We start from the raw sequence: 131,916 nt of genomic DNA on the forward strand, positions 1-131,916 counted from the left end.
GAGCTGTGAGCTGGAAGTAGCTTGGGCTGTTAGCAAGACCCTATCTGAAAGCAAATAGACACATGCTCTCAGAGTTCAGGAACAACACAGACATAGCCAGGAAACACCCAAACAGTTGACCATTGCAAAACTGTTCTTCTAAGTTGGTGGTGTGTGTCTTTAGTCCCAGCTACTTGCGAGCAGAGGCAGGAGGATTATTTTGAGTCCACAAAGTTCAAGATCATCCGAGGCTCACCCTTTCAAAAGTGAAAAAAATCAAAGAAACAACAATAACAAAAACCCCAAACAAAACCAAACCTATGTATTTCTAAATAGCTCATGGGTCAAAGAAATCTCAAGAGTAACCTGAATTTAGTATTTATTTATTTTTGGTGTTTTGAGACAGGGTTTCTCTGTGTAGCCTTGGCTGTCCTAGAACTAGCTCTGTAGACCAGGCTGGTCTTGAACTCAGAGATTCTGCACTCCCCCCCCCCCCAACCCTGACCCAAGTGCTGGGATTAAAGGTGTGCACCGGGGCCGGAGAGATGGCTCAGCGGTTAAGAGCACTGACTGTTCTTCCAGAGGTCCTGAGTTCAATTCCCAGCAACCACATGGTGGCTCATAGCCATCTATAATGTGATCTAATGCCTTCTTCTGCTGTGCAGGAGTGCATGCAGGCAAAACACTGTATATGTAATAAGCAAATAAATCTTAAAAAAAAAAAAAAGGTGTGCACCACCACCACCTGGCTGAGAAACCTGAATATTTTAAACTGAATGAGAATGTAGTTTATTGCTCTTAGCGATGGGGAGACCTCTCAGATCTACCTTGCAGAGGACAGCAGACAGCATAAACTTTTCTAACCTTTCCTCAAGCCTTTGAATAAAGCATTTTTAACAACAGCTGCTACAGTTTATTTAAATGTGTGTGATACAACCGAAACAGGGTTAGAGGGGGATCTGCAACAGTAAGCAGCATACATGAGAAAACAGAGGCCTGCCTGGTACAGGGAGGGGGGGGATGGGAGTGGGGAGCCAGAGTGTAGGGGAGAAGGCTGAGGGGTGTAGGGGAGGAGTGGGCTGAGGATGCAGTTATTGGAGTCCTTACTTAGTAATCACAGAGCCACCAGGGTTTGGTTCCCGTTATGATACAAACACGGTGGCACAGGACTATTATCTCAGCACTTAGGAGACGGGGTAGAAGGATTCAAAATTCAAGGTCAGAGTTCATACCTCATCTACACAGCATGTTTGAGACCAGCCTGGGCTACATAAACTCCTGTCTACAACAACAACAAAACCAATCAACCAGACTATAAGCCCAAACAAAACAAGCAAAAGAAAAGAAAAAAACAAACAATAAAGCAAAAGTCGATGACACTAAAACAGGAAAGTGATAGAGAAATTCAGGTTTTCAGAAGAAGTGAAGCAATACTTTCTCCTGGCTAACCAAGAAAACAAAAAGACGTGAGCTGCCGATGCTAGAAATAAGAGAGAGCTCGTCAGTCGTGACCACAGCATCTGTGAATGACACAGGAAGGTTTTCTTCAGTGTGCTGAGTGTGTGAGGAGGCAGTGGTACCATGGCTTGCATGTGGAGGTCATACGGTATAATATGTAGAGGAGGAGTGGTACCATGGCCTGCACACGGAAGTCACAGGGTGGAGGCACCATGGCCTACAGGTGGAGGTCATAGGTTAATATGTAGGAGTCAATTCTTTCCTTTGACCACGTGGGTCCTGAGGATCAAACTCAGGCCATCAGGCTCTATAACAAAGGAATACCACAAACAATTTTACTTTCAACCTCAGCTTAGAGGACATGGACCTTGGCCAGGTGTGGTTCCTCACATCTGTCATTCCAATGCTCAAGAGAGTGGGGAAGAATTACTGTGAGTTCAAAGGCAGCCTGGGGTACAGCCTAGGCTATAGAGTAGGACCCTATCACAGACAGAGAATAAAAGGAAAGAGTGAAGGGAGCAACCAGTTCCTTGAGAGACACCATCTACCAAACCTCACTGAAAGACAAATCAGTCATGTGCCTGTTTTGAAGACTACACAACCAATAGCCTTCCAAAACAGAAAGCATTGAGCCTGAGCAGTTTTATGGGTGACGTCTATCAAATAGGCAAGCAGGGAATAACTTCACTTCTCTTCTTAGAAGCTGAAGGAAGGAAGATGCTTGATCTGTGAGCCCAGCCTTGTTGGTGGAATCTATGATTGGGGCTGTTTGTGTTAATCTCCCAATGCCAACAGTATTGAAGAGTTCATTAGGATGTAAGGAAGGGGTCTTCCTTTTGGGCTGGAGTTAGAGCTTTAAAAATGGGCTGGGGATATGGCTGAATTGGTAAAGCACTTGCCTATCATACACGAAGCCATGGGTTCAATCCCTAGCACTCAATAAAGCAGACAACATAGCATATACCTGAAATCCTACCAGGAAGGCCAAAAGTTCAAGATCGCTCTTGGCTACAAAGTGAGTGAGTTCCAGGTCAGTTACCCTGCATGAGACCCTGGAGGAGGAGGAAGAAGAGGAGGAGGAGGAAGAGAAGAAGAAGAAGAAGAGGGTGAGGCTAAAACACACTCAGAGTACCAAGTAATAAGTAGAATAAGGAAACAGCTTATGTTTTTTGTTTGTTTTGTTTTGTTTGTCTTGCATATTTCTGCTTTTAAAAATTCATTCTATAACCAATGGGGTATGTCAAGCTGTATTTTGGTCCCTGGTGGAAGATGAGATCCAATTTCCACAAGCTGCCCTCTGACTTCCACTCACAAATGTTTCCTCTCCAATGTGAACACATATAGCTTTTAAAAAATGAATTGCCAGATGTGGTGGTGCATACCTTTAATCCAAGCACTTGGGAGGCAAAAACAGGCCGACATCTGCAGTCAAGGCTAGCCTGGTCTGTATAGAGAGCTCCAGGCCAGCCAGGGCTACACAATAAGACCCTGTTTCAAAATAAACAGATATTCTCGCACTGGCCCAACACACATGTCCATTGGAAAAAGAAACAGAATAAAAGGATTAAGCTGAGGTTGACAGTAGCAGTTTAAGTAAGCACACAGGAGGAAGAGGAGGTTGACTGGAGATGTCAGAGCAGAGCTATAGGACAGTTGCTGCCTTGGTAGATGTCTACACAGTGCAGTGGGCATCAGACAATCTGAGCGTGCGCCTGGAGACACCAGCGCCCTCAGAGGCGGATGCGGGAGGAGGGAGGCAGGTGAGAAGGCCAATTATGTCATTTCAGCTTGAGAAGTTCCGTGTAGCCAGCTTGGTCTACAGAGTGAGTTCCAGGACTGTTGCGGCTACACAGAGAACCCCTGTCTCAAAAAACCAAAAACCAAACAAACAAAAGTTCATGGTTGGGTGATGCTGAGTGGCTGTGTATGTTTGTGTCCCACCCTTTGAGCCACTCCTGCCCTGGTCACCTCCTATTGGCCTAGGTCTGGTTTTATAGTTTCTTTCCATAAACCTAAAGGTCTGGTTTCTCTCAGGGGAGGAATATACAATTTCTTTCCATCTCATTGCTTGCACAGTGGCGATGGTGGTAATATACCATGTAGGCCTGGCTAATTCTTAAAGGTGTGCCCCTCTCTTGAGGTCTCCACCTGTACCATGAGGCACGCACAATTGCCTTGGTGGCTCTGCTTCTTGCTTCTCCTGGCCCAGGGCTCTGCTGCTTTGCCATGCCACAAACAACGCACTCCCTAGTCTGCATGCAGGCTCTATACAGAATCCATCCTAACGTCAGTGATGGATTGCCTAGGAATAAGTTTATCTGCAAACAGAAGGCTGTGCAACTGTGGCTCTCATGCCTTCAAACAAGTCCATACCTCAGCACTCCTAAGTGGCATAGTCACTGCTCAGAGCATCTCTGCCATGCTTAGTAGTGGCTTTTGTCCTCACACCTGGCATCTCTGGGACAGCAACGGTTGCCGCACCTCAGGAGGATGGGGCAAGGCACAGGTGGGAGGGGTTATGGGAGGAAGGTTCTTGAGCAGAGAATTTGGAGTGGCGTTTAGATACATTGCTTTGGCCATCTCCAATTACCAACAAGGGGAAAAAGGGACAGAAAGATCAAGTTCCCAAAGAGCCTGGAGAGGAGTGAGGATGGGTACCCTAGTAATGCATGGAGGTAAAACGTGAGGATGAGTTTTAGTCTACAATATGAGCAAGACCCTAGGTTCAGGAGAAAGGGGAGGAAAGGGGAGGGGCGAGGAGGAGACGGTAGGGGAGGAGAGGGGGCAGCCACACACAGCGTCCTAATTTTGAAGTGAATTCTGGTTTTGTTTTTGTCAGCTGAACAAGGAAAATGATTTAAAATATCTATAGATACAATTTCATGTAATTAGATGAATCAACATTCGTAACCATGAGTGAGTTGTAAAGTCAGTTCCTGGCATTTCCTTCAATGATGACAAGAATTCTCTGGAGGGACCAAGAATAATTTCACCTAACTTTTTTTTTTTGGATGTGGTCTAGCTGTATAGCTTCAGCAAGTCTAGAACTTGCAATCCTCCTGCCTCCTAAATTCTGGGACTACAGTTGTACAGGCCTGGCTCTTGCCGCATTTTGGCCCTGATTGTTGTATTACATAAATGGGAGTTGGCTTTGAAATCAGGTTTTGTGTGGAGCATTTTCACTGAGAAGTGTTTTTGTCTCCATCTGGTGGTCAGTGATGGCGTTGCACTCTTCTCCAGGCCAGTTCAATCAGAGTGGCTTGAACAGGATCTAAAACACAACAAAAAAACGCAGGCAGGGTGGCACTCGCCTTTAATCCCAGCACTTGGAAGGCAGAGGCAGGTAAATCTCAAGTGAGTTTATATTAGTCAGCCTAGTATAAACAGTGAGAGCCTGTCTGAGAAAAGAAAAGAAAACAACAGAATAGAAAAGGGAGTGAGAGGACAGGACTGGCAAGATGGTTCAGCTAATAATGCATTTCCCGCCAAGCCCAAGGACCCACATGGTGGAAGGAGAACTACCCGCATATTATCCTGATCTCCACATTGGTGTTCTGGCACGGCACCCTCCTCACATACACACCCTACAAGTGCGCGCGCGCGTACACACACACACACACACCAGGTTTGATGGGGCTAGCTGGCCAGCTGGCATCACCTAATCAGGGAGCCCCAGGACAATAAAAAATGCTGTTAAAAAATGTGGAGCCAGGCGATGATGGCACATGCCTTTAATCCCAGCATTTGGGAGGTAGAGGCAGGCAGATCTCTGTGAGTTCGAAGCCAGCCTGATCTAAAAAGTGAGTCTAGGATAGCCAGGGTGACACAGGATAGCCAGGGTGACACAGAGAAAACCCTGTCTCAAAAAAACAAAACAAAAACAAAACGTGGATAGCACCTGAGGAATGGCACCAGAAGATCTCTGAGCACACATGTGCACTTCCATGAGCACATACACATTTAAAAATATTAAAGTAAGCTGAGTGTGGTGGCTCACGCCTTTAATCCTAGCACTGAGGGGGGTGGGGTGGGAGGAGGCAGAGGCAGGTGGATCGCTGTGTTTTTTCTTAGTTTTTTTGAGACAGGGTTTCTTAAAGTGTTATTTGGGCTGTCCTGGACTCGCTTTGTAGACCAGGCTGGCTCCGAACTCACAGCAATCCACCTGCCTCTGCCTCCCAAGTGCTGGGATTACAGGTGCGCGCCACCACGCCTTATTAACCCGAGATCATACGCTGTGTTTCTCTTCATTTTTGTTATTATGATAAACAACACTAATTTGAGTTGAGAATGGTTCCCTTCTGAACCTACTAAAATACTAAAGTAAAATTGGTAAAACTTCTTTGAGTGTATGCACAGGGAGGAGAGCTTTAACTAAGAACTCACTCTTGCGGAACAGATGGTTACACCCTGCGTCTGGGTGACCCGTTTTCCCAGCAGTGGCCTTGCTCGGCAAGGGTTTGGTCTCCAACACGGAGGCTCCCATCTTACAAGTATCTTAAGCGTACGAACCGAGCTACTTACTAGCTGCTGCTCCTTACGTGTGGGTACCCAGCCATACACAGACTGACAGAGCAAGAAAATCCTGTTAGATGAAAATCCGGTCAGGGGCACTGAGGAGGGGCCGCTAACTAGAAGACAAGACAACACCGAGGGCAGAGTTCTGGGTCAGATTTATTGTAAACAGGATAACCCCAGGACCCGGCCATGCCGGCAGGGTCACATGCTCTTACACATCAAGTCTCTGGTGACTCAGGACCTCTTCACAAGTGTCACTTGCGAAGCTTGCGTGCACCGCGGCGGCAGTCTCTGGGTAGTCTGGTACTGTTCACGGACCTCAACCTGGGCCCCGAGATGAACCCGTCAGGATGTCAAGTGACACACAGGAGCTCTGGAACACACTCAGCACGGACGTGCAGGTTCACGGAAGACGACATGCAATTGTTTCCCCATCTCTTCCCGTGCCTTTCTCATACAAATGACAAACTTCTGACTGTACTCATTGTTTTCTTTCTTTCTTTCTTTCTTTTTTTAAAGAGCTAAGTTATTCAACGGCATGTAATCATTTACAGAAAAGGTAGCAGACTGTTATTTGCTTTTACAGTGATGAATTCAAACACTCAGGACTCATTGTGGATTCATCTTGTATACATTTTGCAGTTCGATGAAAAGCTGCATAGTCACACGGGGCGGGGTGGCACACACGCCTCATCCCGGCACTTGAGAGGTGGAGGCAGGAGAGTTCAAAGTCAGCCTTGGCTACTTGGCCAGTCGCTCAGATGAGAAGGAATTGATGACTCATACCTTCAGATGGGTTGGACAAAGACAGATTTCTCAAGAGGAGACTTAAAACGTGTGGATAAAAGCTGGTCGCAGCACCACGGGGAGAGCGGCCTCCACAGCCGCCCAAGTTCACCGGATTTTGGAAAATGGCAAATGTGAAAACTTAAGCTGTGAAAAGCCAAGACTTTATAGCAGAAAATCCTGGCAAATCAAGTCATACGGGGCAGTAAATGTCACTTGGAAACGCCATTCTGTACTTTGCCTGAGCCGGTGGACAGACAGGAGCACTTCCTGTTACTATTGCCTGTGTGTGGAGACATGGCCACGCTTGTTCTTAAGCAAGTTTTAGTAATAGCAAATACTTTAAAACAGCTGGTAAATCTACAGTAACATTTTCACCTAAAATAGTATCTTGTGAAAAAAATATTTTTAAAAGTTCACTCCAGTCATCATCTGTATGTTTATATTCATATATTCAAAAAAATAACACTTAAGGCAAGATGAGACCGGAAGCAGCAAGGGAGTTCAGAGCCTTTTGGAGATTGGCTATTTAAGAATGCAACCGGCTGTATATCTCCAAAGAGGTGGCTTTGTATTTGCTGCCTTTTAAGTCCCTAGAGGGGCAAATGTTTTAGTTCACACACTGATTACAACTTCACCCTAGGAGTTACGGGGAGTTACTATAGCTAGATGTTAGCGCAGCATGTCTCACACGCTATACAGCAGGACGCATCTGCTGCTGGGACACCGCAAACCAACTACAAAAACGGACATGTCAACAGAATTCAATGCAAGAGCCCACAAGAGCCCTGAGAAACCCGGACCTCGGTGTAAGGTTAGTCTGCGTTTCTAGCACTGTAAGTTGGGTATTCCAGGGCTTCCAGCATTTGACTAAGAAGATTAAAAAACATACCCAAATCTTATAAAAACATTAAAACCACGCCTTAGATAAAGGACGATGACATTGCTTTGTGCATTATCTGCCAAATGTAATGTTTTCGGTTGGTTTCCAGGAAACCACCAGATAGAAAGCAGATCTGAAGGTCTTAAAAAGGTAATCCTTTCTAAGCGTTTTGAAGCCTTTAAGAGAGAAAAAAAAAGCTCTTATTTTCTTCAGACAAGTGACTATTTTACAGAATAGGAAGAAAGATTCTACTGGGATATCCTTCTTCTGATTAAGCAGTTAATATAAGGGAATTTATCTTAAGAATAAAAAGGAGAAAATTAGGATATTTAAGAGGCATATATGTTTAAAAATATTCTACGTCTCTAAGACTTTACAATTTTATTACTTTGGGTTTTTGACATTTCTACATAGTAATGCCTGGTAACTCTTTTTTGCTTGTCTAATGGCAGCCGGAAACTACTCAGGTGGCTGAGACTGCTTTCTTCCTAGGCCTTGGAAGACACAGCAAGGGATCCACGCTCTTCAGAGTTTTGCAGCCATGAAGTTAATATGTGGTTTTACGAGGGGAAACAGTGGCAGGCCACGCTTGAACTCAGTCATGTTATGAATCACTTCAGGCTGAAAAGGGAAAAAAAAAAGTTTTCTTTACTGTATTTAATTTAAAAATTAACTTTTGGGGGAAGGCGTGAGGTGATGGTGGTGGTGGTGGTGGTGTTGGTGTGTTGTTGTTGTTGTTGTTGTACAATAAGCGTCATGGATTATAGTCTGTAGACCCATGGTACATGGGACCCTGGGGCAAAGGACACTGCTCATTTTCTCACCCTTCAAGTAAATGTATTCAGGAGTCTTACACACAGAGGCACTATGGGAAGGGTCACACATGTTTACTCCAGTATTTGAATCTGGGAAAGATATGACTGGAGATGACTTGCTGCATGACACAGTTCACCCCTTAACTACATGACCCTGAAACAAAGGGAAACAGACACAGGTGGGCGGGGCAGGAGTGACGGACACCTGTGAAGACCTAAAATAGCTCCAACACTAGTGACCTGAACCTCCAGGTTCTCATGTGTTGTGATGAACAAACTCCTTTAAGTAGGAAGGCCTCTGGCAGAGCCTAACATTTCTTACTTGTGGCAAGCGTGGTGCTTCAGGCAAGTTTATATCATTCTGAGAGGGGAAGTCTCCAACAACAGGACCTGTAAGAAAACCCGAGTTTTACTCTTTATTGACTCACACCTGCAACAAGAGCAATTTCCTACCCCCCCTGCCCCCCCTTTCGTTTTTTTGGAGACAGGGTCTCTCTATGTACCCTTGGCTGCCCTGGACTCACTTTGTAGATCACGCTGGCCTCAAACTCAGAGAGATCCACCTGCCTCTGTCTCCCTGGGTGCTAGGATTAAAGGTGTGTACAACCACACCTGGCACCATGAGCAATGAAAACAAACAACAACAATAACAACAACAACGCCAGGCAGTGGTGGTGCACACTTTAATCCCAGCACTCGGCAGGCAGAGGCAGGCGGATCTCTGTGGGTTCCAGGCCAGGCTGGTCTACAAAGTGAGTCCAGGACAGTCAGGGCTACATAGAGAAACCCTGTCGCAAACAAAACAAAAACAAAAACAAACTGAGCTTGTTTCAAAAAACAAACCATACCAGGCCCTTAACACCCCTTTCAGGTGCTGTCAAGCTGCTTGCTGCAAGGCCTGAGTGCTTGTGCCAAGCACTGGCTCAACGGTGATGTCATGAGGTGACACAGCCACGGCCTCAGCAGCTTTACTGCTCAGGTCTGATTTGATTAGGCTGAGGCTCTGACTTCCTGGAAAAGCAAGAGAGGACTGTGCAGACAGCACCCCTCCCCTGCCACCTGCAGGCGTTCCCTGAAGCCAGTCTGGGAGTTGCTGCCCAGACTGGCACTGCCACCTGGTCCTAGCTTTCGCCTCCACCCTTCCCCTTCCCTTCCCTTCCCTTGAACCTCGGCTTCAACAGAACAGACCCTGCTGCAGATCCTTTTGCTTACAGCTTCACTTTCTGGTGTTCTGTAAGGCGAGTCACTATGGCAACGGACAGCTGTCATATGGCTCAATATCGGATTAAAAATAGAATTTTTAAAAAAGTCAATATCCAATACTTACAAGACTCCATTTCCCTGGCAAGAACATGGACGGATACTTTATGTCTCCTTGGTGCATCCACGGCCAACATTTCCTAAGGGGCGGGGGGGAGCCAAAGTCATTCTCATGTGCTGCTAAGAAACTGAAAATGAAGTTCTCTCTGGGATCTGAGGAATCAGCCACCACAATTAGATATGAAAAGAAGCTTTCTCTCTTTTCCCTCACACAGCCTCACTCTGAAGATTCAAGGAGGCAGTCAAGACCTAAGTCACACGTGCGAGGCAAATGTTCTACCACTGGCTTATATACCCACCCCTAAAACTGCTAAGAATTATTCCCATTTTATAGATGAGAAAACTAAGCCCAAGGTAATTAAGTGATTTGCTCAAACTCATAGTTAAACTCACTATACAGACCAGATGGGCCTTGAGATCTACCGACTTCTGCCTAGCAAATTCTAGGATTAAAGGTGTGTGCCACCATGCCTGGCTCAACTTTTTTCTTGGATTTATTATTTGTGGGAGATAGGCATACATGCGGAAGTCAGAGGACAACTGTACGATATCCTCTCCATCTACTGTATGGGGTCAGCGTTATGGCAGGCATCTTTACCTGCCGAGCCACCTCACATCCGGACCATAAACCATTCCTTTTTTCTACTCCTTCCTTCCTTCCATGTTTCCTTTCATTCCTTCCAAGATAGAGTGTTGCTATATGCAGCTCAGGAAGGCCTTGCACTTCCAATCCTCCTGCCTCAGCCTACCCAGTGATACGATCACAGGTCTGTGCCACCATGCCTAGTTCCTCTAGTGATCTTCACCCAAGACAATCCAGATCCTTTTTTTTCCTCTAAGAACTTTCTCAATTTCTGTACTAGGGGTCCACGGGTAAGCGGTGGCTTCTCGTCTATCCTGGGGCTAGGAAAGCAATACTCAGTGAGTCCTGCCTTATATGCAGCAATCCCCTGCACGTGCCCCTCTCATTCTTAGGAAGTCATGATGCTGCTTATTTTAATGACGTGGACTCGAGGACAGAAATGCCTTAAGTCAACAGCATGGAAGTGCTCTCAGCAGCTCCAGGCTCTTTTGACGGATTCCCTTTGCTCACGGCCTCCAATGCCAGCAGGATGAGGCTGGTGGGCAGAGCTAGAGGAAAGTTTCTCCTGGCCTTTCCCTAACGCTGGACCTTTATTGCTTTTGCCAAAGGGACAAACACTGTGACAAAGCCTCATCTGAGGCCTTAGCTGATGTAATGGGTCATCTTCTCAGAGGAAAAAAGATTATGAGACAAAGCAAATCCACTCCACAGTTGTGATTGGATGATTATCATAAAGCCGGCGCTCTGTTAGTTGAGAGAAAGCGAACACAGGCTACAGAACTTAAAATGCTAATGACTCTATGACTATGTAAGCTCACATGATCTTGAAGCTTCTTCTCCCAGGTGCCTATTAGCACCCTGCAGAATGCTAGCTGGAGGGTAGTAGAGCAAAACTCTTCTACACTTGGCCAAGTTGGTATAAACACTCTCATTTTTAAATCCAAGAGTGAGTCAGTTCTATAATCACTATTTTCACAAACTCAACAAGTAGGTGTTACTTATAATGTTAAGTAAACAGCAGCATATGTAGAGAAAACCAATATTTCATCCTTCCTGGAGGCATTCCTGTAGGCTGCACTGGGATGTCGTCTTTTGTGACTAGGTGTGACTAATAATGCTTCAGGATGATGCTCTGAGAACCCAGACAGAACTGAATGTGATTGGCCTCATTTGTAAGCAACCGAGAACAAATACTTGTCCTCACTGGCTGGCCTCGAACTCACAAAGATTGGCCCGCATTCGCCTCCCTGAGTGCCAGGATTACAGGCACGTACCACCACGCCCTGCTCACATTCTGACTGAAAGTGTCACCAAGCGGCAATCACACACCTCATTCAATAACCCTCTACCTAGTGGGTCAGGAAACTGAGGCTTCAAAGCTTAGGTGACTTGGTCGAAGTCACAGATCTACCAGTTTGGGGAGGGGGCATCTGAGTCCTCAGTCTGCTCCAGCTGCTGCCCTACAGGTCAATGATGGACTGAGACCAACCTAAGACAGCACATGAGACGACTGCACAGCTGGACAGTGAACACACACCCTACACCTGACTGCTCTCACCACTTGCTTTGGCTCTTCAAGTACACAAGCGCCACTTGGGGTTAAATGTCCCGTCAAAGTTTTGCTTTTTATATATAAACATATTCAAAGGCTATCATTGAAAAGGTCCAACAAGAGAAAGCGGCTTTCCTCCACCAAGGCAACTGAACTTCCTAGTCTGGCTATCCAGTTCTACCTCCAAAATGGCCCAAACCTCATTACTCAAAAACACATGTTCAGACCAGGCATGGCAGGTGTGTGCATTTATAAACACACAACACTTCAAAAGCAGAGGCAAAAGAAGTGCTGTGAGCTCAGGGCCAGCCTGGGCTACAGAATGAGTCCCTGTCTTATAAAGCAAAACAAGGGCTGGAGAGAGAGTGCAGTGCTTAAGGGCATACGGTGCTCTTCCAGAGGCTCTGAGTTCAGGTCTCAGTGCCAACATTGGGCTGCTCACAGCTCCCTGCAGCTCCAGCTCTGCGGCTCCCTTCTCCACGAGCGCCTTCACTCACAAGCGAACACCTTCTCAACATAATGAAAAAAATACATCTTTTGTCTGTCTGTTTTGAGACGTAGCCTCCTCCTGCTGTGTGTGCGTGAGAGTCAGGCATGTACCACCACGCCCGGCTTATAACACGGGTGCTGGGGGCCCTCCTGCTTGCACAGTAATCACTTTACCACTAAGGCCCCTATTCACCTCCACAGTCTCCCTTCCCGATGGTTAAGGCGACATCAACTTCGCTAATACCTTTCTGCACACACAGAAAATAGCAGCTTTGTGGCTTTACGAATGAGGGAAGCTTTTATTTTCTTGACCCGTCTCCTGCCACAGCACCACTGGGAATGGACTAAATGAGAGCGCAAAGCCCTAGCACACTAGAGATGTGACTGGGCCAGCCTCGCTGCTCACTCCAAGTGCCGACATCTGTGCTGGCACCCATAATGGAGGCCTGGAAAATGGCACTGTAGACAGCTGCTCTGCAAAGCTACAAGCACGGGGAGAGCATGGTTCCTAACCAGGCGGCTCATAATCACTAACACAATCCAGGCTAAGTGGGTAGACAATAGAGGGTGTTCCACGGCGCTAAGGTAACTACAGAATATATTCTTTTCCTCATCTTAGAATCGAGCACGAAAATATACATATATATATATATATTTTTTTTTTTTTTTTCAAGACAGGGTCTCTCTGTGTAGCCTTGGCTCTCCTGGACTCACTTTGTAGACCATGCTGGCCTCAAACTCACAACAATCCACCTGCCTCTGCCTCCTGAGTCCTGGGATTAAAGGCGTGTGCCACCACCACCACCACCAGGCCCACGAAAATATTTTATGCAAATGAAAGCTCCCAACAAGTTTCAAAGAATGTGTAACACTTTAAATAGGTACAACTCTATTGTAGCATTTGAAATTCTAGCTAGTTTTATGTCAACTTGACACAAGGTAGTCATTTGAGAGGAGGAAACCACACCTGAGAAAATGCCATCCCCTGGGCTGGTGGTCCTGGGTACTATAAGAAAGCAGGTTGAGCAAGCAAGCCATGGGGAGCAAGTCAGTAAGCAGCATCCCTCCGCCGCCTCTATGTCAGCTCCTGCCTCCAGGCTCCTGGCCTGTGTGAGTTCCTGCCCTGACTTCCTTCAGGGACGAACAGGGATGCAAAAGTATAAGCCAAATAATCCCTTCCCTCCCTAGCTTTGGTCATGTATCGCAGCAGTGACAACTATAACTAGGACACGCACTTATTTTTTTTACACTCCTCATGTCAGTAACAGGTCAAAATCCACAATTCTACAAAAACGCCTTCATAAACCCAGTCAGAACAAGTAGAGAGCAGCAATACACAGTACAGCAAGTTCGTTATCAAGCAACAGCGGGGAAAGGTGCCTGCTGCCGGGTTCCACAACCAGGGACCCCACAGGTGGGAGGGAACCTGCTTCTGCAAGTTATCCTGACCTCAACACACATGTGCCCGCACACATTTAATACATAAACATTAGGCAGAAAATAAAACAAATCTAGATAACAAACCCACTGACCTTGTAGAATTTGATGATATCGCCCTTGGTCAGTGTCTTTAAATATGCAACTTCTATATTATCTGAAAAGGTAACCAAGCAGTAATTTATAAATATTTTATACATTAAACAGTCCAAAACACTGCACTGAAAGGCAATGCTCTTCACTTTAAGCCTGTTGGGTACCTACAGTTTTAAAGATTTCTACATTTATTGTGTGTCTGTGTGAAGGTCACAGCAAGGCTTTTAGTTGGGTTTCTCCTTCCACCTGTGAGCTCCAGGGACCAAACTTGGGTTTTCAGGCTGAACAGCAAGTGTTTTCACCTGCTGCATTTCTCTCCAGCCCAGGTATCTGTGTCTTAAAGTCAGCACCTGCTATCTAAGTAGGTGGGGACAGATTCCAAATAAAGTAATTGTGCTATAGTAGCTAAAACTTGGTGTGGGAGCCGGGAGTGATGGTGCACACCAGCACTTGGGAGGCAGAGGCAGGCAGATCTCTGTAAATTTAAGACCAGCATGGGTCACAGGCTAGGCTACACAGGCATGGCTACACAGAGAAAAATCTGTCTCAGAAAAACTAAAATCAAATCAAAAGAAAAAACAAGCCTGGGGACCAGGCTTGACTCATATCCAGGGAGATACTAGATTGAGGACCAATCACTTTGATTTTTCTAAACCTCAGTTTCCTTATCTGGAGGTTGAAGGAAACAATCACTTTAGTGAGATAAAAATCACAATCAAGAAAATGACATATGACAAATTATGTCAGGCAGATGGTAAATGTTCAAACATGGACGCCATTGATGTCATTAATAGTAGATCCAACTGCCAGGAAAACCACCAGTAAAGGCCAAGCACCGTGGTGCACGCCTTCAATCTCAGCACTTGGGACGCCAAGGCTAGTTCTACGAGTTTGAGGCCAACCCAATCCTACACAGCAAGCTCCAGACCAGCCAAAGCTATGAGGTGAGACCTTGTTTCAATAGGACAAAACAAAAATCAAAAACTATAGGTTAAAAAAAAAAAAAAAGAGTCACAAACAGCGACTTCAGCTTGGTGGTGCCAGAAAAGGAATAAAGCCTCCTGACTCTACTGTGGTCCGGCTCCTCTGAGATGCCATGGGAAAGGAGTCAGATACCCTGGAGATGTCAAGGTGAAACTCTTCTCCATCTGAAAGCAGTGAGGTCTCTGGAGACCCAGAGCTGTGTGGAGATAGCACTTGCCTTATCGAAGTTTGCTTTTGTTTTGTTTGTTTGTTTGCTTGGTTTTGGTTTTTCGAGACAGAGTTTCCCTGTATAGCCTTGGTTGGTCTGGGCTCTCTTTCTAGACCAGGCTGGCCTTGAACTCACAGAGACTCGCCTGCCTTTGCCTCTGCTGGGATTAAAGCTTAAGCTATATTTTTCCCCCCAAGTTATGTATGGGAAATAGACACTCCCGTGTCAGCGCTCGGAGTCTCAGGGTACACTGACAGAAACAGTGAAACTAACGTGAAACAGAGGCCAGAGGCCAGGTTCTAGCAGGAAATTGGTGTTACATTAAAAAAATTAAAACAACAACATTTTTAAAAGACCTACAAACGAGCACCACATGCAACGGCTTTCATGCTCTCGAATTTCACACCCGGGCCACAATGGAGGGTCACGTTACCTCTGTCATAATTGTACTGCTGCGAGATGATCTCGCCCCAGTACTTAGCACACTCTGCGGACAGTTTCTTTGGTTTGTCGAGTCGGCGAATCGCTAAGGCTTGGATGTGTTTCTGGAAGGCCTCCTCGGACATGTCCTCTATGGCCTTCCCCATGGTGATGAGGAAGGCTTCTACTCTGCTCTCCAGGTAATGGGGTGGCTTTTCTGACTGGATGATGAACCGCAAGCCCTGGATGCCATTGGCTCGACGAGGTCCACTGAAGACGATGTAGCCTGCAGCACAGACACACACACACTGCCAGTCAGAGCTCAGCCCCGGACTCACACCACTGTTAGTCTTTCAGAACAACTGAAATCTACATTAGCTCACTCACATCTGAAGACATACGGCCATTTAAGACAATGTCCTCTTACTGAGGACAAATAGAATAATCTCTGAAGAATAGAAACTTGAGGCTGACCTTTTTCTTAGGCAAAACAAAAAACCCAAACAAACCCATGACCTGGTCATCCTTCAAACTCTGACACTTCTCAGTCATCCTCATCCCTGCAAACGGCTGAGCTCAGTCTTATGTGCCCTAGCCAGGCCCTCGGTCCTCTGCGTTACCATCCAAGTGCCCCACATGACCTGTCTCTACAATGCATTTACTTGATAATTTATTCCTGGACCAGCTCTGGGTAACCCAGATGCCCGAGGACGGGGCCAACTGAAGGTTCTGGGTCTTATGTGCTTATACACTCACCCCTCCCCCAGCACATTTTCTCCCTCCTACCACTCAACTTTTGCAGACTCACATTATTATTTTATTTTGTTCTTTCTACCTCAGAGTCACTCTAGCTGTATCTTCCCGCTCAAATTCAGAAGTGATTCCTACAACACACAAAATCATGGGCAAGTTCTAGACATAGATAGAGACTCTGGTAGCCAGAAGGAGAAAAGTCCACATGGGCTCTTGTCTTTGGGTTCTGACACTGTCAGAGGTGGGCTCCCTAAGGGAATCACACTGGGGTCCGGAAGGCCTGTACACAGGCAGGGTCTGCAGGAGCTGCCCACATGGAGCCAAGGGTGCTAGCTCTCACTCTTAGAGCAAGACAGGGTTCATGATCTGGGCACAGGCCCTCAGTTACGGTAACTGGTGTCCAAGGTACCAATGACCTTGTGGCAGCCTATGATGCTATCTTTTTCTATGGGACACAAAGACAGGTTTGTAGGGAAGAGGGCTACACATCTGTAGGTGGGACAGTCAACTGCCCATTCTTCTTGGCAGTCACTCTCCATTGGATGTTTGCAGTGTGATGCACTACGCGATGCCCAAGTAGCATCAGGCCTTCTTGGTGCATCGTAACTTGCATGGCCCTGCGGCGTCCAGCATCTAACACTTGCCACTGTGCATGCGGAGGGTGCATTATGCATACAGTCAACACGTCACATGCTCCAGAGCAAACCTGGGTCCAGCAGTTTCAGGACAAAGACCTTGCCCTTGCCCACCTTGGTGGTCTTTGCTGTCTTTTATCTATCACGGGGCCTCGACAGTGCTGAGTAGCAGTGTTTGCAGTCATAGGAAGCCACTTTCCCAGGATAGAATTCCAGTGTATGACTGGTGGCAGACTCAGCATGTGCCACTGGGAACCCTTTGTGACCCAGGAGCAGCAATCACACTCTGTGGCTGTGACGCCAGACCAGGAGAGTGTGCTAAGGGAGCCAGTGCTTCAGCACATGTCTGGACCGTTCTCATCCGTGAGCCCTTGGGGTCAGGCTCTAGATACTGGCCTGCGAGTGCTTGGAGATGTGGAGGCTCCACTCTTAGTTGCCAACGTGTCCTTTGAGGCACGACAGCCAGCCAGAGAGTGGAGCAGCCCCTGTGCACCCCAGAGAGCAGCAACCACTGGGTGTCATGCTCAGCTGTGAGGAAGCAGCCATCCTCACAGGGCGCCAGCCGCTCTGCCCTGGTAGCCTTTCTTCCACTTAGCTCTTGGTTCTTTCCTTTAGCAGCTCTGTACAGATCTATCACCAAAGACACTCTGGGGCCCTGGGGCGTCTGGGACTTTGCTGTTTGAACAATCTTCTAAGAACCTTGACAAATAATTACTCCTTTACAGGTCAGCCATTTTGACCTGAGCTCCTGAAAAGGAAGGAGTGTCCATTCCCCGTGCTTAGCCCCCAGCATGACAGGGAACATGGAGAGATAGACTCGTATCCTTTCAAAATGTTTCTTCCAAGCCATTATGGGGGTTTCTTTGAACTTCTTTTTGTTCTTATTGTTTGGGTTTGGGTGATGGGCCTCAAACTGTCAAAGCAGCAGAGGGTGATGCCTCCAACGTCCAAGTGGGACCTTCTTTCCTCACTGACCAATCCTGCCAGGATCGCCAAGACCAACCGAGTCGAAAACGCAAACACTTAGCCTCCTGCAGCTGGACTTCAGGGACGGGTCCTGCCCTCAGACACTCAAGGCGTGGCAACACCAAGCTCCTCAGTAGGACCAGTTCCTCGCTTCACTTCCCACAAGCCTACCCTTAGCGTTCTTTCTTCCCTCCCTAAAATATAAGATGTTCTCCTTATGGTATGTAACACCAGGACTCAGGATACAGTTCTTGCCTAGCGCGTACAAAGAGGAGACTGGGTCCAGCCGCCTCACCTCAAAAAACAAAGGAGGAAGAACAGAAGCGCCTGTATCTGCAAGACGTTAACTGCTCATCTTTTAGAAGCAGCTCCTATAAACAAGGTTTTCATATGTCTAAATACAGCAGGCTTGCTACACGATGCCACGTGACTCTCCAAGTGGGAAACGTGTGCTGAGAATAAGAGCGGCTCCGGTACCCCGCGCCCCCCTCCCGTGGCCCCCCGCAGCCCCCCGCTTCCTTCTCACCCAGCTGCTCCTTGGTGCGCAGGGTATTGAAGCAGGGCTCAGAGATAATCTGGCAGAAGAGCTCCAGGAACATGTTCTCCGAGGTGCTCTGCATGTCCGTCTGGTAGTAGATCTCGATGCCACAGTTGTTGTGAACTTCGTTCCTCTGCTGATAAACAAACCATCCTCCTAAGAAAGTTCAAAAAAGAAAACAGGCTCAAAAAACTACCTGTGGTTTACCAGTCAGGGATACACTTGTCTACTTTATGATTTTATGCTTTTTGAGATAAAGTCTCACCATGTAGCTAAGGCTGGCCTTGAACTTGCCTTTATATAACCCACTGTGCTGGTTAGTTTTCATTGATTTGATGCAAATCTAGACACACTTGGGAAGAGGGAATTTCAGCTGAGGAATCGCCTCCATCAGACTGATTTGTGGGCATGTCTGGGGGGCATTACTTTCTTTTTTTGGGGGGGGGGCGGTTTCAAAACAGGGTTTCTCTGATGTAGCCTTGGCTGTCCTGGAACTCGCTTTGTAGACCAGGCTGGGCTCGAACTCACAGCGATCTGCCTGCCTCTGCCTCCCGAGTGCTAGGATTACAGGAGTGTGCAGCCATTGCCCAGCAGGTGATATTTATGGGGGAAGAGTACAGCATACTGTACCGTACTGTGGGCGGTGCCACACATGCGTAGGAAGGCCTGGGCTGAAAAGCAGCCAAGCCACATGTGGCAGTATGTGCCTTTAATCCCAGCACTCGGGATGTAGAGACAAAGTGATGTTTATGAGTTTGAGGCCACCCTGGTTCACCTAGTGGATTACAGGACAGTCAAGGCTACATTATGAGACCCTGTCTTAAACAAAAACAAAACACTCACAGAAAAGTACTGAGTAAGTCCTGCAAAGGAGGTAAGCCAGTAAGCTCTCACCTTGAACTTTAACCTGTAAACTGAAATTAACCCTTTCTTCCCCAGCTTGGTTTTGGTCAGTGTTTTATCATAGCCACAGAAAACACATGAATACAGCCAGGCTGGCCGTGACATCCTTCTGTCTCTGCCTCATGGGTGCTAGGATACCCTCTTTACATCTGCCCACTCTACAGGCAATTTTTTTTTCCCTTAAAAAATGTTTAGGGGCTGGAAAGATGTCTCTGTGGCTAAGAACATATATTGTTCCTGCAGAGGACCTGAGTTCAATTTCCAACACCCACATCAGGCAGCTTACAACTGCTTGTAACTCCAGTTCCTAGGGACGCCCCTAACCTTAGGCAAATGCACATATACAGACATACACACATGTACATATGAATAAATAGTAATAAAATATTTTCAAATTAAAAAAATTTTTGTTTTTGGAGATAGGGTTTCATGTTCCCGGCCTGGTCTTTAATTTGCTTTGCAGCTGAAGCTGGCTTTCGACTCTTGCTCCTCCTGCCTTTACCCACCCAGTGCTAGGATTAGGGGCACATGCCAGAATGATTGGCTTTAGAAACCATTTCCTGCTGGGCTCGGTGGTGCACGCCTGTAAGCCCAGTATTCTGGGAGGCAGAGGCAGGTGAATCTCTGTGAGTTCGAGGCTAGTCTGCTCTACAAGAGTCTAGGACAGCCAACGCTACCCAGAGAAACCCTGTCCCAGAAGAAAACCAAAGACCAAAAAAACAAAAAAACAAAACAGGAACCATTTCCTGATGTGCACTGGCAATGCTGTTTCTCATCAGAGGAGGAAGGGTTCGTGGGCTGTAAGCCCCATCTTTTCCTTTTCCAGTTTTCTACACATATCCCAAAATATTTTCTCCTTCACAGTGCATAAGACTTTGCTGCGAATGCCTCCACTGGAGAATCAAGCACAGGGTTACTTAAGGCAACCACATCTGATCAGCTGGCTGCATCAGAGTCATTTTCTAGCACCTTCATTTTGAGACTGGGATGTAAGCTGTGCTATTTCTGAGCTTGAGGCAATTTGATAGAGCAATCAAGAGGCAAAAGGCAGGGTCCTAAGAGAGGAAGAGAAGGAAGAGACACGGGAAACGTCACTGTGAAACTCTGTTTCTAGACTGGATCACTTTGCGTGAAGGGAAAAGCTGCGGTTTCTTTTTCCTTTTGGTTTGAGGCTTGAACTCAGGAACACACACACACACACACACACACACACACACACACACACACACACACCACCCGTCCAACCTCAGAGCCATGCACGCTCAGCCCAAAGGATACTTCTTGCTCAGAAATTCTAAGTCTTCCTCTTTGCCACGCCTGCAGTGACTGAGGAACACATTAGAGGCAGCACATAAGAACCATTACCTGCTTTGTGATGACTGGCCATGGCCATGCACAACAGCAGAGCAGCTAGCTGTGTTCGACAGAATGAAGTAATAACATATCTGAGGTGCTTTAGTAGCTACTCAAAGCTTTAAAGGAATGTATAATCTCACAAAATGGTGATGCCCTTTAATCCACATCAAAGAGTGAAAGTACGGAGAGCTTCAACGTTTTCAGGAGAACTCACAGGTAGTCCAGCTGAGAATATCAGAAAAGGCTTAGTGGATGTTGTAGCGCGGCCCATGTCTTGGGGACATTGGACAAATGCTCTACCACTGAGCCACATCCCCAGCCCTGTAGAGCTTGGGCCCAGCTTTAGGCACTGCTGGAAGGTGGTAAAAGCTTTATCATTTGGTGGGGTGTAGGGGAAGAAAGGTCAATCTCTGAGAACAAGCTCGAAAGGGCTGTGGGGACCCTGGCTGTGTCCTTCTCATTACTGCCTGGCTGTCATGAGGTGAGCGACTCCTTCACCACGTGCTCCTACCACGATACACTTCCTTGTTATAAGTACAAAAGCAAATGGCCAACTGCCTATGACCTGACACTTCCTAAACCGTGAGCCAAAATTAACTGCTCCCCAGATCTTATATTGGGTATTGTGTCACAGCTGTGCAAAACTGACGAAAGCAGGAATATGATAGGCCAGGGAAGGGAAAGAGAGTGCAGACATAGGACCCTGAGAAGTGGGGAAGAGAGCACCATTTCAGGAAGTAAACGCTGTGAGCAGGGGACACAGATAATGGATGCACAGGAAACACCAAAAAGTATCACTGCCCTCATTCTTGTATGGTATGTCCCCAGTATTGTTTCCACACTGAAACAATGATCGCTGAGTTTTTGTATCAAAAGAAGCTCTGTTAATATAACCACAATCTGACATTATAAATCCAACACATAAATAAAAGTATTTCCTTATATTATCCCCTTAGAAAAATATACACGTAAGGAGCATGTTGTTACCAAAACTGCTGCTGGCAACGATTCCAAAGGACATCTAGTGAGTGCTGTGATGCCAGCTGCTCCTTACTTCTCTTCAGTTTTCACTTTTTTTTTTTCCAAGACAGGGTCTCTCTGTGTAGCCTTGACTTTGTAGACCAGGCTGTCCTCGAACTCACAGTGATCTACTGCCTCTGCCTCCCGAGCACTGGGATTAAAGGCGTGCACCACCACGCCCGGCTCAGTTTTCACTTTTTGTTGTTGTTGCTGAGAAAGGGTTTCTCTGTGTAGCCCTGGCTGTCCTGGAATTCACTGTGTATACCAGGCTGGCCTCGAACTCAGATCTGCCTGCCTCGGCCTCCTGAGTGCTGGGATTAAATGAGTGCACCACCACCGCCTAGCAATTTTCACTTTTTGAGCCATTTATCCTGGGCTGGTTTCTAACTCATTATCTTGATAGCTAATGCTCCTGCCTCCACCTTCAAAGTGCTGAGATTATAAACATGCACCACCGTACCCACTTTTATTCTGTGCTAGGATCAAACCAAAGGCTTCATGTGCGATAGGCAGCGCTCTACCAGTTAAACTACACGTACAGCCCACCTTTCTTTTTTTCCTTTAGACAAGACTCACATTACACAGCCCTGGCTAGCCTGAAAGTATGTAGCAGCCTGGCCTTGAGCTCACAGAGATCCAACAGCCTCCACACGCCCAAGTGCTGCAATTAAAGGAGTACACCACTATGCACAGCGAGATTTACTGTGTGTGTGTGTGTGCTCATGAGCACAGGTATGGAGGCCAGAGGGCATCTGATCTCCTGGAACTGGAGTCACAGGTGAGTTTAAGTCTCCAACACGGGTCCTGGGAACCAAAGTCAGGTCCTCTCCAGGAATAGTACATGATCTTATCTGCTCAGCCACCTCTCCAGCCCTCACAGTTCCTATCTCATTAGCTATACAATAGTTTTATTCTGTGACTCCTCTATATGCAAGTACCAGTCAATTCCTGTACCAATTTCATCAAATTACTGCCTACCTTCAATTTCATGTACACAGCCCACCAATCACAGGATTTCCTGGCAAAAATTACCTACTTTTAATCCTATTTCTATAACTAACAGAGGCTTCCTATGAATCCTTTTTTTTTTAAATGAATCTTTTTTTAAAAAAAAATTTTATTTAATGTACATTGGCACTGATTATATGTATGTATGTATGCATGTATGTATATGTGTGTGTGTGTGTAAGGGCTTCAGATCCTTTGGAACAGGAATTACAGACTGTTGTGAGCTGCCGTATAGGTGCTGGGAATTGTTCTGGAAGAGCAGTCAATTGAGCTACCTCTCCAGCTCCTTCTTGTAGATCTTTCACATGAAGCCATATATTATTTTCTAAGTGTATACAACTCATTGTAATGAGCCACATTATTATGTAAGCACAGTCCAATTTCTTTTTTTGTTTGTTTGTTTTTCAAGACAGGGTCTCTTGGTGTTAGCCTTGGCTGTCCTGGACTCACTTTGTAGACCAGGCTGGCCTCGAACTCATAGCAATCCACCTGCTTCTGCCTCCCGAGTGCTGGTACAGTCTATTTTCAAAGTTAGAACATTTCAACTTACTGTCAGGGAGCTGAACTTCTCTGTACCGGACTAGCTGGCTTGGAAGGAGAGGCTTGGTGTGAGCATGCTCAATAAGGGTGTCTTCTACCATCTGCATAACTCCTAATGCAGCCTGGAGCAAAAAGAAATACCATAGTGCATTATAAAAGCAAAACCAAACAGCAACAAAAACCACAAGCAGATCCACTCTGTGAAAATCGAAACAGCATACTAGACAGCCCATTACAATGGCAAAAATATACTTATAAAATCAAGTGATTTAGATGATTATAAAAACAGATTTTTAAATGTTAAATTCATTTATTCCTATTCAAATGATTAAAAATTTTGCATGTGCCAATCAATATCATAGTAGTAAAAAGAACCAGAAATGCAAGCAATCATCCACATAGGACTGTGGTAGGGAATAAAGGCATTTCTAAAGACAGAGAGTTAGTCCCATGCCAGTGATCTTGACCACAGAAGCCAAACAGAAGAGTTAACCTAGGAGTTAACTTAACCTGCGTGAGCATCTGGCCTTGGGCGTACTGCTTTGGAGGCCACATTCAGAGTGGTAGAGAGTGAGGGCTCCTGAGAAAGACTTATGTGGAAATGTTGTAGTGTTGTATAAGCCGGTGTTCTTACTACTCTGACTGGCAGAGCCAAGGCGGCACAGTTTCATAACAGCATACATCTCTACATCTAGCATATGGCAGCGTCAGGGCTCGGATGCAAGCTGCCTGATTTCTGCACTATGAGGGCCCACAGAGGACGGAGAATCAGTCCCATTTCTTCCCTGATTGCATAGCCAGGCAACAGCAGCAGAGACAGCCGCGAGCCTCAGTTAACTTAGCAGTGCACCGGTTAAGTCTTGGGACAGAGGAGAGGAACTAGCGACCCACAGCGACCCACAGAAGACCACTAAAGCTTCACTTCGCACCTGCTTGGTTATGTTTCCATGGAGAAGGGCTTCAATGTGCAGCCGAGACAGCAGCTGAGGTATGAAGGCCTTAAGTCGGGGGAGGGTGACATCTGCAATTGAGAAAGAAATAGTAAGATCTGCGCATACACTTAAAATCAAACAAAACTTTGTATTTGAAATAATTTCCAATTTATAAGAGACTTGCAAAGATGCCAGAGTTCTTCTATGCCCTTCCCCCAGGTCTGTCTAATGTCACCATCATTCAATAGTCTCTATATGATTATCAGACCTAAGCTATCAACACTGATGGACACTGGTTTTTGTTTGTTTGTTTTTGAGGTTCTATAGATCAAACCCAAAGCCTTGTAAATGCTAGGCAAGCTGCATTCCCAGCTGATACAATACTGTTTGGATTTTTGGGTTTTTTGTTTGTTTGTGTTTTGTTTTTTTGAAACAGGGTCTTACTACATAGCCCTGGCTGGTCTAGAACTTGCTAAGGAGACTAGGCTGGCCTTGAACTCCCCAGGACCTCCCTGTCTCTGCAGCAGAGTGCTGGGATTAAGGTGTGTCCTGTTGATCCTGGCCCTGGACTTCAGTTTTTACACCAATGTCCTTTTTCTGTACAGGATCAAATCTATAATCCTATATTGCAATTAGCTGTCACACACCCTTATGTCCTCTCACTGGAGACAGTCCCTCAGAACTCCGTTATTTATCTCGTGTCTTCTCAAGACCAAACTCCAGTTATGCAGCAGCAGGGAAGTGGACTACAGAGGCAATGCGAGTCAAATGGGCGCACAAGGCGGGTAAGCCACGGCACTGGATACGTTATTTCAAACTACCTGGTTAAGGTGGTGTCTGCTGGATATTTTCACTGTTAATGTACTAGTCTACTCTTTAGTTAATGGTGGAATGGCTCCTGTATGTCCCACAAGTAATTTGGAAGTGCCCACTACCAAAGCCCACCAAAGCCAATTTTTCACATTAACTAATAATAATCCGTTTGGGGGAAACGTTGAGACTGTATGAATCTGGCTTTCCCTCAAATTTTTAAATTTTTATTATACTAACTATTTATTCATTTATCTAGTGTGCATGGAGGTCCAGGGTGGAGAGTGGTGCTGTTGAATCTAGGGGGCAGAGCACAGCACACGGGAGTCAGTTCCCTCTTCCTACTACACGGGCCCTGGGGATCTGACTCAACCCATCAGGCTTTGTGGCAAGCACCTTTACCCATCGAGCAAGCTCACTGGCTGAATTTCCCTCAAAGTTTTTTTTTTTTAATTAATGTTAGCATGTGTAGGTGGCCACTTCCTGTGGAATTTGTTACTACCGTGTCCCAGTAGTAACCTTCCTACTTCTCACATTCCTTTTCCATGGAATTTAGGAACTAATTAAGTTAATTAATTAAATCTCTATGATGGGCCAGGCATTTTATAGATGTTATCTTTCAGTCCAAAAGTATGTGCAACTATCTTAATTTTAAAGGTTACACGCACGCACGCACGCACGCACGCACGCACGCACGCACGCACGCACGCACGCACGCACGCACGCACGCACGCACGCACGCACCTGAAGGCTGTCAAGTCTTATCTGAAGTCACCGCGCAGCAAGCCACTGCAGAACTCGGACACTGTCTGCTCCCACTGCGCTGCGCTGCAAAGCCCCTCCAATACTCACCCACCCCACCGCTATCGAAATGATCTTTCTGCTTAGGCCTCCCTGACCCAGAAACCCTTCTAAGGGATCGCTGTTTAATCTGCAAGCAGGGCTGCGTGTGTGAGCGGTTGGGTGAACGACCCTGGACCACACTGAGTTCTGAAGCTCTCGTTCCCTGCCTTACAACAGAATGACTGGACTCAGGGTAGGAATGAAGCGGAAGGGAGTCTCACCATCTAGCGCTTCCTTTAACTCATCCTTAGTCCAGGCCACTTCGGTCATCAGCAAGCGGAGGTAGTACATGGCATGCTGGTGAGGCTGCTCAGCCCGAAAGTTATTAAGAGATCGCATATACTAGGGAAGGGAAACGTGGATTCATTAACCTTCAAAATCAACTCAGTCAGCTACAATCCAAGTTCTTTTTACATAAATTCTGTGTGACCGGAAGTCATGGATATTTGTTTCTGCCTCTTCTCTATAATTAGGAACGGTACCTATCAACATGGATCTCAGTAGAAGAAACATCAACCCTAAAGGATGTCCCATAAAGTAAGAAGGTTCTTCTGGCAGGCAGCCCTCTGCCTACAACAGCACACCTTCGTCTGAGATTAAAACTATAAAAAAGTCTCTTAATGTTTCTGGAGCTTTCCCCAGAGTCAGTACTGCAACTGTGGCAGCCTTTGAAGCTGACAGACTCTCCGAGTAGATATGGGATTTAGCAACGATGAGGTGAGATAACTGCGCCAGAACCATGAATGCTTTCTTAAGATCCTCTCTCCAGTGTTGGCAATTTTTATAATATGACAATATAGGGGCTGGAGAGATGGCTCAGTGGTTAAGAGCACTGACTGCTCTTCTAGAGAACCAGGGTTCAATTCCCAGCACCCACATGGCAGCTTACAACTGTCTATAACTCCAGTTCCAGGGGATCCGACATCCTCACACAGGCATATATGCAGGCAAAACACCAATGCACATAAATGAAAATAAATTATTTTAAATGACAAGAACTATTAATAAGATGAATAGAAACATGTTATAAGACTTACCGCCTCTTTGATAATTTCAAATCTCTTTTTATCAATCTCGAAAGTAGCCATTTTTTCGGTAATCTTCTTTAGCAAAATTGGCTGTTTGTCATTGTAACCTTTCACTGAGAGCTACAGAAAGAGTTGAAGATGTCAAAACTCTTTAAAAAAACATCCAATGGCTTCATCTTAAGCTTGATTTTTAAAAACACTTTCAAAATCCCCATACTAGATATATTAAGTAGGAAATAAAACAAGGAACTCAATAAGCTCAATTTTACACTAATTGTCTTCCTTTTAAATAACATCCTTTCTCAAATCAATTCAATAAGTAGGTAAGCTCACCCGATGCCACGGCGCTCGGTTCTCACTGCATCAAGCTCAATTACAGAGCGAGTCTAAGCTTTATCTTTTCCCTTGTGGTGTTGGAGACTGAACTCCAGGGCCATGCTAAGCATATGCTCCATCAGGGAGTAACACCCAAAGCTCCTAAGTTTTGTCATAAGAAAGACTCTCTAATGAATAGTAGAGCCAATACTTTTATGAATGAAGGAAGAAGGCAAAAATCGCAGGGGACTGTTACCTATCTGCTGGACACGGCCCAACACTGTTTAGAAATGTTTAAATAATCAGCTCTGGCTGGATGTAACTGGGAGGGAGGCAGCCCTGTATCTCAGACCAGTCTGGTTTACTCAGCTGGTTCCAGGTTAGTCACACAGCAAGACCGCGTCTCAACTTCCTGCCTCCTCCTCTAGGGAAAACAACAACAACAAAAACATTTTTTGGAAAAACTTTATATTCCACGGCCTAATGTTGTCCTTATTCAGGGTTGGGCAGCAGGAAGCCCAGCCGTAACCGCCTGCACTCCTGAGTTCTGTTGATGCTCCAAATGCCAATGGCAAATAAATGTGTAGGAAAATATATTGTACATACTACAAAGACTTTGCCTTAGAATCATTTACTGCAGCAGCCTCGGAGAGCCTCACAGTCGGAGAGCAAGGATGGGAAAGGCTGCGACTGCATCTCTGTGCGCAGCACCTGGGGCTACGTGGCACAGGCTGCAAGGAGAACTAGCAGGTGAGGGGTGGCAGCCAAGAACCATGGCAGGGGCAGACGTCCTTGACCATAGAAAGCATGCTGTATGCCATATGAACTCTAACAGCTACCAGAAATTCTGTTTTATCACAAATATAAGCTAGTATGCTGCTAAAAGCCGCTAGGGAAAAACAAAATAAACTATTGCTTTTTTTTTTTTTTTTTTTTTTTTTTTTGGTTTTTTGGGATAGGGTTTCTCTGTGTAGCCATGGCTGTCCTGGACTTGCTTCCTTGAACTCTGCTTCAAAAGCTTCTGCTGAAGGTGGGGGGTGGGGGGAAGCTTCTGCTGGGATTAAAGGTGTGCACCACCATTCCTAGCTAGACTATTACTGTTATATTTGTGGCTAACTTGATCTTTGAGGCTCAATCTGTAGAATCTGAGAATGGTTAGACTATATGTATTCTTTTTTTTTTAAAGAATTTACTTATTTATTATTTATACATTGCTCTGCCGGCATGCATGGCAACACACCAGAAGAGGGCGCCAGATCTCATTACAAATGGCTGTGAGCCACCATGTGGTTACTGGGAATTGAACTCAGGACCTCTGGAAGAGCAGCCGGTGCTCTTAACCTCTGAGCCATCTCTCCAGCCCAACTATATGTATTCTTATACATTAAACAACGCCTACCGGAAAAACAATTTTGGTAAAAAAATAAAAAATAAAAAGAAACACTACTGCAAAATAAATGCAACTTTAAAACCTTCTTGTGTAAGATTTGGGACATACTCTCACCTCAGCTTTTACTAAACGTGTGCTTTCGAGGTGCGTGAGAACCAATGTGTACACCAACTGGATGTTGATTTGAAAGTGAGATACCATCAAGGGTAGGTATAACGTAGGTAAGCGTAAGACAGTTAATGAAACATTCCACAAAATACACCTCCAGATGGATCTGAGCATAGGACGTTTCTACTGCTGTCCACAGACATTAAAGATGCTAATGTTTTAGTAAAACCCAAGCATCACAATAACAACGAGTAGCCTTTACTTACAACTAGGAAAGGACTCAAATACACAGGGAGGAAAACATGCTTTAAGATTAGTGTGTTAAACATCTCAAACAGGACATGCACATCCATACATGTGCACAAGATGCACCGTGTGTTCCCAGTCACTTATTAGTGGACTAATGCTAATTTGATTCTTTCAGTCATTTAAAGGGTGCAAGGAAGAAAACCGTCAACCTTGCTGTTTAAAGATGCAGAAGTTAATAGTTTTCCCAAGCTCAGCAGGAAGCTTCAACAGTGTGGTGCCTTTTCTCCGGCTGGCTGGCGTTTTACTTACAAGTATTGCATTCATCCCTGATGCAATGGCATAGCTCAGCCCTGACAGGCGTGCTGCATATGTGTACTCTTTTAAATCATCCTTCAGTAACCTGATAAACAGGTGGGTCATGTTGCAATGGAGAGGATCAGCATAAAGGTAGCGACTGACAAAAAGAAAAAACAAAAGAGATGCTCTGACACCTCAGACGGGGGCACGATAACAGAGACACAGGAAGAGGATGGATATGCAGCCTCAGGCTCTGCCTTCTAAGGACAGGGCAGGCCAACCTCACGCTTCACAGGGAGAGGACTTCATTCTGCTTTTCTGAAGCTCAAGCTTTCAGACACAGAATGTCTGGGAGCTAAACCTAGACTGGGCACAATTTAGTTTGAGGAGAAAAATATGGCATTCTGGAGAAAGATGTTGGGGGGAAAAAAAAAAGAATCACAGAAACTCTGCATACTATGGATGGTACATAGTGGAATGTTAGAATAAAAGATAATTAAATAAAGAGAAAATACAATAAGCTCTAAATGTTTTTAAAAGAAATTAAACTCATACCCACAATTAAAAACGCTTCCATCAAATCAATAGAAAAAATGTTGATGAGTGGAAGGCTCTAAGACATGGGTACTTACATACATCCCATAGATGGTATTTTGGAGGTCATAGCTCAGGCCTGCTAGCTCTGCTGCATATGCATACTCGTTGAGTGAGTCTTTGAGGAGCTCAAGGTACAAATAGGCCATGTTACAGTGCAAGGGGTCCACATATGCAAATGGGCTGGAAGAAAATGTTGACAGTAAAAAGAGCTGATTTATTACTTCCCAATGTGCTATGGCCTTTGAGACGGGCGAAGAAACTGAATATTAGTTTATGTAATTTCCTGAGGCCACGGTTGAATTTTTTGAATCTGTTTCTTTTCGTCATGAGGAGGAAAAAAAAGGTCTAAGAAAGAGGATATCAGAAATACACTACACGTGTGCACCGGTGGCAGGGAGGAGAGAGAACCGCTCCTCTTAGATGGCGCAGGAGAACTGGCAAGTTGGGGGAAAGGCAGGTAGGAGTAGGAAAGGGAAAACTGCACAGCTGTCCTTCCTCTGCTGGGAGGAGGCATGACTGGCTGAGCTGCTCGGGCATCGGCACGTCTTCTCTCTCCAAGCAAGCTACACTCTTGGAGTATAAAAGCATGAGACAGGAAAGCCTGTGCACTCTGTTTGACCTTAAAAGAAAATGATGGAAAAGGATTGTGACAATATCAGCACTAGAGTGCTACTGGAACATTAATAAAGTTTATCATACAGCTGCATCTAGAATTAGAAAAGAAATTACAATGGGAAAATACTTATGTGGGACTGTAGGAAAAGAAAAGAAACAAATAATAGCAGATACCAGCTAACTAGAACCACATATCACCTTTCCATCTCTCAGACAGGAAACTATTTCCCCCAGTGCACCTGGGTTGGCAGCGCGGAGTTTGGGATTCAAATGAAAGTTAAAAACCTTCTTACTTGACTGTGGAACACTGCTTACCTTTATCAGCACCAAGCAATGAGCCATGAATCAATAATGTGTGTTATTACACCCTCTCTACAGTGCGCTTCTCTAGGCACTGAGAGCAGACGCGGAACAACTCAGGCAGAATCCCGAGTGTTTAGGGCTTATGGTTAACTGGAAGAAATAAGTAATAAGCTTAAACTTGATATACCAGGTGGTAGTATGGTTATGAGGGGAGGGGGGAAACCTAGTGCATAATGGTGGGTAGGAGGCAGGGAACAAAAATCAGGCTGTGGTGGTAACAGGGCCAGCTGGGCCTGCCCTCAAAGCACGCAGGGGGACAAGCCTTGGGGAGATCTGGCAGGTGGACAGGAGGATTTTCATAACTATTGCTCCAGACCCAAGGAATGTGCTTCATTCTATTTGTAGCCCAGTGACTACACCGCACCACACTACATATGGAGAGTGATGCCAACTATTTTATCCAAGCTAATAATAAAAGCAAGGCTACAGAAAAATGCTTAGGCACTTGGAAAATTAAAACCAAAGGGGGAAAAAAGAGTCTAAATGGATGTTGCCATTTAATTCTCTTTTAAAAAAATATGTATTTATGTATTTGTGGACACATCTATTATCTATTATATAGTATGCATATAAGAGTCATAGGTTAACTGTGGTAGTCAGTGCTCTCCTACCATGTGAGTCCCAGGCTATGAGGCTTGAGACAACACATTTACCTGCTGTGCCATCTCTCTGATCTTGACTCATTTTCTTACAGTATTGTATGCAATGACAAATCCTCTTTAGGCAATGGACAGCACGCGCGTGCGCGCACACACACACACACACACACACACACACACACACACACACACAGAGAGAGAGAGAGAGAGAGAAAGAGAAAGAGAGAGAGAGAGAGAGAGAGAGAGAGAGAGAGAGAGAGAGAGAGAGAGAACCCATCAAAACAAAAGTAAGGCCAGGATGAAGTCAGCTCTTTGGCAACTAGAGTTTCGTCAGGTGGGGCCGAGAGTCAGGAGTGCCAAGATTAGTGGTTCAGTGCCATATGACTCAAGCTGGGAAGAGAATTACAAGTGTCCTAAAATACCAGGTCATACAACTGTGTGCTGGAGCACTGGAGGAGGCCTCAACTTTACGAGACATCACGATTCCACTGGATTACGTAGATTCTGGCTCAAATACATCGTAATTAGATACTATACGTGTACATATGGTCCACAGGGTCTTAAAAGCTGTGACTAAGTATAAGTAATTTTTGTTTTGTTTTGTTGGTTTTTGAGATAGGGTTGTGTAGCCTTAGCTGTCCTGGACTCACTTTGTAGATCAGGCTGGCTTTGAACTCACAGAGATCCACCTGCCTCTGCCTCCTGAGTGCTGGGATTAAAGGCGTGCGCCACCACACCCGGCAAGTATACATAATTTAATCCTATTTCTGAAAAGATGAAATGAACACAAATAGCACACATATACCACTCACTCATTCATACATTCATTCATCTATCTATCTATTGATTTTTCTTTTTTATAAATTTACTTTTATGTCATGTGCACTGGTGTTTTGTCTGTATTTATGTTTGTGTGAGGGTGTTGGACTTCCTGGAGCTGGAGCTGCAGCTGCAGACAGGTGTGAGCTGCCATGTGGGTGCTGGGAATTGAACCCGGATCTTCTGGAAGAGCAGGCTTACCTGCTAAACCAACTCTCCAGCCCTATTTACTGGTTTTTTTCAAGGCAGGATTTCTCTGTGTAGCCCTGGCTGTCCTGGAACTTGATTTGCTGATCAGGCTCAAACTCAAGAGATCCACCTGCCTCTTGCCCGACCCCTACCGGACCCCGAGTGCTGGGACTAAAGGCACATGGGACCACTACTGTGCTTACAGTTTCTATTCAAATGTATAATAAAACTAACAGTGATTCTCTAGAGGGGGAAAAAAAAAAAAGACAAGGAAAGGGAGATATATATGTGCTGAGCAGATCAGAGGAAAAATGGTAAATAGTTTCTCAAAAAGTGTTGTGAAGAAATGATTATAAATAATCCCAGCAAGCAAGGGGGAAGTGAGGACTAGCTACTTAGAACATTAACACTGTCCCTCATGGCGGCATGGTAGCTCATGTCTGTAATCTCAGCACTCGGCAGGCTAAGGCAGGGGGACCATCAAGAATCTGAGACCAGTCTGGGGCCTTCAGGCTGAGTTCCAGGCCAGTTTGGCTAGGGTGAGACTTTCCCTCAAAAAACTAAACTAGGAACCCAGGAAACGGATCAGAGGTTAGAGATGCCTGCTGCTCTTCCAGAGGACCCAAGTTCAGCTCCCAGCATCCATGCCAGGCGGCTTACAACTACATGTAACTGCAGATCCAGGGGATGTGACACCTCTCTGGCCTCCGAGGGTCACAATCATATATTCACGTAAGTGAGAAAAACCTTATAAACACCAAACCAAAGAAACAAACAGACAAGCAGACACTCCCTACTATGTAAGAAATTCAAAATAAGTTAGAAAATATGTACACCTAAAAGTATGGAACAATTTTCATATCCCTACCATCTTAACATATTTGTTTGTGAAATGTTAACTTCCTATTTAGAGATTTTCTTTTCCAAAACATTTAAAGTATCTCTTTAATTTCATGCCTTGCCATTTGAAGAATGTAAAACTCGAAGACTTTTTAAAAAAATCATATTGAACATTATTACATTGAGTTTTAGAAATATAAAATTAGAGTGTGAGCCAGGTGCGGTAGTTAGTGTGCATGTGTGATGCAACACTAAGGCTGAGGCAGAAGAACAGCCAGCCTGTGTGTGTTTACATTATTCTACAGTATTCTAAGACTTAGCGATTGAAGACACTAACATTTGACCATGAAATGCACACATATGCGAGGGTCAGGACTGTGTAAACAATTTGGTAATCTTGGCTCTGTGTCTTTACTGTTCTCCGGGCTTTGCTGCTCTGAAGGGTTAACTTGCATTTGAAGATTCTTTCCTGAGTTCAACTTCATAACCATGAGAAGGCTCCGTGCACAGACCCCTTTAAAAGGCCAAGTCACTACACGAGGAAACCTATCTCCCTCCTCTCTATGTATAAACACACTCATGTGTACATTCACACACACACACACACACACACACACACACAGTATTTACTTATTCACCCATGCACACATCCCTGGGTACATATTTAAACACACACAGACACACAGGTATGTGTGCGCATACATCCCTGAGCAAGTTTTAGAAATTTAAATATGAACCAACAAAAACATTCCAATTATCACGTCTTTCCTTAACGAACCTTCTGGATAAACCTCTAACTTCTCCAGATCCCCAAATCCTGACGGCTAAGACGACCCTCCTACTAAGAGCTGACACGAATCACTTTAGAAAGGGATGCTCACTACTGCAAGGAAGAACGAGCCCTGCTTCTCAGGACTTCTCCACAGCCTTTTCTTGTCTAGGAGAAATCCAGCAGTTATTATTTCAAGACATGGATGCTTAAGAACAGAAAACGACAAAAACGTAACTGTTGATTTTGTAAGTTGGTTGGCTAAATTCAATTACATACCTGAAAATTTCAAAGTTGAGACAAGCTTTCGGCAAGAAAAATTTATCATCTTGTTTGAACCACAGCTTACTCATGGCTGTATCCTGAGACAGGGAAACACTTTGGTTAGGGAAGCAGAGATCAATTCCACAGAAGTATCCACTCAAAGCCCTCTTCACGCTAAGGGACAAAGGGCGCTGTTCTGAAGGTTGCCGCTAGACAACTTTGAAGCACCCAAGTTAGCGAGCAGAACAGAGAGAAGACTGCCAGCCCCTGTGACAGAGAGAAGCCAGCCCTCTGTGTCCCTCCATAGGGAGATGAGAGCATGGTGGAGAAGCCAGATGGGCGACATCGGTTCCAACTGGTCTGGCATCATCTTTCTGGACACTGGCAGCCTAAGAGACACAGGACACCTTCTGGATCAATGTGTCAGACAGCCCCTAGGGCAGTGGTTCTCAACCTATGGGTTGTGACCTCTTGGGAGGGGGTCACATGTCAGATGTTTACATTATGATTCATTACAGTTATAAAGTAGCAACGAACTAATTATATGTTGGGGGGTCTCCACAACACGAGGAACAGTATAATGTCACAGCATTCGGAAGGTTGAGAACCACTGCTCTAGGGTGACCTAGAACCCTTGTTGGCTGGAAATTACACCCTTGTATATTCCTGGTCTAATCAGTTGGTCTGCCTAACTAACAGAAACTGACAGACTCAATGGCCTCCCCATGATTTAATGGTAACACTCTGGCTCCCACCTTGGTCACTCACTTTCCCCTTTCAGTCAATCTGGGGATAGACAAGCTGCCCTGTCAAACAGCTCTATGGACTTGAGAAGTGTGTGTGCTGAGGACCTAAGCCTGTTAACAACCACAAAACTGAACCCAGGAAAGGATGCCCCAGCCCTAGGTTTGCCTTCCAAAGACACAACACCTCACCATAACCCCATTACTGAACTTCCAACCAGAACTGCCGGCCCATTTCATTTCCAGAATGCTGACCTTCAGAAAGTACATCTTTGTGGTTTTAACTGACTTTTTTAAAAGACTGTGGTTTTGAAACTGGTATATTTAGAGTGACTTGTTATGCTACAGTAGAAAACATGCAAAGATGAACGATCTAATAATACCTTAACTCATGTCACTCATTCTATACCAAGGATGCTCTCAAATGCTCATTTTAAACTTTGAAATTCTGTTAAGAGGTATAAATGATTTAATGTGCTCACCACTTTACTCTGAGAAGCACTTACAACAGCCCAGCCAGCCATGGGGGCACAAGTGCAATGCCAGCTTCTGGAAAGCGAGGGGCCACTGATGAAGCTAGTCTCAGCTACACTGGGTGCAAGGCCAGCCTGAGCTACATAGCAAGACCCTGTCCAGGAACACAAGGACTAGGGACATGGCTTAGCAGTGGAGTTCCTGCCTGGCATGTGCAAGGCCCTGGGTTCGAGCTGCAGAACGTACAAACAGATAAAGAGCGGAGGTACAGCGCAGTAGCCAAATGTGTGTCGAACACAGCCCCGAGTTCAGTCTCTAGCACCTCCACCCAGAAAGAGGCAGTTAGTGAAGTTTCTCCTGTGCTTAACACCATTAAAGTCTGATGCCTCACTAATAACCTAGTTGCTTAAGATAAATTAAATTTCATGTTCCTAGACAAGGATTCTTATCAACTTCATCAGGATATTGGGTCATCTGAAGATAAAAACAATGGAAAGCAGTGTCTACCATCATAAGCTGTAGTTTGTGAGTTCAGAACCAGGAATATGCTGCAACTTTTCTATACACTTTATCCAAGGTGTGAAATAATGACTTGAAAAAAACTCTATGAAAAAGGAGGGGGGAGCCCTCTCAGTCACCCTTCCCCGACTTGAATTCCAGGAAGTCCATGCAGCCACCATGCCACAGTCAGAACCTTTCTACGTAGGGCAGTATACCCAATAGCCTCCCTCGGACCAACTCCTCTCATTACCTTGCATGGCGCCGCACAAACCTGCTTCTTATCAGGTCTTCAGTGCACATGGACAAGAGCCTTCAACCGACATACAACTAGAGCCCTGAATGTACTTTTCTGCAACAAAGCAATTGTCTAGATTCTATGTTGTTGTTTTTTGTTTGGTTTGGGTTTCTCTGTGTAGCCCTGGCTGTCCTGGACTCACTTTGTAGACCAGGCTGGCCTTGAACTCACAGAGATCCACCTGCCTCTGCCTCCCTGAGTGCTGGGATTAAAGGTGTATCCCACCACGCCTGATTCTCCTGTTGCATTTTTAACTTCATAGTATTTCTTATATTCTTTTATAGCATTTCTGTCATCGCTTAGGATGTGATGAATCCTAAGTCAATGAAATTCCAAATATAAGAAGTTGCCTTTATATCTCCATGTAACAGGTCTGAACTTTAAATTTAAGACCACTGATTCCGTAGTGTGTGCCTGAAGAACAAGAGATGCAGGGGCCGAGGCAAGAGGATCACATGACCCTCAAGTGTCAGGTAATATAACCCTCCCCCAGCATGAATAAACAATCAAACAAAGCACAGATCTAACACATTACCTTAATAAGAGCAGGGTATGGTGTTGCATCTTTTTCTAATGACAAAATCTCAAAATTTGTAGGAATGAATTCATTCTTTGTTGGAAGTTTAAATTTTCCGTTCAGGTCAGCATTTTGCCATTTCTAGATGAGTAATAAAGAACACATACACAAAAGCAATGACTAACATAACCAGAGTTAAAGGTACTGTCTTCGGGCTGAGGTTAAACCCTGGTTTATCTGCAGCATCACACTGCAAAGCCGAGAATGATCCCCAGTTAGACACCAGCCTGGATGACTTTTCAGCCAGCCAGGGCTACATAGTGAGAACCCTCAGGACTACAAACACACAGACAAAAGGCGCCTTTGCTCACTATGAAAGTAAACATAATGGGGCTACAACCAGAATCTACTGATGGATTTTCTTTCTTTCCTTTCTGTTTTTGTGGGGGTTTTGTTTGTTTGTTTGTTGTTGTTGTTTTTCCAGACAGGGTTTCTCTGTATAGCTATGACTGTCCTGGAACTTGTCCTTGAATGCATAGAGATCTGCCTGCCTCTGCCTCCCAAGTGCTGGGATTACAGGCGTGAGCCACCACCACCTGGCTACTGATGGATTTTCATGTAACTTGAGTTTATCTTTCTGGTACTGAGATTTTTTTGCATACACCTATACATTTTTTCCCCCTTCCTGCAGCTTCTAATCACCGCTTAAAGAAAAATCTGAGTTTATGGAACACAGAATGATAGGTCTATATCTGCCCGGGCACTTTAAAAATTAACCATCTACATAGGAATATTTAAACTCATACTTTCAGTTACACTGTTGCCTTTATGATGGCCTGAAGGCCAGGCTAACAGGGCTTCTTTTACTTTGGTACTTTTAGTTTGTCCACTTATTTATTTTGTATACAGCTGTACACAGCCTGTGGTGCCTGTGGTGGTCAAGGGACAACCTGTAGGAATAAATTCTCTCCTTCCACCCACTGTGGGTTCCGGGGATTGAAGCTGAGTTATCAGGCTTGGTTGCAGGTTCTTTACCCACTGAGTGCTCTCACCACCCCATCACTTCAGTCCTCCTTAAGGCCTGGCCCATATTTCTTCCAGAAGACATGCACACTGTTAGGTAAGCCACTAATTCAAGACAAGTTTCAAACAAAGACACGGTTTGAATCTGGATTGACATATGAACTGGTTCCAGCAGCGAAGTGGGACAGAACACAGGCCTCTGATTGTTGAATCCTGTTTATTGGCTGTTAAAGTTTTAGGCTCACAACCAAAAGACGTTTTATTATTAAAAACCCAAAAGGCCAAGCAAGGAACAGTAATCCTGGACTCAGTCATTTGCTACCCAGCTGAAACGTCACCGCTTCGCAGACGCTGTAGCTTGGTTTTGGTGTCTTTTGGCATGAGGAAAGTAGAGAACTGACCAGATGTTTAAACTACACTTAAGTTGCTAGAACCTCCAGACAAACTTAAAAGGAATTCTCCATGGCAAGGCTGCTGTGGTCATATTTGGTAAACAGGAGGTTCTCTTTGTTTTCAGGTTATTTCAGCTCAGCACTCACTGCAGAGAGAGGAATTTTCTTCAGTTTATGAGTATGAATTTAGTCACACCCTGGAGGGCATCACAATGTTGGAGATTTTTTTTTTTTCCTTAAACTATTTCTTTTTCTTTTAGACCAGGGAGATGGCTCATCAGGCACTGGTCACACCAGCTCAGACACCTGAGCTCCATCCCTGGAACCCGGGTGGAGGAGGAAGGAGAAAAAGGACCACACAATGTTCTCCTCTGACCTCTACATACATACCACGCATACATAAGAAATAATTTTTAAAAAAATATTTATTTTGGGGCTGGAGAGATGGCTCAGCGGTTAAGAGCACTGACTGCTCTTCCAGAGGTCATGAGTTCAATTCCCAGCAACCACATGGTGGCTCACAGCCATCTATGATGTGATCTGATGCCCTCCTCTGGCCTGTACTGTACGTGCAGGCAGACCATTGTATACATAATAAATAAATAAATCTTTAAAAAAAAAAAAAAAAAAAAAAAAAAATATTTATTTTACAGTATTGTCATTGAAAAAAAAAATTTGGACTGGAGAGATGGCGCAGCAGTTAAATGCACTGGCTGCTCTTCCAGAGGACTCAGGTACAATTCCCAGCACCCACATGGCAGCTCAGAACAGTCTGTAACTCCAGTTCCAGGGTGTCTGGCACCCTCACATAGACATACATGCAGGCAAAACACCAATGCACATGAAATGAAAATTAAATTAAAAAAAAAAAAAAAAAGAGCCGGGCGTGGTGGCGCACGCCTTTAATCCCAGCACTCGGGAGGCAGAGGCAGGTGGATCGCTGTGAGTTCGAGGCCAGCCTGGTCTACAAAGTGAGTCCAGGATGGCCAAGGCTACACAGAGAAACCCTGTCTCGAAAAACCAAAAAAAAAAAAAAAAAAAAAAAAAAAAAAAAGAAGAAGAAGAAGAAGAAAAGTTCATTACTTGTAAGGTTTTCTGGTACTTTTGAGTAAAGTACCAAAAACTCAAAGGGTCCACAGCCAACAAGGCAAGAGGAGAAAAGGTTCTACGTATCTAAGCCTCAACCACTGGCAAATGCAGGAAAATGTAGTCTAAACACAACTGTTTGGAAACAACTCACAATTCTCTTATGTTGACAAAAAGAGTAGTGAGACAATGAGGGCAAAATATAATGCTACTGAAAAGTAAAACCAGTGTGAATTCCAGCCAGGACTGCAGCAACACTGCCAGCTCTCTGAAGCTGGCGCCTGTCTCCCATGTCCCCTACTTCCTCCTCTCTTGCCTTCCTGGTGCGGTGTGATCTGTGTCTACCATACTTCAGGGCTTGGATGCATGAACCTGAGAGACTATTTTACAGCCCTGGTGGTTTGATGAACACACAGGAAGGTGCGAGAGCACATCACGTCATATGAAACTCCATCCTCCAGCTCTCTAGCTCCTTTTGCACTCTTCCCAGGAGAGTAAGGACAGCGGTGGGCCACCACTCTCCATACTCTGGGGCCCATGGTTCCTCATACCTCAGGCTTATTCACAGGCGACTTAAGCCTACCTGAATGACTTCTTCTGGTATAGCTTCTTGCTTGTACTGGGTTCCATACCATTGCTCTGTGCGGTCAGTTTTCCCTTCAAACGACTTGGAAACTATTGCCACTCTAGAGAAAAAGCAAGCAGAAATAAGCCTGTAAACTTATGATACATGTTTGTTTAACCTCTGACCTGTGAAAATGTAAATGATGCCCGAGAATGGGGTGGGCCTTGTCCTAGTTTGCTTTTGGTTGCTGTAATAAACACCAGAACCAAAAGCACCCCGAGAAAGAAGAGGTTTAATTATTTCATCTTACTGGTCCCAGTCCTTCATGGAGGGACAGGGCAGGAACCTGGGCACAGGAATGCAAGCAGAACTGTGGTGGGATGCTGCTTACAAGCTTGCTCCTCATGGCTCAACTCAGAACCACTGCTCAGCGAGCTAGACACTCACACCCACGTCAACTTTAGTCAATATGGACTGCCGGCCTGTTATGAGCCAATCTGATAGAGGCATTTTCTCAACTGAGGTTCCCTTTTCTCCGCTGACCTCAGGCTTGTGTCACGGTGACAAAAATTACCACCTCAGGCATCTGAAAACCCAACCAACAGGCAACACAAACCCAAGCACAGTCCCACTATCCTTTGGGAGACTTGTCTAGTCATGCTATTGACTAATTTGTTGGGGTTTTTGTGTGTGTTCCTGTTGTTTCTTTTCTCTTTCTTTCTTTCCTTTTCAAGACAGGGCTTCTCTGTGTAATAGCCCTGGATGTCCCAGACTTACTATGTAGACCAGGCTGGCCTCCAATTCACAGAGATATGTCTGTCTCTGCCTCCCAAGTTTTGGGATTAAAGGTGTGCACCACCACCGCCGCCCTCACCACCCAGCCACTATTAACTAATGTAAAAAAAAAAAAAAAAAAAAAGGAAGCTAGGGAAAAAATTTAACAAGGAACAGGGATGTGGCACCTGTCTGTAATCCCAGCTAAGGCAGGAGTAGCCTGAGTTGGAGGCCAGCCTGAGCTACATAGTTAGACTTGGTCTCAAGAATAATAACAGCAACCAGAACCAAAGTTGTTAAGAAATGGTCTTTATAAAAGAGTATTTCTTCCCAGAACAGCACAGGCTCAGCGTTAACAGGAATGGCTAAGAATGTAGGTCCATCTAATGACCACAGACTTCAGATGTGGGCTGGAGGGGCACCTTAGCGGGGGACGCGTGTCTAGTAGGTGCGTGGTTGTAAATTCAATCCTTAGCACAGCAGCCTCCCTGCCCCCCAAAAAAACCCTCAAAGCAAGCTGAACTAACTTGTTACATTTCTGTTCTGTGTGGGTTTGTTTGTTTGTTTTGTTATTGTTTCCCTTCCCCCTACCCCGCCCCTAGACAGGGTTTCTCTGTGTAGACCTGGCTGTCCTGGATCTCACTCTGTAGATCAACCTGGCCTCAAACTCACAGGAATAACCTGCTTGTGCCTCCCAAGTTCTGGGATTAAAGGCGTGTGCCACCACAGCCTGGCTCTGTCCTGTGTTTTTCTTATTAGAAACTAACACCAAATCTACTCCATGCACACTCGTCTTCCTGCCATTAGGGAAGAAGAGAACAAGGAGAAATGCCATTTTCTGGCCTATGAAGAGCTATCTTTGATGAGACACCAGAAACTACCCAGATGAGGATAGGTCACCAATGTGTTTTAGTGTCCTCCATAGTCCTGGGCATTGGATGCTTGGGGCCTAGTTGGGAGCCCTTTTAGGTAGGTGTAGGACGTGCAGTGTTGCTGGAGGAAGTGGGTTTTGCTCTCTCTCCTCCATCCTTGTGGTGCACCGTGTGAGCGCTGTGCTTCCTGTTCCTGCTGCCACACTCCCCAGCCATGATGGTCTCTTATGCTTCGGGAACCATAAGCCCAATAAACTCTTCCTGCTGTAAGGTGCGCTGGCCATGGTGTTTTACTACAGCAATAGAAAAGCAACTAACACGAAGAGGGAAAGCAGAGGCAAACTGACCAAAGACAAAGAATACTTTAAGAGTCCCTGGGCTGGTCAACAGTGGAGCACTTGCCTACCATGAGAGATGCTGTGGGTTCGATCTCAGGCACCAGGAAGAATAAGAGAGAAGAGCAATGAACGCCTTTTATCAGCAAATTCTGTAAGCCTTTCCTGAGGAGCAATGTCAGAGACACTTCTTTCTGTCTTACCTGTCTCTCACCTCTGGAAATTAAAATCATTACATTTCCACCAGCATACTCAACCCCGCACTGGGACGAAGCCTATTTTGAATCTTTTAGATTGAGGAATTCTAGTCAATTAGCTTGGCTGGGCTAGTGTGAAGTCAGCTGGTTCTCTTTCTCTCTGGCAGTCCAACTCAAATTACTAGGTCTATGTCAGCACTTACTTGCTTCCACCAGTCCTCTTAGGCGTGTAGTTGGAGCTTCTGAATGCTGCCCTCACAGCTGAACACCCATTACTGCCATCAAAACACTCTCTGCTCAATGCCTTCACTTTCAGTCTCCATTTCTCCTTCCATTTTCATAAACGTGTGTGTGTGTTTGTCTGTGTCTGTGTGTGTGTCTGTGTGTGTCTCTGTGTGTGTGTCTGTGTCTGTCTGTGTGTGTGTGTGTGTCTGTCTGTGTGTGTGTGTGTGTCTGTGTGTGGGGTTGTGCATGCATGTGGCAGTCTGAGGTTGATGCTGTCACTGCACTTTACTCCCTGCAGCAGGGTCTCTCAGTCAAACCCAGAGCTCCTCAATACTGTGAGTCTCCCTAGCTAGATTGCCTGGGGATTCCCTGTTTCTGTCTTCCAAGGCTGGAATCACAAGTGGGCTGCCATGGCCCCTTGTCACTTACGTAGGTTCTAATAAGCACTTTAACACTAGGCATTTTTCCAGCCACAGAAGCATGATCTCCATTCCAAATTCCTTGTTGGACTTCTCAAACAGCAATGGCTAACTGTCTGAATTACCTTCTATTTTTCATTCATTCTGCAGATCTGTACTTGATCTTATCAGCCTTCTTTGAGGCAGACACCTCACCTATGTGCCAACCTGGCCTGGTCTACCAGTCACTGATCATTACCAATTCTGGAAAACAAGCTAATAAGAAGAAACATATCCCACAAAGTTTAAGAGACCAAAGGGTTCTGTTACGGTGTCCACAGAGATGATATACACTGACAATTCCTGCTCCCTAGGGGCCTGCAAGGTATTTCAGCAGGTAGAGGCACGTGCTGCACAAGCCTGAATGTGAGTTGTCCCCTGGTCTCCATGAGGACCCCTTGGTAAGGACATGCCCACACTGAGTGGTGGGTGGGAGAATGGGAGGATCAGGTAGAAAGAGGGAGGGGAGATGGAGTTGAGAGAAGGAATGAGGGAAGAGACAGCTAGAATTCATTTGAATTTGAAGGGCACTTGAAGGGCAGTATGGAAACCTTGTACAGTGGAAACTTCCTATAATATATGAAGGCAATCCTAATGAAGCCTCCAAATAACAAGGAGATGGAACCCTTCCTGGCCATCTCTTGTCACAGAACAAAGCTTCTGCTACAAGGACTGTTGTCAGAAAGGGTTCCATGGAAAGCCCCAAACAACCCAGGCTGTTGCCAAGAGAATAGGTTGCTCTCCACAAATGGACAGCAAGGCCCCCATTGCAGAAGTCGGGACCCCCACAGCTCATAGAACATGGAGGCAGAGCTGGTGCCTACACAGAACCTTCACCACCATATTCTAGTGTCGATACATGGAAAGGCACTCTGCAGGCTACCAAAATAAATAAATAAATAAATAAATAAATAAATAAATAAATAAATAAATAAGCACCAACCCAACCATAAAACCTTTGACCTATAATCTGTCCTACCTATAACATATGCTAGGGCAATGGTGGCACAAATGTGTGGTAGTAACCAACCGATGTCTGATTTGACTTAAAGCCCAGTCCATGAGATGGAACCTGTACCTCACACTACTTGGGTGACCAAGAACCAAAGTCTAGATAGCCCAGAGACCTAGGGTAAAACCAAATACTACTAGTCTTTAAAAAAAAAAAAAAATTGTTTTAAAGTAACAATAAAATGACTTCTAATGATATTCTGCTATTCTCATAGATCAGTGCCTTATTCAGCCATCCTCCTTCTGCAGCAGACAGGAACAAATACAGAGACCCACAGCCAGACTCCTGACTGTGTAAATGAGAGGGTCTCTGATTCTAGTGCCTTCTCTTGGAGCCCTTTTATTTTTTCTGTTATCTTGACTTATTCAACTTCAATATGATGGTTTTCATTTTATCTTGATTTTCATTTTCATTTTGATTTGTTTTGCTGTTATCTCCTAAATTCCTGTTCTTTTCTAATGACAGAAAGAAAGAGAATGAACCTGGATGGGAGAGGAGGTGGGGAGAACCTGGGAGTAGGAGGAAGAGAAACTGTATTCAAATTATATCATATGAGAAAGGAATGTTTGATAGAGGCGGGGTATGCCAGAATGCAAGCTGACTGGTAACTTCAGGACAGCAAAACCATGTTCAGGAAGCTGGATTGGACACCCCTGGAAACAAAAGGTGTCCTAACTACAGATATTAAAGGACACTGTGGTTTCCAGGGAGTGACTTCTCATGAGACTTCAGCAAATAATGCCCGAGAGAAAAAGAAGATGACAACTGAAGAGTGGAAAAGGGCTTCGCAGGTAACGTGATGAACCAAGTTACTCTAAGGGCACAAGCTGGGCACGCAGAAACATGGGTGTGGTGGCTACTCTGACTCATATTCTTTGAAATCTTGCCAAAGCCACAGTGAAGAGCTAAATTAGTCATTTATTTAGCCTTTCCAGGCTTCAGTTTCACCATCGTTTTTTCTTTTCTTTCCTTTTTGTTTCTTTGAGACAGGGTTTCTCTGTGTAGCCTTGGCTGTCCTGGACTCACTTTGTAGACCAGGCTGGCTTCGAACTCACAGAGATCCACCTGCCTCTGCTCATCATTGTTTTTTCAAAGGAGAAACTTTGTTTTTCCACTAGTAGAATTCTACAATTTCATAACAAATTATATTTTTGTTTGTTTCTGGTGCCGGGATTAAACCAAGGGCCTATGCATGTAGAATACACATACTACCACCAAGCTACAGCCTTGTCCTCTCAGATTAGATTTTTTTTTTTTTTTCCGAGACAGGGTTTCTCTGTGTGTATCCCTGGCTGTTCTGGACTCACTTTGTAGACCAGGCTGGCCTCGAACTCACAGCGATCCGCCTGCCTCTGCCTCCCGAGTGCTGGGATTAAAGGCGTGCGCCACCACGCCCGGCTCAAATTAGATTTTTAAAAGGGAAAAAGTACAAAACAAACCGATACTTTACTGAATAAAAAAAAAAAAAAATATCAAGGCCAGGTGCGGTGGCACACCCCTTTAATCCCACCTCTCGGAGGCAGTGAGCTGAAGGCCAGCCTGGACTGTGTGAGAATGTCTTAAACAAAGACTGGTATAGTTGTAATTCTGGCTTTTAGGAGGCAGAGGTGGGAGGATCCATGCAGCGTTGAAGCCAGCCTGATTTACACAGCAATTTACAGGCCAGCCTGGGCTATAAATTGAGACTATCTATTTCAAAAAACAAAACACCGCTGGGAGAGACAGCCAGTTAAGAGCACACGCAGCTCTTCCGGGGGACCTAAATTCAGTTCCTAGCACCCACACTGGGTGACTCAAACCACCAGTAACTCCAGCTCCAGGAGAGCCAATACCTTCTGACTTCTAAAGGCACTGTCACACATGTGGCCCATACCAAACAAAGGCACGTATAAATGAAATCAAAATAAATCTTAAAAACACACTGAACACAAGATATACTACAATTTATTGTGATTGGATACATAAAGACAGATTTAATTTCTGTATGACCTCATACTTATTTTCATTGGGAAAGATTTCTGAACTTCAACCCTTAATGCATTTTTTTAAAAACCAAAACTTAATGAATTATATTAGCACTTAACAAAGTTTTTTAATAATCTGTACTAATCTCAACATTTTCTCCATGTCTACTCAACTACATCCCAGCTCCAGATGGACAGTGTCAGAGCTGCTCTGGGTGAGAGGGCACCTGGCTTGTGCCCATGACTGTGGGAGAAATTGAGAGTATAGGATATCTGAGTTTGAATGTAAAAGGCTCGAAGCTTGGCTGGGCCGTGCACACCTTTAGTCACAGCACTCTGAGAACAGAGGCAAGCATATTTCTGTGAGTTTAAGGCCCATCTAGTCTACACAGTAAACACCAGGTCACCCAAGGCTACATGATGAGATCCTGTCTCAAAAACAAATAAGTAAATGGAAATAAAAGTGTTTTGTCCACAATCATGAATCTTTAGATTCTAACCACGAGAAAAAAAATTTAGTATGCAATAGTAAAAATCCGCAGGTGACTCACCGGACATTTTCTGGTCTGAGTTTATCAAGAACCATTTCTATCAAATCAGGTCTAAATTCTTCCAATAAATATTCAGCTGTGAGCACTCCATTTAGGGGGTAATACTTTTAAAAAGGAAAATATACATAGTTAATATCTGAAGGCTACCACAGAGTTTATTAGCATAAGCAGATAGCTGATGGATGTGTCTGCTGTTTACATGTCCCCTTCCCTCGGGCTTAGTCCACCAGCAAACATTCCGCGGCCCAGCGTGTCGCTCCGTTCCTGCCACATCTTTATCCTCTGCAGGGCTGGGGACTGAACCAGGGCCTTGCGCGTAGCGGGCAGACCTTCCTCAGCTGCTCCTGGCCTGACCTGCCACATCTTCAAGTCTCATACACTGTCATTTTTCATATACACTTGCTTTACTGAGTCTAAAATAACTTGGTTTTGGTGGGGTGGCAAAGTAGGATCTTATTCTGCAGTGCAGGCTGGCCTGGAACTCAACGTCCCACCTCATCCTCCTATAAACACCAGCCACACACTCGGCTATCATATTTCTTTTAAGGAAAAATACAACATTTCTGGTTTTAAAAATGGTACTTGCTAATAAAGAGAAACTGACAACGAAATACTGACATCTACAGGATTTTTAATATACAGTGCACACACTTTTATAAGCTATTTTCTCTCAAATTTCTATAAATGAAATCAAACATTTACCAAGTTGCAGAAGTGGATTTATATTCTGGCTCCTTTATAACTATTACAGAAGTTGGCATTGTTGCTTTAGTAAAAGTAATTTCTGAAATACCAAGACAGACTGATTCATCATGAAAATGTTACTGAACAGCTTTTCTGTGCTAGCTGCTGCTTCAGGTACTGAGGGCAAAGGGCAGGAAGACACAGGAAGCCCCTGCCCTCCAGGGAACACGCATTCCAACTGGCACAATAAACAAGCAAATGGTGTCATTTAATGATAGCTACTGTGAAGGATGTGAGAGGGGCAGAGACAGAGACATCGCTTCATTTTGGGAGGCCAGGGAAAGCCATCTATGACAAGGAGATGCAAACACCAGAGACACAGTCCAAGTACAGACAACAGCAAGCGCAAAGGCCCTAAAAAAGCCAACAACAAGGAACAGCCGACCTGAGCGTCAGGCCTGTCACAACAGCCGCTTGGGAGGCTGAGGCGGGAGAACTGCAGCTCAAGGCCTGCTGGAGCTACAAAGCGAGTGCAAGGCCAGAGCAACTCAGTGAGCGTGCTTCAAAATAAAAACAAAAGCACAAAATAAAGAGGCCCGGGGACGCAGCTCAGTGGTCCAGAGCCCGGCTACCCTGCGAGAGGCCACGAACAAGGCCAACCCCGGCTGCTGCAGAAGGGAGAGGGGTACAATTAATGTGTGAAAACTGGGCAGAAAGCTAGGACAGCTGGGGCAGAACGGGCATGAGGTGAAGGCTGGAGAGCGGCCGGGAGTGTGGCCAGAGAGCAGGGCACCTCTCGCAGGCCAAGGACGGTCTAGATTTATAGCAATGCTAAGGGAAAACCATTAGAGAACGTTCAACAGAGAATAAAACAACCTGAATTTAGTTTTCAAAACCCACTGAGGGGCTGGAGGTGGAGCTCAGTTTTAGAGCTTGTCTCACATACATACATAAGGCCTTGACACACATAACGCAACATACATAAGGCCTTGAGTTTGATCCCAACACCACAAAATAAGTAAACAATTTTAAGATGTACCTCCCCCCAAACAAAACAAAATGGAAAATAGTGGGAGGAGACCACGATAGTAGCACAGGGAAGAAGTGACAGTAGCTCAGACTAAAGCAGTAACAAGGGACATGGAGAAAGGAGACGATGTGAAATGCTCGCAGAACTGAAAGATGCAGCCAATAAGCAAAGCACCCTTTGTGTGGTATGAATGCGAATGGCCCACATAGGCCCATAGGGAGTGGCACTATTAGGAGGTGTGGCCTGGCTGGAAGAGTGTCACTGGGGATGGGCTTTAAGGTTTCAAATGCTCAAGCTGTCTGTCTGTCTGTCTGTCTGTCTCTGTCTCTGCCTCTGTCTCTCTCTCCCTGCTGCCTAAAGAGCCAGGGGTAGCACTCTCAGCTGCTTCTCCAGCACACATCGTCGGCCCGCAGGTTTCCTACTTCCTGCCATGCCAATAATGCACTAAACCTCTGAACTGTACGCCAGGCACAATTAAATACTTTCTTTGATAAGAGGTGCCATGGTCATGGTGTCTCTTCACAGCAATAAAACTCTAACTAAGACACCCATGTAATGAAAATACCACAGAAAGTAATTTTTAGGATAAGGAGCATCCTTAACGTATCTTGCCACCAAGGGTCGCCAGGTGCTAAGATGTCTGAAGTCCCGAGTCCCAATTTGTATCATTTGTGTAGTACTGAAAGTCACAGGCGGAGGACCTGGAGGATTCTGCACACCAGAGTGAATAAGACGAGAACTTACATGCAGCTTCCCTGCAAGCTTAGATGTATAACCTCGTGGTCTCTCTTTATCTTTAAACCTGAAAGCAACAGCGTTCAAGTCCTGAAACAGGAAGTTGATCAATTAGACGTAAGTCAACTATTACTCAAAAAGACATTCTTATTTGAACTATAGGCTTTGTATCCCAATTTCATCATCTTTACACTTATGAAAAGCTGACAGTCCTAGATTTAGGAATGTATAAGACATGGAAAAATAAATTAAAACTTAACAACAGGCTTAAAATAAAAACAAAATAGGTCAAAAATTCTAAATGAAAATAACAGGTAATCTGAGAGGTGCCTTGCCTGGGCATTCTAGCACAGGTTTGGGTTTTGTTGTTTTTGTTTTTTTTCCACCCCCCCCCCCAAGAGGGTTTCTCTGTGTAGTTTTGGCTGTCTTGGACTCCACTTTGTAGACCAGGCTGGCTTTGAACTCACAGAGATCCTCCCCAGTGCTGGGATTACAGGCGTGTACCACCAAGCCCGGCTCAGGTTTGGAATCCTAGCACTTTAGGAGGCCGAAGCAGGAGGATCAGAAGTTGAAGCTGGCCTGGATGGCAGAGCGATAAGATTATGTTTAAAAAGAAAAATAGGTTCTTCTGCCTTGATGACTGAAATGAGTAGTCAAGGAGTCTGAAAACTGAAACAACTTGTGAGATCCAAAACCCCCATGCATGGATGGTGACGTGGAGACCCACTGCTGCCACATCAGAGATTACGGTCATCACTTCCACAAGCAATGATCATACTTTACATTGTACCAAGTTTAACAGGATTGTCCTAGGGCTGGGGATTCAGCTCAGTGCTAGGGTGCTTTGCCTAATGTGCACAAAGTCCAGTGTTGTTGGAGCCCCAGCACCAGTGGGAAAAAGGTACCCAATCCAAATACATGTCAGAATTTTGATAGGTCTTTATATATATATATATATAGTATTTCTTTAATTCCTTTTAAGAAAAGCCTTTTAAAATTTGAAAGACAGCCAGGCTGTGGTGGCACACGCCTTTAATTCCAACACTGGGAGGCAGAGACAGGTGGATCTCTAAGTTCAAGGCCAGCCTGGTCTACAAAGCTAGTTCCAGGAGAGCCAGGGCTGCAAAACAAAACAAAAAATAAATAAATATAAAAATAAAGTTTAAAAGACAAACACTTTCTGTTTTATATATTAAAAAACAAAAAAGCCAGATATGGTGGTCCAAGTCTTTAATCCCAGCACTAGTGAGGAAGAGGCAGGTAAGAGTGCTCTGTGGATTCAAGGCCAGCCAAGTTTACATAGTTAAACTGTCACAGAAAGGGGGCTTTTCTTTGCATAAAATAAAATCACTTTGAAGAACACAATTATTATACATGAAACAAGTCATTGCTTCTTTTAGAAGTCACTGTAAAGTTCTGTCACCAGATCCAACATATTTTAGGCAGCTTTGGGCAGGAAGTAAGCCAAAGCCTGAAAGGTGCTAGTTCTTCTCCTCAATAGGCTACATGATACCCTCAACCCCTGGACTGCACCTCCACTAACAAATCAGACAGCAACAACTAAGCCTTAATTAACACAACTATGCATTGCAACAGTTTTGACTTTAATTAGGGAGAAAACAGAAGCTTAACTGGGCCTTAAAGTTAAATTAGTTCACATATCTTTGTTTTTGAAAAACATGTGCCTTAAGAAAAAATTTGGTGAAACCAAGTACCTTGCACTCCTGGAAAACCCATTCTTGAGGGCCTTCTGCACGTAGCTTCTGAATGTATTGAAACATGTGCAAAATGATATCTTCAACATGTACTGGAAAAAAAGGGCACACTTAAAAGCCATTCAGTTCTTGAATCCTTCAAGCACGGGCTTGCCCCTAAAGTAAATCAGGTAAGGGGAGATGGTCCCTTTTAGGGAATGGAGTCCTTGCCTCCCTAAGTCTGGTTTTAGAGATGTCCTACACACAGCCCTCTGGGCCCTTGGATATATGACAGCATAGACATTGGGCAGTAAATGAAAGGCCACATATACGTTTTACCAATATAACATAAAATGAATTGTTAAGGGGTAGGGGTTATCACAAACAAAGGCCAAGGTACACATGGAAAACACGATAGATACAGTGTATGGAATAAAATGTTTACAGCTTTTTTTTTTTTAAACCTGAAATGGACCTATGGCATGAGAAATTAGAATGTAAATCCAATCGGTACTTACATAACCCCTCTTCAGTTAAGTCCACATTAATGATAAAAAACATAAAGCCTCGGGCTCCTTCCTTCTGTCCACCAACCAGGGTATTTACCCAGCCTGCAGTAGTCAAAGAAAAAGTCAATATAATCAAATGTGTGGCTTTTCTCTTTCTAAAATTTGTATTTATTAGTCTGTGTGTGGTACACACATGTCAGAACATAACACGGAGATCAAAGCACATCTTTGTGGAGTCAGTTCTCTGCTTCCACCCTTATATGGGACAGAGATGGGACTGGCGTTATTCGGCTGTATAGGACAGGACGCCAGCTCAGGACGCCAGCTCTGGCTTCTTTCCTAACAGGGGGTTTAATGTTAATAGTGGAGCTAGTGCTGCAGCTCAGCAGTAGACTGCTTAGTTCATTTACAGGAAACCCGGCTTCAACCACACATGCACACACAGGATCCTTATTTTTTTTTAAACATTTACAAAGTATTTATTTGTGTGTGTGTGTGTGTGTATGCACAAGTGTGTAAGTAAGCTAAAGTTATTGGTATCTACCAGCCTCTTGATGAGTGCTAGGATGAGAACCCTAGTTCCTTGATACAGCCAAGCACTCTTAAGCTCTAAGCCATCTCTCCAGCCCCAACATTAAAGAATTTAGTTTTATTTTGTGAATGTGTGGGCACATACGTGTGCTAGTGTGCGAGGACCAGAGGACAACTTTTGTAAGCTAATTGCTTCATTCCACCACGTGGGGTCCAGGATGTGAATTTACATCAGTCATCAGGAGTGGTAGTAAGCTGAACCACATCACTGGGCCCTGGGGAGGGATAGATGGAATCGATGGGTTTTTTCTTTTCATCTTTTTTTTTTTTTTTTGTATTTTCATGTGTGCATGTATGCTAAATGCATGTCTGCATGTGTATGAGCACACAAGTATGGATGCACATACATGTAGGGGCCAACCAAGGCTGATGGGCACCACCGTGTTCACTGGCATCAAACCCAGAGATCACTGATACAACTAGGCTCCCTAGCCAGTTTGTTCTGGAGCTGGGGTTACAAGAGGACATGTAGAGAGTCCAACCCCGGTCAGTCCTTTAACCATCTCTCCAACCCCCCTCTTTTGGCGGGGGGGGGGGGGGGGGTTAAGACAGGGTTTCTCTGTGTAGCCCTGACTGGCCTGGACTCACTTTGTAGACTAGGCTAGACTTGAACTCACAGAGATCTGCCTACCTCTGCCTCCCAACCGATGGGATTAAAGGTGTGTGCCACCACTGCCAGGCAACCTTCCACTTTTAAAATTACATACATCCTCTCTCTGTGTGCATGTGCGCGAGAGTGGGGGGGGGGGGGGGGAAGAGACAGAGACAGAGAGAGAGACACAGAGACAGAGAGAGGCAGAGAGAGAGACAGAGAGAGTGTGTGTGTGTTGTGCCCACATGTCCCTATTCATACGTGGGTGTGTCATTTATATGTCAGTATGCTTGTAGAGATCAAAAGATGGCCTGAGGAAACTGGTTTTCTCCTTCCACCTTGTGGGTCTTGGGGACTGAACTCATGTTGCCTGCCAGGCACTCAGCAAGCACCCTTACTAGGTGAGCCATCTCCCCAGCCCTGTTTTTTGATATTTCTGAGACAGAGTCTAGCTATATTGCCTAGTTTATTTCAGGCTAGCCTGGAACTCCCTTTGAAGCTTAGGCTGGCCTTGGGCTTGCTGTGACTCTGGTGGGCAGCACTACTACATCCAGCTAACATCTATACCAACCATGTGAAGAATAATGTATGCAGTAGCACACAGTAGGTCCTCATAGGGCTTCACAAATCATCTCCTTTCTAGATTCTACACCTTTGTCATCTGATGAATTGAAACAGGTAAATAAGCAACACATACAGACACGGTTGGAAAAAAAGAATTCACCATAGGCTGTTCCTTATTGTTGTGAGACAGAGTCCTAGTGTGTGGCCTAGACTGGTCTTAAACTACGTAGCCCAAGCTGGCCGGGAACTTATGACCTTCCTCAGCTGGGCTTTTACTTCTTTCATCTCTTCATCATTTAAAGCATGACTGAGTACATGGCTCACGGGCAGAGCACTTGCCTCGTTTATACAAAGGTCTGGATTCAGCTCCAACATGCAGGATGATAACGTTTGAAATAGCTCACCTCCACTGATGAATAAATACCCAGGGCTAAGGTAGATTTGTGAAAAGGAGGCCTCCCCACCCCCCTCAAAAAAAAAAAAAAAAAAAAAAAACCCACACTAACAATCACCACTTTACTCAAAACTTCAAACAGTGTCATCCAAAACTCTTCCTCCTGAGGTGACAAGAGGGACCGCGTGAAAGGTGGGGTAGGGGGTGGGGGCTTACTACATTCAGAAGGTGCTGCCCAAAGACACTTACCCTTCGACTTGAGTTCTGACAACAGGCTTCCAGGACCTTCGTGCCCAATTAGATGACCAAGATAATGACCAGGGTTGGATTTGTAGTACTGCTGAAGGTCTGGGATGGGAAATGTCACATAAAGGTTCCTAATGTCCTTAATGGGTACTATTTTATAAAGTTGCTGGGGAGAGGAAAAAAAGACAAATCACAAAATATTTGCTATATACAACTTGTACACAGTGAAATACAACTAATAATGAAGAAACTGATTTTGATGACTCAGCTGCCAGAGTGCAAAGTAGTGACCACAAAGAAATAAGTGAGTCGGGTCCTCGTTCAGTGCAACTTTATTATATGGGCTAAGTGATCTGGGCTTGGTGCCCTAGATCCTGAGACAGCTTTGGACGCTTGCCTTCTGGCACTGATAACACTTTTAATAGCCTGCCAAGGTCACGGCTACCCAAACTATTCTTAGCATGCAAAGACCAAAACGTATTGGAGCATTTTCATTGGTGAGTATTTCTAACACACATAAAATTGATTTAATTACCATGCCAATTACCTTCACAATAAAAAAAAATAACAGAATGTCTGCACTTACTTTAAGGTGTTCTTCTTGGAAAGGGTGCTCAGGAAATTCAGGCAAAGGGACGTTTTTATTCTCTACTTCAGAAAATAACTTCACCACCAGATTAGTCAGGTCGTCTAAAGATTCTACAAGAGACAAAGACAGAAAAAGACTTTAATCAATCAGAGCTTGAAGCATAGACAGAATTTAAGGCCTTAAAACCTTCTGAAATGTCTTATGGTTTTAAAAGAAAAACCTGAAAAAATAAGATAAAAAGCCCCTGTATCCAATAAAGACGAAGCAGTGGAGCCTACCAGCGTCCTCACTGCATCGAGGCGGCTGCACAGCCCTGAGAGGTATGTCTCACTCACAGCCACTTCTGTGTATAGACTCCAAATCCCCAGGCAGTCTTCATAATATATTACCAGGCACATATATTACCATGCAATAAATTCAAAACAAACGCCAAAGACAACAGAACACTGAGTTGTATTCCTGGCTGGCTTGGAGCTTACTTTGTAGACCAGGTTGGCCTGCAATTCAGAGATCCACCTGCCTGTCTCCCAAGCGCTGGGACTAAAGGTGTATACCACCACAAGCAACTACTTAGCTGTGTTTAGGAAAATGTGCATAGTAAGACAGCAGGCAGACCAGGGATTCATTGTCATATGAGAAGTGAGCTCAAGAATGAATGGAATATAATTTATGCAAGAGATGTCAGGTGGTCAGGCTTGGAGCCACATACCTCTCATCCCAGCTGGAGGGCATCTTTGGAGGGTTTTGAGTTCTAGGCCAATCTGGGCTACTTATTTTAAGTGTTACAAGGGAAAAAAAAATGTCAGGGGACATCTTTATGCATTGATGGAACATAAAACTTGAGGCAAGGTGGGCTGCCAACTCTTCTGTCAACATCAAGTACTAGTGACAGCTAAGTCCTTAAAACAAGGTTCTACCAGGTATGGGGTAGCTCTCCAGTGTTTGTACCCTTAAAGCACAAACCACAATGGGGCTTCTTTTTTGTTTTTTGGTTTTTTTTTAACATTTATCTATTTTATAAGTATTTTGCCTGCATGCATCCATGTATGTATGTATGTATGTATGTATGTATGTATGTATGTATGTCTACCACGTGCATGCCTGGTGCCAATGGAATCAGAAGAGTAAGTCAAGATCCTCTGGACTAGCCATGAGCCACAATGGGGGTGCTGGGAACCGAACTCAGGTCCCCTGCAAGAGAAACAAGTGCTCTTAAGCACCGAGCCATCTCTCCACCCCAAGGTAACTTTTCAAAGGTAAGGCATCGGAGTAATACTGCGCAGCCTGACTTTCCCACTAAGCTGAGAGCAGAGCCCAGGAAACTGAGTCTCATAACTTTGTGACACCAGTACTTGGCAACTTCAGTGTCCCCACTTGATCACTACTTATTTGCCAAATGTTTGGATAGTTGGTGCCGTTCCAACTAGAGAAACAACTACACCAAAGAGAGAAAACAAATTTTTTTATCCTTTTGTGACGGAGACCCTTCCGCGTGGCTAGTCTCCAAATGTGAAGACACCTCCCAGATGCCTCCACTGAGTTCAGTCAGAAGCCAGTTAGGCTGGAAGTGACGTGAACTGACCGGAAGGCAGAGGCAGTCAGATCTCTGTGAGTTCCAGGAAAGCCAGGGCTGTTACACAGAGAAAACAAAAACAAAACAAATAAAAGGAGGAAAGACCTGACTTTTAGATCCTTCTCTATCACACCCACAAAATCACAAACCCTGAAGGTGGAGCTCATGGCTAATGCAGCTGCTGCCATTGTATTTGTACAAAAATACTGACAGAAATCGCACGTTTTAATCTAAGATACTAAATAGCATTTAGGTACCTATTCTCCAGGAATGGGCTCTACATATCCAGTAATACTAAATACTCTTTAGCTAAACGGGTGCATATTTGGCCTTCAACGTACAGAATCTGAGTTCTAACCGTTACACCACCTTACACTTTTACTATCTGTTTTTCCATTTTGTCTCATATCCAACCCAAGGGTGACTTTTAATTTTGGGCCAGGCTCTCATCTACAATCTCATCAGTTATTTCTTTTTTTGTTTTTGTTTTTTTGTTTTGTTTTTCGAGACAGGGTTTCTCTGTGTAGCCTTGGCTGTCCTGGACTTGCTTTGTAGACCAGGCTGGCCTCGAACTCACAGCAACCCACCTGCCTCTGCCTCCCAAGTGCTGGGATTAAAGGCGTGCACCACCAAGCCCGGCTCATCTATAATCTCAACACTTGGGAGGTGGGAGCAAGACCACAAGCTGGAGGCCAGGCTGCTGTACACAGTGAGACCATAACTCAAATAACAGTAACAACAAATCACCTTCAGAAAGACTAGGGCAGCTGAAAGTCCCATTTACCACCAGCAACATGGAGCAGCAACCATGTCCAAACCCAGCACTACTCAAAGCAAATCAAAACCAAAATGCAATGGTTTGACAGGGAAGCTGTATAATCTCAGTCTTCTACACTTTGGTGCTTACAGGCACTTCCTGTGTCTACTGTCCTCAATGTTTTCATTTCATTTGCAGATTGTTAACTGCTATAAGGTCAAATCTGTCTCTCTCCCACTATGTATCTTTTCCTCGCTTTTACATATTTAGAAAACCTACCAGCAACTCACATGTTCTTCAGGTCTCCACTTAAAGCCTCCCAAACTTCTTTTTGGAAGACAGCGAATTTATAAGTAAAATCCCCATTTGCAGGTCATTTTCATCATTTTCAAGACTATGCGCAGATAAACACCCATACCTCATATCCTTCTAATACCTTGTAAGTAGTCAAAATGGACAAAGAAACAAAAACCACTCTACCAGTTGTCTGAGTGTTTTGAGTTCTTACCTCGACCTAAAACACAGATCGCCATCAGATTGGAGGAATAATACGTAGAGTGAAATTTCAGGAGTTCTTCCCTTACGTCGACGCCTTCTTGGTTGGGGCGAGTCTCTAGAGTGTATTTGTTTCCTAAAAATGGACAGAAAGGCACTTCTTAGAAAAGGCAAACTTTGTAAAACCTTATAGTTTCATTATTAGCTGGGTGATGGTGGCACAGTCAGGAGGCAGAGGCAGGTGGATTTCTGAGTACAAGGTCAGCCTGGTCTACAGAGGGAGTTCTAGGACAGGCAGAACTACACAGCAGAACCCTGTCTCAAAAAACCAAAATAATGAAAAAATAATAATAAAAAAGTTTCATTATTACTGACATTGCTATATGATGAACTTAAGAAACTAACACAGGGCCGGAGAGATGGCTCAGAGGTTAAGAGCACTGACTGTTCCTCCAGAGGTCCTGAGTTCAATTCCCAGCAACCACATGGTGGCTCACAACTGTCTATAATGTAATCTGATGCCCTCTTCTGATCTGCTGGTGTATATGTAGGCAGAGCGCTGTATACATGATAGATAGATAGATAGATAGATAGATAGATAGATAGATAAATGAAACTAACACATACATTAGTCAACTATGTTTGAATATGAACTGAATAAACAAGGCAGGGCAATACAGTAAAAACGGGTCATTAATTTTGTTTGTTTGTTTCTTTGTTTGTTTGAGGCAGGGTCTCTGTATCCCTAGCTGCTCCAGAATTCAAGATGAAGACCAAACTGGCCTTGAACTCAGAAGTCGGCCTGCCATTGACTCTCAGTGCTGGAGTTAAAAGCTCACCTGCTGACTAATTTTCAACTAGAGTTTTCCATACGGAACTAAAAAACATTATGTGAGTCGGGCGTGGTGGCGCACGCCTTTAATCCCAGCACTCGGGAGGCAGAGGCAGGTGGATCGCTGTGAGTTGGAGGCCAGCCTGGTCTACAAAGTGAGTCCAGATGGCCAAGGCTACACACAGAAACCCTGTCTCGAAAACCCCAAAAAAAAAAAAAAATTATGTGAATGCTTTGTTTCTTGGGCTAGGCACGGTGACATATGCTTATAATCCTACAAGTCAGGAGGCTGAGGCAGAAGGAATGCAGACTCAGTTACATAGAGAGTCTGAGGTTAAACAGTAAGGCTTTGTCTCACACAACAGCAAACAAACAGCAAGCAACAACAACCATCTGCAGTACATAGGTATTATGACCACTTTTTAGATACAGTGAGATTCACTGGCTGCCACTCACACCTGCTTTAGTATTCATTTCCCTGTGCATCCTATAATTAATTGAACAGACTCACTGGGGCACCTTTTGGGAATTTACCACGTTACTTGTGGAAAGAAAAGAACAAATTTACTATTTTGAGAAGAAACATTACATTCGTGATGTAAAACCTCATGGGTTTCACCTAAATTGGGGAAAAAATAGGATGTGGTGTTATTCTTACAGCTTGTCAGGCAATGCGGGTGTACACGGTGTGCTGGTGTAAGCTCTCTTATGAGAGGCAGGGTAAAACTGCATGTCGGAACCAATGACATTCCGTAATAAAGACCTTGTAAAGCCGGGCGTGGTGGCGCACGCCTTTAATCCCAGCACTCGGGAGGCAGAGGCAGGCGGATCGCTGTGAGTTCGAGGCCAGCCTGGTCTACAAAGTGAGTCCAGGATGGCCAAGGCTACACAGGGAAACCCTGTCTCGAAAAAACCAAAAAAAAAAAAAGATCTTGTAAATTAGGGACCGCTGCTATAGCAGCACAAAGAGACACATGTATCCTGAGCGGTAAAAGAATAAACACTACAGCTAGAAAAGCAGGAAAGAAAGCCGAAGGGTCCTGGTGACCTTCTCCCACGTGTAGAGAACAGTGTGAGCACAGCTAAACAACCAGCAGGTCAGTCTCCAGGCACACTGCCCTAAATTAGTGCTAATTCAGCTGGGTCACTTGTACCAAATTAAAATGCTGCTACTTGGACGTGACTCCTATCTGACTCTGTCAATACTAAAGCGAGCCCTAGCTCTGCACTGAGGACATCAGGGGTGCTGGCTGTGACCCTTTCACCCTGGGTCTGCTGGAAGAAAGTCCTGCCTTGGCTGGCATTTGTGACACTCAGGAATTCTTGTCCTGACTCCATCAGGTGAAAACTGAGTAACTTTGGAAAGGCCTCCAGAATTCTCAAAGAGGTCACTTTGCCACTGTGAGGCAGACAACTTAGGTTGTTTCAGAGCTTAAGACCTAGGATGAGGAGGGCTGGGGATGCAGCTCAGTGCAGGAGGGCGCCTGTCCAGCATGTCCACGGCAAATCCTCAACACACGGCAAAGGATGTGAGGTGTATGTGAAGAGGGTCTTGAAAACTGCGAAATCCATTAAACGCCCTGTATGTTTTCACTATAACAATCAGTTTAAGTTTTACTTAACACAAAAAAGTGTACAAACAGTGCTAATGTATTGCATATTTTCATTTTAACATTTGAAACTGTATCGAAGACAACAAAAATAATCCTATAAAGAGTACCAGTGACCCAAATGCTAATTTTCAAGAGGCTAGCTTATATTTTTTTCCTATTTGTGAGAAGGAATCAGTGTGATGTTTCCAATATCTGTCTATGGAACAAGTTCCAGGCCAGCCAAGGCAACAGAGTGAGAACACGTTTCAGAAATAAAATAGTAATGACTAGAATGGAAGTTAAAAGCACATAAGGCTAGGAAGGCTTTGAAATAGAAACGTCACCCTAACCCAGGACCAGGAATAATAGCTCTGCACAATATTACACTGGGAGTCTTAACTCTTCGTGGATGGTTGCACTAAGGAAGCAGAGATCTGACCCTCAAGCTGCACTGTAGCTTTCAGCAGTGTGACCGAGGCCTCCCTTGTTAATGACTCTAAAATATAAAAATCACGTTCCTGGATTAAAACCAAAAAAAAAAGAGCCCAGTGACTAAACCGGTCACTGAGTGAAACCTGGAAACACTTGGGTAGAGCTACCGGTTCTGATTTCTAGCACAAAGCCACTTAAGCCTCTGCCAACTGGATTGTTGCTAGAATGAAAACTCAAGAGTGGAATTAGCATGCCTGTGATCAGGAACTGGGCAGAATCGGCATGCCTGTGACTGACAGTCTCCACTCTGCATATAGGTGGCCCTGAAGCTTTTTCTCTCACTGGTTTCATCCTATATTAAAGAGCTGTTATAAAATCCCTACCTATCCACTTTAGTTAAATAAAAATAAAAGTAAGTATGCTTGGTCTGCATACTGCAAAATAACAGCTGGTTTGCTTACATATTTTACTGTGTGTGTGTGGGGGGGGGGGGGGTCAGGGGACAACATGCAGGAATTACCTATCTCTTTCTACGTGTGGTCCCTGGGATCAAAGCCAGACTTGGCAGGAACTGCCTTGATGGGCTAAACCATCCCACTGGCCCAATAGCTGGTTTTAGAATGGAATACACCAGAACTCTGCTTCACACTGTATTCAGAGTAGAAGCTTTGGGGCTGGTTTTACATTTCTTTGTAAATCTAATCCGATCTGGGAGCTGAAGAAATAGCCTGGCAGTTTTAAGAATCCAAGGTGTGTTCCAGTACTCAAATCAGGCTACTCCCCACTGCCTTATAATTCCAGAAGACCTGATACCCTCTTCTGGCTTCCACAAGCCCTCACACACATACACACACACAGAGCATACAGATATACACATAAATGATGGTCAATGTTCATAAATATGTTACATTTAAAATTAATGATTCTGCTGGGCCTGGTGGCACACACCTCTAATCCCAGCACTTGGGAGGCAGAGGCAATTGAATCTCTGTGAGCTCAAGGCCAGCCTGGTCTACCTAATGAGTTCCAAGATAGCCAGGGCTATGTAGAGAAACCCTGTGTCAATAAATAAATAAATAAATAAATAAATAAATAAATAAATAAATATTGATTCCTTTAAAGTCCTGATTTCTTTGTAGCCTAATCTCTGTATTTATCACCCAGTAATACCATCAATAAATATATCTATAAATTCTTTACAAAATGAATTTAATCAACACCTGCCATTTTGTGCCAACACAGAAGAGAATAATTAGGATCAAAATGGATAAGGACCTAACAAAAGACTTCTAGAAAACAATGGAGAAAAGCCTCTTGCTATTGGCCATAGCAATGACTTTTTTGATATCATATGACAGATCTAAGCTACATAAGCAAAATAAATACATCAATCTAATAAATCTTTACATAGAAAAGCAAAATGAAAAGGCAACCTATGGTCTGGTAAAAAAATCTGCATACAGAAGATGTAATAATGAGTTAACATATAAAATTTGTAAAGAACACTAACAACTCTGTGGCAGGCAAACAAATAGCCTGATCAATTATGGGCAAAGGAGGCCAGATATAGTGGTTCATGCCTGTAACCCCAGCACTGAAAAGGCCAGCATGGACTGCACATGAGTCTGGGGCCAGTGTGGACTACACGAATAACACATACAACTGTAATCACAGCACTCAGAAGGCTGAGGAAGGAAAACTGATTTCAAGGCATGAACTAAACAGGAGACCAGGTCTTAAAATACCAAACATAGATAATAAATCAATAAAGCCATAAACCAATAAAAATAGTCTAGGTAAAGAAAATGTTTGTCCACACAGCATTCAATAAAAATCATCAAGGTGGGAGGAAGAAGGGAAAAAAGAGTGGATGATCTTGGAAAATAATACCTAATTTGATTCCTGGGAAATTTTGGGTTTACCTCATCTGCCCGCCTGAACTTTAACCCTACAAGTTCAGACAATACCCTTTACATTCTGAGAAATAAAAAATAACCTCTCAACTGACAAAGTAAACACGGCCCCATTTATAACCCTGTAACTTGTTACGTAACACTACATAACAACAATTAAGAGAAGTGTCATCCATAGCAGAAACACAGCCTCATCCGCAAGGCCCTCCCACTTGCTTCTTGTCCACCCATGTGTCAAGCAGAGCCACCCACTCTGACTTCCTCTTGATCTCCTTCCCAGGTGACTATACCCAGCTGCTCTCAGTGTCTAAAGGGTTAAACTGGAGAAACAGATCACTCAAAAATAATCTCAACTACATTTTTTCCCTTTCTTGTTCCCAGCCTGCTCATGAAAATACTCAACTATTCCCACTTTAGTTTCTGTGGACAGGGAAAACAAGAACTCACAAACCCCGAAACCAACATGGAAGAACAAAGAGATGCAATTTATTAAAAATTACAGAACTAAGCAGGGCATGGTGGTACATGCCTTTAACCCCAGCACTCAGGAGGCAGAGGCAGGCAGATGGCTGTGAGTTCGAGGCCAGCCTGGTCTACAAAGTGAGTCCAGGACAGCTAAGACTACACAGAGAAACCCTTTCTCAAACAACAAAAAACAAAACAAAACAAAATTACAGAATTAAAACCAAAGGTATTGAAAAAAGGAGGAAAACCAGATATTCAGATTTAAAAAGAAATGTGGTGATCAGGCCTGTAACCCCAGCACTTGGGAGGTCAAGTCAGGAAGATCAGGAGTTCAAGATCACCTAATCTTCTTCAAAGAGTGTGATAAAATCAGTCTGAGAAACAAAGGACATTAAGACAGAGAGACAGAGAAAGAAAGAAAGAAAGAAAGAAAGAAAGAAAGAAAGAAAGAAAGAAAGGAGGGAGGGAGGGAGGGAGGGAAGAAAGAAGGGAGGGCGGGAGTTTGGTTTCCATAAGAGTATACAATTAGGAAGCCACACTGCCTACCTTTCTAACTGGAACTTCTACAAACACCTAATTCTGTAATTATGTCGATTTCTCTGGATGCTATTGCATGTCTAGGAAATAGTGTATCTAAACTTAAAGACATTAATTTAGACAATAAACAAATGTATAAGTATAGTAAACAATATATTATCATTGCTTTATATGTGATAATAACTAAAGCATTTTTAAAAGCACAATAACCAGGGTTGGGGATTTATCTCAGTGGCAGAGTGCTTGCCTAGCAAGCCGAGGCCCTGGATTCGTTCCTTAGCCCCGGGGAAAAAAAAGCAACAATAACCGTGTTGGATAACTGCTTGTAATTCCAGCAGTAAGGAAGCTAACGAAGGAGGATTTGAAATTTGAAGCTGGCTTAGGCTGCTGAGCAAGACCTGGTGTCAAAATAAACCAAAACCAAAGAGTCAGGAATGTTTGTCCAACATGCCTGACACCCTGGTTACTGACCCATGCAGGACTCTAACTGTCCTGCTCCTGAAATGTGGAGACTCCTACTTGAACAGGAATTAGCTACAATGAAAAACTCTAAAACTAAACTCTGCGGAGAAGCCATGAGACACAATCAGATCAAGGAATGCAGCAGCTGTCGCGTGATGGTGACTAACCTGTCCCAAATTTGCTGAAGGGGTGATTGGGATTCCCTGTGGCTTTTTCCAACTGGAACAGTCTCCAGGCATCGTTCATGACATTCTTCTCATGTTCGGAATCAACTGCATTCACCTCTCTGTCTTTACAACTTGCATCAAACAAGGGGCACAGGAAAAACTGGGCAAACCTAAAAACGCAAAACAGAATTGCCAACTTGAGAACTATGATTTTAAAATAACAGTTTTTAAAATATTTTTGAAACCTATTAGATAGTTAATATGAATTACTGAGATAAGAAGAAATTAGGGATTGGGGACATGGGGACATAGTTCAGTGATAGAATACTTTCTTAGAATGTACAAGACCCAGGAAAAAATTTAGGGCTGTGAGTGGTGGTGGACACCTCTAATACCAGTACTCAGGAGGCAGAGGCAGGCACCAAGTGAGAGGCCAGCCTGTCTACACAGTAAGTTTCAGGACAGCCAGGGACATAGTGAAACCTTGTTTTGTGTGTGTGTGTGTGTGTGTGTGTGTGTGTGTGTGTGTGTGTGTGTGTGTGTATGTGTGCGTGTGTGTGTGTGTGTGTGTATGTGTGCGTGTGTGTGTGTGTGTGAGAGAGAGAGAGAGAGAACACTATTGTTCTAAGAAAAAGGAATAGAAAAGAAGTTCTAAGTAACAGCAGAAAAGTACAATATTAGACATATATAAATTCAGAGATGCTGATCTCTCCAGAGATGCTAAAATTAGTGAAAATATAAATACAGTCATATCAAAAGGTCAAAATTGACTTTAAGAGACAGCTGTAGTATATTTAAGATTTGCAGTTTGACATGTCTTTGAAACTTAAGTTTTCTCAAAAGGGGGGAAAGCAGTTGGTAACTCGTCGCCAATCTTAAATATGCAGCCAGTCAAATGGATCAGCAAGTAAAAGCACTTGCCATGTAAGCCTGACAATCTAAGCTTGATCTCAAGAACCCACAGTAGAAAGAGAAAACCAAACCCCAAATGTTCTCCTCTGGCCTCTGTATGTGCATGAAGGCATGTACACACACTCTACCCCCAATGCACACATCCCTCACACACACACACGCGCGCGCGCGCGCGCGCGCGCGTCACACCAGTATACACATCACATACATGCACACACATTTACATACTAACACATACCCTTACACACATATTACACACATCTCACACACAAACATACTAATAATTTAAAGAAATATTTTAAAAATCTTAAATGTACAGCCCACAAGGCAATCTCATTAAAACTCAGGACAAACAAATTAAATGACTGAATTTTAAAAGGTATGTTTTGAATTTTAGAAAAACTTTAGTAGGAAAACAGTGCAATAAAAAAATCTCAAGTATGTCACAGCAGTCTGAACTAACTCATAATTATGAGCTTATATGAAATAGTAAATAGTCTATGAATTTTTTATCAAGCATCAATTCAACAAATAACATGGTATGTAACTCTAACATATACTACCAAAATATTTTTCTTGATCCCATAGGAATACTCTTTTAGAAGTCCTGAGTTCAATCCCAGCACCCACAAGCATCTAGAACTGTTGTCCTATTGACATCAGATGCTCTCTTCTAGTGTACATACAGAAAAACACCCATATACATACATGAAATACATGTAAAGGTGCCTGCCACCAAGTCTGATGACTTCAGTTCAATGCCCAGGATCCATATAGTGGAGGGAGAGAAAGGACTCTCAAGCTGTCCTCTGACTTCTGCATGCACCCTAAGACATGTGCACTACTCCCATATGCCCACAAAGCATTTACAAGTAATTAAAATTTTTTTAAATAAAAGAAATGTTACTGTCCTAGCGGAGCCTGCTCCATAAAAGTAGGTGCTGGGAGCCAAACCCAGATCTTTACAAGAGCAACAAGCGTTCTTATCGCTGAGCCATCTCTCCAGGCCCTGTCATAGGTTATTCTTTACCACGCATTAAAAATACAAGTCTGGTTAGAATGAGAAGGGCTAGTGAAAATTTTATAAGTCAATATAACATTTTATAGGCCTAAAGGCCAGTTTACAGTTGTGCCATTATTTTCCTTCTGCCATGAAGTAAATATGTGCCATCTCTCATAACCTTTTCTGCTTTATAAAACGCAGTGTGGGAAGGCACATTGGTTAAAACATCTCTCTCTCTCTCTCTCTCTCTCTCTCTCTCTCTCTCTCTCTCTCTCTCTCTCACGCACACACACATGCACAGACACACACACGTGCATATACAAGCGCACATATTTTGGTTTTTCAAGACAAGGTTTCTCTGTGTAGCCCTGGCTGTCTTGGAACTCTATGTAGACCAGGCTGGCCTCGAATTCAGAGAGCCACCGCCTCTGCCTCCAGTGCTCGGATTAAAGGTGTGTGCCCCCACAGCTCAGCATATATGTATGTTTTAAAGATGAGAGTCTCACTACACTGTTCTGGCTGGTCTGGAACTTACAGGGATCCATTGATCTCTGCTTACAGAGGGCTTAGATTAGAAGCATTCAACAAAACATCTTTTCTTGAAAAAAAAAAACAAACTACTTTATGTATCTTGGACAGAGTGGAGAGAGGAACGCACGTGGAGGTCAGAGGGCGACTTGTAGGAGTCAGTTTTCTCCTTCCATCATGTGGATCCTAAATCAAACTCAGGTGGCGAGGGCCATCACCCACTGACCACCAGCCCTCCAATAGCTTTGTTAAACTATAAAATTGTAATGTCATCTTTATAAAACAATAAGTACTATTTTTATTCATGTGAGTAACTGTACGAAGTTCAATAATTTGCAAAGCATTCGCTATTACCTGTCCAGGGCTCCTTCCAAGTGTTCATGGGAAACATCGAAATAATAATTGGTATGCTCTCCACTGGTAAATGCGTTGGAACTTCCAGCATGTTCACTGAGAAACTGGCTATATTCATTTTCTTTAGGATATTTCTTGGTTCCCAAAAACAGCATATGTTCACAAAAATGACTTAAGCCAGGAATATTTGGAGGGTCTGACAATGAACCTGAAAGAGAACACACACACATAATTAATCCCTTTTTAATGTTAAAGGTTAGTAAATGGAGACGAATTATGCATGGTTTGAGATTCTTAACACATGAGAGTTAAGTGAGGGCGCCCTGAAATGGCATTATTTAGAAAGCAAGCAAGAAGGTCTAGATTCTAGTCCCCCCTGGACATCATTCAGGGAGCAACACTGCACCAACTGTGTGACTGACGTCCCTGAGGAGGCTGGTCTGAGGAGCCACACAGGTTGCTTACTTCTAACTTTCTGTTTGCTGATGTTTTGAGATAGAGTATGTACGCACCCCACGCTGGTCTCAAACTTGCAGCAATCCTCCTGCTCTGACTCCCAAGTGTTAGTGTTAAAAGTGTGAGCCACTACACCCAGCAAAGTTGTGAAATTTTAAGCAAAATCCTTTGTTTCTCTTGTCATTTATATATTCCTATCTTAGTCCTTTGTATGCAAATTAGGTATATGCAGCCTGGTCTACATAGTGAGATCCAGATCAGCCAGGCCTACACAATAGAGACCCTTATCTGAAAAGCAAAACAAGCCAACAAACAAAAACAGAGAAAGAGATTAGGTTTTGCAAAACACTTCATTAAGGTAAGTAGTAGTTATTTGTTCACTATTAACCTTATTTCCCCAACACTAAAATGTCACTGAATTAAAGCTTTTATTTAAAAAAAAAAAAAAAAAAAAAAAAAAAAACCTAAACTAAAAGAAATATTTTCCCATTAAGCATATATATGTGTAGAAGATAACAGGACTAAAGTGACACTACATACAGAAGAAATGTATACACAAGAATCTATAAAATAACTGAGTGGTGGTGGTGCATGCCTTTAATCCCAGCCCCCGGGGAGGCAGAGGCACTCTGAGTTCGAGGCCAGCCTGGTCTACAGAGCGAGATCCAGGATAGACAGGGCTACACAGAGAAATACTGGCTCAAAAAAGCCAAAAAAGAAAAGAAAAGGAATCTACTAAATAGCAAGTTAAATATAGCAGAGAAAATAAGTACTAGCTTAAAGGATGGAATGAATGTCTTCACTGCTAAGTCACCTGAGCTGGCGACCTAACAGGACCCTATTAGATATGTTCCAGGCCAACCTGGACTAATAATGAGACCGTGTCTCAAAACACCACACGCAGGCACAGTGCCTTATGTCTATTATGCCAGCATTGGAAAGGCAGGAGGATCATGTCAAATTTGAGGCCAACATGTACAAAACAGTGAGTTTTAGGTTAGTTGGGCTATAGAGTAAGGCCCTGACTCAAATAAATAAATAAATAAATACCAAACAAACAGCAAAAATAATGAGAAGAAACAAAAACGTGATAACTATTAGGTGTTTACACTAACTGCACCGTCTATGAAATGGTATTCCACATAGTCATTCACAAGACTAAACTGTACCTATGTGCACATCGAGTGCTGCTGATGACTTGTCCGTGGTGGGATCGCTGATGAGAAGCACTTTGATACCATTGGCCAGCTCCAGTCCACGATACTCTCTTTTGTCTTCAGGAGACTTGACAATGTGGTCTTCTATTCTCTGGATGGCTGGGTTACTCATTGTGATGTAAATCTTTTTTTGGAAACTAGAAAGAAAAGCATATTTGTTATATAGTGACTGCTACTTTAAGAAAAGAAAAGAAAAGAAAGAGGGCAGGGTGGTGGTGGTGCTGTCTTTAAATCCCAACACTTGGGATGCAGAGGCAAGAGGATCTCCAAGCTTCAGGCCAGCCTGGTCCACACATCAAGTTCTAGCCTAGCCTACACAAGAGAAACCTTGTCTCAAAAAAACAAAAAGAGAGAGAGAGAAAGAAAGGAAGGAAGGAAGGAAGGAAGAAAGGAAGAAAATAAATCAAGCCAATTCATATAACATCATCCAAAATAAAAAAAACAAAACACCTGGCTGTAGCTTCTGCTGTTGCAGCTCCTGCTGCCAAGAGCTGACCTGCTCACACACACACAACTAAGCTTGCTTTCCCACTGAGCCCAGAAGGAAGGAAGTGCTTTATAGGCTACTTACAGGGTGTGGCACAGCCATCCCTCCTCTCCTCCTATCTCGATGAGCAGTTCAATGGGACCTGACACAGGATAAGCTGGTCCCTGTGCTCCTACAATTGGGTTTTCAATTACCAAAAACTACCATACATATTCCAAAGGGATCGACTAGAGGGTAGGGTGAGAGGTTATGTAAGAGTCTTTACTAAATCAGCCAAATTGCTCAGCTTGACAGATTCCATGATAAGGCTGAGCAGGAACTGCTGAGTCTCACACACATGGGTTTGGAGCACACAGAACAGCCTCCATGAAGAATAATGCTATGAAATATTTTAAAGCAAGGGGAAAAAAGCTGCCTATGAAAGCCACAAAAGCCAGGGCATGTAATAAATGAAAAATTACCCCCTCAAAAAAACAAAAACAAAAGCAAAAAAACAAAACAAAACAAAACAAAAAACCTTAAAGCTGGGCACAGTGCACACACCTTTAAGCCCAGCGCTCAGGGAGGCAGAGGCAGAGGCAGGCATATTGCTGTGAGTTCGAGGCCAGCCTAGTGTATAAAGAAAGTCCAGGACAGCTAAGGTTATACAGAGAAACCCTGACTCCAAAAAAAAGGGGGGGAGGAGGAGATAAGAAAAGTCAGGGCAGCCGGGCGTGGTGGCGCATGCCTTTAATCCCAGCACTCGGGAGGCAGAGGCAGGCGGATCGCTGTGAGTTTGAGGCCAGCCTGGTCTACAAAGTGAGTCCAGGATGGCCAAGGCTACACAGAGAAACCCTGTCTCGAAAAAACAAAAAAAAAAAAAAAAAAAAAAAAAAAAAAGAAAAAAAAGAAAAGTCAGGGCACCCCAAGTGACTTTTGTAATCTGGGGAAATGCTGACTGCCAGGACAGGGGTGACCTAGACACCTTGTCTGTCAGAGGGCTTCCTTGGGCAAGTCCTTTCTTCTCTAGGAAGGCTGGAGGCAGTGATGGAAAAAGAGCCACTTGCACATGGTCCCCTGCAGCGTGTGTGCTGCGAAGGAATTCCAGATCTGGGGGTTTTGCATAGGTTGGTTTGGTTTTGCTTTTTAAAGTAGTATAGATGGTACTTTTTGTCTAACTAGGAACTGCTTAAGAGGCAAAACATTAAACTCCAAATATTGACTAGTCCATACAGTGAATCAGGTAAAGCCAAAAGCATACCTGAAAGTGTGAATTAGGAATGAAGCTACGCTGGCTCCCTGGCTTCTTACTCAGAAGACAGAAGTAGGTCTTCAAAGACAGACAGCCAGGGCTGCTGATGTAGCTCAGAGGTAGAACACTGCATGCATAAAGCTTTGTCCAGATCATCCAAACACGACAACAGAAAACAAAGAACTGACCAATAGCCAGACCTAAGGCTAAACCGCAGGGAACAGAAGTGGGCTTGCAGTTATTTGGATAAAATATTGTGTTAAAACCTCAAGACATGGGTTTGCGAGATGACTCAGTAGCTACGCCCCTGCCACATAAGCAGGAGGCCCTGAGTTCGGACCCGTGGGTGAGGCAGCTCGCCTGTAATTCCAGCCTCCCAAGGTGGAGTCTGGAGATCCTCAGATCAAGCTGCCTAGCAAGACTAGTTAGTCACTTGGGAAACGCTGAGTTTGGCGGAGAGACCTCCTCACTTCATCAGCTGAAGTGAAGAACACTCAAGGAAGAGCCCTGACGTCTATCTTAGGCTTACACACACACACACACACACACACACACACACACACACACACACACGCTTGTGCACCCCCCACATATACACATGTGCCCACACATAGACAAAGCATGCATACACACATGCACACTATACATATATGTGGACATAGAAAGGGCGCGCCTCAGGCAATAAGAGAAAATTCTAACCTTTTTTTTTTTTTTTTAAACAGAATGCCTTCCTCTCTGAAGCTATATTTATTTATGTAAGCAATCAGAATAAAAGCTGGTCGACCAGCCGGGAGGTGGTGGATTACACACCTGTAATCCCAGCACTCGGGAGGCAGAGGCAGGCAGATCGCTGTGAGTTTGAGCCCAGTCTGGTCTACAAAGCAAGTGCAGGTCAATCAAGGCTACACAGAGAAAACCTGTCTCGAAAAACAAAAAAAACAAAAAAAGAAAAAGAAAAAGAAAAAAGAAAAAAAGCTGGTCAACCAAAGAGATTTGCTATTAGCACAGTCTCATGCATCTTCCTTTCAGAAAGGATATTTGGATTTTGTGTGGCTGAGTTTTGTTTTCCTTATTCAGACAAGCTACCCTCAAATTCACTATCTTCTTGTCTCAGTCACTGAAGAACTAAGACTACAGCTGTGTGCCACTACTTTGGATTTTTTATTTTTTATTTTTTTTTCGAGACAGGGTCTCTCTATGTAGCCTTAGCTGTCCTGGACTCGCTTTGTAGACCAGGCTGGCCTCCAACTCACAGCGATCCACCTGCCTCTGCCTCCCGAGTGCTGGGATGAAAGGCGTGGGCCACCACTGCCCGGCTTCCATTTTGGACTTGTAAAGGTCAATACTATAGGTAATGCTAAATGTATGATACTAGTTTTAAAGATCACATAACGCAGGTCAAGAGAGATGGCTCTGCGGCTGAGAGTGCGTGCTGCTCTTGTAGAGGTCCCAGGTTTGCTTCCCAGAACCCACCCAGTGGCTCATAACTCCAGCTTCAGATGGTAAGACCTCTCCGGCCTCCACAGACACCAGACACACAAGCGGTGCACAAACAGCATGCAGACAAAACACACACACAAGCAAACAAACAAACAAGTGAAGACATATCATGCCTTATACAGGCTGTGCAAAAATGACACTGCCCTGCTTAGAATGCAAAATACTTTCTTTAAAAATCAAAGTAAAGGTTGGAGAGATGGCTCAGCATTTAAGAGCACTGGCTACTCTTCCACATTATCTGAGGGTTTGATTCCCAGCACCCAGATAGTAGCTCACATTTGGCTATTAGAACTCTAGTCCCAAAGAATCCAATGCCTTCTTCTGGCCTCTGCAGGAACCGGCATGTATGTGATGCACAGACATGCATATAGACAAAGCATTCACATATATGTGTGTGTGTATGTATGTATGTATGTAAATATACATAATTTTTAAATGTAAAATACAGGGGCTGGAGAGATGGCTCAGCGGTTAAGAGCACTGACTGCTCTTCCAGAGGTCCTGAGTTCAATTCCCAGCAACCACATGGTGGCTCACAACCATCTAAAATGAGATCTGATGCCCTCTTCTGGTGTGCAGGTGTACATGCAGGCAGAGCTCTGTATACATAGTAAATAAATAAATATTTATATAAAAAATGTGAAATACAAAACTGCACAAGCATGAGAGCTGCAGCTCACTGTAACCCCAGCACGATGGGTGCAGAGCTCAACCAGCAGCCATGATTCCGGATAAGACACTGTGTTAACTAACACCTCAAGACAAGAGTCTGGGGATGGCTGTGATTAACCGCCTGCTGCATAAGTTCAGAGCCTCAGAACCCAAGTGAATGCAGTAGGCGAGGTGGCGCTCCTACACTTCCAGGCTCTGAGGTGGAGTCTCCATCTCCAGAGCAAGTTGGCTAGCAAGACTAAGCATACTGGCAACTCTGGGTTGGATTGAGAGACCTTGCCTGAAAGAATGAATTGGGTGTCTGATGTGGTGACACACACCTGTAATCCCAGCACTTGGAGGCCGAAGCAGGTGGATCCCTGTGAGTTCGACGCCAGCCTGGTCTACAGAGTGAGTCCAGGACAGCCAAGATCGCACAAACAAACAAAGAATAAGTCGGGCTGGTGAGGTGGTTCAGCAGATCAGGGCACTGAAGTTCATCCCCTGGAGCCCAAGGAGCAAGCATACCAACCTCTGCAAGTTGCCCTCTGACTTTATATGTGCTACACAGCACACATTTGTCCTCTCACACCCAAATAAAAATGATTAAGGTGAAAAATCACACACACACACACACACACACACACACACACACACACACACACACACCTGACACTTTGGGGGAAATTCAGGGCAGTTATTTGAAAGTGAAACACCTGTATTGGGAATGGGGTTGTGTTGTTTTGTTTTGTTTGTTTTGGGGTGTGTGTGTGTGTGTGTGTGTGTGTGTGTGTGTGTGTGTGTGTGTGTAACAGGGTTTCTTGTAGCCTAGGCCGGCCTCAAACTAGAATAAAAGCTGACGATGACTCTAAATTCCCGATTGGTTGGTCTTTACCTCCAAGCGTTGGGATTTGAAGCTGGTACCAACACGGCCCAGCATTCCCCAGTGAAATGCCATTAGTAACAACTATTTCCCATTTCAGTAGCCATAAGGTAATTTTATTGTCAAAGAAAAATGAAAATCTGAATACAAGTCTAAAAAACAGTGTTTGTGACAAAACACACAGCTCAGGGTAACAAAGATGGCACAAAGAAAAGAGTAAGGGAGAGGGGGAAGGTAAAGGAAAAAGGGAAGGAGAGGGAGGGAGGGAGGGAGGGAGGGAGGGAGGGAGGGAAGGAGGCAGGCATGCATGGTCACAAATTCCTTTAATCCTAGAACTTGAACATAGGCATGCAGATTTCTGACTTTGAGGCTAGCCTGGTCTACATATGGAGTTCTGGGCCAGTCAGGGCTATACAGCAAGACACTATCACAAGCCAGGTGTGATAGTGCACGCCTTTAATCCCAGCACTTGGGAGACAGAGGCAGGCAGATCTCTATGAGTTCAAGGCCAGCCTGGTCTACAAAGTGAGTCCAGGACAGCCAGGGCTAACACAGAGAAACCTGGTCTGGAAAAAACAAAACAAACAAACAAACAAAAAAGACACTGTCACAAACCCAAACAAATAATAACTATGGTCATAAGCGGCTCAGTGTGCGGCACACAACGTGCCTCAGTCCACCCAGCTAGCTTCCACCACAGGGAGAGTCCAGGTTTCTGAAGAAGCTTCTCTTTAGGTGGGAGCTGACCCTGAAGGAGTTTTACCTCTACTACCGTCATTTACATGCCATCATGTAAAGCCAAAGCAGGATGAACAAAGGTTAGAGGCCAGCCGGGGTTATCCCAGTTCAACCTGCACACACAGTAAAACAGAAACAAGGATGCAGAATTCCAGGAGACTGACAGTTGCAGGCTCAGCAAGCGCTATTTCTACACTGTTGGAGTCCATCACAGACATGGCTATAAGTATCTGGACACTGAAGTTGTATCTAACTCATACCCCAACATAGCTGGAAAGGAAGAGACACACTTATTTTCTAGTTACACACTAAAACCAATGCAACTGACTTTAGACATGTGTACACAGTATCAAGATAGCTAAAAATGTCCCAACTAGCAATGCATATCAAACTGCCATGGCTGTCTGAGGAAGTTACTAAAAAAAAAAAAAAAAAAAAAAGGACCTATAAGCAACATTTTCAAAAAGACTCATTTGCAGACAGTTTCTTTTCAACCCTCTCCACAGAGAATTGACTGGGACCTTATGGAGAACTAGGGAAACAACTGAGAACGCCTCCTCCGATGATGGATTCATCAACGGCTTGCCTGTCTGTGTGTTTATATTTATACCCAGGAGATCACATGTCTGTCTCAGCTCCCTCATTAGCATAAGCCTGTCTTCAATAAGCTTTCCCAGACATTTGGTATTTTTAACTTGTCAAAGTCAAATTGTAGGGATATTATCATAAGTTGGAAACTTCCTGTCATCGTCCCGCATTCCGATAAACTGAGGCATGTTTAGTAATTACATCCTGTGCTCTTTTCTTCAGAATGTAGATCAAGTATACTCACAAATGAGCCAACCACATTACTTAGTCCTTTGTAACTTGAGAACTGACACTGCTGGCCCCTGGGAGCCCGGAGATGTAAACTGTCAGAGTCTACCACAGACCGTCTCAGCCACATTCTGCATTTTAACAAGATCTTCAGGCAAACCGGTCTCCTTCCTACCTAACCCTACAAGCCAAAGCTCAGGGAGTGTAAATCATTACTCAAAATCATTTCAGAGAAAACTGCCATCACAAGTCCACACTCTACTGGGTTGGGCCTCAGCCCATCCCCATAGGCAGCCAACACTTGAGGAGGCCCATGATGGCCTAGGACCACATGGATGTCCATCTATCCACTGCAAAGGTAAGAACACCAGACCCCTCGCTCTGCTCTGCAGGACGCAGACCAGGCAGACAGGAAAACAATACATCTTTTAAGCTGGCGACAAGTTCGTCCAGCGGCACAATGAAGAAGGGAAGAGCAGTGCCTAGCCCAGTTTAGGAGAAGAGAGAGAAGCCGGCAGAGTACAAGAAGGAAGCCAGGTCTCTTAATAGAATAATTGGAGCAGAGCCCCTGGAAGCTCTTTAATAACATGTGTGCGTAAAAAGACAGACAGCTTGAGGGAGCCGCTTTACCTGCCTGAGTTATCTTGCTAGCCCCAAGAGTATGCTGTCTGGTCGGCAGGTGGGTGTGTTCCACGGAAGGGCGGCTGTGATTTATAGTGACAGATTTATGCCTTATGAAGTTTCTAACATTTCCTAAATTGAATGAGATTTTACTGCTCCTAAAACCCTTTATTCAAATGACCTTTTACTGTCTTTCTCAAGTATCGTTAAGTGTTCCACAGTCTGTTTAATAATAGATTGGGAGTTTACTTTGCTTCTTGCTCTCTCTCCCCACCCCAGTTGCACCCCACCAGATCTGAGTTAAAGCCAACTTAGAAATAAGGACCTATGAACTTGAACAGGTAAGTGATCTCACTAATAGTTACGCCTATAAAGCAAAACCTCCCTGTTCTGCTCTGTGGAATCCACCCATCCGCTCCCAAAACCATAAATGGAAACCGTAGCTTACAACACTCCTGCGTGTGGAGGGAGGGCACAGACCAGGGTCAGAAACACAGCACAGAGCACACTGTGTTCCACTGGAGCCAAAGCTGAGTTCCTGGTAGTGTGGGTAAGTCTAAGATGCCTCAACATACTATTTTTTTAAATCAAATTATCACAATTATCTTGACCTAAAACAATATCAGCATGTCTCAAGATACTCTGCAGGGTTTTGTTTTGGTTTGGTTTGGTTTGGCTTAGCTTTGGAGACAGGGTTTCTCTGTGTTCCCTTGGCTCACTCTGTAGACAAGGCTGGCCTCAAACTCACAAGAATCTGCCTGCCTCTGCCTCCCTAGTGCTGGGATTTCAGGAATGTGCAGCGAATCTGGATACCCTGCAGTCTTGGGGTAGGCTCTCTCAGGTTCATAAGGAAGCTAGTTCCTTAAAGCAGGAACGGGCGACGATCCTTTGGGCTAAGTCACACCTTCCCACAACTGGAAACTCTGCCCTTGTTCTAGGCAGAAGCTTAACTATTCTCACTCGATGCCCTGACCTTCTGGAAAGAGTTCATGATATCAACAACTGAAACCATAAATGAATTAGGGTGGCAGTGGCTGTGATTTAAATGAACCCTCTAGCAACAGCACTTCTTTTTTCTCCTGGTTTTTCAAGACAGGGTTTCTCTGTCACCCTGGCTGTCCTACACTGGCTTTGTAGACCAGGCTAGCCTTGAACTCACAGAGATCTGCCTGCCTCTGCCTCCCAAGTGCTGGGATTACAGATGCGCACCACTTGACTGTTCTTCAGAGGTCCTACATTCAATTCCCAGTAGCCACATCTTACAACCATCTGTAACGGGATCTGATTCCGTCTTCCAGTGTGCATGAAGACAGAACACTCATATACATAAAATATGAATAAGTAAAAATTTAAAATATCTAGAATACAACAGAAAAAAGAAAAAAAAAGAAAAGCTTAAGCAAATGAACTAAACTTCCTCTTTATGCCCCTTGCAGTTCCAAATCTAACCACAGGGTTTTTAGCAGGTGTAACTACAGGTGGAGCTAAGTGTCTTTCACAAGTACTCTCTGCACAGTCTTCAGGTTATTACAGAGTGTGAGGTGACGTGAGATGGACAGCACTATACAAACCTAATTAACTGCCGGGCAGTGGTGGTGCACATCTTTAATCCCAGCACTCGGGAGCCAGAGGCAGGTGGATCGCTGTGAGTTCCAGGCCAGCCTGGTCTACAAAGCGAGTCCAGGACAGACAAGGCTACACAGAGAAACCGTGTCTCAAAAAAACCAAACAAACAAACCTAATTAACAATCACTCCCGTTTTTGTTAAAGTCCCTATTTTTGTACACTGTTCATTTAATCTCCTCATTCCCCTTACACACTGGTTCATACCTACTAGGATGGTCACTGTCCTCAACTCCAAGAAAAACAAAACCCATGACTAAGTGACTTGCCCAGCTGCAGTCAGTTGGGTAGCTGACTTGTGGCAAAGCAGGAACTGCAGAGAAAGAGGAAAGCGTGGGAAGGGGAGGAACTGAAGGTGGTACCTAACACAATCATATATGGTTTCCTTGGCTCCCAGTTACCACCCTCACACTCCTTCCTAGACCTCATTGTCTTTTCTAAGATGCCAAATCATAAAGTAAGGTGAGTCAAAACAACCGCTCCAAGGAAAGTGTTCCATACTTTACAAAGGCAGGCAGTACAAGGTTCCTAGAAGAATGTTCTGAGTCTGCCAAAGGAGTCCCTGAAAAGAAACACTGTCTCACAATGCACTCCTGCAAAAAAGGAAAATATGGGCTGAGGAAGTAGCCCAGTGGATAGAATGTTTGCCTACCAGGCATGAAGCCCTACGTTCAGTCCCCACCAGCAAACAAACTGGTATGGTGGTTCTGGCCCACAATCCCAGCATCCAGGAGGTGGCCACAGGAGGCTCAGAAGGTCAAGGTCATCCTCTGATTATAACAAGTTCCAGGCAAACCTGGGATACATGAGACTATCTCATAAAAGAAGAATGTAAGCAACACACGAGTCACAAAGAGCATGTAGAGCTATTTTTTTCTAGCTTCAAATCTGACATGGTTTTCTTTTACTTCCATGGTGGATCTGTGAGTCCAGCTTCTGTGTGCTGAAGCAAAAGGGCCATTTTTACATTCCAAAAGAATCCAACATGTGTTGTCTCTTTGAGGCAGAGACTGTGAAAGTTGGGCTCTCTTTCCAAGTTCACTGACCATTAGTACAATAGGATTTAGCCATCACTAGTCACTGAGTACATTTATGACATTGACCCACTTAAGAAGAAAATTATTATTTTTAAATTCCCATTTGGGAGAAGGTTATTTTAACAAAGTTTTTCCTTTTTTTTTTTTCTGTTTAAAAATATTTAAAAATCATTCTATTATAGTTGTTTAATATTTAAGTTGTATTGCTATAAATAAAGTATGTTTTTAAAAGGAAAGGTACAGCAGAGAGATGGCAAATAACTATCTCTTGTATGAAAACAATTACTACAATAGACATAATAGGCTTATATGTGACTTGCTTTTCAAAAGCATGTATGAAATCATGATGATGATGATGATGAAGAAGAAGAAGAAGAAGAAGAAGAAGAAGAAGAAGAAGAAGAAGAAGAAAAATCACCTTGGTAAATAAAGACGGTTTAGGGCTGGAGAGATGACTCAGCAGTTAAAAGCACTGACTGCTCTTCCAGAGGTCCTGAGTTCAATTCCCAGCAACCACATGGTGGCTCACAACCATCAATAATGTGATCTAATGTGCACTGTATACATAATAAATAAATAAATCTTTTTTTTTAAAAAAAGACTAAGTATTTAACTATATGAAACCAATAGTGACTTTTAAAATGAAGCCAGCAGGGGCTGGAAGCTGGCTCAGCCATTAAGAGGGCACCCTGTTCTTGCAGGGCACCTGAGTTGACATTGTGACCTAATTCTAATACACACACACACACACACACACACACACACACACACACACACACACAAAATAAATGCAGTTTATTACCATGGCATTAGCATAGTAGCACTATTCATAATAGCCCAAACTATAGATGATAAGGCCCAGTGACGATAAAGAGGTATACTGAGGCTCAATCACCCAAGTGAGTACCAAGGAGAGAGCAGAACACAACAATAAGGTTGAGACTCACAAATACGAGGTGGAGTGGAAGAGGCTGGATACAGGGATAAATGCTGTACACTCGCATGCACAGCAAACACGAAAACAAATCAAGCTTTTGGTTCAGTGGGAAGGCCACTACCTTGGAGAGACACAGTAATTAAAAGGATCACAAGGAAGTCTTCCTGGTCATGTACTGGTTAGACAGGTTTGTTCGGTTTGCAAAAACCACATCACGCTAAACAAAAGTCCTTTTGAACACATCATAAAAACACAGTAAAATAAAAATAAATAAAAATAAAAAATAAATAGAACACAGTAAAATAAAAATCAATTACTAACATTATAAATGTCAATCATCACAAGTCATCCTGAAAACCTTAACAATATTCTAATCTAAGAAGGCTATGACACCACAGCCTAATTACTGTGGCAGTTAGTCTAGCCCTTTCTGCTTGTAGTTGTAACAACTACTTCTGTTGATGCTATCTTGAACACAAGAAATAGGAAACCCAACTGAGCTTGATGTGGTGACATGGGCCTGTAACCATGGCACTTAGAGGAGCATGAGTTTAAGGCCAGTCCAGGATACATAACAGGATCTTGAGGGCAATAAGGGGGTGGGGGAGCTAGGCATAGTGGTGCACACCCTTAATCCCAGGACTCACTCATGAGGCAGAGGCAGGTGGATGTCTTGAGTTTGAAGTCGGCCTGGTTTACAAAGAAAGTTCCAGGCCAGCCAGAGCCTACATAGTGAGACCCTGTTCAAACACCTAGTAACAATAACAATTTTTAAAAAACAAGGAGCCCTATATAAGAACAGCACAGACACCACAGGAAAATAAACAATACTAAATATTTTAACTCATTGTCACTCATGGTTCAAAACTAGCTTTTAGTCATTACTTTAAACTCTAAGTAAAGATTTAAAAATATAGGTGGGCTATAGCTCAGTTGTAGAGCGTTCATCCAGTATGTGCAGAGCCCTAGGCTTAATTACTAGTACCACAGAAAGCAAACAAGCAAGACAAAACAAAAAGCCTTGATATTCTCCAAAAAACAACTACCACCACCACTACTACTCAATGGCATGGTTTTTCACTGAACCTGGTGACATCAATTTGGCAAGGATGGCTGGCCAGTGAGCTCCGGGGATCAGCCTATCGCTGTGGTCCTGTGAGTGCTGGGACACGGTTACATGGGTGCCAGGGATCAGCACTCAGGTCCCCATGCCAACACAGCAGAATCTTAAGACTGAGCCATCTCTCCAGCCCTCCAGATGATGAAAATTTTAATAAATTCCATCAATTGTCTTCAACCTATAGAGGCTAGAGGGTAGCTCAGCAATTAGGATTGCTTGCTGCTCTTCCAAGGGACCAAGGTTCAGTTCCCAGAACCCACATAGCTTACACCTGTCTGTAATTCTAGCTCAAAGGGATCTGACACCCTTTGCTGGCTTCTGTAGGCACCAGACACTCATACAGTGCACACACATACATGCAAGCAAAATACTCACATATATAAAATAAAATTAAAACTTTCCAACCTTTATATCAGACAACCGGGATTTGAATTATGCAGATTCAGTTAGGTGGTGGAGGCACACGCCTTTAATCCCAACACTCGGAAGGCGGAGGCAGGGGGATCTCTGAGTTTGAGGCCAGCCTGGTCTACAAATTTATTTATTTATTTATTTATTTATTTATTTATTTATTTATTTAGGTTCTTCAAAACAGCATTTCTCTGGTCTACAAATTTATTTATTTATTTATTTATTTATTTAGGTTCTTCAAAACAGCATTTCTCTATGTATCCTTGGCTGTCCTGGACTCACTTTGTAGACCAGGCTGACCTCGAACTCACAGTGATCTGCCTGCCTCTGCCTCCCGAGTGCTGGGATTAAAGGCGTGCGCCACCACGCCCAGCCAAATTCTTTATTTTTAAAAGGATATAGTATAGAGTTATATTCCTTCAAGTTCACACTTAAGGTGTATAATCTATGTACAGATTATCTTCCTTACAGATGTTCCATGAATCCGGAACAGCAAAGGCAGCTTAAAGACTGATGTCACAGTTTCTAAAGACTAATCCAAATCAGTTATTGACCTGTAACTAAGTCTCTCGGGACAGCCCTCCAGAAAGCAAGTCATAATACTCATTCTGTACAGGGCATCTCCCTTGAGGGCTCATTATTTACTATGTACACCCTGGTTGTGACACAAGACAATCTGTCCACCTCAGATAATGCTAGTTAAGAAAATCTGCTGAGAAGCCGGGTACGGTGGCACAAACTCCTTTAATCCCAGTACTCTGGGAGGCAAAGGCAGGTAGATCAATGTGAGTTCGAGGCCAGCCTGGTCTACAAAGTGGGTCCAGGGCAGCCAGGGCTGACAAGAGAACCCTGTCTCAAAAAACAAACAAACAAACAAACAAACAAACAAAAACAAAAGAGAGAGGGGGAGGGGGAGGGGGACCGACCTGCCGAGCACTTTTAGCCTGGTCTAGTAGTTATATTTCATCATTAACAAATGATCTCTTAGCTGGGTGCAATGGCCTGTAATCCCAACACTTAGGGAGGCAGAGGCAGGCAGATCGCTGTGAGTTCAAGGCCAGCCTGGTCTACAAAGCGAGACTAGGACAGCCAAGGCTACACAGAGAAACCCTGTCTCAAAAAACAAAACAAAACAAACAACAACAACAAATGATCTCTTTGTTTCTCAGATGTAAGATACTATTGGACTCTTGGAATTGGACTTTCCCACCTCCTCAAAAGACAAATGAAATCTCACTTGGGTTATTAAATTGACAGATACACACTGCATCAGACTTGGCCAGATTTCATAGTTTTTTTTTCCAATAAAATACATTTAACTAAACTTCATTAGGGCACTGCCTGGCACATACAAGGCATCAACAAATGGCAGGCTTATTATTAGAATCATCTTTGTTATTGTCCTATTCGGGTGAGAAGCAAACTGACTGTCTCAGTAACCACTGTGTTATTACTAGCATTCTTATTACAGGCTTGTGCTAATTCCAAATGTATACTGTCATCTCCAGAGGTCAAAAACATCACCGGGCAGACTATCAAGAAAGCAGGTAACTAATTATTCCTGTATAATTGCTATTAGTGAGGCAATACTTATAGTCAGTAGTTTTCAGCAGTTGACAATTTCACCCCCTCCTAGGGGACATTTGGCGATGTTTGAAGACAGTTTTGACTGTCACAGATGAAGAGTGCTGAGGCCAGGGGTACTGCTAAGCAGCCTGCATCGCACATGACAGCTCCCACAGTAAAGGATTATCTGGCTCAAAATGTCAACAATGCTGAGGATGAAAAAAAAAAGAACTCTCCTTTACAGCAGTTCTGCTTTATCGCCCCCAAAATAAGGAATGAGAATTATTACTACAACCAATTGTGTATGTTTAAGACTGGGAGACAGTTTCATCAAAATGCATAACCTATCATAAACTCCAATCAGAAAGGGCTTAAATGAAAAGAAAGCTGACCATGAAGAAAAGAGAAAAAGGGGGGTCTATAGGAACTCTCTCCTGTAATAAGCAAGCTAGGGCACAAATACAAGGGTGAATCTTAAAAAGGCACACAGAGCGCTTAGAAGCACGTACCAGACAGACCCACCCTGATGCCGCTCAGTCAGCATCTTCCACAGCACATATGCTTTTCTAAGGATATGTATTCAATGAACCATTAGATGGATCCTGGGAAATGACACCTCAGAGAAGATATTGGCTAGAGTCAAACAGCCGTTTAGCTGAAGGATTAGGAACCAAAACCAGGCAGGGCTAGGTAGCCCACGCCAATAATCCCAGCGCTAGGGGAGGCAGAGGCAGGCAGATCTCTGTGAGTTCCAGGAGAGCCTGGCCTACAAAGTGCATCCAAGACAGCCAAGGCTACACTGAGAAACCCTGTCTCAGATAAGAAAAAAAAAGAAAAGAAAAGAAAGAAACGCACTAATCAAGCAGTACACTCTTAACCACTTTACTGATTTAACTTGCCTATAGACAACACAGTCTAGAAGTATGGTTTCTATGAGTAAAAGGGGAGCAAGTCACCTTTACTCTTTGTACATAATCTTTGAAAAGTCAAGCTTACTGAACTTGAAGGAGCTATTCTCCGCTCGCTGAACTTGTATGGCGCAAACTGAACTTGTTTTGGCTGGCTTGGACTGTCCATATCACAACAGGGCTAATTGGCAGGGAAAAGAAGATACAAATGTTTCGAGGATACCTATTCCCTTCTTCCCTCTGCTCCCTGATTGAGTAGACAGCACACACAGTTAGGACTTGTCCTGGGCTCTCCTTTCAACCTTAAGGGTATTTAAAGTAAGGAACTTGAACCTTGTAATACCTGCATCCCTCGGTGGGACGAGGACGCACCCTCATCCTTTGCAGCCCAAGGAGAGAGCCAAAGCTGGAGTCAAGTGCAGAGGTGTGACCAAGGACAACCTGCAAGGACCTGCAAGGACAGCTGCAAATGCCTGCCACGGCTCAAAGGCTATGAATAAACAGGCCGATCATTCACTGGCCGTGTGGAGTGACAAAGAGTCTGAGGAGCAATACCACAGGACGTGCCAGCAGTGACGAGACAGGCACTGGCCACACTGTAGGACAATGAGAATCGGGGTCCTCACAGTCAGGGAAAAGAGTTACGAATATGCAAAGGAGAAAAGCCAAAATTAACCTTATAATTCACTGACACTGTCTGTGTGAACTTGTAGCTTTCAACACACAGGCAGATACAGAAATAAATACAGATGTCAACATGTCCATATGTCTATGGGTTTCTATTTACACACTTGAATATGTATACATATGCACGTATATTAACAAACATATATGGACATATTTATTCATTCACATATTAGATTCCTATCTATTTGTATACACAAGTCTCCTATTTGCCTTCTGTTTACCCAGAGGACCTGGGGCCCTGACTCTTCCCTTCCTAAATAGCAAAGAGTGTCTCTAGCACCACAAACTTGCTTTCTAACTTTGGATACTCCACTAAAAACAGCCGTGGCTCCTTGTAGAAATGGTTGAGTCTATGACTAGCATAAACAGTACAAATAAACCTGGAACATTTTGGGGACCATAGAACAATAAAATGTTAACAGAATAGTTAGACAGTCAAAGGACAGGAACTAGCATTCAGATTGCCAGTACCCATATTTGGAACAATTTAGGTATTAGACTAAATAATGATAGTAATGAATAAAAACTAGCCAGGCACAGTGACGCAAGTGGCACCAACAAGAGGATCAGGAGGAGCTCGAGGCCGTCCAGGATGCAGACAGTCTGGCAATAGCCAGGGCTATACAAGCCCCTCTCAGAAAACAAAATGCCTAAACAGAAACCTCTATGTGAGTCTGGAGAGAAGCCTCAGTTATAAATAGTGTTTCTCATGCAAGCATGAGGGCCCGAGTTCGGATCCCAAGCACCCACATGAAAAAGTGGGCAAGGTAGCATCACCCATAATCCCAGTATTGGAGAGGCAGGGAGGAGAAGCCCTGAGGCTGCCCAGCTAATCTTGGGGGATGTGTGCTCTTCCCTGAGAGATCCTGTCTCAAACAGTAAGGTGAAGAGCAACCAAGGAAGACATCTTATGCTGACCTCCAGCCTCCACATGACACATGCACACATATGAACATGTGCACACATACATAAACCACTGTATAAAGCAGCACATCATAAATCTATAAGGAAAGATAAACAACAGGAAGAAAGCAGAGCATGGTGGCACATTCCTACAATGCTAGCACTCAGGAGGCTGAGACAGGAGGGCCATACACCAAGAGCAGGAGCTGAGGAGAAGGGTTAGCAGGTAAAATGCCTGCCATGTAAGCACAGGACCTGAGTCCAAACCCCCAGCACCCACAAAGAAGCCAGGCACGGTGGTGCGCATCTGTAATCTTAGTGCTGGGGGTAGGGTTAAGAGGTGACAACGGGGGATCCCTGGAGTTCATTGGCCAGCCAGTCTAGTTGGATCACCGAGCTCCACACTAAGTGAGAGACTGTGTCAAAAAAAAAAAAAAAAAAAAAAGGGTGGTGAGCAATTAAGCAACACCACCTTTGCCCTCCACACAGGTGCTCAGACAAGGGCAGGAAAACACACACACACACACACACACACACACACACACACACACACACACACACCTAGCTACATATTGAAACCGTGTCTCAAAAATAAACATAAATACAGTTTTTCCCCTTCAATCTTCACTTACTTTTTATTATATTTATATTATATATATTTTATTAATTTACTCATATTACATTTTAGTTGTTATCCTATCCCTTGTATCTTCCCATTCCTTCTTTCCTCCCTCCCGCTTTCCCCCTCCTCCCCTCCCCTATGACTGTGACTGAGGGGGGCCTCCTCCCCATGTATATCATAGGGCATCAAGTCTCTTCTTGGTAGCCTGCTATCCTTCCTCAGGAAAGTGGGACAGAGGAGAAAACATCCTATTGGGAATCTAGGTGAGAGAAGCATGGGAGAATGGGGAAATAGAAGGATCCAGAGGGTCCTAGAAACCTACAAGATTATAACAGACGGATCCAGGCCCATGGGTCCTGCTCAAACTATGGCACCAGCCAAGGACAATACGTGCAGTAAACTTCGAACCCCTACTCAGATCTAGCCAATGGACAGGACATTCTCCACAGTTGAGTGGAGAGTGGGGACTGACTTTCACATGAACTTTGGTGCCCCATTTTTGACCTAGTCTCCTTGATGGGGAGGCCTGGTGGCACTCAGTTTAGTTTTTTTTTTTTTTTTTTTTTTTTTAATGTATCTAAATAGTTTTAAAGTATTTCTCCAAAAGATAACAAGGGGGAAAAAAAACTTTATATCAAAGAAAGCCACGATGAGCTGTCAAACTGATAAAAGTAAGTACTTGTGACCAATGAACTCCAGACACATTTGCCAGCATAGGAAGAGAACAGTGATATCAGCCCTGCAGTAGTCTCTTAGAATCTGGAACACCTACACTCACTCACCAGGAGAAATATGTCAACCCAAACCAGGGACGTTCTACAGGGCTTGTGAGCTCCAGCATCAAGGCTGTAAAAGGTAAGCGAAGACTGCGCAACTATTCCTGTCTAAGACTAAAGAGACCCACAACCAAAGACAGCAGCAATTCTGAGCTGACCTGTTTCAGTTAGGATCTCTTTAAGAAATGACACAACTGGGCAACTGGTAATCTGAATAAGACCTCATGTGAGCAGCTGTAGCATACCAATGTTAATTTTCTTTTCTTTCTTTATTTTTTTTTTTTAATTTTGGTTTTTCGAGACAGGGTTTCTCTGTGTAGCCTTGGCTGTCCTGGGCTCGCTTTGTAGACCAGGCTGGCCTGGAGCTCACAGAGATCTGCCTGCCTCTGCCTCCCAAGTGCTGGGATCAAAGGTGTGCACAACCACTGCCCAGCTCAATGTTAATTTTCTTTCCCTCTCTTTTGCTTTTTGTTGTTTCTCTATTTTCAAGTCGAGAAATAATGGTATACACACACACACACACACACACACACACACACACACACACACACACACATAGGATAGATACAATGCAACATTTCCACATATGCACACACTGTGAAATTATTAAATGAATTAACATGTCCATTAGCTCTTATTTTTATGGTAAAGCATTTGAATTTTACTTTCTTAGCAACTGAAACATATCATACATTATTGTTATTAAGTACAGTCACCATTTTGAAAAACAGACCTGAAAAACTTATTTCTCAGCTGGGGCACAGCTCCATGACATAGCACTTGATTCTGGGCTTCTTCTTTTGCCATGGTGAAAAAATAGTGGTTTTTTGTTTTCTGTTTATTTGTTTGTTTGGGGTTTTGGAGACAGGCTTTCTCTGTGTAGCCTTGGCTGTCCTGGATTTACTTTGTAGAACAGGCTGGCTTCGAATTCACAGAGACGCAACTGCCTCTGCCTCTCCAAGTGCTGGAATTCAAGGCATGTGCCACCATGCCTGGCTCAAAAAAATCATTTTCAAGCCGGGCGTGGTGGCGCACGCCTTTAATCCCAGCACTCGGGAGGCAGAGGCAGGCGGATCGCTGTGAGTTCGAGGCCAGCCTGGTCTACAAAGTGAGTCCAGGATGGCCAAGGCTACACAGAGGAACCCTGTCTCGAAAAAAGCCAAAAATAAATAAATAAATAAAGATCATTTTCAAAGGCCTTGGCCTTTTTTTTTTTTTTTTTTTTTTTTTTTTTTTTACAGTCCACCTCTTGTTTTGTTCTTCCTCCTACTCAACCATATGAATGGAGGTCCAGTTTCCGTCCCAAGCCTTGTGTGCCCTGGGGCATCACGTTCTAGGGACTGACTGCTCACCGAGCCCAGAGTTTACAGGCCTACACAAATGATGCAGCCCTGTTAAGTGTCACCTGGTGCCTCTCATCCTCCTTCCTCTATGGAATCTGCTTGTTTGGATTATCATGGTGTCTTCTACCAGTCCCAAAAGAACTACGTGCATCTGCACAGGAGCCGAGATCAAAACCACAAATCCCCCCGACCGTGTGCTCAGTGCCTTCAGAGACAAAAATCTCTTGGTATCCCACAGACTCAGCAACTTTCCAGCATCCTGGACCTTCGCCACAAACAAGTCAGGATGTGGTTCTAGACCCAGATAAAATCGAGAGGTAGCAGAAGAGCAGCTGGCCAATGAGGCAACTGTGTGACTGAGGGGCTAACATCAACAGGGTAACTACGCCTCAACTCTTCCAATGACCAAGAGCCTGGTGAACGCGCCAAGTGTGGGGCCTTTCACCTATAAACCCAGTACTGGGAAGGCTAAGGAGGACTTTCAGGTTTGAAAGCTGACCTGGCGTACAGAACTACATAGGAAGACTCTGACTCAGTAAAAAGAAATAAAACAAAACTCTTCTCATTCAGGGCTCCCAGAGTTGAAACAACCCAACATGGAGCAGCCCAGGACCCCGACGACACACTACAGACCCTTAGTGGTGGACCCCACACACTAGGCGAGGTACCAGGGATGGAGCAGAGGACACCCTTGCTCCTTCTGAGCTCCTGGCCCAGACAGATATATCCTAAGACCAGGTATCCTATAAGGCGAGCACATCGAGCCCACAGCTCACTCGTGGACACTGGTAGCATCCCTTAAAGACACCAGCACCCTGGCAGCTGGAATACACAACAGTATGGAGAAAAGCAGAAGAACTCAGAAAGAGAAAGGCTTCGCTCTCCCATCCCGCCCTCCTTCCTCTACCTCTCTCTAGTTTGTTTTGGGACACAGTCTCATATAGGTCACAAATAGGTTTTTTTTATCTTTTCTCACTATCTCATTTCTCCTCGAAACCGTTTTGACTGAGCACATCCAACCATTCGACTTCTGATATCATCTGCTGTCCTCCGAGCTCCCAAGTTTTCTGACCTTGTTTCCTCTGTATCTCTAAACACCAGCATTCCCTGAGGTCATGTCCCTCTACATAAATACTTTCTGTAGAACCATGCATGTCCATACTCTCAACTCTACACCCAATCTAAGAAGTCAGCTTAGACATCACCACAGAAGCCCAGTCATACCTCAAATGGTTCTAGCAAGTCTTGGTTTGACTATCAACTGTTTCTGACTCAGCACTTTGTATACCACCTTGCATATCCTTTCCAAAACTACATCCCTGATCTGACTTCCCATCTCTACTAGAAATGCCAAGCTACCTTCAGGGAAGTGATGTAAAACAGCTAATCTCTAAGGTTCCCAAAGGATCCCAGCTGAATGCATAGTTGGCTGAGCCACTCACTGTGTATGGTTGAACAATTTAACCCCTTTGAGCATCAACCCCCTCATAAGGAAAAAGAAGATTATCAGCACTACTCTCTCACACAAATTCCTGTGGCCACTGAACACCATATGGAAATGGGTACATGGTGGACATTACCAAGAATAGGCAGGATCTTACAGCTGGCCCTGTTTCACCTACATCAGGTCAGTCTTTGTTGTTGTTGTTGTTGTTGTTTTAACAGTTTTTTCCTCTCTCCTGGACTTGCTTTGTAGACCAGGCTGGCCTCAAACTCACAGCGATCTGCCTGCCTCTGCCTGCCTCTGACTCCCAGAGCACTGGGATTGAGGACATGCACACCACACCCAGCTCAGAGGTCAGTCTTATTCTAGGGTCTTCTACTTCCATTTCTGACCCTTAAGCAGAAAGAATTCAAGAAACTTCAGCAGCAGCCAGAACTCACCAACCTAACTTTGACCTTTTAATTGAACCCTTCCCCTGCGACCAATGTATGAACTGGACCTCCATCTTATCTCTCTCGCTAGGTGATTAAGGACTGTTTACTTCTGTCCACTACCCTGAGAAGGCCCGTGTTGCCCACCTTCCTGAAGGCAAAAGCCAGATGCCTACGAGACTGTGCCACTGTGCCCCACTGCTGTACCTGACCAACCTGTTCTCTTGCTTGGCATGCCTTGAGAAAACCAGCTACCTGCCAGACAGGACCAACATCTCACCTGGCTGGCCTTCTTCCCACAGTCTGTGGCTCAATCTCTGTGTCTTCCCTAGTCTGACTGTTCCTCTTTATCTAGGCTCACACAGCACTCATCTTAAAGGCATTATTAATTCTAAGACGTTGGGCTCCACCTCTCCATGCCCGACCAGTCATTATAGGCTGCTGGATCTTCTCACACATATCATTTAATGAGTCTCCTAATCCTTGTCGTTCACCTCTCTCTCTCTCTCTCTCTCTCTCTCTCTCTCTCTCTCTCTCTCTCTGTGTGTGTGTGTGTGTGTGTGTGTGTGTGTGTCTATGCAGCCCACACCAGCCTAGAATTCCTGGACTCAAGTTTTCCTCATGCCTCATCCACCAGTGTATGCCACTGCAGATGTGTGCCACTGCAGATGTGTGCCACTGCAGATGTGTGCCACTGCAGATGTGTGCCACTGCAGATGTATGCCACTGCAGATGTGTGCCACTGCACCTAGTTCTACTCATATTCATCCGTCCCTGACCCCACCCCGCCCAGTACCAGGAATCAAACTGATGGCTTCATGATGACAGGCAAGCCCTCCACCAGCTAAGATATGTCCCTAGCCTCTATTTGCACCACTCTGATGTCTACTTGACTTTCAAATTGTGTTTCTAAAAACCAATGCAATTTATCATCCAGAAACATAGCTTCCACATGTCATGTCATCACTGAAAAGTACGTGAGGCTTTTTACTTCCTACGGGATAAAAAGTTTTACTGTCTCTAAGGACACTATGCGTTTTCCTGCTTAGGTTAGTCTTAGCTAACCCCATGTCATCTCCCTGTAAGCCTACGAACTATACCCCGCTCATCTGAATTTTTAAATTTGTTCAAATCCCATGTTCTCAGTCCTTCCTGAGCTCACAGGTAGCAGGGTGCTATCAGCAGAGGGTAAACACGGAATGAGCTAGGCAAAAACTGAGCCAAGGAAGGACTTGACTACAATGAAAAGAGATTATTTTGTGAACAAGATCAGAGAGGTGGGGACAGGCCAGATTCCATAGGGTCTTCTTGGACAATGCAGAGACTATGTCTTTAAGTCTCGGTCAACGGCAGATCAACTGAGAGATTTTGTAATGAAGAGATGAAGTAACTTAGATTTCAAAAGATGATGCTACAGTCGGTGGCAAGACTTGTGTAGAGAGCCACGGTCACGCACGATGAGACCAGCTAAGAGGCTATCCTGTTAATCTGAGTGACACAGAATAGTGCAGACGAGGGGAACAGAAAGAAGAGGTCAGAATTAGGATGCACATGCTGAGTGGATAAAGGATTTAATAAAGAGGTCAAGGATGAATAAATTATTATCTTAGAAGAGCTGTAAAGACAAGGGACAGATCAGTGGAAGAGAACATGCCTAGCAAGTTCAAGGTCCTAGATTCAATTTCCAGTATTCCAAGAAAACAAACAACAAAAACGTATTTATTAAAGGCGTTGGCGCATGCCTTTAATGCCAGCACTCAGGGAGGCAGAGGGAGGTAGATCGCTACGAGTTTGACGCCAGCCTGGTCCATAAAGTGAACCCAGAACAGCCAAGGCTACAACAGAGAAATCCTGTCTCAAAAACACACACACAAAAAAAAAAAAAAAAAATTAGGGCTGGGGCAATAGTTCAGTGGCTAAAGTGTTTCCTGTACAGACATGAGGAACTGAGTTCAAATTCTAATGGGGAGACGGAAGACAGTCAGGGGAACCCCAGGAAGCTCATGGGCTAGCCTGGGAAACACAGTGGCAACCGACAAACGAGAAGAGGCCCTGCCTCAAACACAGCAAGAGGCAAGGACTAGCACCCCGGCTATTCTCTGACCTCCACATACTATGGCAGAAGCGCACGTTAAAGCACAGCACTGAGGGCTGGAGAGATGGCTCAGAAGTTAGGAGCATTGCCTGCTCTTCCAAAGGTCCTGAGTTCAATTCCCAGCGACCACATCCATCTATAATGAGATCTGGTGCCCTTTCTGGTGTGTAGGTGTACATGCAGGCAGAACATTGTATAAATAATAAATAAATGAATCTTTAAAAAAAAAAAAAGCACAACACTGAAAGAACAGGTTTTGTTGAGAGGAGATTAGGGTTGGGAATGTAAGGCAGAAGGTAGAGATGGGGGAGTGTAGGAGAAGATAGGGCTGGTGGTACAGGGCGCCACTGGGCTCAACTGCAAACACTGGCAAAAGTTACCGAGATAGTTTTTGGACATGTTAAGTGTAAAATACATATTGAGGGACTAGAGAGGTGGCTTGGTAGTTAAGAGCACTAGCTACTCTTTCATAGGACCTAGGTTCAATTCCCAGGACCCACATGACCACTTACAACTATGTGTACCTCCAGTCCCAAGAGATCTGTCACCCCAGGCATGTACACATATACATGGTGTATAGACATACATGCAGGCAAAAACAACAACATCATCAGGGTCAGGGCAATAGCTCAGTGGGTAAAATGCTTGCTGTGCAAACATGAGGACCTGAGTTCAAATCCCAATGGGAAGATGAAAGACAGTCAGGGAAATACATATACGTACACACACAAGGAAATACACACACACACACACACACAACAAAGATAATGTTGAGTGGGAAGTTTATTATCTAAATCTAAAATTCAGACAACTGGTCTAACTAGCAGCAGGCTCATAGGATCTCTGTAATGGTGGACAGGTCTGCACCAGCAATGTTCCGTACAGAATCCATGTAGCCATGAACTGTTCATTTCCGTTAGCTGAAATAGATACACGTGGCTCCATGAAGTCCTCTGACCTCCACGTGAGCACCCTGACACACGTGCCTCCCTCCCATACACATCCTACAATAAACGATTTTTACAAGGCAGGGCTGAGTCCCATAAAGGAAAGAGGAAAGGATATTCCAGACTGGGAATGAACAGGTTACGTACAATACACAACCAACTGGTTAAGTGTAAACGGAGAACAGAGATGTAGCTCACTTAGTGACATGCTTGCCTAACGTGTGAAGTCCTGGGTTTGCTCCCCTGCCCCACATAAGCCAAGCACAGTGATCCGTGCTTGTGTGGTGTAAATCTGTAACCTCGCAGAGTTTGAGGATAGCTTTCAATACCTGAGACCCCGTCTCAAGCAAAAAAAAAAAACAAAAAAAAAACCCACAAAAATGTCTGAACTTGCACTGGCCATGTGTTTCACAACTATAGTCCTTGGAGAAGGAAGGACAACTGCCCATTTGAAGTCGACCTGTGCTACAAGGCAAGACACTAACTCAAAAGAAAAAGGGGCGTGGAGTTGGACTTGAGTTGTTCACGGTGATACATGCCCATAATTCTAACACTCCACAGCCTGAGGCAGGGGGGTCTCGATCTCAATGCCAGCCCCTGTGCCACATAGCAGGGGGAGAAAAAGGATTTTCAATCGGTACAGAGCCATTGGTGGTACCTAAACAACACCATGGCACAGGGAGAGTGGCGCGGTAATGGAATTAACCCGACAGTAAGGATCAGTTCAGAGGAGTGGACTGTGACTCGAGTTCCCTGAAACACACATATACACCGAAGGCTGCGCAGTGACTGGTTTATCAGAATAAGTGGTTATGGGACTTGGACCCTTAAAGACAGAAAGCCAAATTGACCTCGGCCTGTCTGCAATCCTCACAGCCATTCGTTAACACCCTCTGGCTATCAGTAAAACCCTTGGAATGCATCAACAGACCACTAGCTTCCATTAACCCAAAAGCTAGGGTGCGGTAGGGTAACATTAAAGCCTATGTAAAGGTTTCTGCCATTTGCTGTGACCAGTTGCCTGAAATCTCAATGCATTTGTGATTATAAAAGTTCATGTATGCCATGGCGCTTACTATACACACTGGCTCTAGGCCAGATTGAGGTATAGAATTAGACAATGTCTCAAAAAAAATTTTTTTGTTGTTTTGTTTTGTTTTTCGTTTTCCAAGACAGGGTTTCTCTATGTATCCTTGGCTGTCTTAGACTCACTTTGCAGACCAGGCTGGCCTCGAACTCACAGCAACCCGCCTACCTCTGCCTCCCGAGTGCTGGGATTAAAGGTGTGCGCCACCACGACCAGCTTAAAAAAAAATGTTTTTTAAGAGTTCTACTTTGAAAGAAAAGAAACAGATGTGATTTAAGAGGGGAAAAACTTAAATTCTTTTCTAAATAAATTAAAAGAAGCAACAAAGCACAAAAGTGGAGATGTTTAATAAAATATCAGAGGCAAAGGAATATAATTATCCATTATTTATGACTGAAAGCTCCTCGGGGACAGGATTTATGACCAGTGATCTCTGCAATCCTCACAGTGCTGGGCACAGTGGGCAATCAAAACAATACAGACGCTCAATTGGTAAGTACAAATAACGGCCAAGCAAACAGAAAGCAGTAAGGGCTGACTGACAACCAGGCAACTGAAGGCCCTAGTCAAGGTCCCAGGGTCCAGCCGTCTGGGAGACCCTACCACTATAAAAACGGTGCTTTCACCTTGGCAGCCTGCCTGGGAGATAAACTGATTCTCTGGTGTGTATATAGGAAACCTAAAATACAAGCAGTAAAACAGAAAGGGAATCAATTTTTATGGAACTCATACAATGGACTCTCCATTCCTGCCTCACACACTGGTGAGATTGCTGTGTACCCTAATTTTTGTTTGTTTTTTGTTTTGGTTTGGTTTTGGTTTTTGGAGACAGGATCTCTCTGTGTTAGCCTTGGCTATCCAGGACTCGCTTTGTAGACCAGGCTGGCCTCGAAAACACAGCAATCCACCTGCCTCTGCCTCCTGAGTGCTGGGATTAAAGGCGTGCGCCACCACACCTGGCGTTTGTTTTGTTTTTTGAGACAGGGTTTCTCTGTGTAGCCTTAGCTGTCCTGGACTCACTTTGTAGACCAGGTTGGCTTTGAGCTCACAGAGATCCACCTGCCTCTGCCTTCCCAGTGCTAGGATTAAACACATGCACCACCACAGGAGCTATGTACCCTGATCTTTTAAACAGAGGCAGAAGACATAATTTTTTATTTTGTAAGCTGATGCTGAACACACTCAAGTGTGATGCTGAACACACTCAAGTTTGAACACACGTGAGAACGTACCCTGTCCTTTTAAACTATTAAAAAGGCATTTGGTCAAAAGTGGTTTTAAAGCCTGAATCATTTCTCAAGACTCTGTGCATTACAGGCAAGCACTTTACCACTGACTGAGCTACACCCCCAGGCCTGGAAGGTCCGAATAGCTTAACAGTGAGTCCAAGAGTGGAGCACAAGCCTTTCCTACACAAAGTAGAGCCAACAGCAAGGCTGACTGCTGCCCTGTCCCAAGTGGTTGCCGAGGGACAGGGAATTACTCTAGGTTCCCCAATATCCACTACAGCTGTAGAGAACTACTACTTCTTCTTTTTTTCTTTTTTGGTTTTTCGAGACAAGGTTTCTCTGTGTAGCCTTGGCTGTCCTGGACTCACTTTGTAGACAAGGCTGGCCTTGAAACTCACAATGATCCACCTGCCTCTGCCTCCCAAGTGCTGGGATTAAAGGCATGCGCCACCATGCCCGGCTTAGAACTACTTCTTATCTCTTCATTTTTATTTGTTTAATGCTTTTAAGAAGTTTACGTGCCTGTGTCCCATGGCACCTGTGTGGCGGTCGGAGGACATCCCGCAGGAGTCGGTCCTCTCCTACCATGTGGGTTCTGGAGATCACACTCGTGTTCTCAGGCTTGCCAACTAACGCCTTTACCAATGAGCCATTTCACTGGACTACTTTTTAAACGAATAACCTTACTCATCACTTTGTCAAGCCTAGGAAACAAACGTGTGAATACTAGCATCGGTGTTATAAACAGAACGGGTTGTAACAGGCTCTCAACTGGTCTTCCAGGTGACTAACTCTGTCAGAGCATTCGTCCTACTGTGTACAGTAAAACTAAGTTCCTTAAGATCTGAATGTGCAGGGCTGGAGAGATGGCTCAGAGGTCAAGAGCGCTGGCTGCTCTTCCAGAGGTCCTGAGTTCAATTCCCAGCAACCACATGGTGGCTCACAACCATCTATAATGTGATATGATGCCCTCTTCTGGCCTGCAGGTGTACATGCAGGCAGAGCGCTGTATACATAATTAATAAATAAATAAATAATATCTGAATGTGCACTGGGCGGTGGCGGCGGCGCACACCTTTAATCCCAGCACTTGGGAGGCATAGGCAGGCTGATCACTGTGAGTTCGAGGCCAGCCTGGTCTACAAAGTGAGTCCAGGACAGCCAAGGCTGTCTCAAAAAACAAAACAAAACAAAACAAAAAAAAGATCTGAACGTGGCACTGCAAAGATGGCTTGGTGGTTAAGAGCACTGGCTGCTCTTTCAGAGGACCCACGTTCCATCAGTAGCACACACTCATCTGTAACTCCAGTTCCAGGGGATCTGACACCTCTTCTGATCTGAAGTATCAGGCATGCACGTTATACATGCAGGTGAAATACTCACCCACATACAATAACATTTTTTTTTTAATGAACTAGAACAAAGATGGGAATAGTTGGTAGCCTCAGACATCGGTTGTTCCCTTCCTAAAATATGCTCTGATCCCTTTGATTAGGCCCAAGTTTTCCGTAGCTTCAGTCACTCTTTTTTTTTTTTTTTTCTTTGGTTTGGTTTGGTTTGTTTTTCAAGACAGGGTTTCTCTGTGTAAGGTTTGTAGACCAGGCTGGCTACAGAACAAAGAGATCACCCTGCCTCTGCATCCCCAAGTACTGGGATTAAAGGTGTGTATCATCATTTTTATGTATAGCTTCTCTGGATAGCTGACCTCCTTCGTTCAGTTTTGAGCCTTCTGAATTTTCTTCTCTTAGATCCTTCTCTGCCCCCTCTTCCCCGGCCCCCCATAGAGTTTCTCTGTGTAACAAGCCCCAGCTGTCCAGGACTCAGTTTGTAGACCAGGCTGGCCTTGCCCTCAGAAATCAGCCTGCCTCTGCCTCCACGCCCAGGTGGAAAGCCTTATCCTGAAGCTCTGATTCATCAATGAAAGATAACAGCCGAAGGAGAAAAATCTAACTGTCAGTAAAGCGCACAAAGGCTGCGCATGGTGGTGCTTGCGTATCATTAATCTCCCACTAGGGAAGCAGAGGCAGGAAAAACATAGCCTAGTCCTTGTCCTGAGAATACATAAATTTAGGGATGGCAAGATGGCTCATTAGTTAAGAGCACTTGCTGCTCTTCCAAAGGATTTGAGGTCAGTTAGCAGCACTCAATGTCTGGCAGCTCACCAACCACCTGACCCCCTCTTCTGTCTTCTGTCTTCCACAAGCACTATAGTTATGTGCAAAAGTCCACACAGACACATACACACACAGACACACGCACGCAGACTCTCACACGCGCGCACACACACAAGATGGCTCAGCTGTTATTAAGAGTGCTTGCTGCTCTTACAGAGGACCTGAGTCTGATTCCCAATACCACAAGGCAACTTACAACCAGCCATAACTCCAGTGCCATGGGATCTGGCGCCCTCTGCTGGCCTCCGTAGGCACACATGCAGGCAAAACATTCAAACACATAAAAGAAAAATAAACCTTAAATTTTAAGAAATAAAATGTTCAAAAATAATTAGGACCTAATAAATCAAATTAAAATGTAAAAAAAAAACTGTGCATCATGATGCTGCATATTTTATTTATTTGTTTTAATTCTTACTTGCTTTATTCATTTTATTGCATGTGTGCTTTGCCTGAGTATGTGCTTTCGGAGGCCAAAAGAGGGCAGCAGATCCTCTGGAACTGGAGTTAGGGACAGTTGTGAACCACTTTGTGAGTGCTAAGTATCTGAACTGGGATCCTCTACAAGAGCAACAAGTCCTCTGCAGCATCTACCGTCTCCAGCTCTTGGGAGGAGCTCTGTGCTTTCAAGGTGAGCCTGGTCTACATAGTGAGGTCCTGTCTCAAAACAACAACAACATAATAATTAGCTACTTAATTGTAGAAAGAGGTAGAGGATACAAACCACCTAGGCTGGGAGGTAGGTAGCTCATTTGGTAAACCGTACCCCAGCCCTGCTTCCTTCACTCCCTAGTATGCATAAAGGGGGTATGGCAGTACCTGGAGATGGAGGGAGGAGGGTCAGGAGTCTACATCATCCTAGGCTGGGTCGGGAGTTCTAGGAAGCCTTGGACCACATAAGGTCCTGTCTTAAAACCAACCAAACAAACAAACCTGGAAGTTGTCTATAACCCGGCACTCAGGAGGTACAGACAAGAGGATCCCAAGTTCAAAACCAGTCTGAACTATATAATGATAATTTAACCTCAATTATTTTTTTAAATTCTAGAAGCCATGCATAGCAGTGCGTGTCCACGTACTTCCCACAACCTGGGAAGCTGAGAAGGTACCCTATCTACGCTAAACACACCTGCTTCTCTCTACTCCAGGAATTTTTTTTTCCATACTGTAATGGATTTTATGATGTAGTAGGAAATAAAGGGAGAGAAAACAAATTCAATAAATTCCTCATTGGCACTAGTCCCTCCTAATAACCCTGCTATCTCTCATAGCCCAAGCAGTGAAGACTAAGCCCCGCAGGCAGGTTTCTCTGCCTCTGGTCTCTACTCCCTTGCGTCCTGCACAGAGCTTTCCTTTTACACCCATCCCATCTCCTAACCTCTTAGTTGCATTAGCTCACCCACCCTCCTCCCCTCACCCCTGTCACCTTTGGGTTGAGGGGTGCTGGGGATTGAACCTAGGGCTTCACCCACAGTAAGAGAAGCAAGCTATATCCCTAGCCCTGTTTTATTTTTGATTTTTTAAAGAGCATCTCCCTAGGTTGCCTAGGCTGACCTAGAACTAACTCCCTCTACCGGCCTTGAGTTGCAATCCTCTTGCCTCAGCCTCCTAAGTAACTGAGATTACAAAGTCTGTACAACACCAGGCCTGCCTCCAACTCAAAAGTCTTAATGAGACCCTATCTAATATGCATTATTATTCAAAGATTCCGGGAGGGGGGGAGAGGAGGATCCCAACTACAATTCAAGACACAGAGTAGCATTATACAGTATGTGTGCCTTTCTTAATTCCGCCAGGAAAATTCGCTAAAGCTTGAAACTACCCCCAGCACACACCTGGCCTGGATTCCATCCACACATGCCCAGATTCCATGACCTCTGCAGTTCCTTCAAAGATCGGTCTAGATCGCCGCGGAACCCACCTCTGCCCCTCACAGCCCATCCTGCCCATTGTCAAGCTTGTCAAATGGATCCAGCCAAATCAGAGACGCTTGGAAGGCAGATCACATATGGACAAAGCCCAACACAGTGCGCAGCATTCAGCAGGTCCTAGATATTAGTAAAATCAGGGGGGCTTTCAAATAATGATCAAAGTGGAGCAAGATATGCTGCCTACCTCTCCTGATGCACAGCAAATACCACCTTTACACCTTTATTACGAGGCTGAAATGTTGTTGTATACACCGGGCAAAATAGAGGGAGCACTCCAGTTAACTGCAAAAAAAACGTGCATCCTAAGCGTGGTTTTGCCATAATCTCTGCAACTGTAATAGAAGTCACTAAAATCTCTCTGAGCCTCTGTTGTTTTAGGTGAGAAACAAGGCAGATGCTGTGCGGGATCCCAAGTCGTCCCCGTCCCCCCCCCCCGTCCCCCCCCCCCCCCCCGTCTGCTCACTCCCGATGAGGCAGGCAAACTTTTACACTTCCAAACGCTCACTGCCTTAGCTAGTCCAGCAAACTCGCTCCCCGCGGGGACAGCGCCGCGCCGTGAGAAGCGCTCTCCCACGACTCACCGGATCCCCTCACGTCACGGCACCGGGGCCCGCCTCAGGTGGCCTGCCGCCGCTCACGGCGGACAGCCCGAGTGCGGGGTCCCCGAAGCGGCCGGGCTGCCTCTAGGGGCCCCGCGCCAGCTTGCACTTGTGGCGTTCGCCCAGCGATCCGGGGAGCACCGTTCCCGTCCGCCCTCCCCGCCAGGCCCGATCCTCCCGGGTCCCCCGGGGCGGCCTCGGCGCCGATGTCCAAGCACCCGGCGGGCCGGACTGGCAACGTGAGGGGCGGCGGCGGCGGCGACGGCGGCGGCAGCGGCGCTAAGTGCTGAATCACCACTTTGCAGCAGCACAGCACAGCCACGGTGACCCGCGGACCGCGTGGGCCTGGACGCTCGGGACGCTTACCCACACAGTCGCTTCGCGGGCGGCAGGCGGGCGCCGAGGATGGAGCGCAAGGTGCTGGGCAGCGCGGGGTGCAGCAGCCACGCGAGCCCGTTCCGCATACCCCGGCGCAGCCGCTGCGATCTCGCCGAACGCTTCCTTTTGGCGCTGGGAGCCGGCCCTGCGCATTGCGCATGCCCAGTCCGCCGCGCCGCGCCGCCTCTAGGGAGCCAGGGACCGGTCTCCGCTCCGGGTTTTAGTTGGAGCCGGGCGGGAGGGGACGGCTGCAGCCTGGGGCCCAGGCTGGCTGGCTGGCAGGTGGGTCACGGTTCTGGCCTCCCCCCGCCCCCCCCCCCCGAGCGTCGGAGGCCTGGCCGCCAGTCCTTCGTAGACTAGCTGGGTCCCGAGCCCGGCTCCTCCCCGGCGCGCCGCAGAGACCGAGGGTTGCCTGGCTTTGGCCTGGGGAGGGCTCACTAAGCGGTATTGTCCCCAGGCAGGATCGCGGCCCAGCAGGTGTTGGAACCGAGTCCTCCTAGGCGGCTGCCTCACCGAAATGTAGCCGCTACGGGCGCTGGGTCCGCGGGCTCCCTCTAGAGCGCGGAAGGAACGAGGACTGCGGAAGCACGGACGCGCGGGGAGCCGTGGAGTTGGGGAGTAGGGGCGATTCAGATCTCGAGGGATCCACGAGCCAGGGCAGGCCTGAGCTAAACTTGGTTTTGAGACGGGATCCCATGTTGCTAGGCAGGCTTTTACTATGTGACCGAGGATGACCTTGAACTTCCTACCTCCCTAGTGCTGGGATTTACGGGAGTGTGCCCCCCCCCCCGCGCGCGCGCGCGCGCACCAGCACAGAGCTGGAAGCCACTGCTACCTAGTACTGCTACTTATACTGCCAATAGACTTAGGTTGTCACTTTTTTTTTTCTCCTGAGACTGGCTCTCACTATGCAGCCCTAGCTGTCCAGCAAACTTGCTATGAAAACAAATCTGGCCTCAAAAGGTCATTACTTTTAAAAGACATAACTTTTCTCCCTCTTGATTTCTTGTTGCTGTGCATCCTCAGATAGCCTAAAAGTGGTTATGAATCGCAATTTCCGTTACATTTTACCAGGACGGAAGTGTCCTTAAGAAATATTTTATGGCTGGGCGGTGGTTGCGCACGCCTTTAATTCCAGGGCTCGGTAGGCAGAAGTAGGTGTATCGCTATTTGAAGCCAGCCTGGGTCTACAAAGCGAGTCCACAACAGCCAAGACAGGAGAAACCCTGGCTCGAAAAACTGAAAAACAAAAACAAACAAACAAAAAAACCAAAAAGAAATGGTTTATGGTGATGATTCCCAGCTTAACTACTTTTAGGTGTCCGATGGATCATATCAAACATTGTAGCCAAACACGGGGTTCTATTATTGCTACAAATGAAAATTCACTAGAAATTGGTGCTCTCTGGGATATCCTGTACTATGAAAGACCGTGGTGGGGGGAGGGGCTGGAGCTACAGATGGGCAAAAAGATTTACCAAGACCAGAGTGAGCAACCAGAACATTTCCTGAATACGCTGCAGAGGCTGGGGATAAGCATAGTTGGTATAGTGCTTCCCAGGCATGTACAAAGCCCTAGGCTGGGTCCCGAACACTGCAATAAAGCCTTGTGTGACGGCAAATGCCTATAACCCCAGCGCTTGGAAGGCAGAGACTGAGAGGATAAGAAGTTCAAGGTAGGGCTGGAGAGAGATAGTTCAGCGGTTAAGAGAACTGACTGCACTTCCAGAGGTCATGAGTTCAATTCCCAGCAACCACATGGTGGCTCACAGCCATCTATAATGTGATCTCTTCTGGCCTGCAGGTGTACACGCAGGCAGAGCATTGTATACATAATAATAAATAAATCTTGAAGAAGAAGAAGAAGAAGAAGAAGAAGAAGAAGAAGAAGAAGAAGAAGAAGAAGAAGAAGAAGAAGAAGAAGAAGAAGTTGAAGAAGGTGGTAATCCTTGGAAATTTACTGAGTTTGAGCCAAATATACATGAGACCCTGTCACCAAAAAGAAGAGAAGAAAGAGTATAATGTGAGGGCCAGCAAGACAGCTTTGGGTAAAAGTGCTTGTTGTACCAGCCTGCTGATGTGAGTTCAGTCCCTGGGACCCATGTAAAGGTGAAAGGAGATAACTGATGCCACAAAATTGTCCTCTAACCTCCATAGGCATTCTGTGGCACAACAGACACACACAAAATTAAAACAAACAAACAAAAATGCTGCAAAGACCCCAGAGCTCCCGGGGACATTATGAATATCTAGGAGTCAGCCTTCTGATAGTCTGAGCATGCTCCTTAATGTGCAGAACTCTTACACTGGTGTCAAGGCACCCGCAGACAAACTACAGCTAGGTCTTATTTTGCTTAACTCTCATGAGGTAACAGTCCTGTAGAGAAGCCAGCAGCCTTGCCCTGAACACGTTCTATCCTGAGGCAGTAGGAACCTTGTTCTGGCTATAGAATAGCTCAGGGCATTCATCAGTCCCTGAATAGTGTCCACATCCCTCTCTCCCAACTCGGCAAATTTGAATAGATAGCAGACAAGGCAGAAGGTGTGCCTTCTGAAGTTTCTTGATAGCTGAGTCGGGCATTGCAGACCCTGTACGAATGATGAGCAATGTAGTGCGAGGTTTGACTCCTACATACAGAAAACTACGTACCGTGGTAATTGCATGTAATCCTAGAACTCAACCAGCCTGATATATAGGAGACTCTTTCTCAAAAATTTAATGGATAGCTGGAGGAAGGAAGGAAAGAAGGAAGGAAGGAAGGAAGGACATTAAGACAGAGGTTGTGAGAATTCAGGCCATCTGAAGAAGCTACTTAGGAGTTGTCCCAACCTGGGGGTCTAGACTACATGACCATGAGCATGCAGGGCATCTCAAGAAGCCTTTGGAGAAAAGAGGAAGTAGCTATCTAAGAGACTGGAGTTCGGATGGTGACATCAGATCCAAAGATCCTCTGTTGTTTTAAATAAAAATCCCAACCTATTTTACCAATAAAGACTCAGGAGCCAGATGCTGGGGTAAAAACCTGCTAGCTCAGAGGCAGAGAAAGCCCCCAGCTGACCTTCCTACTCAGCTCATGTCTCAGAGGGAAAAGCCCAAACAGCTCCCTAGCCCAGCTGACAGCCCAGGAGGAAAAGGCCAAAAAACCCAAAGCAAAAGCTTGATAGCTCAAAGCTCAAAAAGCCAAAGGCCAACAAGCTCAAGAGCTAAAAGCTAAAATCCCAAGAGCGAACTGGAGAGATGGCTCAGTGGTTAAGAGTACCACCTGCTCTTCCAAGGGTCCTGAGTTCAATTCTCAGCAACCACATGGTGGTTCATCAACCATCTGTAATGTGATGTAATGCTCTCTTCTCGCCTGTGTATGTACATGCAGGCAGGAACACTGTATACATAATAATAAATAAATAAATCTTTAAAAAATAAAATAAAATCTTAAGAGCTCCTTCTACTTCTACAAGCTGTCTTAAATACCTTTCAAAGTCCCTCCTACTCTTTAATCCTTGTCAGCTGGTTTCTTGCCCCACCTCTTGACTTACGGTTAATTTTATTAAGTCCTGTGTGCAGAAAACTCTTGAATTAAAGGTGTGTGTTAGGACTCAAACCAAACAAAAGACAGGTTTTTACAGTTCACAATATCAGGGATCACAATTGGATCAAATATCCTGCAACAATCCGCAGTGGTAGCGGGCAGGCATTAGTGTCCTTGGTAACAGTTGATGTCCCTGAGGCAGCACCATCAGAACTAGAAAGGCCTATAATCAGGACAATACCAATAACCAGAAGGTTATGTAAGCAGCGGCCAAAGACACAAAGCAAGCTTTCAAACAAGAAAATCCTGGGGTTAGCTCGATTGGTAGAATGCTTCCTTAGTATGGATGAGACCCTGGGTTTGAGTCCTAGCAGTACAGAAAACTGGGTATGATGGTAATTGCATGTGGTCCTAGAACTCAGAAGGTAGTGGCAGGAGGATCAAAAGTTCAAGGTCATCCTTGACTACACACTGACTTTGAGGCCAGCCTGCGATATAAAATATCCTTTTCAAAAGTTAATTAATTAATTAAGGAAGGAAATAAAGAGGTTGTGAGAGAGTCCAGGCCATCTAGAGAAGCTATCATGGAGTTGTCCCAGCTAGGGTGTCTAGAGTACATTTTATAAAGACCCCAATAATTTTTTCAGATTTTATTTTTATGTTTAATTATGTAAATGGAGGAGAGGGTGTCTGTGATAAGTGCAGGTGCCTCCAGAGGTGTAGGAGTTATAGAACACTGGGAGATATCCCCCAGGAATACTGGGAGCCAAACTCAGGTCCTCCCAAGAGCACTCTGTCATCAGTGAGTCATCTCTCCATCTCTCAAGCCTTGAGGATTTTAATTTACTGTTTAGTTGGGCGCTTGGTTGGGTTTGTTTGAGAGATTTTCCTCTACTCTTCCTGAAGAGTCAACCCATGAGTAGCAAGTGTAAAGAGTAGCTCACATGCCTCTAGCTTTTGAAGTAATCATGTATTAGGCTGTGTGGATTTGGAGGATTATTACTGCTAGGAAGTTTAAGCTTCATTGTGCCCCATAAGTGGCTACTGAGGCCTTCTAGGTAGATTGTCTGATAGATTTTTTTCGGGGGTGGGAGGCTTTTCAAAACAGGGTTTCTTTTTGTAACAGCCTTGGCTCTCCTGGACTCACTCTGTAGACCAGGCTGGCCTCAAACTCACAGAGATCCACTTGCCTCTACCTCCCAAGTGCTGGGATTACAGGTGTGCACCACCACACCTGGCTTTCAGATATATTTGTTTTGTTTTGGTTTTTTAAAACAGGGTTTTCTCTGTGTAGCCTTGCCTATCCTGGACTTGCTTTGTAGACCAGGCTGACCTCGAACTCACAGCAATCCACCTGCCTTTGCCTCCCGAGTGCTGGAATTAAAGGCGTGCACCACCACTGCCCCACCAAATAGATATTTTTAATTCTCATCTCTACAGTTGAAATTCCCATTTCCCAAAAAGTCTTCTAAGAATGGAACAGGAAAACCAGAGTTATCAACTAGTCTGTTTTGAACACTCTGTCGTTTGTAGCTAGTGACCCTAATTTTTGCTGCAATTTGGAGCGAGGGTGTGAAAGCAAATGTGCCTTTTTCAGAAAGAAGTCTAGGTTGTGAAAAGCATCAGAATATGGACGATCTGAGACACTGGCAACCTGGGCATCAGTGATGGCAGCCAACATTGTACAGCAGGCCCACCATTCAGTGGGGTGGAAAAGCACAAAGTGGTTCCCTGTAGAAAGTAGTAGTCCATCTCCTTAAGGCTTATTCCAGAGGCTGGCACAGGACCTAGCCATGTCAGTAACTGGAGAGGATAGAAAAATCCTAGCACCTCCACTGAAATTTTTTGGCCTGACACCCAGGAAGAACTCATCAATACATATCTCTAAATAGTGGATCAAGTCTGAGGTACCTGGCAGTCCAGATCCCCAAAATCAAGAGACAAGTGGGGTCACACTTGGTTTTAGATTGAACTACAGTTGGGTTTTTGTCTTTTTTTTTTTTTTTTAGTCTCTGTCTGTCTGTCTGTCTCTGTCTGTCTGTCTGTCTCTGTCTGTCTGTCTGTCTGTCTGTCTGTCTCTCTCTCTCTCTCTCTCTCTCTCTCTCTCTCTCTCTCTCTCTCTGTGTGTGTGTGTGTGTGTGTGTGTGTGTGTGTGTGTGTGTGTGTGTGTAGGTTAGACTCCAGAGAGTCAGTTCTTCCTCCACCCTGCAGGACCTGGCAGCCAAATCCAGGTCATCAGTAGTTTTGGCAGCAAACCACCTCACCTGGAGCCCCATCTCACAGGCCCACAATTAGTTATGTCCATCAGAATGTCAGTGGTCTCTCTCAATGTTAAGTATTGACCTTTGGTATTATTAAAAGGCCAAAAATAATCATTAAGAAGTTTAGTTATGTTTTAACATTGTTGTCTAAGCAGCCGTGGACAGAAGCAGTAGACAAAGTATCAACATACTGCTTAGCATATGGCTTCCATCCAGAAACACCAGCACTGGGGTCCAAAAAAGAAAATTTGAAGCTGGATGGTGGTGACACACACTTTTAATCCCAGCACTCAGGAGGCAGAAGTAGGCAGATAGATTTCTGAGTTCGAGGCCAGTCTGGTCTACAAAGTGAAGTCAGTGTGGCCAAGGCTACACAGAGAAACCTTGTCTTTAAAAACCAAAGAAAACCAAAAAGAAAGAAAGAAAATGTGGTTGTATAAGGTGGTGTGTAGGACTGCCAACAGCAGCCCACTCCATTCCATACACTGGGGAGAGAAGGCAGCCTTTCTGACCAAGGACTGAGCCTGACACATACTTTTTGTCAGACTTGGCAGCTCCCCCATGCGCTTGCACTTTCATCCTGTTCAATTGAGTTTGACTATAGAGTAGGTGGTACTGGAAAATCCTAAATATTGGCCAGAGTTATCACATAGGGGCTAGGCTTGGAGAGCTGCTGCTACAGTATCAAGTCTCTTCCCTGGTTAGATGGACAGCTAGCTAGTCCTGCTTATGGCTGGGGAAAGAGGGTGAAAAGCATCCTGGGTGGGTGGGGAACAGACAACAAAGCAGGGAAGTCACAAGTGTTCAAAGACGTAGAGCCTTAGCCAGGAAAGGTATGAACTCTAGGAGAAACACTACCCTTAAGACAGGTTCCATGTATTGTAGCAAGTCATTCTTCCCTAGGAGACTTTAAGGTTTTGCCCAACAAGGGCAAAGGAGATGCTTTTCTGAGGGAGGGGGTTGTTCCTTAGACAGATGAATGAAAACAAAAGGAGTATAATAAAGCCGAGATGGTAGATGGTAGGTTACTGGAACTGGCTGGCTAGCTAGCGTAGCCAAAACAAGAAAGCCCTATTTGCCGTGGCCACATTAGTTCTCCTGTGAAGAGAGTTGAAGAATGTTAAGGTAGCAAAATCAGAACAAATGGTATCATAGAATAGAATAGAATGATTTGGGGGAGATAGCTAAGGAGTTTAAGAGTGATTGTTTTAGGGTAAGAAGAAACCCTAGAGTCAGTGTAGGGCACCAGTAATGTTGGGGTAACTGAGTAAAGATGAGGGTCATAACTCAAGGTAACCTAAATCTAGAAATAAGAATTCTTCCTGGGGCTGGAGAGATGGCTCAGAGGTTAAGAGCACCGACTACTCTTCCAAAGATCATGAGTTCAATTCCCAGCAACCACATGGTGGCTCACAACCATCTATAATGAGATCTGGTGTCCTCTTCTGGCTTGCAGGCAGGATATTGTATACATAATAAATAAAGAAATCTCTAAAAAAAAAAAAAAAAAAAAAAAAAAGAATATGTTTAAAAAAAAAAAAAAAAGAATTCTTCCTAAGCCGGGCACCTGCAATCCGGAAGGACTCTGGAAGGCACAGGCAGGTGGATCTCAGTGAGTTTGAGTCCAGCCTGTTCTACAAAGTGAGTCCAGGACAGCCAAGGCTACACAGAGAAATGCTGTCTAAAAAAAAAAAAAAAAAAAAAAGCAAAGAAAAAAAGAATTCTCCCTAGCCAGGTATGGTCATGCACACCTTTAATCCCAGCACTCGGGTGGATCGCTGTGAGTTTGAGGCTGGCCTGGTCTACAAAGTGAGTCCAGGACAGCCAAGGCTACACAGAGAAACCCTGTCTCAAAAAAAAAACAAAAAAACAAAAAGAACAAAACAAACAAACAAACAAAAAAGAATTCTCCCTATGGCCAAGCACTCAGAAATAGGGAATGGTGGAACTCTGAGTTCAAGACTGGCCTGATCTACATAGAGCTACAAGTCAGCCAAGGCTACATTGTGAGAACCTGTTTCAAAATTAATTAATTAGTTAGTTAGCCTGAGGAGATGGCTATAGCACTTGTTGACCTTAGCTCCCAGTACCTCTATAAAAAGCCAGGCAGGCATGGTGGTACATGCCTGTAACCCCACGGCTGCCACAGCACAGGGCGGAAGAGGGAAAAAGATACATACATATCTGGAGCTCACTAACTAGCCAGTGCAGCCACATCAAGCCTAAGGCAGAGATGCTAGCTCTGGAACTGGCTGGCCAGCTAGCAAGCTCCATGCTCAGTGAGTAATTTTGTCTCAAAACCAACAGAAGCATGGCTGAGGAAGACACCCACTGTGGCCGCTGGTCTTCATATGTGTACATTTCCCTGGAGGAACAGATAGATAGTAAGATCCTTGAAGTCAGTTGAGTCCTGTACGGAACAGGAGGAGAAAGCTTGTAGGATTACATCATAGAATTCAGAAAGACGAGTGGGAAAAGCCTTGGCTATTACATTAGGGAAGTCTGGGGGTGTATGAAGGTTAGGTGTGTTTGACCTGGGTCTCATTCAAAGAAGAGAAGGTGACTCACAGTAACAGTCAGCTTGGGCTTCTGTGGGTAGGACAGCTTTAACCTTGGGCAGAGGAACTTACGCTGGCAGCTGGAGCTATGGACAGCTCTGCCTAGAGGAAGGGTATATTGTCAAGAACTTCAAAAGGGCTGAGGAGGAGCTGGGCATGGTAATACATGCCTGTAATTTCAGCACCTGAGAGGTAGAGGCAGGAGGATCAAGAGCTTGAAGTCCTTGGTTGCATAGCAAGTTCAGGGCTAACCTGGGCTACATAGACCATAAAAGGGAAAGGGGTGGGGGCAGACTTGGAGAGATGGCTTATCCATTACAAATGGTTACTACTCTGGCAGAGGCCCTAGGTTGCTTCTGCTCCTACCTCAGGCAGCATATGATTCACTTCCACCTGTAATGATTATTAATTATTTTTACATGCTGTCTATTGATTTGAATCCAACCTCTGGAGTCTCCATGGTCTCGCCAATCAAAAGGAAGGGTAGCTTCTAAAGCTGAGAGCCTTTTAGAATGGCCTTCTGTGCCCCCTGGAGACTGGCTGGCATTAGAGATTAAGGGCTAAAATAGTGATTGGCCATTTAGCTCTTTTTATTTGCTTGTTTGTTTTGAGACAGGGTTTCTCTGTATAATCAGATCACATTATAGATGGCTGTGAGCCACCATGTGGTTGCTGGGAATTGAACTCAGGACCTCTGGAAGAGCAATCAGTGCTCTCAACCTCTGAGCCTTCTCTCCAGTCTGGGAGCATCTACATTTTAAGCAGGTCTAGGTTTTTGTTGTGTATCAGTACACTGACTTCAACCTTAGGAACTTTAATTACCATTAATTGTATTTACACCATTTTAAAGGTTTTTTTCTTTTTCTTTTTATTCGTGTGTGTGTGTGTGTGTGTGTGTGTGTGTGTGTGTGTGTGTAGGCATATATTTGCCTCAGCACTTATGTGGAAGACAGAGGACAAGTTGAAGGAGTCAGTTCTCTCCTCTGACCAGCTAGATGAGGACCATACTCTTGTCCTCAGGCTTAGTACTAAGCACCTCTACCCTCTGGCCCATCTCACCAGCCTCTGTCTTTTTTTGTTTGTTTGTTTTTTCGAGACAGGGTTTCTCTGTGTAGCCTTGGCTGTCCTGGACCCGCTTTGTAGACCAGGCTGGCTTTTTTGGTGTTTTTGAGACAGGGTTTCTCTGTGTAGCATTGGCTATCCTGGACTCACTTTGTAGACCAGGTTGGCCTCGAACTCACAGCAATCCACCTGCCTCTGCCTCCCGAGTGCTGGGATATAAGCGTGCACCACCAAGCCCGGCTTATTTATCTATTTCTTAAGAACAAGTCTGGTATAGGCCAGGCTAGCTTTGAATTCTATAGCCAAGAATGACCTTGGACTCTTTTTTTTTTTTTTTTTTTTTTTTTTTTTTTTACCTTGAACTCTTGGTCTTTTTTTCCCAAGTGCTAGGAGCACAGGTATGTGCTAGCACATCAAACTTGAACAAAATCTTATTTTACCATACAGTAATACTTCGTTCTCTGAAAAGTATTCCTTTTCTTCTTCTTCTTCTTCTTCTTCTTCTTCTTCTTCTTCTTCTTCTTCTTCTTCTTTTTTTTTTTTTTTTTTTTTTTTTTGTTTTGGTTTTTCGAGACAGGGTTTCTCTGTGTAGCCTTGGCCATCCTGGACTCACTTTGTAGACCAGGCTGGCCTCGAACTCACAGCGATCCGCCTGCCTCTGCCTCCCGAGTGCTGGGATTAAAGGTGTGCGCCACCACACCCGGTTCTTCTTCTTCTTCTTCTTCTTCTTCTTCTTCTTCTTCTTCTTCTTCTTCTTTCATTTTTTGGGGTAGGGAAGGGAAGGGTTTCTCTGTGTAGCCTTTGCTCTGTGTAGCCTTTGCTGTCCTGGATTTAGTTTGTAGACCAGGATGGCTTCAAACTCCGTGATCCACCTACCTCTGCCTCCTGAGAGCTGGGATTAAAGGCCTGCACCACCACTCCCGGTCTATTTTCAACATTGCTTGCAAAGGACCTAAATATTATAGGACAAAGTAACAACAACAATATTTACCAACTCATCAAAAGAAAGTTGAACCTATCTCATTGATGACAAAATGGTCACTTGTGAACATTAGTAAAGCCACTGTCTGTGTTGCTGCAGCTCTTGGGCAGACTACTGCCATTGTGCTTGGTTTTTGGTTTTTCTTCCCTAATCCATTTGGGCTTTTTGCCTGCAACTATGTCTCTGGTGCCCACAGAGGCCAGAAAAGGGTGTTGTTTCCCCAGGAACTGAGTTACAAATGGTGGTGAGTGGACAGCTGGGTGTTGAGGCTGCTCTCTGGCACCACCTCTTGGATTTTTTTTAAAGATTTTATTTATTATTGACCAGAACTCCTTAGTCTGTACCCCATAGAGCACTGGTAGATTGTAGCCACAATCTGGCAGTCTTTGGGTCACTCTGTCAATATAGCCCTAGGCAGAGGCCATCAGCTGCCTCCAAACTGCTCAGCCAGCCACAGGAGGCACCAAAGTAAGAAGTGACTAAGATAGATTCCCTGGATGGGCCACCAAAATGCTATATGAGACAACATAAAGAAGACCAGTGACAAAGATGAGTCAAAAGAATTGCTCTATTACACAGTACACTACAAAGGCACAACTGACGCACTCCTGGAGAAGGGATTTTAGTTAAAAGGAAAGTTACTAGGTTTGGTCACAGGAAACATCTGTGTTGAGCTTGTATCTGGATGGTTGGACTGGTATCTTTTGCTGAGTAGTAAACTTTGTAGTGTGAGTTCCTGGTTGTGTACAGTGTAGGTCACTAGGGTTTGGTGTTGCAGGATATTTGATCACATTGTGAACCCAAGATTGTGAACTGGGAAAACTTGTTTCTTGTTGTGGTGTGGCTCAGCCCTAGCACACACCTTTAACCCCAAGAGCTTTCTGTAAAACAAAAATTGAGCATTCTAGGGGGAAAAAAAGTAAAAAAACAGAGCTTGCAATCAGTTGACAGGGAATAAACATAAGAAAACACAGGAAGGAGGGACATTGAGTTGATGAGTATTTAAGATAGCATGGAGATAAAGAAAGGGGCTTCTTTCTTCTAGGACATCGGCTGAATAGGAAGGTCAACTGGATACTTTCTCTGCAAGCTTTCACTCCAGCATCTGACTCTCAAGTCTTTTGTTGTTGCTGTTGGTTTTGTTGTTGTAAAATTGAGCATTTGGGATTTTATTTTTAAAAACAACAGGTTAGACTCCAGATAGTCTGGGCCTACTTATCAACTTGTGGAATTTTCTACGCTAGGATAAGGAGTTACATGCTCAACTCTTTTTGATAAGGGTTCTGCTCTGAGGCAATGATTGCCTCGCTCAGATCTCAGCCTTCCTCATGGCAGTTAAGAACCTCATTCTGAGGGCCGGGCGTGGTGGCACAGGCCTTTAATTCCAGTACTCAGGGAGGCAGAGGCAGGCGGATCTCTGTGAGTTCAAGGCCAGCCTGGTCTACAAAGTGAGTCCAGGACAGTCAAGGCTACATAGAGAAACCCTGTCTCAAAAAACAAAAACAAAAACCAAACCAACAAACAAAAAAAGAGCCTCGTTCTGAGGTTAGACTGGCTCAACACAGCCATCTGTCCCAGAACAGCAAGAATCACACTCAGGGATCTATTTCACAGGGCATTTCCTCATGACTAAATGCCACCACGTAAAAACATCTGCAGACCTCTTGGTAGTGACTGTTAAGTGCACAGTTTTAAAAATCCTTTAAGCATTTAAAATTATTATTGTGTATGTGTGATAGGTACCTGCCATGGTGCGTGTGCGGACAATCCGTTGGAGTTCTCTTGTCTTCCACATTTATGTGAATTCCTGTTACTGTGCTCACGTCATTCAATGCTTTTACTCATCTCACTGGCCCTCAAAGACTTTCAAGTCACTAGTGCTAACGCAGACCAGGTGGTCATCTTAGAGTGTCTCTATTGAGAGCATCAATGGAAAGGGTTGGATGCAGCCCACAGGAGAGTTCTGCCTCCGCACAGGGACCTGGGTTTGATTCCCTGCAGAGCAACTAGCTGTTTCTTTCTTAGCATTCCCAGCCTGGGGCTCTGTGCAAACAAGGGGCCCTGAAGTCTTTTTTTTTTTTTTTTTTTGAGACAGGGTTTCTCTGTGTAGCTTTGGCCATGCTGGACTCACTTTGTAGACCAGGCTGGCCTCGAACTCGGCCGTGAAGTCTTAACTTGACTGGCATCATCATAAGCTCTACCATCTGGTGTAACTGGATGTGCTATTTAAGAAAGTGTAATATAACAGGTTAAATAAAGATTGTGGATAAAAACAAAACAAAATGCCTTTTGAAGCTCTATTGTGGATCTGGCATTGTAATACATCTTTCATTAATATTGTTTTGCTCCCCCTCCAAAACGGTATTCCTCAGATGAAGAGCTGCATCAAGGGAGGTTCAATAACTTATCAATAATTGGTCAAAGCAGTTGTAGTGTTTGCTAGGGGTGGGGGCTGATGCACAAAGTCACCCTTAGCTACTTAGTGAGTTAGAGGCCAGCCTGAACTACCCAAGAGCACGTTGTTCCGGGACTTTGAGTATGATGGGACCTTCCTTAGCTCCATTGTAAACTGACTTAGAGTCCTAAGGTTCTGAACAGTCGTCACTAAAGGGCAACCTGAGACAGTGGCTCCAAGTTCCTTATCTCACACAATGAAGAGTAAAGACATGGACTCTTTGTTTGTTTGTTTGTTTGTTTGTTTGTTTGTTTTTCTTCCCAGACAGGGTTTCTCTGTTACACAGAGCTCTGGCTATTCTAGCCTCTCTTTGTAGACCAAGCTGGCCTCGAACCCACAGAGATCCACCTGTCCCTGCCTCCTGAGTTAAAGGTGCGTGTTCTCCACATCCTGTAAGACATGGACTCTTAAAGAAGAATGCAAAGAAGTGAGCTTTCTGAAGACGAACAGAAAAGTGAGTATGTGGAGAGGGGTCCTAGAAAAGAAAGTCATGAAGTTCCTTTGTCTAGGGTTTTTTTTTTTTTTTTTTTTTTTAAAGATTTATTTATTTATTATTATGTATACAGTGCACATTAAATCACATTATAGATAGTTGTGAGCCACCATGTGGTTGCTGGGAATTGAACTCAGGACCTCCGGAAGAGCAGACAGTGCTCTTAACCTCTGAGCCATCTCTCCAGTCCCTTGTCTAGGGTTTTCATGGGCTATGGCAGAACCAAGGAAAAGGCTAAGGTCATTGCTACAAGACTGGCTAGTTCTCTGGGCTATCATGCGGCCAAACCAATGGAGGGCCCACACACTCTAGGCAGGTCCCCATTGCGCTGTGTGGGAGATGATCATGCACTGTTCGTGTACTGCCCACCAGGAAGTGGTGATGAGCTGACCTCTGCCCAACTCTGACTTCAGTGTTGTTAGTCACTGACTCTGACTGTCTGCTCCCTGTTGGTCACTTAGCCATCGTTACTACCTTTGACCCAACGGGTATCTATCTGTCCTGCTGTTAGCTACATTAGGCTCTCTCTGTTTCTTGGCTACCAAAAGTAGCTGTTGTCATCTAACTCCATATTACAGGATGCTCTGGGGTCCTTTTCCTGAGATAGGCAGGACTTTCTTAGAAGTCTTTACTTAATCTTTACTTAATTATTAAGTTAGCTACGTTAGAAGAAAAAAAAAGTGAAAGGACAATAGTATCTTTTTTAAAAAAGATTCATTTATTTTTATTTTATGTGCATTGGTGTTCTGCCTGCAGGTATGTCTATGAGGGGGTCAGATCCCCTGGAACTGGAGTTACAGGTGACCATGTGGGTGCTGGGAATTGAACCCGGGTCCTCTGGAAGAACAGCCAGTGCCCTTAGCCACTGAGCCACCTCTCTAGCCCTCTGACAATAGCACCTTATATGTGTTCTTCAAAGGGGTGGAGGTAGGCTCACAGCCAGCCTGCCAGCACTGGCCGAGAGCCCTGTCCCATCGCTTCCCCGTTTAGCTTGGCTATCTCATAGGATGAGTAGCCCTCTTGTACATCTTCTTCAGTGTTCTAGACTTTGCCATTTTAACCCTTATTATTCTTTTTAACCACAGTCTCTTTTCTCCCTGTAACACATGTGAGCAACTTGCAGGCTTCACCATGGGCCGTTTCCCCTTACTACCCACAGTGAGCTGGCTCCACATCCCTGTCAAACAAGCAAGCAAAAAATTGTAGCAGCTGGGCAAGGTGGCGCACACCTGTAATCTCAGCACTTGGGGAGGCAGAGGCAGGCGGATCTCTGTGAATTCGAGGCCAGCGTGGTCTACAAAGCGAGTTCAGGACAGCCAATGATACATGGAGAAACCCTGTTTTGAAAAAAAAACAAAAATAAATAAATTAATCACATGACAAGAGAAACTAGTAGAAAGCTAATTTAAATCAGAATGATCAGGAAAGATCTTTCTGAAAAGGGGAAATATGAGCAGAGTAGACTCCTAGCACTGCCTACTAACCCAGAGCGTGGCCCATGCCTATAATCCTAGCACTCCAGAGTTTGAAGTCAACTGCTTACAAGTTGGAGGCTAGCCTGTGCTACATGAGCCCCTGCCTGAGAATGAACAAGCAAGCCAAAACAAAACCAGAAAACAATCAATGATAACATCAACAATAAGAAAACAGACAAAGAGAAGATCTGTGCTAACCTGTTCCCCACTTGCACAAACACCTACACACCTGGCTCGAAGCAAAAGACAATAATGCCCTGAAATTGTTTCTTGCCCCAAAGGGAAACAATACATGTTCATTACAAGTGCCCTTTTATATTTATGTAAGCTATCTACCATCTCAATCGTTTTCACATTGTCTGTGCTAAAATTCCTGTCCATTAGCCCATTTACAAGAGAGTTTACCATATGGACCTGAGCCAGGAGTTTGTAATGACTGATTAGATCAAAGAAGAAGGCAAGCAGGCAAGTTGACAAACAGTGGGGATTGTAGATTAACATTTACCTCCTAGTTGTAACCGTCAGGAAAAGAATGTCTTTAGAGTTTGGGGGATGTAGCTCAGTTGTAGTGTACCAGTATGCCAGAGACCCATCTACACCATCACCTAAAAAAGTTTTAACTAATGTAGTATATAGAGAATAAACACAAACACACACACACACACACACACACACACACACACACACACACACACAACACACACGTGCACGCGTGCGCGCGCATGCTGGAGTTATAGTTCAGGGCAGAGTGCTGTAAAAATAATGCTTTTTTTTTCTGATTGTTCTAGATCCCAAATAATGACACAGAGTCCTATTACATTTATTAATAAGCTTCAAGCACTATATAGCTGGGCATATGTATTTATTATTTATATCGTGTTCTTCCTGAATGTATGTGTGCAGGCCAAAAGAGGACACTACATCTCAGTATAGATGGTTGTGAGCCACCATGTGGTTGCTGGGAATTGAACTCAGGACCTTTGGAAGAACAGACAGTGCTCTTAACCTCTGAGCCATCTCTCCAGCCCAATAAATAAGATTTATTATTAAATTAGCCTATAATTATTATGGCAGTATTACCTAACCTGCTATCATAATCAACAAGACACGGACACCTGTTGTATTTTAGAATAAGCCTTATTTTACCTGGGGCTGGGCAGATATTAACCCCCTAAATTACCTTCCATTGTCTCCAGTCCCCATCCCATGTCATCTTCTTTAATCATTTCTTTTTGTTTGTTTGTTTTGGGTTTTTTGTTTGTTTGTTTTTTCGAGACAGGGTTTTTCTGTGTAGCCTTGGCTGTCCTGGACTCACTCTGTAGACCAGGCTGGCCTCGTACTCACAGCGATCCGCCTGCCTTTGCCTCTGGAGTACTGGGATTAAAGGCGTGTGCCACCACGCCCGGCGTTTTTTTGTTTTGTTTTGTTTGTTTTAGTAAACCAATCAACTTAAATAGGCAGAGCAAGATTTATACAAGAACAGGTGTACATGAGCATGTGGTCCTCTGGGCAGCAATTACGTCTTGGAGGTCAGTAATTAGCATCAGAATGCATAGCATCAGACCAACCCCCAACAGACGCTCATCTATTCTAACCCAACTGTGCTGCTCTGGACTATTTCCAAGCCGTGCACCCTGTTAACTGCCATCTAGTCTCGCCTTGGCTGCTCCTGATGCATCTTTCTCCTCACAGCGACTCCCTCATGGCAACATCCTCATGGCTTCTTGTGGGTGTCCTTCTTTCTCTCTCTACAATGCCTGGGACCCCCGTTAACTGGGATCAAAAGTTCTACCTCAAACTGGGCGTTGGTGGCACTGGCCTTTAATCCCAGCACTCTGGAGGCAGAGGCGGGCAGCTGGAGAACAATTTTTACACAACAACAAGACAGGAGATGCTTCAATAATAATGACAATGCTGATGACCAGACTGCACCCAGATCTCTGGGCTCAGAAACCGGCATCTGAATACACATTGCACAAAACCATTCCCTAAGAGAGTGTTTCACTAGTATGTGAAAGACCTGTGGTTTCATTCTGAAAAGCAGAATAAAACCAAATCACCTGAACTTTGAATATACTGGGTCAAAATATTATACTGACTAACTAAAGCCAAATAAATAATGAACCAACCTCCCACACATTTTTTTTTTTTTTTAAAGATAACATTTTGCTAAGTAGCCCAGGCTCACGTGGAATTCACCATTGTGTGCTTCAAACTCACAATCCTCCTTTAGTCTTCTGAGGATTAGAGGTCCTAGAATACTCAGATGGAGTTAATTTTAGTTTATTCAACAAATTTTTACTAAACAGGCAAGGGGAAAGGGGCTGAGAAGAAAAGGAGGAATATAGAAATATCATATAGGAATAGCAGAAAAGTAGATTATTGAATATAATATACATCCTAGGTTAAAAAGATAGTAAATAACTAAAAACAAGCAATGTTTGCTTATTCAGATTTACGATAGATAGATAGATAGATAGATAGATAGATAGATAGATAGATAGAGGATAGAGGTCTTCAAAAACCTCAAAGGTCTATAGAATATGGCATTTAGAGTTTTGGGGTTTTTTTGTTTTTTGTTTTTTTTTTTGTCTTTTTTAAAGTCTTTAAGGCCTTTCTGGCAATGACACATGTCAGCTCTTGGGAGTACCCCAAACCTACCTTAAAGAAGATGATGAGTATCTAAAAAACTTCCATTGGGAGACAGCCTCAACTGTGGCAAACTAGCCACCAAGCCAAAAAAATAAAATGCCTTCACTTCACTGCAGACAGAATGCTGTCCAAAATGGACAAAACTTGGACGGAGGTGGGTGTTGGCAGGGTATTTGATCCCAATGTGATCCCTGAGATTGTGAATTGTAAAAACCTGTCTTTTGTTTAATGTGCTTGAGCCCTAGAACACACCTTTAATCCAAGACTATCTGTACACAGATTTAATAGAGTTAACTCTAGGTCAAGAAGCAAGCAAGAAGCCAGCTGACAGGGATTAAAGACTAGGCGGGACTTTGAGCTAATGGGTGTTTAAGACAGTGTGTACAAGTACAAGGGGTCTTTGGTGCTTTCAGCTCTTTAACTTTTGAGCTGCTCAGCTCCTTGGCCTTTGGCATATTTGGGGCTTGAGCTAGCAAGCCTTTGGGCTTGGATTTTTGGCGGTTTCCTCCTGGGCTGTCAGCTGAGCTAGTGAGCCTTTTGGGCTATCTCCACTAGGAAGTGAGGTGAGTAGGAAGTTCAGCTGGGTGCTTTCTCTGTCTCTCTGAGCTAGCAAGTTTTCCACCACAAGTTTTTATTGTCTTTATTGGTAAAATAGAATGATCTGGGATTTTCATTCAAAACAACAGGTGGGGAAGTTGATTGTCAAGCTCTGCCAAGACAGGATAACCAAGTCCTTCATAGTTGTAGCTTCACAAATATGTCTGCCAGATATACTGAGTTAGATGGCTGAAAATGGGTGCTCTTTTGTTTGTTTGTTTGTTTGTTTTTCCAACGCAGAATTTCTCTGTGTGCCACCCCTGGCTGTCTTAGACTTGCTTTGTTGAGCAGGCTAGCTTTGAACTCACAGGGATCCACCTACCTCTGCCTCCTGAGTGCTGGGATTAAAGGCATGTGCCACCACGCCTGGCTTTGATGCTCTGTTACAGAGGAAAATGGGTGACTGTCCAGACAATTCTTTTTTGGGTGGGTGGGTGGGGTGTTTCAAGACAGGTTTTCTTGGGGCTGGAGAGATGGCTCAGAGGTTAAGAGCACTGGTTGCTCTTCCAGAGGTCCTGAAGTCAATTCCCAGCAACTACAAGATGGTCACAACCATTTATAATGAGATCTGGTGGCCTCTTCTGGCATGCAGGCAGAACACTGTATATATAATAAAGAAATCTTAAAAAAAAAAAAAAAAGACAGGGTTTTTCTGTGTAGACTTGGCTGCCCTGGACTTGCTTTGTAGACCAGGCCAGCCTCAAACTCCGAGATCTGACTGCCTCTGTTTCCCAAGTTCAGGGATTAAAGACCTGCCTGGCTTGTCTGTCAATTCTTAGTACTGGAAGCTGCTTGTCTGCACTTCCTACATACTTGGTAATATTACTTCCTTCTCAAGTCTTTGAAGACTAGATAGTTATAGTCATGCAATTAAGCGTAAGGTACTTAGGATTTTAGAAGATGATATTTTTAGGTAAGAATTTTTAGGTTGCTAAATGCTAACTAACAAAAAATTATTTGGGTACAATGATTTGACTCTGAACTCACCAAGATAGGATAGATAGTATAATACTTTCCCCAAAGTTGCCAGGTGCATATGAACTGGACATTGTGAATATCGTAATTGTTTCATATTTGTTCTTTTTTTCTGAATGGAATATGCTGGATTATGTATGGTATTATTGTAAGAGAAAGCACTTTTTTTTTTTTTTTTTTTTTTGAGACAGGGTTTCTCTGTGTTAGCCTTGGCTGTCCTGGACTCACTTTGTAGACCAGGCTGGCCTTGAACTCACAGCGATCTGCCTGCCTCTGCCTCCCGAGTGCTGGGATTAAAGGCGTGCGCCACCACGCCCGGCTCTTTTTTTTTTTTTTTTTTTTTTTTGGTTTGAAAAGCACTTTTTTATCTAGACAAAAATGGGGAATTGTTGAGGATTGGTCTGGTGCTGTGTATTCTAATGCTAATTACTGGCCCCCAAGATCTGGTCACACCCCAGACAAGCACAATCTCACGTACACCAAGCGATGCTGTGTAACTTTGCTCCTCAGTTGTTTCTGATTGGCTAATAAAGTTGTTGACAGCCTGGCTAGGCAGAAGAGAGGTAGGTAGAGTTGAGGTTCCTGGGCTTGGGCTCTGAGGGGGAGACCATGAGGCAGAGATAAGGAGAGGAAGCAGGAGATACAGCAGGAGGAGAGGGGAAGCTGGAGAGAAGGAAGTTGCCAATGGGGAAGAATGGACCATGAGCATATGGCCGTGAGGACACACTGATAGAGCAGATCCAGCTCAGACAGGACGCAGGACGACTTATTGCCAAGTAACTTGGGATGTATAGCTGGGAGATAGCAAAATAGCTTACAGCTTGGATATCTGCCCAGCTCTAGTGCTTTCAGCTTATAAAATAAATTATAGTTTCTCTGTGTCAATTATTTGGGAACAAGCTGGGGTAGAGAAGCCTTGGAGAGTCTAATATAATTTATTATAGCAGTAAATAGCACTGTAAAGTCACAAAGACTAGAAGAGTAAAAGGGCTGTAATATTGCTGGGTAGGACATAACCCCCAAGAGAAGGAGCACCCAGTGTCCTCCTACTATTTTTTGAGACAGGGTCACATGAAGGGCTGACTGGCCTCAAGCTCACTATGTAGTTGAGGATGAGCTTGCATTTCTGGTCCTCCTGCCTCCACTCTCAGTGTTGGGATCACATGTATGTATTGCTATAACTAGTTTATACAGTGCCAGGGCTTTGTGCATTCAGGCAAGCATTCTACCAATGGGACTATATCCCCAACCCTGTAGAGTCTTCTATATAAGGCATATATGTATATATTTATTTATTTATTTTTATTGTATGTAGCATTGGTGTTTTGCCTGCATGTGTGTCTGGGTGAAGGGATCGAATCTCGGAGTTACAGACAGTTGTGAACTGCCATGTGGGTGCTGGGAATTGAACCCAGGTCCTTTGGAAGAGCAGTCAGTGCTTTTAACCGCTGAGCCATCTCTCCAGCCCCTATGTATACATTTATATGTCATATTTATATGTAATTCTCTTTTACTGTATAATACAGTAAATATATTTAACATATATATATATATATATATATATATATATATATATATATATATACACACACACAACACACACACACACACACAATTTCATGATAAAACATTCTAGCCCCAAGTTGCTGTTAGTTTCCTATGGCTGCCATAACAAATAAACAAAATTGGTAGCTTAAAATGACAGAAATTTATTCTTCTTTTTATTTCTCTGTGTAGCCTTGGCTGTCCTGGACTCACTCTGTAGACCAGGCTGGCCTTGAACTCACAGCGATCCGCCTGCCTCTGCCTCCCGAGTGCCAGAAATTTATTCTTAGTTTAGAGATCAGAAATTCAAATTTTCTGAATGCTGCTGGTGTACACCTTTAGCCCAGCACTTAGGAAACAGAGATAGGTAGATCTCTGAGTTCAAGGTGAGCTTGGTCTCCATAGGGAGTGCCAAGGCAGCCAGGACTACACAGAGAAAAGAAGAAGAAAAAGCAGTTCAAAATCAAAGTATTTGCAGATGCAAAGTTGTGCTTCCTTGAGTATCTAGGGAAAAACCCATTTCTTGTCTCTTCCAGTCTCTGTAGTTGCCGATGTGCTTGGCTGACAGTCGTATTACTCCAGCACACACCTGTTCTCTTGTTGTTGTCTCCTCTGTGTCCGTTCCTTCTTCTCCTCTTCCTCCTCCCTCCCTCCCTCCTTCACTACCCTTCCCCCCTCCCCCTTCTCTTTCAAGACAGGGTTTCTCTGTGTAGCCTTGGTTGTCCTGGACTCACATTGTAGACCAGACTGGCCTCGAACTCACAGAGATCCATCTGTCTCTGGTCTGGGATTACAGGCATGCACCACCATGCCTGGCTTCTATCTCTTATAAGAACATTTGTCACTGGATTTAGAAGACAACTTATTATTCCAAAATCATGTCATCTCCTCTCCTTGAAGTTAAGTACATCTACTAAGACATATTTTTCAAATAATTTAACATTCGAAGGCTTGTAGAATTTGATGTGACTCTGTGTGTGTGTGTGTGTTATGCATGTAGGTATGCATGTTCATATATGTATGTCACCTGTGTATACAAATGCATTTACATGTGAAGGCCAGAAGCTGACCTTGCTGTCTTTGTGTGGGTGCTCAAGATCCCATCTTTATGCTTGCAAGGAAGGGGTTTGTTTTACCCAGAGGCCTCTTCTCAGCTCCTAGAATATGTCGGTAGGCACCAACCTACAACAGCGCACCACCAGCTCTACTCTCACCCACTCCCAACTCCAGTTCTCACAGCCATTTGATGATTGAAATTCTGTCAGTGCTCTAACAACTTCCAAATCCAATTAATGTCATTGTGTCCACAAAACTCTCCCTTGGTCCCATTCCTGGCTGAGCACACTGGAAAGAATGTCTCTCTGATCTGAGCTGCCAGAGTAGTTAGCCACTCTCTTAAGGTTCTTGTTTGAGTCCTAACTTCCCCTGGTGGGACAAGTATTACAGGTGATACCTGAAGCCACTCTCGTATCATGCCTGGCTACCAGCACAGTGCTTCGTAAACACATAGCTGCTGGATCAGGTCAAGCCTATGCATTTGATTCCATTTACAGAACTCACAGGGCAGTGCAGGCAGGTCAACATGTTAAGTCGCATCATAATAATGCATGTAGCCATCTTTAGGATGTTTGAGGCTCCTCAGAAACATTTACCTAACCTTTAACTTACTAAGTAATTTGCTGTTGAAAAAGGGTCTTGCTTTGTAATCCTAGGCTGTCCTCAAAACAGTACTCCTAAGTGCTAAATTTAGAAATATGGCCGCCATGCTTGGCTGAGACCAGATCTCTTTGGCTAATAAGTTACAATATGAAGAAGAGAGGAAGGAGGAGCCTATGGATTAAAAAAGGAGCCAGAATTGATAAGTCATGACAAATGTTTTATAAACAATTAAATGAAAATGTAAGGAGGCTGGGCAATGGTGGCACATACCTTTAATCCCAGATCTCTGGGAGGCAGAGGCAGGAGGATCGCTGTGAGTTCGAGGCCAGCCTGGTCTACAGAGTGAGTCCAGGACAGCCAAGGCTTGCTTTTCTTTTTTAGCTTGTTTGGGCTGTCATGTTGGTGAGCACAGAAAACAAAAAAGTGAGACTTTTTTTTTCTTCAAGACAGAGTTCCTCTGTGTAGCCTTTTTGTCCTATCATCCCTTTATATTTCTATATTCCCACTTCTTTCTTTTTAACCTCTATCTCCAAACCTAAGAATGAAAGAGGTAAAGAAAAGGAGAGACATCCATGAGTCAACCTTGTTTTCTCTCTAAATAAGACTAATAATAACTTATAGCGAACTCCCAATGAAAATAAACATCTATTGTCCAAGAAAGCAACCAAAAACCTATCCAATCCCCCCTTAAGGAAAATGGGACGTCATTTTCTTAAGGTTTCTTCCAGCTGATTTGGGACCAATAATGCCTTTGTAGGGGCCCAAATATAATTGGGGAAAATGGTTAAACAAGCTGGATAAGGTAAAATAGTTAGATAAGGTCTTCAAAACCCTCAGAGACATACAGAATATGGCATTTACAGATGTTTTTATTATTCTAAAGATTCATTTACAATGAGACAGGTTAACTTCTGGCAACACCCAGCCTACCTCAAAGAAGATGATGAGCATCAAAGTACCTCCTTATGGAGATGACTTCAAAGATGGCAAGCACGCCACTAGGGGAAATGTCCTCATTTCTACCACAGACAGAATTTTGCTTAAAAATGGGCAAGCTTGGATGCAGGCAGAGTTGACAGCCAAACTCTGCCAAGACAAGGTAAGCAAGTCTTCAATAGTTCCTGCCTCACAAATATGTCTGTCAGATATGTTGGGCCAGAAGGCTGAAGATGATGCTCCAACGTTATAGAGAGTTTTGGGTGACTACTTAGGTAGCTAACTGTCTCTGTCATCTTCTCATTTGGGAAGCTCCCAACCTGTACTCCCTGTATACTCAGGTAATTAATTTTATTCCTTCTCAAGTCTCTGATGGGGTTGAAGACCACATTACTCAGTTTTACAATTAAGCTTAGTTGTTTAGGGTTTTAAGATATTTTAGGTCTAGATAGATGTTTTAAGTTGATAACGATGAGATATGATAGATATTGATTTACATTCAGAATTTTAGACTCACCAAGATAGGTAAGATGTTTTCTTCAAGGTTGCCAAATACAAATAGCCAAAACAACATGAATGTAACATTTATATAATTCCTGATTGTTTCGTGGCTCTTCTTATTATAGGTAGTTTATTGTATATATGTGTAATAATACAAGTGTATATGTTGTATATGTAAAAATATTTAATTAAAAATTTGTAAAAATAAAATAAAATTATTTTTTTTTTACCCATTGGGGGAAAAAAGTGACAAGCAGTACTAATAGTAAGCTTTATTAAGCTGTAGTGGCTAAGACAATATGATATCAGCATGAAGCCAGACAAAAGGCCACAGAGAACTGTTGAGCAGTACCCATTTTTTTTTTTTTTTTTTTTTTTTGTTTTTTTCGAGACAGGGTTTCTCTGTGTAGCCTTGGCCATCCTGGACTCACTTTGTAGACCAGGCTGGCCTCGAACTCACAGCGATCCGCCTGCCTCTGCCTCCCGAGTGCTGGGATTGAGCAGTACCCATTAAAACTGTGCTTTAATATAGCTATCCATATGCTAGTCCATAATTTCAATTTTAGCTATAAATAGGCCCAACAGAAAAGTGAACAAATGTGCATGAAAATACATGTTCATAACAGTGAAATGAGTTATAGTCCCCAAGCTGGAAACAATCTAAATGCTCACTAACAATAAGAGACACAAAACTAAACTCTGCAATATGTATGGAATACTGCACAGTAACAAAAATGAACTAGCATGGAGGGAGGAGGCAGGAGGCTCAGTAGCTCAAGGCCATCCCTGGCTATGTAGCAAGTTTTAGGCTAGCCTGAACTACATGAAACCCTGTCTAAAAACATACAAAAAATAGAGGGTAAAAATTCAACTTATTCTGTTGTGTAGGAAAAGGAATAAAAGGGGTCCTGAGAGAGTTTGGGGGCAGTTATCATAGAAAAAGTGGTTAAAGAGGTCCCTGTGAGGAAATGTTTATATTGATATACCATACAGACAATGTGAGATCAAAAGAGGGAAAGCACGTGGGGAATACCAGTAGAAAGCATTTGAGCCAGGAGAAAGAAAGGCTTCCTGGGCCTGACAGGAAGCCAAAAAATTGAGCTGGCAATCTTTTTTTTCCTGTTCCCCATTAACGTTTGCTGCTAAGATTGTACTATTTGAAAACAAATCAGTAATCTAAATTTTGATTTGGGAAACTATATACTTATTTTATCTTTCTTTCTTCCTTCCTTTCTTTTCTTTTTTTTTTAAGACAGGATCTCGAGCCGGGCGTGGTGGCGCACGCCTTTAAACCCAGCACTCGGGAGGCAGAGGCAGGCGGATCACTGAGAGTTCGAGGCCAGCCTGGTCGACAAAGTGAGTCCAGGATGGCCAAGGCTACACAGAGAAACCCTGTCTCGAAAAACAAAAAAACAAAACAAAACAAAACAAAAAAAAGACAGGATCTCATGAAGCTTCAAATCTTGAATTCATGAACTTACTATGTAGTCAAAGATAACTTGAGCTGCTTCTTCTTTTTTTTTTTTTTTTTTAAAACAGGGTTTCTCTGTGTAACAGAGCCCTGGCTGTCCTGGATTCTCTTTGTAGACCAGGCTGGCCTGGAACTCACAGATATCTGCCTGCCTCTGCCTCACAAAGAATTCGATCTTCTAATCATCCTGCTTCTACCTCCCCAGTGGGATTATGGGAATACACCACCATGCTTGGTTTTATGCATTGCTGGGGATTGAGCCTAAGGCTTTGTGTAAACAAGATAAGCTACATTCCTGTACTATGTAAGATTATTATTATTATTATTACTATTACTATTACTGCTACTACTACTACTATTCCTATTTGGTTTTTCTGAGACAGAGTTTCTCTGTGTAGCCCTGGCTGTCCTGGACTCACTTTGTAGATAAGGCTGATCTGGAACTCACATGCCTCTGCCTCCCAAGTGCTGGGATTACAGGCATGCGCTACCCTGCCTGGCTGTGTATGCATTTTTTAAACTGTTTTTTGTTATTTTGTCTTTTTTTTTTTCTTCTTCTTCAGAGCTGGAGACTGAACCTAGGGCCTTGTGCTTGCTAGGCAAGTGCTCTACCACTGAGCTAAATCCCCAACTCCACTATTTTTTAAAACAGAGTTATAAGCAGTTTGTGAACTGTGTTTTCTCTGTACTTACTGATGTTCTCTTCAGAATTCGTGCCCACAGACAGAACATGATTCCAGCAGCTAAAAAGTATACACTTAGCTGGGCATGGTGCCACATGTCTTTAATCCCAGCACTCGGGAGGCAGAAGCAGGCGTATTGCTGTGAGTTTGAGGCCAGCCTGGTCTACAAAGTGAGTCCAAGGCAGCCAAGGCTACACAGAGAGACCCTGTCTCGAAAAACAAAACAAAGAAACAAACAAAAAAAAAGTATACACTTAAGTCAGGCATGGTGGCACAGGCCTTTAATCCCAGCACTCAGGAGGCACAGGCAGTCTGATCGCTGTGAGTTTAAGGCCAGCCTGGTCCAGGGAGTCCAGGACAGCCAAGGATAACACAGAGAAACCCTGTCTCAAAAAAACCAAAAATAAAAAAACAAACAAAACAAAACAAACAAACAAACAAAAAAACAAAACAAACTCCAGCCACATGCTACTCTGGCTGGAATGAGTCAAGATAGGATACACCCAACTCTCACCAGAAGAGACAGGAAAAAGAGGACATAGGACAGCAGTGCGGGGGGGGGGGGGGGGGGCGGAAGAAGAGAAGAGACAAGAAGAGAAGAGATGAGAAGAGAGAGAGGAAGCAGTTTTACTGGGACCATTTTACAGAGACAGGTTGTAGAAATAACGAGCCAGACACAGGTGAAGACAGAACAAGCTGAGAATGAGAAGGAGCCAGAAGATTAGAATGGACTTTTAGAGTTAGTTCGAGGCTAAGCATAGCAATTTAGTCAGAAGCTAAGAGAAGCCAGACTGAATCAGTCAGTTTGAAGAGAAGTTTGAGCCAGAACAGCTGAGTTGAACCAGCCAGCCAGAGCTGAGAAAGAACTAGAAAGGGTAAGCTTATTCAGCAGTAAGTCTCAGAGGCTGAAAACATTCTAGACCTAGATTAGACTGTAAGGTGTCTAGACGCTTCGAGGACTAGGTCTGGTTTAGCAGTTACCCTCCCAGATGACAATTGCATCAGGCAAATAAAAGTTACTTTTACAAAGTTGTATTTTTTTTTTTTCTGGCCTGCAGTAGTGGTATATGCCTTCAGTCCTAGAACTTGGGAGGCAGAGACAGGCAGATCTCTGTGAACTGAAAGCCAGCCTGGTCTACAGAATGAGTCCCAAAACAGCCAAAGCTACACAGAGAAAACATCAACCCTTTCATTAAACAACATAGATTCTTCCTCATCAAATCGAAGATTGCCCCCACCCCAGACAGGTTTCCCTGTGTAGCCTTGGCTGTCTTAGACTCGCTTTGTAGACCAGGCTGGCCTCAAACTCACAGCCATCTGCCTGCCTCTGCCTCTTAAGTGCTGGGATTAAAGACGTGTGCCACACCCAGCCCCAAATGGAAGATTTTTAAAAAGCGATTTATTTTTATTTTATGTTCATTAGTGTTTTGCCTGCATGTGTGTCTGTGTGAAGGTGTTGGAACCTCTAGACTTGGAGTTTCAGACAGTGGTGAGCTACATGTGGGTACCAGAAATTGTACCCAGATGTTCTGCAAGAGCAGCCAGTGTTCTCAATTGCTAATCCATCTCTCCAGTCCCCAAATGGAGGATATTTTTTTTTAGGTCAGAGTTCCTTCATTGTTTGACTGGCATTCTGGGTTCTAAGAGACATATTTGGTGAGACATAGCTAACTAGTAAATGCTTTATTGACTAATCATATAATTGCTCTTTTATAAATCACATTTCAAGTGGAATACACATGCATATGCATGGTGTTGCTAATGGAAACAAATGTATTCATTCATCTGGAAGCTGAAATGCAGTGCTCTGGATTCCAAATAATATCACTGTTTGGAGAAAACAACTAGGAGATAGATATGTAATAGGAAAATGATGTTACAGTGCTCTTCAATCTCACCACCTAAGAAGCATGCTTGGTGCAGTTTCATGATATTTGTATAAGTTAACATACAAGAACATCTCAAAATTTTGTTTGTGTGGGTTTTTTATTTGTTTGTTTGCTTGCTTGCTTGCTTTTTTGGTTTTTCGAGACAGGGTTTCTCTGTGTAATAGCCCTGGCTGACCTGGACTCTTTTTATAGATCAGGCTGAGCCTGGAACTCACAGAGACCTGCCTGCCTCTGCCCCTTGAGTTCTGGGAATAAAGGTTTGTGCCACCACGCCTGGCAAAAAATATTTTTTTTTAAATGTGGAGAACAATATACCTAATGTGACCCCCTGGTTCCTAAATGTGCACATATGACGCTCATCTAACCAAATAAATACAGACATGTATACTATGCCTCTCTTTTTCTCTCTCATACATCTTTTGTTTCTGTTTTGTTTATTTATGCATAAAGTGTTTTGCCTACATGTCACCTGCATGCCAGAAGAGGGAACAAGATCACATTAGAGATAGTTATGAGCCACGATGTGGTTTCTGGGAATTGAACTCAGGACCGAAGAGCAGCCATCTTGACAGGCCCTCTTTTTGTGAGACCTGGCTGACCTGGAACTCACTCAGTATACCAGGTTAGCCTCAACCTCAGAGATTTGCCTGCCTCTTCCTCCTGAATCCTGGGATTTAAGGCCCATACCACCACTACCCAGCAAATGAATCTTTTTGGATTTTGTTGTTTTTCTAGACAGGGTTTTTTTCCTTTTTGGTTTTTTGAGACAGGCTCTCTCTGTTAACCTTGGCTGCCCTGGACTTGTTTTGTAGATCAGGTTGGCCTTGAACTCACAGCGACCTGCCTGCCTCTGCCTCCCGAGTGCTGGGATTACAGGCGTGCACCACCATGCCCGGCCCACACTTTTTTTTTTTTTTTTAATTGAAACCAGGGCCTCATGCACAGTAGGAAGCTTTGGCCGACTGAGCCACATCCACAGCCCCATGCAGACTTTCAACAGAGAAATGGCTGTTGTTTGAGGTTTACAAGGGGCAGTGTAGAATAGTATTCAGAGATAGCCACCTGCTTAATGCAACAAAACTCTTACAAGTATTCACAGGACCCTGTCCATGCCAGGCTGTGGTGGCATGCCTTTAATCCCAGCATTCGGGAAGCAGAGGTAGGTGGATTGCTGTGAGTTTGAGGCCAGCCAGGTCTACAAAGAGAGTCCAGGACAGCCAAGGTTACACAGAGAAACCCTGTCTCAGGGAAAAAAAAAAAAAAAAAGGACCCTGACCATCTTCATTAGCATGTATGTTGTGGTCCAGACAATAGTACAAACTCACATTGCCTGGTCCATAGTAAGTAATAAATAAAGATATTGTTAGTCAGTAGATGTGGACTGAGCAAACAAAAAAATTAGGTGGGACAAACAGTAGTTAACAGCCTGGAATTAGAAGGCAGAAATAAGTAAACTTTCCCCCTGGATAGATAGACACAGACACTATGCCCCATTTGGCCTGTTGTTTAATTACTGTGTGGTGATATGTACAAAGCCTTTAGCAGAGTAAGCCCTAGGTAACTGGGGGCTATGTCCATTATTGGAGGCTCTCAGTCGCCGCGGTGGTGCACACCTGTAATCTCAGCCTTGAGGCAGGTAGGGTGACACAAGAACACTAACAAGGGTTTGAGTGGTTTGTGCTCCATAGCAAGACCTGATCTCAGAAGACATAATAAATGAGATATTTGAAGCCGGGCGTGGTGGCGCACACCTTTAATCCCAGCACTTGGGAGGCAGAGGCAGACGGATCGCTGTGAGTTCGAGGCCAGCCTGGTCTACAAAGTGGGTCCAGGATGGCCACGGCTACACAGAGAAACCCTGTCTCGAAAAAACCAAAAAAAAAAAAAAAAAAAAAAAAAAGAGATATTTGAAGTTCTTGTGCTTTTATTGTTTTTCTGCTTGTTGTGTAACAGGGTTTCATTGTCCAGTCCAGGTGGTCTCAAACTAGCACTTCCACTGTTTCCTCCTCTCACCTGCTGGCATTATAGGTGTGTGCCTATATACCCAGCCTTTTTTTTTTTTTTTTTTCAGTGGTTGGGATCAAAAACAGGGTCGCAAACATAGTAACCAGTGCTGTACTACTATGTTCCTAGCTTTTATTCTAAAATTTTAGTTCTTTTCTTTCTTTTTTCTTTTTTGAGACAAGGTTTCTCAGTGTAATATTCCTGGCTGTCCTGGAAATCTCCTTGTAGACCAGGCTGGCCTTGAACTCACAGAGGTCTGCCTGCCAATGTCTCCCAAGCGCTGAGATTATAGGCCTGGGCAACCACACCTGGCTAGTTATTTTCTTGAATTCCTTGCAACAATCTAAAAGATTTCATGCAGATACTGTTTTGATATTTATTGAGGAGAAGGAATTTTTTCCTTTTATTTTTAGTTTATTTATTTATTTATCTGATATATATGAGTGCTCTATCTGCATGTACACCTGCACACCAGAAGAGGGCATTAGAAGGTATAGGTGGCTGTGAGCCACCATGTAGTTGCTGGGAATTGAACTCAGGACCTCTGGAAAAGCAGTCAGTGCTCATAACTGCTGAGCCATCTCTCTAGCCCCGAAAATTTTCCTTTTTAAAAATATTTATGTATTTATTATGTATACAGTGTTCTGCCTGCATGTGTGCCTACATGCCAGAAGAGGGCGTCATCACATTATAGATGGTTGTCAGCCACCATGTGGTTTCTGGGAATTGAACTCGGGACCATTGAAAGAGCAGCCAGTGCTCTTAACCTCTGAGCCACCTTCCTTTTTCTTTCCTTTCCTTTTCTTTTTTTAAAACATTATCTGCTAGGCACTACACACGTTATCTTTTTTTTTTTTTTTGGTTTTTCGAGACAGGGTTTCTCTATGTAGCCTTGGCTGTCCTGGACTTGCTTTGTAGACCAGGCTAGCCTCGAACTCACAGCGATCTGCTTGCCTCTGCCTCCCGAGTGCTGGGATTAAAGGCGTGTGCCACCACGCCTGGCTCACACATGTTATCTTAATCCTCAAATAATTATAACAGTGGAACAGGAGCCCTTAAAAAAAATTATATTTCACACACACAAATCATGTTTAAGGGCTGGAGAGATGGCTCAGAGTTTAAGCACACTGCTGCTCTTCCAAAGGTCCTGAGTTCAATTCCCAGCAACCACATGGTGGCTCACAATCATCTATAATGAGATCTGGTGCCCTCTTCTGGAGGGCAGGTGTACATGTAAGCAGAACACTGTACATAATAAATAAATCTTAAAAAAAAGTTACAAATCACATTTAAGGGCTGGAGTGTCACTTAGTGATAGAGCACCTGCCTAGCATCCACAAAGCCTTAGGTTCAATCCTCAGTGCTTCCTCCTGCTTTCCCAGGAGATCGAGGCTGCTCCAGGAACAGGCTGAAGTCCGCATGTCACAGCTGTTCCCCTGGAAAAGGCATCATCTTCAGTTTTGGTAACTTATCTTACAGATCAACCTATATAAACATGCTTCTTGGCTTTGTTTCAAGGTAGAGGGGTGAGAACTCGTACTCTTTGCAGTTCTGGCTCAAAATGTAAACAAACACATTTCTTTGTAGAAACTCCTGTTTCCAGAGTTGTGTGTCTGTGTTTGTAAAGAAAACAGCAAGCAGCAGACCTGATATTCAGATAACAATAAATTTTATGATATCCATTTTACTACAGGGAAACCCAAACTGAGAGATGTTAAATATTTTCCTTCAGGTACCAAGGTTGTCTTTACTTTGTGTAAATAAATGTCTGTTCAAGGTACTGGAAAACCAACTAGGGGTGTAGAAGGTAGAGTGCTGGTCTAGCACAAAGAGGCCCCAGGTTTGAGCCCCAGTCCAGCATAAATGGGTTTGGTGGTGAATGCCTGTAATCCCAGCACTGGGGATCACTCTTGTTCAGCTATACAGTGATTCAGCCATCCTGAGATACACAGCCTCTGTCGAAAAAGAAAAAAAGAAAAAGAGAAAGAAACAAACCAAAACAATATGAAGGTCCCAGATGGAATGTACATTCAGTAGAGAGAAAGCACAATGTAATTATAAAGAAAATAGCGCCGGAAGCAATGGCTCACACTTTTAATCCCAGTACTCTGGGAGAGAGAGGCAGCGGGTCACTGTGAGTTCGAGGCCAGCCTGGTTTACAAAGTGAGTCTAGGACAGCCAAGGCTACACAGAGGAAACCTTGTCTCAAAAAACAAAACCAACCAACCAAACAAAAACGTGGAGGACACACACACACACACACACACACACACACACACACACACACACACACAAAAAGTAATCTTAAACCACACCCCTTAAAAAAAGAAAGCAAACAAAGAAGCAGGGAGGAGTGGTTCATTCTTGTAATAATAGTACTCAGAAGGCAGGAAGATCACTGAGGATTAACACAGGGCTAGCCTTGGGTTCAGAATGACATCCCATCTAAAAAAAACAACAGAAGGCCGGGTGTGGTGGCCCACGCCTTTAATCCCAGCACTCAGGAGGCAGAGGCAGCCAAATCTCTGTGAGTTCCAGGCAAGCCTGGTCTACAAAGAGAGTCCAGGACAGCCGGAGCTGTTACACAGAGAAATCCTGTTTCAAAAAAACCCAAAAACCAAACAACAACAACAACAACAACAGAAGGCTGGAGAGATGGCCCAGCGGTTAAGCGCACTGTCTGCTCTTCCAGAGGTCCTGAGTTCAATTCCTACAACCACATGGTGGCTCACAACCATCTATGAGATCTGATGCCCTCTTCTGGCCTGCAGGTGTACATGCAGGCAGAACACTGTATACATAATAAACACACACACACACACACACACACACACACACACACACACACACACACACGAATAAAAAGCAAGTTAACTGACATAACCTGCATGTTTGATAGAGCCCCTTGTAGGCAACAGGGGCCTCAAACTCGAAATGCATGAGAGTGACCTTAAACACCTGATCTTTCTGTCTCTGCACCTAAAGGTCTGTGGTTTGCTTTGTAAAGCTTATTTGCTGAGTAAATGCAGTAGCAGGGAGGAGAAAAAGAGAGCAAGCAGGGACATCAAAGGAAGTCATTCAGGGACGAGATTCAAAGCCTTGGAGTAGGTTGGTTGGAGAGGACGGCTCTGGTTAAAACCAAGTGTCGAAGTGAGAAAGATTCGGGCGGAGGCGAGAATACAAAGAGTCCCGGTATGCCCACGTTGTGGGGCATTTTGAAATGCCGGTGAATCTCCGGCTCAAGTTTATCGGTAGACAGCTGGCTACGCTTAACCCAGAGGGCCAGGGATCTGGACTGCGGAGGCAGGTACTAGCGAGGACATGGGCCCCTTCCCCTGCACCCGCGAGTTACAGCAGAGGCTAAACGGCATTTAAAATCCCGTGAAACAGAAACGCAGTTCCGGGAGCCCACGGCGGAGGAGGAATCGGCCAGCCGCC

At 44.3% G+C, this 131,916-nt stretch overlaps 1 protein-coding gene across 4 annotated transcripts; it reads right to left on the reverse strand.

Moving 5' to 3' along the window:
* Positions 1–6,456: 6,456 nt before the first annotated feature.
* On the reverse strand, positions 6,457–98,933 carry Ide (insulin degrading enzyme). 4 transcript variants are annotated; one of them, XM_051146383.1, is made up of 25 exons: positions 98,742–98,933; positions 67,531–67,715; positions 65,906–66,113; positions 63,109–63,278; positions 56,722–56,844; positions 53,881–53,993; positions 53,298–53,460; positions 50,917–51,009; positions 50,420–50,511; positions 48,714–48,794; positions 46,256–46,359; positions 39,886–39,988; positions 36,820–36,942; positions 34,287–34,369; positions 29,229–29,373; positions 26,867–26,977; positions 26,051–26,171; positions 24,174–24,265; positions 23,255–23,366; positions 18,406–18,573; positions 15,539–15,811; positions 13,913–13,974; positions 9,764–9,836; positions 8,759–8,826; positions 6,457–8,242 (listed from the first exon to the last, which is right to left on the reverse strand). In XM_051146383.1, the coding sequence occupies exons 1-25, from the start codon at positions 98,837–98,839 to the stop codon at positions 8,147–8,149; spliced, it is 3,060 nt and encodes a 1,019-aa protein (XP_051002340.1). In that variant the 5' UTR covers positions 98,840–98,933; the 3' UTR covers positions 6,457–8,146. The 4 variants fall into 4 exon arrangements, with proteins under 4 accessions (XP_051002340.1, XP_051002339.1, XP_051002342.1 ...); XM_051146382.1 differs by lacking the exon at positions 29,229–29,373 and adding an exon at positions 29,849–29,993 and having other exon boundaries at positions 98,742–98,919; XM_051146385.1 differs by lacking the exons at positions 29,229–29,373; positions 98,742–98,933 and adding exons at positions 29,849–29,993; positions 98,358–98,380.
* Between the last annotated feature and the right edge of the window lie 32,983 nt (positions 98,934–131,916).

Source organism: Acomys russatus, chromosome 5 (assembly GCF_903995435.1).
Source record: "Acomys russatus chromosome 5, mAcoRus1.1, whole genome shotgun sequence".
NCBI classification, from domain to species: domain Eukaryota; kingdom Metazoa; phylum Chordata; class Mammalia; order Rodentia; family Muridae; genus Acomys; species Acomys russatus.

What these genes read in the sequence shown, in the direction of transcription:
- Ide (XM_051146383.1), bottom strand. Translation starts at nt 98,839, where the DNA reads ATGCGGAACGGGCTCGCGTGGCTGCTGCACCCCGCGCTGCCCAGCACC. An exon ending in TTGAAATTATCAAAGAGGCG is followed by an intron (nt 26,172 to 26,866) that starts GTAAGTCTTATA and finishes TCCCTTCCCTAG; the next exon opens with TATATGCGATCTCTTAATAA. An exon ending in ATATCATCAAATTCTACAAG is followed by an intron (nt 9,837 to 13,912) that starts GTCAGTGGGTTT and finishes CCCGCCCCTTAG; the next exon opens with GAAATGTTGGCCGTGGATGC.